Consider the following 144,179-nt stretch of genomic DNA (forward strand, 5'->3'; position numbering starts at 1 on the left):
AAAAATCCGAACGAAATCTTATCTTATCTTATCTGACAAGACCTCCTTTATCTCGTAGATTTCTGGCCAGTGTCTGGGGAGATTGTGAGTGAGTTTATCTGTGGGCCTGTGTTGCAGCTGGCAGAGCATGCCCAGTAAGTACCAGTGTCTCAGAGCAGTCTAGAAGCTAGTGTCTGAGTCTGCATAGTTATACTAGGGGATACATACCCTCTTGGATATAGGAATTTCTGAGGTGCAGGCAGGACACTAATTACGATTGAATATTGCAGGAATTAATGCTCCTGGTTGCACGTGGTTTCTGAGGGGGAGTCCAAAGGGGCTAGCTTAGGCTAGCTTAGGGAAGTGAAGATCAGGATATATGCTGCAACACCAAGTAAGTTAGTCCTTTATACGTGCATGCAGGCGAGGTTTCTTGCAATACCAATCATTTGTGAAAATCTGTCCTATAAGCCACTTGTGAGGCTGAGGTACCCACCTCAGAGCTCGGTGTCAACAGAGTTTGCCAGGGTAGGCGACTCACTTGGAGGCAGTCCACACAAATTTTCACACTAGGTGTTCTAGTGGTACACTCTGTAATTATTATTTTACTACATGTAAACCACACAATAACAAAATTCTGTAAACTCAGCATTGTAATCCTTATAGAGAATAAACTTTGAATTTGAATTTGAATTTGAATTTGAACGTCAGGTGGAAATGGTACGTGTGGCAGACGAGGGCATTGTCACTGGTAGGTGGGATTCCCCAGTGGAAGTAGATCCTACCCAAAGAGATGGGTTAGTGTAGTAGTTGTCTTAGTCGTGAAGGTTATGTACATGTTCCTTCTTTCTTATGTTCCTATGTTCTGCCTGAGGCTAATCTAAGGGTCCTGCTCGCTGCTACCCCCACCTCTGCAGCCTGCTGCCACCTACCGCCCATGCCCACAGCAGCCACCTAACTCCACTCACCCACTTCCGCCTTACTCCAGTGTGCTGTAAAGTCTACTGCACAACGCCTCTCTGTAAGGCTCAACAATATAGTACTGGAATAGAGTGATCGAAAATAGTGGAACACTAGTTGATAGAACGAACATACCAGGGAAATACAATCACATGTACCTAAGGTGAGGAGTTGCCAGCTGTTAGGTACACTTAACTGACTTAAGTTGAAGTTAGGATTTGTGAGCTATCTCGGATTGTTGATAGAATACTGACAGATTAGCATACAAAAATACTCGTGGAACGTGTGGAGGGGTCCTGGGAGGATAAAAAAAAGGGGGTTACTTGTGATTTAGGCATGTCTAAACACCATGTTTCATGTACAAGAGTAAACACTGCTTCATCAATGACATTAATCGAAGGAGGTGCTTCTGGATTTGCAACATGGATATGGGGCTTTGGAATGGATTCCGGAAAGTATTGAAGAGGTTACTGAATAGAAATAATCAGGACACAGGGCTTTCCTTGGATATTCTGACATATAAAACATGGAAAGAAAAACAAATTACAGGAATCGAAAGTCAACGGACCTAAGGCACGACTCCCTCAGAGCGGAATGTGAAAGAGAAACCATTAATAATAATAATAATAATAATAATAATAATAATAATAATAATAATAATATTCAAATTCCAGTAGATGACTACAGACTCTCTTCTTCTTCACTCCAGTGAGTTCTCTTCACTGCCTTCTCCCCTAAAGGAAGGTTCCTTGGTGAGGGGCTCTGGATCTAAGGAACTGGATCTGTGCTCCAGTTTCCTGAATTAAGCCTGAATATCTCCATTCCACCCCCCATACAGACGCTACATAATCCTAAGGCTTTCTTCACTCCAGTCAGTTCTCTTCACTGCCTTCTTCACTCCAGTCAGTTCTCTTTACAACCTTCTTCACTCCAGTCAGTTCTCTTCACTACCTTCTTCACTCCAGTCAGTTCTCTTCACTACCTTCTTCACTCCAGTCAGTTCTCTTCACAACCTTCTTCACTCCAGTCAGTTCTCTTCACAACCTTCTTCACTCCAGTCAGTTCTCTTCACTACCTTCTTCACTCCAGTCAGTTCTCTTCACTACCTTCTTCACTCCAGTCAGTTCTCTTCACTACCTTCTTCACTCCAGTCAGTTCTCTTCACAACCTTCTTCACTCCAGTCAGTTCTCTTCACAACCTTCTTCACTCCAGTCAGTTCTCTTCACAACCTTCTTCACTCCAGTCAGTTCTCTTTACAACCTTCTTCACTCCAGTCAGTTCTCTTCACTACCTTCTTCACTCCAGTCAGTTCTCTTCACTACCTTCTTCACTCCAGTCAGTTCTCTTCACAACCTTCTTCACTCCAGTCAGTTCTCTTCACAACCTTCTTCACTCCAGTCAGTTCTCTTCACTACCTTCTTCACTCCAGTCAGTTCTCTTCACTACCTTCTTCACTCCAGTCAGTTCTCTTCACTACCTTCTTCACTCCAGTCAGTTCTCTTCACAACCTTCTTCACTCCAGTCAGTTCTCTTCACTACCTTCTTCACTCCAGTCAGTTCTCTTCACAACCTTCTTCACTCCAGTCAGTTCTCTTCACCACCTTCTTCACTCCAGTCAGTTCTCTTCACTACCTTCTTCACTCCAGTCAGTTCTCTTCACTACCTTCTTCACTCCAGTCAGTTCTCTTCACAACCTTCTTCACTCCAGTCAGTTCTCTTCACCACCTTCTTCACTCCAGTCAGTTCTCTTCACAACCTTCTTCACTCCAGTCAGTTCTCTTCACAACCTTCTTCACTCCAGTCAGTTCTCTTCACTACCTTCTTCACTCCAGTCAGTTCTCTTCACAACCTTCTTCACTCCAGTCAGTTCTCTTCACCACCTTCTTCACTCCAGTCAGTTCTCTTCACTACCTTCTTCACTCCAGTCAGTTCTCTTCACTACCTTCTTCACTCCAGTCAGTTCTCTTCACAACCTTCTTCACTCCAGTCAGTTCTCTTCACCACCTTCTTCACTCCAGTCAGTTCTCTTCACAACCTTCTTCACTCCAGTCAGTTCTCTTCACAACCTTCTTCACTCCAGTCAGTTCTCTTACCTTCTTCACTCCAGTCAGTTCTCTTCACAACCTTCTTCACTCCAGTCAGTTCTCTTCACTACCTTCTTCACTCCAGTCAGTTCTCTTCACAACCTTCTTCACTCCAGTCAGTTCTCTTCACCACCTTCTTCACTCCAGTCAGTTCTCTTCACTACCTTCTTCACTCCAGTCAGTTCTCTTCACAGTCACCTTCTTCACTCCAGTCAGTTCTCTTCACAACCTTCTTCACTCCAGTCAGTTCTCTTCACAACCTTCTTCACTCCAGTCAGTTCTCTTCACTACCTTCTTCACTCCAGTCAGTTCTCTTCACAACCTTCTTCACTCCAGTCAGTTCTCTTCACCACCTTCTTCACTCCAGTCAGTTCTCTTCACTACCTTCTTCACTCCAGTCAGTTCTCTTCACAACCTTCTTCACTCCAGTCAGTTCTCTTCACCACCTTCTTCACTCCAGTCAGTTCTCTTCACAACCTTCTTCACTCCAGTCAGTTCTCTTCACAACCTTCTTCACTCCAGTCAGTTCTCTTCACTACCTTCTTCACTCCAGTCAGTTCTCTTCACTACCTTCTTCACTCCAGTCAGTTCTCTTCACAACCTTCTTCACTCCAGTCAGTTCTCTTCACCACCTTCTTCACTCCAGTCAGTTCTCTTCACAACCTTCTTCACTCCAGTCAGTTCTCTTCACAACCTTCTTCACTCCAGTCAGTTCTCTTCACTACCTTCTTCACTCCAGTCAGTTCTCTTCACTACCTTCTTCACTCCAGTCAGTTCTCTTCACAACCTTCTTCACTCCAGTCAGTTCTCTTCACTACCTTCTTCACTCCAGTCAGTTCTCTTCACTACCTTCTTCACTCCAGTCAGTTCTCTTCACTACCTTCTTCACTCCAGTCAGTTCTCTTCACAACCTTCTTCACTCCAGTCAGTTCTCTTCACTACCTTCTTCACTCCAGTCAGTTCTCTTCACAACCTTCTTCACTCCAGTCAGTTCTCATCACAACCTTCTTCACTCCAGTCAGTTCTCTTCACTACCTTCTTCACTCCAGTCAGTTCTCATCACAACCTTCTTCACTCCAGTCAGTTCTCATCACAACCTTCTTCACTCCAGTCAGTTCTCTTCACTACCTTCTTCACTCCAGTCAGTTCTCTTCACAACCTTCTTCACTCCAGTCAGTTCTCTTCACTACCTTCTTCACTCCAGTCAGTTCTCTTCACTACCTTCTTCACTCCAGTCAGTTCTCTTCACAACCTTCTTCACTCCAGTCAGTTCTCTTCACAACCTTCTTCACTCCAGTCAGTTCTCTTCACTACCTTCTTCACTCCAGTCAGTTCTCTTCACAACCTTCTTCACTCCAGTCAGTTCTCTTCACTACCTTCTTCACTCCAGTCAGTTCTCTTCACAACCTTCTTCACTCCAGTCAGTTCTCATCACAACCTTCTTCACTCCAGTCAGTTCTCTTCACTACCTTCTTCACTCCAGTCAGTTCTCTTCACAACCTTCTTCACTCCAGTCAGTTCTCTTCACAACCTTCTTCACTCCAGTCAGTTCTCTTCACAACCTTCTTCACTCCAGTCAGTTCTCTTCACAACCTTCTTCACTCCAGTCAGTTCTCTTCACAACCTTCTTCACTCCAGTCAGTTCTCTTCACAACCTTCTTCACTCCAGTCAGTTCTCTTCACTACCTTCTTCACTCCAGTCAGTTCTCTTCACAACCTTCTTCACTCCAGTCAGTTCTCTTCACAACCTTCTTCACTCCAGTCAGTTCTCTTCACAACCTTCTTCACTCCAGTCAGTTCTCTTCACAACCTTCTTCACTCCAGTCAGTTCTCTTCACAACCTTCTTCACTCCAGTCAGTTCTCTTCACAACCTTCTTCACTCCAGTCAGTTCTCTTCACAACCTTCTTCACTCCAGTCAGTTCTCTTCACAACCTTCTTCACTCCAGTCAGTTCTCTTCACTACCTTCTTCACTCCAGTCAGTTCTCTTCACAACCTTCTTCACTCCAGTCAGTTCTCTTCACAACCTTCTTCACTCCAGTCAGTTCTCTTCACTACCTTCTTCACTCCAGTCAGTTCTCTTCACTACCTTCTTCACTCCAGTCAGTTCTCTTCACAACCTTCTTCACTCCAGTCAGTTCTCTTCACAACCTTCTTCACTCCAGTCAGTTCTCTTCACAACCTTCTTCACTCCAGTCAGTTCTCTTCACAACCTTCTTCACTCCAGTCAGTTCTCTTCACTACCTTCTTCACTCCAGTCAGTTCTCTTCACAACCTTCTTCACTCCAGTCAGTTCTCTTCACAACCTTCTTCACTCCAGTCAGTTCTCTTCACAACCTTCTTCACTCCAGTCAGTTCTCTTCACTACCTTCTTCACTCCAGTCAGTTCTCTTCACAACCTTCTTCACTCCAGTCAGTTCTCTTCACAACCTTCTTCACTCCAGTCAGTTCTCTTCACAACCTTCTTCACTCCAGTCAGTTCTCTTCACAACCTTCTTCACTCCAGTCAGTTCTCTTCACTACCTTCTTCACTCCAGTCAGTTCTCTTCACAACCTTCTTCACTCCAGTCAGTTCTCTTCACAACCTTCTTCACTCCAGTCAGTTCTCTTCACAACCTTCTTCACTCCAGTCAGTTCTCTTCACAACCTTCTTCACTCCAGTCAGTTCTCTTCACTACCTTCTTCACTCCAGTCAGTTCTCTTCACTACCTTCTTCACTCCAGTCAGTTCTCATCACTTCTCTTTTGCTGCTTTTCATTCTTCCTTCTAATATAATCTTTGAAGACTACAAGATCCACTAAAATGAAACTTTCTCAGTAACAGGTTTATTGCTTTTGAAAGAAAAAAAAATGTAAATATATCATTTTTCCTTCCATTATCAGCTCCTTTTCCCTCTCCCCCCCAAAAAATAATAATAATAAAGTTCTTTATTACCGTTCCCTGCTCCCTTCTTTTCCATCTTGGAAATTTCTCTACTTTCTTTTTTTCCTTCTTTAATTCCTGCTGCATTTTTTGTGCTGTATGTAAACAAACGAGAATGATCTTCGAGATATCTTACTCTTTCGTTGATAGCACAATCTAATCAGCATGGTCAGCCTGGTCACTCTTGGGAGGTAATCTACGTAGCCTCCATCACACTACACTACTGGATCAATAATGTCAACTTCAACATACACTTAGCTCTCATGAACCACTCACTACAGGAAAAATATTGGCACTAAGTTTAATACATCCACTTAAATAAATCAAAGGTAACTAGAAATACTACTATAATACACACTTGTACCATCACGTTACATGTACCATCACGTCACCCATACCATCATGTCACTTGTATCATGTTACATATACTATCACGTTATTTGTCCCCACCACCTTACATATACCATCACAATACATGTACCATCACGTCACATGTACCATCACATAACTTGTAGGATCACGTCATTTGTATCACGTTATATATACTATCACGTCACATAAAAAGTCTGGGCTGAATGGTACTGCCCTTGATACTGGCCATGTAGTCAGAAACTGTAAGGCTGGAGGTGATGTCCTGGTAGTCAGTAAATGTGGGGCTGATAGTGCTGTCCTAGGAGACAGTAATGGTGAAGCTGGAGGTGCTGTCCTGGGAGACAGTAATGGTGAAGCTGGAGGTGCTGTCCTGGGAGACAGTAATGGTGAAGCTAGAGATGCTGTCCTGGGAGACAGTAATGGTGAAGCTGGAGATTTTGTCCAGGTAGTCGGGAATTATACGCAGGAAGGAATACATATAAATGACCTCATAGGGGACAGGAGCCATAGTAGGGAAACAAGTGTAGTCAAAGATAAGATAAAACCAATATTGCAAACTAGAAATACCGCAGGAAATAGCAAACAAGAGGACTCCACTAGCAACAGTGAGGATATATTACCAAAAACATCTGGTGGGAGCTCCATTGTTGGTGCTAGGGAGGATAAAAGTAAGACAGGGAAACATGCACCAACAGGAAATACAGTCACAGAAACCCAAGGCAAACGGAAACCAAGCCTGTGCACATACTATGCACTTGGTATCTGCTGGCATGGGAAATCTGGAAAAACAGATGGGACGTGCAACTATGACCACCCTAGAAAATGCCATGCCCATATGACAACAGGAAAATGCAAACTCCCTTCCTGTAAGCTTTTTCACCCTGAACTGTGTACCTCTTCAGTACAGGAAAGACTGCTATAACTTAAATTGCCAGGCATACCATCTAAAGGGAACAAAAAGATACAAAACATCCAGGCCATGGGAAAACCTGGGGAGCCACAGCCACTCAAGAGGGAGAGGTTTTTTAGTGCCAGGAAGGAAAAAAAACTGGCAGGAAATGGCAGAAATCGTACACCAAATCCAGTCATTCCTGGAGTGGAACCACAGTCGATGGCCTCCACTCCAAACCAACAGATACAGATACTAATGCCAGAAAAAAATCCCCCCCCCCCAGTACCAACAATACCACCAGTCCGATAACATTCTTCTTTGCAAATATACAGGGTCTAAAGCCAGCAACAAACAACAAAATACCTTTCATCCGTGGACTGCTTGCAGAGGCAAAGGCAATGTTCGCGGCTTTCACTGAGACCCACATAAAGGATCACTTGGACAACGAAATATGGATCCCAGGTTACAACCTATACAGATGTGACAGAGTGAACAGGTAAAAGGGGGGGGGGGTTGGCCTGTACATTGCAGAGTCACTTGTTTGCACAGAACTGCTTAATGCCTCAAATGATGTAGTGGAAGTTTTAGCAGTAAAGGTCCAGAACCAAAACCTAGTCGTTGTGGTAGTCTACAAGCCTCCGGATGCAACATCCCAGCAATTCCAGGAACAGCTGTTAAAAATTGACCACTGTCTGGAAAATCTTCCAGCTCCTGCACCCAACATCTTGCTCCTGGGGGATTTCAACTTAAGGCACCTAAAATGGAGGAATATAGCAAATAATATTGTTGCAGTAATAACACCAGGAGGCAGCTCTGATGAAAACTCACACTCACACGAGCTTTTAAATCTCTGCACAAAATTCAGTTTAAACCAGCAAATAATAGAGCCTACTAGACTGGAGAATACACTAGACCTCATCTTCACTAACAATGATGATCTGATAAGAAATGTCACCATATCAAAAACAATATACTCAGATCACAACATAATTGAGGTTCAGACATGTATGCGTGGAGCCCCAGACCGACATAATGAGACTAGTCACGAGGGAGCATTCACCAAATTCAACTTCAATAACAAAAACATAAAGTGGGACCAAGTAAACCAAGTCCTAACCGATATAAGCTGGGAAGATATACTAAGCAACACAGACCCCAACTTATGCCTAGAACAGATTAACTCGGTGGCACTCGATGTATGCACAAGGCTTATTCCTCTAAGAAAAAGGAGGAGTAGATGTAAAATAGAAAGAGACAGGTGCTCCCTTTACAGGCGACGGAAAAGAATAACAGAGCGGCTAAAAGAGGTCAATATATCTGAAATGCGTAGGGAGACACTGGTCAAAGAAATAGCAAGCATCAAACTTAAGCTAAAAGAATCCTTTAGGAGTCAGGAATCGTGGGAAGAACTAAAAGCCATAAATGAAATCGAAAGAAACCCAAAGTATTTCTTCTCCTATGCCAAATCAAAATCGAGAACAACGTCCAGTATTGGGCCCCTACTTAAACAAGATGGGTCCTACACAGATGACAGCAAGGAAATGAGTGAGCTACTCAAGTCCCAATATGACTCAGTTTTTAGCAAGCCGCTAACCAGACTGAGAGTCGAAGATCAAAATGAATTTTTTATGAGAGAGCCACAAAATTTGATTAACACAAGCCTATCCGATGTTATCCTGACGCCAAATGACTTCGAACAGGCGATAAATGACATGCCCATGCACTCTGCCCCAGGGCCAGACTCATGGAACTCTGTGTTCATCAAGAACTGCAAGAAGCCCCTATCACGAGCCTTTTCCATCCTATGGAGAGGGAGCATGGACACGGGGGTCGTCCCACAGTTACTAAAAACAACAGACATAGCCCCACTCCACAAAGGGGGCAGTAAAGCAACAGCAAAGAACTACAGACCAATAGCACTAACATCCCATATCATAAAAATCTTTGAAAGGGTCCTAAGAAGCAAGATCACCACCCATCTAGAAACCCATCAGTTACACAACCCAGGGCAACATGGGTTTAGAACAGGTCGCTCCTGTCTGTCTCAACTATTGGATCACTACGACAAGGTCCTAAATGCACTAGAAGACAAAAAGAATGCAGATGTAATATATACAGACTTTGCAAAAGCCTTCGACAAGTGTGACCATGGCGTAATAGCGCACAAAATGCGTGCTAAAGGAATAACAGGAAAAGTCGGTCGATGGATCTATAATTTCCTCACTAACAGAACACAGAGAGTAGTCGTCAACAGAGTAAAGTCCGAGGCAGCTACGGTGAAAAGCTCTGTTCCACAAGGCACAGTACTCGCTCCCATCTTGTTCCTCATCCTCATATCCGACATAGACAAGGATGTCAGCCACAGCACCGTGTCTTCCTTTGCAGATGACACCCGAATCTGCATGACAGTGTCTTCCATTGCAGACACTGCAAGGCTCCAGGCGGACATCAACCAAATCTTTCAGTGGGCTGCAGAAAACAATATGAAGTTCAACGATGAGAAATTTCAATTACTCAGATATGGTAAACATGAGGAAATTAAATCTTCATCAGAGTACAAAACAAATTCTGGCCACAAAATAGAGCGAAACAACGTCAAAGACCTGGGAGTGATTATGTCGGAGGATCTCACCTTCAAGGACCATAACATTTTATCAATCGCATCTGCTAGAAAAATGACAGGATGGATAATGAGAACCTTCAAAACTAGGGAGGCCAAGCCCATGATGACACTCTTCAGGTCACTTATTCTATCTAGGCTGGAATATTGCTGCACACTAACAGCACCTTTCAAGGCAGGTGAAATTGCCGACCTAGAAAATGTACAGAGAACTTTCACGGCGCGCATAACGGAGATAAAACACCTCAATTACTGGGAGCGCTTGAGGTTCCTAAACCTGTATTCCCTGGAACGCAGGAGGGAGAGATACATGATTATATACACCTGGAAAATCCTAGAGGGACTAGTACCGAACTTGCACACGAAAATCACTCACTACGAAAGCAAAAGACTTGGCAGACGATGCAACATCCCCCCAATGAAAAGCAGGGGTGTCACTAGCACGTTAAGAGACCATACAATAAGTGTCAGGGGCCCGAGACTGTTCAACTGCCTCCCAGCACACATAAGGGGGATTACCAACAGACCCCTGGCAGTCTTCATGCTGGCACTGGACAAGCACCTAAAGTCGGTTCCTGATCAGCCGGGCTGTGGCTCGTACGTTGGTTTGCGTGCAGCCAGCAGCAACAGCCTGGTTGATCAGGCTCTGATCCACCAGGAGGCCTGGTCACAGACCGGGCCGCGGGGGCGTTGACCCCCGGAACTCTCTCCAGGTAAACTCCAGGTAAACTTGTATCACCATATATACCATCTCGTCATTTGTACCATCACGTTACATATACCATAACGTCACTTGTACTATCACGTTTCATATACTATTACGTCTTGTTTACGGATGGTACATGCTGAAGAAATGAAGACAACTGTTTAGAGATTTTAAAGTTTTTTCTCCTGTTCCAGAACTCTGTAAAGTATCTAATATAAAGTTTAAAGCACTCTAATGGCTTCCTCTTTGTCACGGAGCCACCATTGCCTGACAGTACAAAATAATATTACATAAACACTGAATAAGTACTGGTGTACCTTAGGTTTATCAGATAACAATGCCATCACAGCTAGCCAAGCAGGGTATCTCTCACACTGGTTTAGTACAGATGGCAAGTTATTAACAGGCTACAGTAAGACGCATAATTCAGGCTTTGGTAGACTGTCCTCTCCTGGATTCAATAGGGTGTTAGGAAGAGATGTAACATATTGTTTAAGTTATTCCATCTAGAATAATGGTTTATGTGGATAGTGTTTAGTATAGCGAATGGAAATGTATACTGATATTACTAGCTATTGCTTACAGTCAGTGGTGGGCACAGTTCCGCTAACCGCTAATTAACGGAACTTTTTGTTTAGCGGATTATTGTTTCCGTTAACTTTGGAAACCGTTATCGGACCAATTAGCTTCTGTTAAATAAAGTTCCGCTAACTCTGAGTCCTGTCTGTTACTCATGATGATGCTCGTGATGATGCTCATGATGATGCTCATGATGATGCTCATGATGATGCTCGTGAAGGTCAACCAGCATCACATCAGAGTGATGAAGGTCCAGCCAGAGTAATACTCAGCCCAGCCATCATCTAATCTTGGCATGATACTCATCCTATGCATTTTTCTATAGTGAATAAAGTGTATGTTGGATTTAAATCCATGTTTGATTTCATTTGTTCATTCAACAATTTGTGTGCACCTGTATGTTTGTATCTCTGGTGCAGCGATAAGTTGTGTGCACCTGTATGGTTGTATCTCTGGTGCAGCGATAAGTTGTGTGCACCTGTATGGTTATATCTCTTGTGCAGCGATAAGTTGTGTGCACCTGTATGGTTGTATCTCTGGTGCAGCGATAAGTTGTGTGCACCTGTATGGTTGTATCTCTGGTGCAGCGATAAGTTGTGTGCACCTGTATGGTTATATCTCTTGTGCAGCGATAAGTTGTGTGCACCTGTATGGTTGTATCTCTGGTGCAGCAATAAGTTGTGTGCACCTGTATGGTTATATCTCTTGTGGAGCGATAAGTTGTGTGCACCTGTATGGTTATATCTCTTGTGCAGCGATAAGTTGTGTGCACCTGTATGGTTGTATCCCTGGTGCAGCGATAAGTTGTGTGCACCTGTATGGTTATCTCTCTTGTGCAGCGATAAGTTGTGTGCACCTGTATGGTTATATCTCTTGTGCAGCGATAAGTTGTGTGCACCTGTATGGTTGTATCTCTGGTGCAGTGATAAGTTGTGTGCACCTGTATGACTGTATCTCTGGTGCAGCGATAAGTTGTGTGCACCTGTATGGTTATATCTCTTGTGCAGCGATAAGTTGTGTGCACCTGTATGGTTGTATCTCTGGTGCAGTGATAAGTTGTGTGCACCTGTATGACTGTATCACTGGTGCAGCGATAAGTTGTGTGCACCTATATGACTGTATCTCTGGTGCAGCGATAAGTTGTGTACACCTGTATAGCTGTATCTCTGGTGCAGTGATAAGTTGTGTGCACCTGTATGACTGTATCTCTGGTGCAGTGATAAGTTGTGTACACCTGTATGACTGTATCACTGGTGCAGCGATAAGTTGTGTGCACCTGTATGACTGTATCACTGGTGCAGTGATAAGTTGTGTGCACCTGTATGACTGTATCTCTGGTGCAGTGATAAGTTGTGTGCACCTGTATGACTGTATCTCTGGTGCAGTGATAAGTTGTGTACACCTGTATGACTGTATCACTGGTGCAGTGATAAGTTGTGTACACCTGTATGGCTGTATCTCTGGTGCAGTGATAAGTTGTGTGCACCTGTATGACTGTATCTCTGGTGCAGTGATAAGTTGTGTACACCTGTATGACTGTATCACTGGTGCAGCGATAAGTTGTGTACACCTGTTTATGATTCATTACCTTTGCAATTATTCATGAGTGTGACCAGCTCAACCTGGAGTTCATTACCTTTGTAACTTGCTCAGCTATCAAAACTTTGGAGTCCAGTCCCTGGACCAATTATGTACCTCTGTAATCTTTTGACTACCGCCCACAGGATGGGTATGGGGTGCATAATAAACATATTAAACTAACACCTGTATGACTGTATCACTGGTGCAGTGATAAGTTGTGTGCACCTGTATGACTGTATCACTGGTGCAGTGATAAGTTGTGTACACCTGTATGACTGTATCACTGGTGCAATGATAAGTTGTGTGCACCTGTATGACTGTATCTCTGGTGCAGTGATAAGTTGTGTACACCTGTATGACTGTATCACTGGTGCAGTGATAAGTTGTGTGCACCTGTATGACTGTATCTCTGGTGCAGTGATAAGTTGTGTACACCTGTATGACTGTATCACTGGTGCAGTGATAAGTTGTGTACACCTGTATGACTGTATCACTGGTGCAGTGATAAGTTGTGTGCACCTGTATGACTGTATCACTGGTGCAGTGATAAGTTGTGTACACCTGTATGACTGTATCACTGGTGCAGTGATAAGTTGTGTGCACCTGTATGACTGTATCACTGGTGCAGTGATAAGTTGTGTGCACCTGTATGACTGTATCTCTGGTGCAGTGATAAGTTGTGTGCACCTGTATGACTGTATCACTGGTGCAGTGATAAGTTGTGTACACCTGTATGACTGTATCACTGGTGCAGTGGTAAGTTGTGTGCACCTGTATGACTGTATCTCTGGTGCAGTGATAAGTTGTGTACACCTGTATGACTGTATCACTGGTGCAGTGATAAGTTGTGTGCACCTGTATGGTTGTATCACTGGTGCAGTGATAAGTTGTGTGCACCTGTATGACTGTATCTCTGGTGCAGTGATAAGTTGTGTGCACCTGTATGACTGTATCACTGGTGCAGTGATAAGTTGTGTGCACCTGTATGACTGTATCTCTGGTGCAGTGATAAGTTGTGTGCACCTGTATGACTGTATCACTGGTGCAGTGATAAGTTGTGTACACCTGTATGACTGTATCACTGGTGCAGTGATAAGTTGTGTGCACCTGTATGACTGTATCACTGGTGCAGTGATAAGTTGTGTACACCTGTATGACTGTATCACTGGTGCAGTGATAAGTTGTGTGCACCTGTATGACTGTATCACTGGTGTAGTGATAAGTTGTGTGCACCTGTATGACTGTATCACTGGTGCAGTGATAAGTTGTGTACACCTGTATGACTGTATCACTGGTGCAGTGATAAGTTGTGTGCACCTGTATGACTGTATCTCTGGTGCAGTGATAAGTTGTGTGCACCTGTATGACTGTATCACTGGTGCAGTGATAAGTTGTGTGCACCTTTGATAGTATACCTACAGTCTTGGAGATTTTCTTGGTGATTTGTTGTATGTGTGTCCGGAACTTAAGGCTGTCAAGGTGGATACCTAGGAATTTTCCCTCTGTGAGTCTTGTGACTGATGATCCGTTTAGCGTTATGTTAATTGGATCATTTGCAGCTTTGTTTCCAAACTGAATGAAATAGGTTTTATCAGTATTTAAGGTAAGTTTGTTAGTCATTAACCAGGCTGATATTTTCTGCAATTCAGCATTGACTGTGTTTGCTAGTATTAGATTAGATTTTTTTTTAGATTTTGCCACCGAAGTGGCTAGTTTATTGTGCACCCCATATCCATCCTGTGGACGGTAGCGCGAGAGCATGTGGATACACAAAAGGCCTAGGAACTAGGCCCCAAAGGGTTAACAGGAATACATATGGATTTATATCTACATATCTATAGTTCGCTTATCTGTTACAAGCAAATTTAGGAAATTTGCTTAGTATATCTGGTATCTTATTTTCATTAATAAGATATCTTGACATGTCACATAGGTTATTATACTGTCTGTCTCTGTATTCCTCAATAAGTGGACAATTAAGCACATAGTGTTCAAGAGAGTGACCATATGCCTGATCACATAATTTACATTTAGTTTGATCATCATCTGTGTGTCTCCCAAACTGCCAGAAGTACTTGTAACCAAGCCTAAGCCTGGCCACTACAACATCAGTCAGTCTGTTCACATTGCAAGTTGCTCCATAAACATACTTATCTACGTTCATGTTATCATAGTGGGTTATAGATCTACTCAGGCTTCTAACTGCATTCCTATAACAATCATCTTCATTATTTACTTCTCTCCTAATATTATTCCTAATGCTAGACACAGTTATACCAAAGTTATATTCTACGTTCTCCTTCTGGATACTCTTCTTGGCCAACATATCAACTTTATCATGAAGGAGTAATCCAATGTGTGATGGGATCCATAGCAATTGTACATTAATTCCTTTGTCCCTAATTTTTGAGTATCTATACCTGGCTTCCCCAATGAGCATGTTGTTGGAGTCATTATATGAGCCAAGAGCCTTCAATGATGAATAGAATAAGTAATGATGATAGAGTCAAGCTCAGTGTCATAGGTTAGCTTTAGCGCCATTAGTAAGTAAGTAAGTAAATTTATTCAGGTATACACAATACAGTTACATAGAATTATCATACATAGCAGCATATGTGTAGAGAACCTAGGATAACCCAAAAAAGTCAGACAGAGTGACTTATTTCCATTGCAAACAATTCAGTTTGCAGTGTAGACGCCCAGTTGTTAATTCTTATGCCTAACTCAACAAATTTATTATCGTTCTTAACTAGGGAGGTGGCAACAAGAGCAGATGCAGCCCTGCCAGAAGACTCCTGTTTAGATCCATCAGTGTATATAACTTGTGATAACTTATTACTACCAGCTAGGCGAAAAATTTCTTCTTGAGCAGTTGCTCTAACAAGAGATTTAAGGAAGGGATTACTAGCAATGAGCTTCTTGGGAGGGACTTGTAGGTATGTGATATTAAATGAACACATCTTCCATAGAGGGGTGAAATACTCTTGTTGCCTACAGTGATACAGTTCATGCAGGTTATAAAACTTAATGCAATTGCACGTTTTCACAATCCATTTAGATCTGTGTGTATTTACCTCTAGACACTTGGTAAGATTCACTGTGACAGTGTCTGGTTCGTTTCTCAACATTCTAATACCGAGTAGTGTTAATTTCAACAATCCTATCACTGATACTAGAAATACCAAGCTCCTTCCTCATGTTAAGAACTTTTGTAGATCTGGGACAGCCAAGAATAGTCCTGAGAGCTTCATTTTGCATTTACTCCAAGGGTCGGAGGGAACTTTCTCTAGCTATATATGTATGAGTGTGTTTGGGTGGGAAAAGACATATGTACTGCCATCTGCAAATAATATGGGTTTGAGTAGCTGTGATGCATTCGGTAGATCATTGATGTAGATGAGAAAGAGGAGTGGTCCAAGGACGCTTCCTTGTGGTACTCCTACTGTGAGTGGTTGGGTGGAAGAGTTTGCATCATTTGCATGCACATATTGAGTTCTGTTACTAAGGTATGATTTTAGGTAGTTGAGGGAGTGGCCTCTGATACCTTAGTGCGTTAATTTGGAGTACAGCAGTTCATGGTCGACTGTATTGAAAGCTTTACGTAAATCAATGAAAATGCCCAGCGGGACTTTTCTTTTCAAGTGCGGTATATATTAGTTCTAGCATGTGTATGATAGCATCATTTGTGCTTTTATTATTCCTGAATCCAAACTGACAAGGGTTTAATGTTGTGCGAGACGAGGTAGGAATAGATCCGTCTATGAATTAATTTTTCAAAGTTTTTTAGAGATCTGTGGTAAGTTAGATATTGGTCTATAGTTATTCAAGTCAGCTTGGTCACCTCCTTTGTGGAGCCTGTGACCTTGAGCGAGGCACTGCATCACCTGCCTGAGACTTTCGCCCATATTGACTATGTGAAGAGAGGCGAATGTGCGTGCTCAGTTGCCCCTGCTGTTCTCCTGTGTCCCCAGCTCTCCTTTAAACTCAGCCGTTCGCCTCTATCAACGACGTGCAGTGTAGAGGTGTATTTTGCTGCCCCGCTGGTACTCGAATATGTGAGTTCCGCAAGTGCTGCAGATTTGTTGTAACTATTTGCATGAGTGGATTACACTGACTTAGGACATTGTGCTACCATCAGTACCTACGTAGGCTTAAAATGAGTGAGGAATGTCTGGCCTGCTGGGTGACCTTGAAAATGGCACTATAAGACCCGCATGCCACGTACACCCATACTGCGTGTGTCTAGTGAGGTGAATGTCCCTTCCTCGACTTTCCTATTCACCGGTATCCCTTAACTCGTCGCCATTATCTACATATGGGATAAGGGCGAGTTTAGCTGATCCAGGCCAAACAGTGCTCCAAGCCAGCCAGTGAAGGCCAAGGCTACATCTGTTCTGAATCCCAGAATGCCTTTGTGAACGTTCTACAGTGTTAACATAAGAACATAAGAATGTAGGAACACTGCAGAAGGCCTACTGGCCCATACGAGGCAGGTCCTTATCAAAACGACATCTACCTAAAGCTACTCAAAAAATAGCTCCCGTACCCCTTGACACCAATCAAACCCAGCCCCTCCCACTCATATATTTGTCCAGTCTCTTCTTAAAGCTACCCAAGGTCCTAACCTCTATCACCCCACTGGGAAGACTGTTCCACGCATCTACAACTCTGTTAGAAAACCAGTACTTACCTATGTCCTTTCTAAATCTAAATTTATCCAACTTAAATCCATTATTCCTGGTTCTTACCAGGTTCGACACCCTCAGTATTTTATTAATGTCTCCCTTGTTTATGCCCGTCATCCACTTATACACTTCAATGATATCTCCCATCATTCTACGCCTCTCCAGAGAGTGGAGATTTAAGGCTTTAAGTCTATCTTCATACGGGAGGTTCCTTACACAGTAAATCATTTTAGTCATTCTTCTCTGTATGTTCTCTAATGAGTCTATGTCCATCCTGTAGTAAGGGGACCAAAACTGAGCAGCGTAATCTAAATGAGGCCTCACTAGTGATGTATAGAGCTGTAAAATAACTTTTGGACTTCTGTTACTTATACTTCTTGAGATAAATCCAAGTAATCTGTTGGCCTTGTTGCGCACACTGAGGCACTGCTGTCTTGGCTTTAGATTTCTGCTTACCATGACTCCCAAGTCTTTTTCACATTCTGTATGACCAAGCTCTACTTCACCTAGATTATAGCTTCTAGGGTTATTTTCATTACCAAGGGCAAGTACCTTACACTTATCCACATTAAACTTCATCTGCCATTTCTCAGACCAAGACATTAATTTGTTCAAATCGTCCTGGAGTTCATTGATATCCTCCTCAGAGTGAATTATACGGCCTATCTTTGTATCATCAGCAAACTTACTCATGTCACTAGTAATCCCTTCATCAAGGTCATTAATGTAAATTATGAACAAGAGAGGGCCTAAAACTGATCCTTGTGGAACGCCACTAGTGACTAATCCCCATTCAGATTTCACTCCATTAATGGTAACTCTCTGCTTTCTATTGGTAAGCCATGCCTCAATCCATGCTAAAACTTTACCTCCTATACCATGAGCTGCCACTTTTCTGAACAGTCTCTTGTGAGGTACTCTGTCGAAGGCTTTACTAAAATCCAAATAAACAATATCATATTCCTTATCACTGTCAACTGCCTCAAATGTTCTATTGAAGAACGTCAGTAAGTTTGTCAGGCAGGAACGACCTCTCGTGAATCCATGCTGAGATTCATTTATCAAGTTATGCTCTTCAAGGTGACTTCTGATAATGTCAGCTATAATTGATTCTAATAACTTGCCCACTATAGATGTCAGGCTTATTGGACGGTAATTTGAAGGAGTGGACTTATCCCCTGATTTGAATATAGGAACCACATTAGCCATCTTCCACATCTCTGGCACAACACTGGTAAGGATGGACGCATTGAATACACTCGTTAATGGCTGACTAAGCTCCATCTTGCATTCCTTAAGTACCCTTGAAAACAACTCATCGGGTCCCGGGGACTTATTTTGTTTCAGTTTGTCTATCTGTTTAATAACCATGTCCCTCGTGACAGTAATGTTAGTTAACTTAAATTCATCAGGAACTAAATAATTGTTAATTACTGGAATCTCATTTACATCTTCCTGTGTAAAAACTGACAAAAAATAGTCATTAAATAAGGAACACATTTCCAGTTCATTATCCGTCAGCTGTCCATTCCCAGATTTCAGAGGTCCTACTTTTTCCTTCACCTTCGTCCTATACACTTGAAAGAACCCCTTTGGATTAGTCTTTGATTCATTAGCAACTCTAATTTCATAGTCACGTTTAGCCTTTCTAATCGCCTTTTTTACTTCTCTTTTAAGCTGAACATATTGGTCAGTAAGGTTAACCTCTCCTCTTCTGATGCGCCTATAAATTCCCCTTTTCTCCCCTAATAGATGCTTTAGCCTCCTGTTAACCCATTTGGGATCGTTATTATTAGACCTAATTTCTCTCTGGGGAATGTATATACTCTGGGCACTGTGTACATTATTAAGAAAACAATCATAAAAGCAGATCCCTTCATATTCATAAGTATGATTATCGTCAATAAAATCATTAGCTAGATAACCCCAATCAAGATTAGTCAGATGTTCCCTAAGTCCATTATAATCGGCAGAACGAAAATCGGGGATTTTTACTGTATTATCATTATTCTTGCATTCCCAATTAATGCTAAAGGTGATGGATTTGTGATCACTTGCGCCAAGCTCTTCAGTGATCTCCAGATTATTCACGAGTGTTTCCTTATTTGACAAGACTAGGTCTAGCAAATTATTACCCCTGGTAGGTTCAGTTACACTCTGTTTCAGAAAACAGTCCTGAACTGTTTCCATGAAGTCACTGGACTCTAGATTACCTGTAAAAGAATTCCAGTCAATTTGGCTAAAGTTAAAGTCCCCTACTATGACTACGTTACTGTGTCCAGAAGCCCTAACAATTTCGTCCCAAAGAAGTCTCCCTCTATCGTGATCCAAGCCTGGAGGTCGGTATATTACACCTAGAATTAGTTTTTCTTGACCCTCCACGAACTCTACCCAAACAGACTCTGTTACTGCTCCATCTATTTTTATACCTGTTTTTATGCAACAATTAATATTTTCTCGAACATACAATGCAACTCCTCCCCCCTTCCCATTACATCTATCCACATTGAATAACTTAAATCCCTGAATATTACACTCAGCAGTCATATCCCGACTCTTTAAATCATACCACGTTTCAGTTAATGCAATGATATCAAAGTTCCCAGCACATGCTACCAAACGTAGTTCATTAATTTTATTTCTTGCACTTCGACTGTTAGCATAAAATACCATCATATGTTTTTTCTTCTGCACATTTTTCATATTCATCTTTGTTTTTACACAATTTCTGAAATTATTATTACCCAGAGTTACTCCATGACAGTTACTATTAAGATTCTTAATATCAGAGCATAAGTCAATATATCCATACTCATTATTAATCATTTCTAAACCCATACCTCTAACTAATCCTAGTTTAAAGTCCTAACAACCCCCTCAACTGAGTTAGCAAGAAAACCCACACCTGCCCTGGATAAGTGAACCCCATCCCTGGCATACATGTCATTTCGGCCATAGAAGTTGTCCCAGTTGTCAATGAATGGTACTGTATTATCCTTACAGTGTTTATCCAGCCAACAATTAATGCCAATTGCTCTGGACAACCATTCATTACCAACACCTCTTCTTGGCAAAATGCCACATATAACAGGGCGCCCCCCCCCCTTCTTCCTAATCATGTCTATAGCTGTCCTGAACTTTCTAACTAAATCCTCACTTCTACGCTTGCCTACATCATTGCCTCCAGCACTGAGGCAAATAATAGGATTGATCCCATTACCGTTCATGATGTTGTCAAGCCGGCTAACAATGTCCTCCATCCCAGCCCCAGGAAAGCATACCCTTTGTCTCCTACTCCTGTCCTTCAAGCAGAATGCCCTATCCATGTATCTAACCTGGCTATCCCCAACAACAACAATATTCTTACCTTCCTTGTTGTCGTTCGTCGTGACGATCCCAGTAGTAGACTCACATTCGTCGGGTAGCACCGAGAATGCGTTGGAGGTTTCCACGGGAGTTTCCACAGCAGTCTCTTTCTTCTTCATCGTTTCTGGCTTTCCATTCGTCTTCTTGATCGTCAACTTCGTCGTCCCCTGCTGTCCAGCCACTGACCACGATCCCTTCTTGACCTGAGGACTCGAAACAGGAGGACTACTACGAATCCTCTTGTTTTCCTCGGTCAATCGCAGTATCTCCATCTTCGCTGCCCTCAATTCTTCCTTAAGTTGCTGGTAAAGTTGCTCGATGGAGGGCATCTTGGTTCAGTCCACGGAGCAAACAAGACACTTCTTCACAGAGTTAAGTACAGGTCAGCACTCAAAGTACAGGTCACGAAGCACTCAAAGTACAGGCCGTACCTTCGGTGTTGTGAGAACTAGTTCTTATGTAGTGAAAATTTGTCTGTCATTCCAAGACACATGTGCTAGATGTGTTAAGTGCTGTGGGTTTGGAGTAATTAACAAGTAGTACAGGGTTGGTAACTCTCGAGACGACTGTGGGCCCAGTGAATGACCTTGAAAATTGCACTGCGACCTGCAGGCCACTACACCCATATTGCCTGTGTCTAGCGAGGTGAATATCCTTTCCTTGTCCCTTCTCCTTCCTCGATTTGGAACTCAGCCGTTCGCCACTATTTGCTTGTGGTCTAGAGGTGGTTTTTAGCCAGACCACATGGGTGCTTGAGTGCCCGTGTCCTCTGTGCCGCACTCCGCTCATCTTGCGAGTGTCTCCTGTGTGCCTGCCTGCCTGCTGCAAGCAGGTGTCTGGGTGGTTGGCACGGGCTTGGCGAGCACAGTCAAGCAAGCTTGAGGGTGGCACTAGAAGCTAGCCAGAACGGGCTAAGGCAGCCTGCAGTTATAGCTGTCCTAGGGCCCAGCATGTCTGTATACGTTCTGCAGTGCTGCTGGCATACCAGTGTTTCCTGTAGTGGCTTGAGAACAATTTGACGAGCATTGCAGTGCTGACATTTTGAGTGGGACATGCCAGAGGTTCACTTATAAACATAGTAAGCTTGTGGTGATTGGCTTGTACACAGTGAACATTCATCTGTCATACGTGTGCTAGAAGTGTTAAGTGCTGCTTTCCCCAACAGTTAATTGTCATTTGTGAGCCTGCATTAAGACTTTAAAAGGCTCAGAGTGTACTTCAGTGTAGTGACTCCTTGCATTTGATAAATCAGTGTAATACATGCTCTGCTCAGTGTAACTGAACTATTAAATACGGTTACATAGTTAAGTTGCTTGTCCTAGTGTCATTGCTGTGTTTTCTAATACATTTTCTCGTTCAGACTGAAACTTTACTGCTAGGTTCCCAGTAATATTTCAAATTGCAGTGTTGATCTGTGGTGTGAGTGTGTAACTTGTGCTTTGTATTTTTACTGTGAACAAGCTTGCTCCTGCATAATGTTCAGCTTCATGAATACTTTCTCTCTTGAGTAATTCGGTTACCTTTCAACTGTGTTAAGCAAGAGTCAGCCTGTTAACATCTATGTTCTTTGCCATCGTATCTAGTGGGTCTGGCGCCTAGTTGAAATTGTAATAGTAACAATTTGCAATCATTATACTTCTAGTTATACATTGTGTAAATTGTTTTAGACTGTTTGATCAACTGGATTGTAGTGTTTAACTTCTGATACACCAATTTAATGACTGCAGACACGCACTGACACATAATAAACACATTAAAACGCTGGTAACTCCAGAAGCTGGGCCTAGTGTGTGACCTTGAGAAGTTGAGTGTGTTTATTACGACCAGCGGTGTACCACTCTCACCTATATTTACATCAAAAAATTGTATTCTAAGTGATAAAGTGTACACTTGGTGTACTTGGTAACACTTGTCATACATAGTAACGCGTGTGTAAGTGAGATTGTTTAGGTACTGGTTCATCTATCTACAGCTGCACACTTATGCTTGCATACATGTATAACATAGTAACGTGTGAGTTACCCAGGATGGACCAAGGAAGTCGACCAGAGTGATTTATCTCATTGTCATTGTAACATTACCTACATTTTTTTTTTTTTTTTTTTTTTTTTTTTTTTTTTTTTTTTTTTTTTTTTTTTTTTTTTTTTTTTTCTTTTTTTTTTTAAATAATACTGTTTACAATCTATGGTTGGGGTAAGAGGTTGTCTTCAGCATTCATTGTGATGTCTGCTATATTATTATTTCAGTGAGGTACATTAGGTGGCAGTAGCCTGAACTAACTCAAGTGGAAGTTATCATTTGAACCTCATGTTTAATGTGATGTATGTCAGAATTCTAATTTTATGCTCAATATTACCTACTTTGTCTCTCTCTCTCTCTCTCTCTCTTTTCATCTTTGTAATTTGTGATAAGGTGTAAGACCTCGCCTGTACCATCCATTATATCATTATATGTACCATATTATTACCACACATACAAGAGGTCTCTGAGTGTGTTTTTGGTGGGGTGTGTGTCGTATTGAGTGGTGGTGGTCTGGGTTGAGTATGGTTGGAGGTGTTCATTGAACTTGAGCACTTGTGTCTTGTGATCTATTTTGGACTTCTGACTTTGTAGTGAATATTTGCTCTTGCATAAGCTATAAGGGAAAGATAAGCGAGGAATTCTTGTGTTGTGAGTCTTACACCAGATATCATCACTGGCAAACATGGCAACTGTCATAGAGGAACCTATTTCTGCAGGTGATGGAAATGAAGATAGCTTCCAGACCTTTAAAAGTAAACAAAAGAGAAAAAGTGAGAAAGGGCTAGAGCGTCGACGTAGTCAGACTCACTTGACTCGTACACAATGTGATACTAAACGTCCTTGGTGCACAGAGGCTGCAAGAAGTCTTTCTTCAAAGGAAGAATGTGTTAAGCTGAACTTCCCTGACAACACCCCGCTGCCTGCTAAGTGTGCATGGCTAATGGAAGCTGTAAACAAGCATCCTAACTCAAGGATCCAATTTAGGAAAAACACACACAACTTTGTGTTTGTGGAACAGAATAAAGAGCTGATTAATGATCTACTTAGTACACCTTATGGGGATATTAAGCTGCTCCGACCTCCATCAGACACTCACCACTTTAAAAAATGGGTCAGTATCATAATCTTTGGATACCCTCTCTGCATGGACCCATCCCATCTGACTCTAAGTGAGCATATCATCAAGCCTAAAAGACTTAAAGGAAAATCCCAAATTATTGCCAGTTGGGTAGGTCCTGTGCCCCTCCCCCGGAATATCTGGGTGCATGGTTTACGTTTCCTAAACATCGAAGTGTACCTACCCCCTAAACGTAGGTGTTACAAATGCCAGCACTATGGCCATGTTGCAGTAGACTGTGGAATACTACATTCTTGGTGTGGTAAGTGTGCTGGGAAACATTCCACTAGAGAATGCACAGTAGGCCCTGACAGCCGAAAATTTAAGTGTATTAACTGTAAAGAAGTTGGGGTTACAGTCTCCCACAAGGACTGCAGTCAGAACCCAAACAACCTTCGATGTAAACCTGATAACAGTCCTTTAATGGTAACTGAGGATGGGGCCATCCAGTCTACCACAGCCAGATCTGAGACTGAACCTCTGCAAAGTGTGCAAGAACCCCACCTCACTGCAAAGGATTCTGGTGATACCAGAATGCCATCACACACACCAGCTGTGGAGGAGCTAGCCATCCCTGCTAGCACATATGGAACTACTGGTCTGCCACTACAGATACCTATGGCTACACCTGAATATGGGGATGAGTTTGTCATTTCTCCCAATACACACAACTACAACAGTCAGACGGACACCACACAGGTAACCTCCCTGGAAATTGGAGATGAGTCAGATGCACAGGACCTACCTGCAATGAATGATGAAACAGAGAACACTAATGTAACCATGGTACCTGTTAAGGTGATAGGTGTTAAAGAAAGCACTAACCCAGAAGTGCCATCCTCCGGAGAGGCATTGGATTCGCCTGACCTTCCTCATATTATAACAACTTTCCAGAAAAAAATTGAGCATCTTGAACAGATCCTGACAAGTTTAATAAATATATGTAATCAGGATGATGCTCTTGAGCATGGTGATGATGTCAAAAGTGCAGCAATCTCCGTTCAGCTTCCAGCAATTTGTGAGAAAGAAGCCCATAACTCTTGCCTTCAAGACTTGCCTTATCACTGGCTGCCAAAATGCCGAAAAATGCTTAAAAATAAAGGTCCTGAAGATAAAGACGTACAAACTATGCTATTTGCTCTTAAGTATCTGCACACTGTAGTCAAAGCATAATAGTTTTACCATCTTATGAGCAAGAGATTGTAATAACTCACTACAATGGATACATTACAAATCTTTTCATGGAACATTGCTTCCATCAGGAAGCGGTTGCCTGACTTACATCATATTAGTGCAACCAAGAATATTGATGTCATCTGTTTGCAGGAATGTAGATTGAAAGATGGAGCACCTCCACCAAACTTGCCTGGATATGCAGCTTATAACCTAAGGTCAACCAACTGTTGTGTGATGTATGTCAGAAAGAGCTTGCCACATTCACTCCTTTCCTTGCAGAGTCGAGTTAACATGCAGTATCATGGTGTCAAAGTATATGCAGGCGATTTTTCCATAAACATTTTTAATCTCTATGCCCCAGCGAACCAGCTTCGACCTGATGCTTTACCAGATCGCATCAATAGTGAACCTACCATCATTCTTGGAGATTTTAATGCCAGACATAAGAATATTGGTGGGTCTATAACAAACACCAATGGAACTAAACTAGTGAGATTGCTAAATGAGCATGATAATGTTCGAATTGTGGGCACTACTGAGCCTACTCACATATATGGTGGCATACTAGATCTGTGTCTTGGATTTAATACATCATATACGATGCATGACTCTGTCATAGTTGATGATCTTCTATCTGATCACTTCCCAAGACTAACAACTGTCAATCTTGATCACATCTCCAGCAATCAAGGAGCTAAATACAGAAGGAGGAAACTTATTCTCAAACCAGAACACAGAGACAACTTTATTAACCACTTGGATCAATGGTATAAGAATTACGAGCCCATTGGCACACAAAAATTTAATGATGATTTAATTACCACTATTGAGAGTGTTCTCACAGATCAAGTGGGCAGGAATAGGAAACAAAAACCCTCCACTATAAATAACAATAAAAACCCAATGTCCACAAATACTATAATGTAAAGCATACCGTGAAAGAATCAGAGAACCGACCACTCTTGGGTATCTTTATTGAAAACAGCTTGAAGAATAGGAGGAGAATGCAGTCGATGTGGTCAGTCCATCAATCTAACACATGCAGCTAGGAGGATTGGTAAAGCATACCGTGAATGTAGAACCCCAGACCTGCTCAGAACGTTCCAAGCTGCACTAACAAATGCAAGGAATAGAAAGGAAGAACTTAGGCAACAGGAATGGGAACAGTTTGTTAGTGGATTAAATAGGTACACCCCTTTGAGTTTGGCTTGGAAAGGTATAAATAAAATAACCAGGAAAAAGACTGGCAATGTTGCTCATCCCTTTCCTCTTGAAAAAGCAAATGACCTCATAAATGACTGGTCCAAAACATCCAGGCATGAAAGCCTTCCATCTCATATTAGAAAAAATTTAGAGAGTACTTCTGAAGAAATGTTGAAACTGATTAATTTTATGAGCCAAAATATTGATGAGAGTGATTGCCTCTTTACCGAGTATGAATTAGATAATGCATTAACCAAAGGTCGATCAACTGCTCCTGGAGAGGATGGTATAACCTATGATATTCTCAGAACTCTAAGTCTCGGGTCGATCAACTGCTCCACTATGATATTCTCAGAACTCTAAGGCACGTGCCTGATAACCCTTTGTTGGCACTGTATAATCTCAGTTACATTGAGGGCGTTCTTCCTACTTCCTGGACCAATAGTCTCATTGTGCCTATCCCTAAGCCCCAACAGCCTGATACATTTAGGCCGATCTCCTTAACTAGTTGTCTTTGTAAAACTTTTGAAAGAATGATGCTTAACAGACTGTACTACAGAATCAGACATCAACTTTCCCCCTACCTCTATGGGTTCATGAAAGGTAAAAGTGTGCAGAACTGTATTTCCACCTTTCTCACTGCACACACCTCTACTAGTTTTACCACTTTTCTTGATCTAAAATCTGCATTTGATATTGCGAACAGAACCGTTATACTACATGAACTAGCCAAAATGAATATTGGTGGTAGCTTACTCTGCTGGATAATAGGATACCTGTCAAATAGAGTATCCTCTGTCCTTTACCAAGGCTTCAGAAGTGATTCTAAAGAAATGTCTTTAGGTACACCGCAGGGAGGAGTTCTTAGTCCCATGCTATTTAATATTCTGATTAATGCTCTCCTAAATGCTCTACCTGCCTCACCTAAACATATAGCTATAAGCTATGCTGATGATATCATGATCCATACAACAGGGCATAAGAAGATGAATACCATTCTTAATGAAGTTCAAGCAATTTGTAATCGACTAGGCCTCATAATATCTTCCTCTAAAACTAAGATATTAACAAGCAAACGACATCCCCCACCCATCTATTTGCAGGGTGAAATCATTAGCTACGTTAAAACTTACAGATATCTTGGTGTAGATGTACCCTTTAACAAATCCACTATACCACAACTAAACAAGAAATGTAAAGCTAGGCTAAATGCTCTCAAAGCTGTTGCTGGCTACAATCCCAACTATGGTGCAAATGTGAGAATCGTGAGAATGATGTACATAGCCTATGTTAGGTCCTTAATTGATTATGCTGCTCCCATGTTGATATTAGCTAGAGAAAGTTCTCTCCGACCCTTGGAGTTAATGCAAAATGAAGCTCTCAGGATTATTCTTGGCTGTCCCAGATCTACAAAAGTTCTTAACATGAGGAAGGAGCTTGGTATTTCTAGTATCAGTGATAGGATTGTTGAAATTAACACTGTACTCGGTATTAGAATGTTGAGAAACGAACCAGACACTGTCACAGTGAATCTTACCAAGTGTCTAGAGGTAAATACACACAGATCTAAATGGATTGTGAAAACGTGCAATTGCATTAAGTTTTATAACCTGCATGAACTGTATCACTGTAGGCAACAAGAGCATTTCACCCCTCCATGGAAGATGTGTTCATTTAATATCACATACCTACAAGTCCCTCCCAAGAAGCTCATTGCTAGTAATCCCTTCCTTAAATCTCTTGTTAGAGCAACTGCTCAAGAAGAAATTTCTCACCTAGCTGGTAGTAACAAGTTATCACAAGTTATATACACTGATGGATCTAAACAGGAGTCTTCTGGCAGGGCTGCATCTGCTCTTGTTGCCACCTCCCTAGTTAAGAACGATAATAAATTTGTTGAGTTAGGCATAAGAATTAACAACTGGGCGTCTACACTGCAAACTGAATTGTTTGCAATCCTAATGGCGCTAAAGCTAACCTATGACACTGAGCTTGACTCTATCATCATTACTGATTCTATGTCATCATTGAAGGCTCTTGGCTCATATAATGACTCCAACAACATGCTCATTGGGGAAGCCAGGTACAGATACTCAAAAATTAGGGACAAAGGAATTAATGTACAATTGCTATGGATCCCATCACACATTGGATTACTCCTTCATGATAAAGTTGATATGTTAGCCAAGAAGAGTATCGAGAAGGAGAATGTAGAATATAACTTTGGTATAACTGTGTCTAGCATTAGGAATAATATTAGGAGAGAAGTAAATAATGAAAATGATTGTTATAGGAATGCAGTTAGAAGCCTGAGTAGATCTATAACCCACTATGATAACATGAACGTAGATAAGTATGTTTATGGAGCAACTTGCAATGTGAACAGACTGACTGATGTTGTAGTGGCCAGGCTTAGGCTTGGTTACAAGTACTTCTGGCAGTTTGGGAGACACACAGATGATGATCAAACTAAATGTAAATTATGTGATCAGGCATATGGTCACTCTCTTGAACACTATGTGCTTAATTGTCCACTTATTGAGGAATACAGAGACATACAGTATAATAACCTAGGTGACATGTCAAGATATCTTATTAATGAAAATAAGATACCAGATATACTAAGCAAATTTCCTAAATTTGCTTGTAACAGATAAGTGAACTATAGATATGTAGATATAAATCCATATGTATTCCTGTTAACCCTTTGGGGCCTAGTTCCTAGGCCTTTTGTGTATCCATATGCTCTCGCGCTACCGTCCACAGGATGGATATGGGGTGCACAATAAACTAGCCACTTCGGTGGCAAAATCTAAAAAATCTAATCTTTGTGGATTGTTGGGAAGGTAGATGATTCAATGGATTTGTTAAAGAGTGTTGCAATAATTGGTGACAATACTTGAGTAGCTTTTTTGTACATAAAAGCAGGCAAGTTGTTTATGTCTCCTGCCTTGTTTTTAAGGGTGTTTATGATGAGTGTAACTTCAGTGGGGTTGGTTGGAGCTAGGAATAGCGTATTTGGGTAGGTACCTGTGAGGTAGTCTGATGGACGGGTGTTTGTGCTTGGTATTTTGTTTGCTAGATTTTTTCCTATCCTGGAGAAGAAAACATTAAGTCTGTTTGCTGTTTCAGTAGGTGTTTACCTGGAGTTTACCTGGAGCTTACCTGGAGAGAGTTCCGGGGGTCAACGCCCCCGCGGCCCGGTCTGTGACCAGGCCTCATGGTGGATCAGAGCCTGACCAACCAGGCTGTTACTGCTGGCTACACGCAAATCAACGTACGAGCCACAGCCCGGCTGGTCAGGTACCGAATTTAGGTGCTTGTCCAGTGCCAGCTTGAAGACTGCCAGGGGTCTGTTGGTAATCCCCCTTATGTATGCTGGGAGGCAGTTGAACAGTCTCGGGCCCCTGACACTTATTGTATTGTCTCTTAACGTGCTAGTGACACCCCTGCTTTTCATTGGGGGGATGTTGCATCGTCTGCCAAGTCTTTTGCTTTCGTTGTGAGTGATTTTCGTGTGCAAGTTCGGTACTAGTCCCTCTAGGATTTTCCAGGTGTATATAATCATGTATCTCTCCCGCCTGCGTTCCAGGGAATACAGGTTCAGGAACTTCAAGCGCTCCCAGTAATTGAGGTGTTTTATCTCCGTTATGCGCGCTGTGAAGGTTCTCTGTACATTTTCTAGGTCAGCAATTTCACCTGCCTTGAAAGGTGCTGTTAGTGTGCAGCAATATTCCAGCCTAGATAGAACAAGTGACCTGAAGAGTGTCATCATGGGCTTGGCCTCCCTACTTTTGAAGGTTCTCATTATCCATCCTGTCATTTTTCTAGCAGCTGCGATTGATACAATGTTATGGTCCTTGAAGGTGAGATCCTCCGACATGATCACTCTCAGGTCTTTGACGTTGGTGTTACGCTCTATTTTGTGGCCAGAATTTGTTTTGTACTCTGATGAAGATTTAATTCCCTCGTGTTTACCATATCTGAGTAATTGAAATTTCTCATCATTGAACTTCATATTGTTTTCTGCAGCCCATTGAAAGATTTGGTTGATGTCCGCCTGGAGCCTTGCAGTGTCTGCAATGGAAGACACTGTCATGCAGATTCGGGTGTCATCTGCAAAGGAAGACACGGTGCTGTGGCTGACATCCTTGTCTATGTCGGATATGAGGATGAGGAACAAGATGGGAGCGAGTACTGTGCCTTGTTGAACAGAGCTTTTCACCGTAGCTGCCTTGGACTTTACTCTGTTGACTACTACTCTTTGTGTTCTGTTAGTGAGGAAATTATAGATCCATCTACCAACTTTTCTTGTTATTCCTTTAGCACGCATTTTGTGCGCTATTACACCATGGTCACACTTGTCGAAGGCTTTTGCAAAGTCTGTGTATATTACATCTGCATTCATTTTGTCTTCTAGGTGTGAGTGAGGGTTCATCTGATTTTGTTAGTTTGTTTTGTTTTTGGATAACTGTTTATTTCTAAGAATTTCAGATAGAGTTTTCCAGTTTTTTTTCATATCACCTTTGATGTTATGTAATCTATTTTCATAGTACAATTTTTTAGATCTTCTTATCAGGCTGGTAAGTGCTGACGAGTAACGTTTAGATTGTTCTCTAGTTATTTGACCCATTCTATACTGTTTTTCATATTTGTGCTTTGTGTTAATGGATTTGAGGATACTTGGTGTTAGCCAGGTATTATTCAGTCTCTTTGCTTTCCCAGTAATTAAGGTGGTTTATCGCAGTTATGCGTGCCATGAAGGTTCTCTGTACATTTTCTAGGTCAGCAATTTCACCTGCCTTGAAAGGTGCTGTTGTGTGCAGTAATATTCCAGCCTAGATAGAACAAACGACCTGAAGAGTGTCATCATGGGCTTGGCATCCCTAGTTTTGAAGGTTCTCGTTATCCATCCTGTCATTTTTTCTAGCAGATGTGATTGATACAATGTTATGGTCCTTGAAGGTGGGAGATGCGCCGGCAGGGGCAGAAGAAGAAAAGACCTGTGGGGAAACAGAGAGGAAGGGGTCTGGAAGGGGGCTGGTGAAGAAGCAGCCTAGGAGGGAATAAGAGAAGAGGGGACTACGCGAGGGGGGTGAACCTCTACATTCACGTGAGAGCTAGAAAGGGATGAGAGGTAGGCTTCAAGGCCGAAAAGAAGGACTGTTGGGAAATTGTAAACACCGAAGGAATGCAAAGTGACTTGGGTTTTGGGGATGGGTTCAACTTTGCAGGTGAGAGGTGCAAAGAAGGTGCAGGTATGCGAGGTCTCTAACACTTAGAAACTAGCAGGCGAGAAGATGAAGAAGCAGAGGTAGTAAGAAGTAAGGGGTGGGGGTTTCAGAGGGCAAAACTGCTAAGGAATTAGAGATGGGGTAACTACAGAAGACATGGCACTGGGGGGGAACCGCCAAGGTTGGAAGTCTCCTAGTTACTCGAGAATAAGAAACATGAGGAAGATTCCCCTGAAGGCAGAGCCAAGAGACAGCCATAGCATAAGGCCCTCGCTCTCCTTAAGACAATGGATTTCACATTCATTAAGACAGACTTGACATCTGCGGGTAAAAGGAAAGGTGAGCATTGTTGCAATGACGACAAGTGTGGGAAGACTTCAAGATATATCAGCATGATCCGCAACACCGCAGACCGGACACTCTGCCACAGACCTGCAGTATCTAGCAGGATGGCCAACAATTTCGACACTGTTGGGGCATGGTGACCACTTTATGGGCCCTTAGGTGATGTCCTGCATTGTAAATGGAGGACTGAAGCTCACGGCAAAGGTTAAGCAGGCAGTGTTACTGGGAAAGCTCCTCTGCCCACGGACGGGCAGGACATACCCATGCACTTTGAGAATCGGAAGGTCCTTGAGGGCTAATTGCTCTAAAATATCGTTACCGCAAGACAGAAAATCACACTGTACAATGATATGCGGTAAGACAATCGTACCACTGCAAGAATTGAGAGTAGCATGCTTGTGGACTGTGATAGGAGCTTTATCAATAGAAGTAAGAAGGGAAAAATTATGAGCTTGGCCCGCGTTTTGAATTGTAACGATGTGCGCACCACTCTGAAGATCATGAAAGGATTTATTTTGGCCAAAATGTCGTAAAAAAGCTTTACCGATACTGTGGTCTGAAAGATAATCAGTAGGAGGTGTCGGTTGCAAGGAAAAGAATTTGGTCCACTGTGTACTTGTAAATATGGTAGGCAAAGGAAGATGTTGTGTAGGTCATATCTGGATGGAATTAGCAGAAATCAAAGGAACATCGTCAGCAAATGGCCTGGAACGTTTAGGTGTAGGACCGCAGGCGGCCGACCTGAGGCAGGTGGGCGACCTGAGGCAGGTGGGCGACCTGAGGCAGGTGGGCGACCTGAGGCAGGTGGGCGATCAGAAAATCGTTGTACCGTATCTGGGGAAGCCAGATGCATAGTCAAAGATGTGCAAAGGAACTAGAAGAGACAGGCGGAGCCTCTGCACCTGGACCAGGTGACGAAGCATCACCAGCAGAAGGTACAGGGGTATGGGAAAGGTCCAAAAAATGGTCCAGTAATGAAGCCAGGTCAGAACAGGATGCAATAACAAAAAAGGTCCTCGGGAGGAGGGGGAGGAGGAGGGGGAGGAGGAGGGGGAGGAGGAGGAGGAGGAGGAGGGGGAGGAGGAGGGGGAGGGGAGTCATGAAACGAAGCCTCCATAATATAATAATAATAATAATAATAATAATAATAATAATAATAATAATAATAAAATAATAAGAAAATAATAATAATAATAATAATAATAATAATAATAATAATAATAATAATAATAATAATAATAATAATAATAATAATAATAAAAAAATAATATTTTTATTTACTACATGTAAAAAGCATACAGGCCTAGCTGACAGCGATGGCATACTACTATATAGAAAGCCGCTTGTTATGCTGAGAATTTCTGGAAAATTAGGTCAGTTTTGTCTCAGGATGTGACCCATGCCAGTCAATTAACACCCATGTACGTATTTTACTGATGGGGAACACAGACAACCGGTGTAAAGAAACACGCCCAATGTTTCTACCCTCGCTGGGAACTGAACCCGGACACTCGCCTTGTGAAGCAAGAGCTTTAGCTACCATGCCACAGGGCACTATAGTGGTACTTATTTCTTATTATTATTTAAAGAAAAAAGAGAAAGTAAAGAAAAAAAAAGAAAGAAATGGAGGGAAAGTTGAGCGACAGTTACTAGAAGGCATGAAAGGGCCATAAGTTCCCCTCCACATCCAAGAGGACCTCGACACCGACAGCAGCAGCACAGATGCAGCTTGGAACCCATCACCAATGTTGAAAGTTTGAAGCTAATCAGAGAAGGCTTTCTCAAGTTATCTCAGGAAAACCCAACACAGGAATGGTTTGTCTAACATTGACTGGAAGGCTCCTGCATATGCCAGTTGTTGCGTGAACCTCTCCTTAGTTCAGCACAACTGCGTTAAAAATTGGAGGATTTTTTTTTCAGTCAAATGGTTTACTAAAAAAATTCAGTCAACCATTATAAGGTACCTCTTCATTAATGCCTAATTATTCTCAGGCCTTTAATTTCTTCTTCCCTGGATGATGATTATTATATTCACAACTAAGAGCTAAACCCAGAAGGGTTATACATTATTATTATTATTATAATCTTGAGAGAGCGTTAAACTTGTAGAATTATACAGCGCACCTGGGCGGGGGAATGGAAGGTATTCAGGCTCAATTCAGGGAACTGGAGCACAGATCCAATTCCCTAGATCAAGAGCTCCTCACCAGCGTCAAGGAACCTCCCTTCAGGGGACAAGGGTCACACAGCCTACCTTGGATGAAGACTATTTACCTCCCATTTCCTTAATACTTTGTAACCCTTTTGGGTTTAGCCTCGAGGAAGGTACCTTGATCTCAGCTAAGGGATCTTTATTTAAAGAATTAGACCTTTCTATTACCCCAGGCACTACGACCCCTGAGGGTGTAGAGCTCCTGGTCAGTATAACAGTAATGCAGTAAGAGTGAGTTTAGAGTCTCATATGAATATAAGAATCAGCGTAACTTTAGGAAAAAATAATAGTTATTATAACTTAACCTTTATTTTAATTATTGTACAAAAAAGCTTCATGTCCATCTACAACTTTATTTTTATAAAGAATTAGATATTAAAATTAGTAACGCAAAATTCTGCATTTAAAGATGAAGTTACTGGATTCTACACCATAATGCAACATTTATATCAAGTATAGATGCCATGGTTCCTGACACTGTAAACAATGGCAACATTTATATCAAGTATAGATGCCATGGTTCCTGACACTGTAAACAATGGCAACTGGCGTACACTTACATTCTTAGTAAACAAAACTGTCAGAATATTTAACACGGAGTTAGCATTGGTCATGAATATAATATGAACTTACTGAAGAAGCGGAAAGGAGAGACTATATAAATATTTCAAATGCATGTGCATACAAATATAAGGTAACGTGGTATAACATGGTAGGGATACTCAGTCATGGTTACATGGTAATTGACGTTAAAGCAAATGAAAAATTAACAATTTAAACGAAATACTATGATAAAATGAGCATTATACTGATCATCATCCCCTTCTTCCCACAAAACAAATATAATGAAAACACCAGATAAAACCTAGTATTACACCACTTCTGGACAGGTTGAGAGGGCACATTGGTCCCTCAGGGCGTGAGTTTACCAGGTGTACATGATGGTGGCAACCATGATGAACTTGATCGCCATGAATTTACCAGAAGGTGTAAATGACTGTGCCCACCATGATAATCTTGACTACCATCCCTACCATGTATGAGGGGCCCCTGAGGAAGCTGCCGCGCAGGTACAACACTGTGTGGAGGATCCTTGCAATGGTGTAGATACGAAAGAGGACGCTGGCGGTGAAGAGTGAAGGTTGGGTGAGCACGTACAGTAGTCCACTCATCCAGAATACTGGGATGTTCTCCAGGTCATTTTGATGAGCTCTGCCATCGAAGCACATAGGTATTAGGTGCAAGAAGTTTTTCGTTAGGTACATCAGAATTACCTTGCTCCTCTGTCACCCTACTCCATATGAATTACGTGATGTAACTACGTTTTTCTATATGATTTACGTGCGTATGTATAGGAACACTATATTGTATATGATAGTTACATTGTGGAAACAAAATCTAGCCATATTTCCGAGTCATGTTACACAGGGTATCATGAAGTACACCGGCCTGAGCTGGGATACTTCAGTAGGACAATGAGAGGTTTAGGAGTGCATTATAATAATAATGACTATTTCAGATTAATGTACAAACATATACAAGTAGGTAAAACATCCCTCAAAGATGGACCTGGGACCGGGCCTTCCCTCCCATTCCTTGGATCGAACCTGATTACCTCCCTTTCCTCAGACACTGTATGATCCCCACAAGTTTGGCGCTCACCCGATGATGATTGGGGATCATGAATGATGACTGAGGATGACAACTGATGATTGAGGATGATGAATGAGAATTGAGGAATGAGGATGATGATAATACTGATGATGACTGATGATGATGATCTACATATTCTCCCATCAGCACAACTTCGAACCTTACAACTGACATACCATATTCTAATATTTACATATTGATCCAGGACTCACCCACTGACCCAGTACTCACCCACTGACTCAGTACTCACACCCACTGACTCAGTACACCCACTGACTCACTGACTCGGTACTCACACACTGACCCAGTCAGTACTCACCCACTGACCCAGTACTCGCCCACTGGCCCAGTACTCACCCACTGACCCAGTACTCACCCACTGACACAGTACTCACCTACTGAGCCAGTGCTCACACCCACTGACTCAGTACTCAAACTCACTGACTCGGTACTCACACACTGACCCAGTCAGTACTCACCCACTGACCCAGTACTCGCCTACTGACCCAGTACTCACCCACTGACCCAGTATTCACCCAATGACCTAGTACTAGCCTACTTGTCATGTGGGTTCGATAACGTGGATTGAGTTCGATAACGTAGGCTGGTTAGTACATATAATTATAACGGAAAGTACGGGAAGCACCATCAGCTGCCCTGCCTCTCTCTGCTCTCTATCTCAGACTGACCCACCAGTGCCTAGAGGGTGAGCGGTGTTCAAAAACATGCTATGGTCAGCAGCAACGTGAATAACAGTCAGTGATTCACACAGACGGTTGGTAGTGAGTCATCTACTGGTAACGGGTTACTGGTAACTGGTAGTACTGAGAGAGATTGACATACTGACCCAGTACTCACCCACTGACCTAGTACTAGCCTACTGATCCAGTACTCTCCTACTGACCCAGTACTCACCCACTGACCCAGTACTCGCCTATTGACTCTATTCACCTACTGACCCAGTACTCACCTTGTGGTGAAAAATCTCCAGTTTATGAAGGGGGCGATATCATCCCTCATGAAGGTGGATAATGACCCTCTCCAAAGAGGCTAGCCCTCTCAAAAGGGCTTGTGAACCATCTTGCTTTCTCCCTTCTACAGCAGAATTATCAAAACCATATGTTGGGTGAGGCGTCACAAGGCATGTCTCTTTACCAGACTTCCTGCCCACTTGTACATACGAGTGGAAATCTATGGAAGATGCTAATTCCCCATAGAAGGAAAAATTTGTCAAAAACTGTGCCCCATTTGATCTACACGCTAGGGTATTATAGCTCACTATACCCACCTAGAACCCTAAGAAACAAGGATTCTAGGATGAAGTCTGTTGCTAAAGCTAGCAGTAAATGTCTATGAAACTGAAGTCATCACTTCCTTTGTGGGATGCGGTTTCGCGGTGACCAAGAGGACAGATTACTTCAAGGAATGAATGGGAATGCGCGACAGAGGGCATCGCTGCTCTCCCGCTAAAGTACAAAGGAACAGTGGCCATGCATTCGAGACTTGATCTGACAATCTCAGGAAAATAGGAAAGTTGACTGGTTTCCCCTCATACGAGTCAGGAAATTCGAGGTAGAACTAATCACGAAGTGTTTATTAGCATCTACGTGTCTCTTTCTCCAGCGAACATTGGGAGTGATGAAGCAAAATACAGAGTTATTTAACTTTCTCCCTGTTGTGAATAATCCCACGAAACTCATAAACGAGTGATAGTGAGTAACAATTATTGTAACCGGTGTGACTGGGCAATAACATTTCCGAACTGCTGTGACGAACACTAGTGCAACATTCCCCGAGTGACACTTGTTCATTCCACTATCAAGACACTGATAACGGATTCGTGTCACTTCAACGACGCAGAACTCCAGCTACAAAGAGTCAGGCAGGTTTTTATTCCCCTTTCATTTTCCCCTTTAAAACACTGCAGTGCTTAGGCTAATGTTAGAAAGAATATTTCTCACCTTAGAGACTGTCATTAGAATTCCAACACCAAAACCCACGTGAGTAGATTTAGATTTTGCCACCGAAGTGACTAGTTTATTGTGCATCCCATATCCATCCTGTGGACGGTAGCGCAAGATTATATGGATACACAAAAGTTCTAATCATCATAATCCAAGTATTTTGACATACTGGAATACATACCATGGGTCAGAGTTAACCCAGATTACTCGCTATCCACAGCCACTGTGAACACGACTGCAGCAACATCGAAGGTGATTCCAGGGAGAGGCTGCTGGAAACAGTACTGTTTAAAGTTATCATGTTTTTATCGTCATGCAGGAAAGTGTACTTATCTGAGATGCTCCTCCACACACTGACCCAGTACTCACCGACTGACCCAGTACACATCTACTGACCCAGTATTCATCTACTGACCCAGTACTAGTCTACTGACCCAGTATTCATCTGCTGACCCAGTACTTGCCTACTGACCCAGTACTCACCTACTGACCCAGTACTCACCTACTGACCCAGTACTCACCTACTGACCCAGTACTCACCTACTGACCCAATACTCACCGACTGACCCAGTACACATCTACTGACCCAGTACTCGTCTACTGACCCAGTATTCATCTACGACCCAGTACTTGCCTACTGACCCAGTACTCGTCTACTGACCCAGTATTCATCTACGACCCAGTACTTGCCTACTGACCCAGTACTCACCTACTGACCCAGTACTCACCTACTGACCCAGTACTCGCCTACTGACCCAGTACTCACATACGACCCAGTACTTGCCTAGTGACCCAGTACTCGTCTACTGACCCAGTACTCACCTGTTGACCCAGTACTCACCTACTGACCCAGTACTCACCTACTGACCCAGTACTCACCTACTGACCCAGTACTCGCCTACTGACCCAGTACTCACCTACTGACCCAGTACTCGCCTACTGACCCAGTACTCACCTACTGACCCAGTACTCGCCTACTGAACCAGTACTCACCTACTGACCCAGTACTCGCCTACTGACCCAGTACTCACCTACTGACCCAGTACTCGCCTACTGACCCAGTACTCACCTACTGACCCAGTACTCGCCTACTGACCCAGTACTCACCTACTGACCCAGTACTCACCTGACCCAGTACTCACCTACTGACCCAGTACTCACCAACTGACCCTGTAGTGGGGATTTTAATTCCCACATATTAGAATAACCAAGAGACAGGGTAGTAACCCTCTTGCCTAGGCTAATTGCTACACCTAATACGCGCCACCCCCAGTAATCACCACACCCAGTATCCACTCAGTACTCACCACATCCAGTACTCACCACACCCAGTACCCACCACACCAGTCGACTAAGACCCAAGTACCCACTTTATTGATGGGTGAACATAGACAACCGGTGTAAGGAAACACCGTGTGAAGCGAGAGCTTTTGCCACCAAGCCTCGGACCCATTATGTACCTCTGTAATCTTTTGACTACCGCCCACTGGATGGGTATGGGGTGCATAATAAACATATTAAACTAACTTAAACTAACCACCATACTCAGTACTCACCACACCCAGTACTTACCTCCTGACTCGCTCCACGTTCTCGTTAATCTTGGTACCTTTCACACCCATGGAAGCAGCGTCCTCAGGGTTAGCGAACGCCTGTACAGAGTACAAGACTGTCAAAATATAGATGTACAGAGTACAAGACTGTCAGAGAGAGAGAGAGAGAAAGCAGCAACTTCACTCTGGCTGTACCCTTCTCCAGAACATCACTCCATCTGAGATCATACATACCCAGGATGACTAGAGTCTGGAACACATTCGTACATCATTATGATGTCAACGAGATAAAGTCAGTTGATCAAATGAAAATGCTGGCCCACAGATGGCTCCAACTTCATCCTGTTCCCTACTTGTATGTCTCATAACAATAAAAATGCTTTCAAATGAGCTGATGTAGGTAACAGCTCTTAGCTTGCCAATAAAGTTAGGAACCCTTAACCTGTAAATAGCTTGTCAATAAAGCTAGGGATCCTTAACCTAACCTTGTCAAACCCTGTGTAAAAAAAAAAACAAGAGAGAGAAATGAGGTGGTAGAGGTCAGGACGTCCAGGAAGCAGCAACTTCACTTAATAACGTTCTCCAGAACATCATTTATTCCCAGGATGACTTGAGTCTGGAACATGTTCGTACAGCATAATATCAACTAAATAAAGTCAGTTGATCACACGAGACGGCTGGCCCACACATGGCTCCAACTTCATCCTGTTCCATATTTGTACGGCTTATAACAACAATAAGATTTTCAAAAAAGCTGACGTCAGTAACAGCTCTTAAGCTTGAAATTAAAATTAGGAATCCTTACCCAAACATTGTAAAAATCTGTGCAAAAAAAAAGAGGGGGGGGGGGGGTGGGTGCTTACGACTATACATCAGAATAAAATAGGTGGAAGGATGGTGACTTTGTGGATGGAAGAATGGTGACTTTGTGAGTGGAAGGATGGTGACTTTGTGGGTGGAAGGATGGTGACTTTGTGGATGGAAGAATGGTGACTTTGTGAGTGGAAGGATGGTGACTTTGTGGGTGGAAGGATGGTGACTTTGTGGATGGAAGAATGGTGACTTTGTGAGTGGAAGGATGGTGACTTTGTGGGTGGAAGGATGGTGACTTTGTGGGTGGAAGGATGGTGACTTTGTGAGTGGAAGGATGGTGACTTTGTGAGTGGAAGGATGGTGACTTTGTGGGTGGAAGGATGGTGACTTTGTGGGTGGAAGGATGGTGACTTTGTGAGTGGAAGGATGGTGACTTTGTGGGTGGAAGGATGGTGACTTTGTGGGTGGAAGGATGGTGACTTTGTGAGTGGAAGGATGGTGACTTTGTGGGTGGAAGGATGGTGACTTTGTGGGTGGAAGGATGGTGACTTTGTGAGTGGAAGGATGGTGACTTTGTGAGTGGAAGGATGGTGACTTTGTGGGTGGAAGGATGGTGACTTTGTGGGTGGAAGGATGGTGACTTTGTGAGTGGAAGGATGGTGACTTTGTGGGTGGAAGGATGGTGACTTTGTGGGTGGAAGGATGGTGACTTTGTGAGTGGAAGGATGGTGACTTTGTGGGTGGAAGGATGGCGACTTTGTGGGTGGAAGGATGGCGACTTTGTGGGTGGAAGGATGGCGACTTTGTGGGTGGAAGGATGGTGACTTTGTGAGTGGAAGGATGGTGACTTTGTGAGTGGAAGGATGGTGACTTTGTGGGTGGAAGGATGGTGACTTTGTGAGTGGAAGGATGGTGACTTTGTGGGTGGAAGGATGGCGACTTTGTGGGTGGAAGGATGGTGACTTTGTGAGTGGAAGGATGGTGACTTTGTGAGTGGAAGGATGGTGACTTTGTGGGTGGAAGGATGGCGACTTTGTGAGTGGAAGGATGGTGACTTTGTGGGTGGAAGGATGGTGACTTTGTGGGTGGAAGGATGGCGACTTTGTGAGTGGAAGGATGGCGACTTTGTGAGTGGAAGGATGGCGACTTTGTGAGTGGAAGGATGGCGACTTTGTGGGTGGAAGGATGGTGACTTTGTGGGTGGAAGGATGGCGACTTTGTGAGTGGAAGGATGGCGACTTTGTGAGTGGAAGGATGGCGACTTTGTGAGTGGAAGGATGGCGACTTTGTGGGTGGAAGGATGGTGACTTTGTGGGTGGAAGGATGGCGACTTTGTGAGTGGAAGGATGGCGACTTTGTGAGTGGAAGGATGGCGACTTTGTGGGTGGAAGGATAGTGACTTTGTGGGTGGAAGGATAGTGACTTTGTGGGTGGAAGGATGGTGACTTTGTGAGTGGAAGGATGGTGACTTTGTGGGTGGAAGGATGGCGACTTTGTGGGTGGAAGGATGGCGACTTTGTGAGTGGAAGGATGGCGACTTTGTGGGTGGAAGGATAGTGACTTTGTGGGTGGAAGGATAGTGACTTTGTGGGTGGAAGGATGGTGACTTTGTGGGTGGAAGGATGGCGACTTTGTGAGTGGAAGGATGGCGACTTTGTGAGTGGAAGGAGGGTGACTTTGTGGGTGGAAGGATGGCGACTTTGTGGGTGGAAGGATGGCGACTTTGTGAGTGGAAGGATGGCGACTTTGTGGGTGGAAGGATGTTGACTTTGTGGGTGGAAGGATGGCGACTTTGTGAGTGGAAGGATGGTGACTTTGTGAGTGGAAGGATGGTGACTTTGTGAGTGAAAGGATGGCGACTTTGTGGGTGGAAGGATGGCGACTTTGTGAGTGGAAGGATGGTGACTTTGTGGGTGGAAGGATGGCGACTTTGTGAGTGGAAGGATGGTGACTTTGTGAGTGGAAGGATGGCGACTTTGTGGGTGGAAGGATGGCGAATTTGTGAGTGGAAGGATGGTGACTTTGTGAGTGGAAGGATGGTGACTTTGTGGGTGGAAGGATGGTGACTTTGTGAGTGGAAGGATGGTGACTTTGTGAGTGGAAGGATGGCGACTTTGTGGGTGGAAGGATGGCGACTTTGTGAGTGGAAAGATGGTGACTTTGTGGGTGGAAGGATGGCGACTTTGTGAGTGGAAGGATTGTGACTTTGTGAGTGGAAGGATGGCGACTTTGTGGGTGGAAGGATGGTGACTTTGTGAGTGGAAGGATGGCGACTTTGTGGGTGGAAGGATGGCGACTTTGTGAGTGGAAGGATGGCGACTTTGTGAGTGGAAGGATGGCGACTTTGTGGGTGGAAGGATGGCGACTTTGTGAGTGGAAGGATGGTGACTTTGTGGGTGGAAGGATAGTGACTTTGTGGGTGGAAGGATAGTGACTTTGTGGGTGGAAGGATAGTGACTTTGTGGGTGGAAGGATAGTGACTTTGTGGGTGGAAGGATAGTGACTTTGTGGGTGGAAGGATGGTGACTTTGTGGGTGGAAGGATGGCGACTTTGTGAGTGGAAGGATGGCGACATTGTGGGTGGAAGGTTGGTGACTTTGTGGGTGGAAGGATAGTGACTTTGTGGGTGGAAGGATAGTGACTTTGTGGGTGGAAGGATGGTGACTTTGTGGGTGGAAGGATGGTGACTTTGTGGGTGGAAGGATGGTGACTTTGTATGTGGAAGGATAGTGACTTTGTGGGTGGAAGGATAGTGACTTTGTGGGTGGAAGGATGGTGACTTTGTGGGTGGAAGGATGGTGACTTTGTGGGTGGAAGGATGGTGACTTTGTGGGTGGAAGGATGGTGACTTTGTGAGTGGAAGGATGGTGACTTTGTGGGTGGAAAAATAGTGACATTGTGGGTGGAAGGATGGTGACTTTGTGGGTGGAAGGATATTAACTTTGTATGTGGAAGGATGGTGACTTTGTGGGTGGAAAGATGGTGACTTTGTGAGTGGAAGGATGGTGACTTTGTGGGTGGAAGGATGGTGACTTTGTGGGTGGAAGGATGGCGACTTTGTGAGTGGAAGGATGGCGACTTTGTGAGTGGAAGGATGGCGACTTTGTGAGTGGAAGGATGGCGACTTTGTGGGTGGAAGGATAGTGACTTTGTGGGTGGAAGGATAGTGACTTTGTGGGTGGAAGGATGGTGACTTTGTGGGTGGAAGGATGGCGACTTTGTGAGTGGAAGGATGGCGACTTTGTGAGTGGAAGGATGGCGACTTTGTGAGTGGAAGGATGGCGACTTTGTGGGTGGAAGGATAGTGACTTTGTGGGTGGAAGGATAGTGACTTTGTGGGTGGAAGGATGGTGACTTTGTGGGTGGAAGGATGGCGACTTTGTGAGTGGAAGGATGGCGACTTTGTGAGTGGAAGGATGGCGACTTTGTGAGTGGAAGGATGGCGACTTTGTGGGTGGAAGGATAGTGACTTTGTGGGTGGAAGGATAGTGACTTTGTGGGTGGAAGGATAGTGACTTTGTGGGTGGAAGGATGGTGACTTTGTGGGTGGAAGGATGGTGACTTTGTGGGTGGAAGGATGGTGACTTTGTGGGTGGAAGGATAGTGACTTTGTGGGTGGAAGGATAGTGACTTTGTGGGTGGAAGGATGGTGACTTTGTGGGTGGAAGGATGGTGACTTTGTGGGTGGAAGGATGGTGACTTTGTGGGTGGAAGGATGGTGACTTTGTGAGTGGAAGGATGGTGACTTTGTGGGTGGAAAAATAGTGACATTGTGGGTGGAAGGATAGTGACTTTGTGGGTGGAAGGATGGTGACTTTGTGGGTGGAAGGATAGTAACTTTGTGGGTGGAAGGATGGTGACTTTGTGGGTGGAAGGATGGAGACTTTGTGGGTGGAAGGATGGTGACTTTGTGGGTGGAAGGATAGTGACTTTGTGGGTGGAAGGATGGTGACTTTGTGGGTGGAAGGATGGCGACTTTGTGGGTGGAAGGATGGTGACTTTGTGGGTGGAAGGATGGTGACTTTGTGGGTGGAAGGATGGTGACTTTGTGGGTGGAAGGATGGTGACTTTGTGGGTGGAAGGATGGTGACTTTGTGGGTGGAAAGATGGTGACTTTGTGGGTGGAAGGATGGTGACTTTGTGGGTGGAAGGATGGTGACTTTGTGGGTGGAAGGATGGTGACTTTTTGGGTGGAAGGATGGTGACTTTGTGAGTGGAAGGATGGTGACTTTGTGGGTGGAAGGATAGTGACTTTGTAAGTGGAAGGATGGTGACTTTGTGGGTGGAAGGATGGTGACTTTGTGGGTGGAAAGATGGTGACTTTGTGGGTGGAAGGATAGTGACTTTGTGGGTGGAAGGATAGTGACTTTGTGGGAGGAAGGATGGTGACTTTGTGGGTGGAAGGATGGTGACTTTGTGGGGGGAAGGATGGTGACTTTGTGGGTGGAAGGAAGGTGACTTTGTGGGTGGAAGGATGGTGACTTTGTGGGTGGAAGGATGGTGACCTTGTGGGTGGAAAGATGGTGACTTTGTGGGTGGAAGGATGGTGACTTTGTGGGTGGAAGGACAGTGACTTTGTGGGTGGAAGGATAGTGACTTTGTGGGTGGAAGGATGGTGACTTTGTTGGTGGAAGAATGGTGACTTTGTGGGTGGAAGGATGGTGACTGTGGGTGGAAGGATGGTGACTTTGTGGGTGGAAGGATAGTGACTTTGTGGGTGGAAGGATCGTGAATTTGTGGGTGGAAGGATAGTGACCTTGTGTGTGGAAGGATGGTGACTTTGTGGGTGGAAGGATAGTGACTTTGTGGGTGGAAGGATAGTGACTTTGTGGGTGGAAGGATGGTGACTTTGTGGGTGGAAGGATGGTGACTTTGTGGGTGGAAGGATGGTGACTTTGTGGGTGGAAGGATAGTGACTTTGTGGGTGGAAGGATAGTGACTTTGTGGGTGGAAGGATGGTGACTTTGTGGGTGGAAGGATGGTGACTTTGTGGGTGGAAGGATGGTGACTTTGTGGGTGGAAGGATGGTGACTTTGTGAGTGGAAGGATGGTGACTTTGTGGGTGGAAAAATAGTGACATTGTGGGTGGAAGGATGGTGACTTTGTGGGTGGAAGGATAGTAACTTTGTGGGTGGAAGGATGGTGACTTTGTGGGTGGAAAGATGGTGAGTTTGTGAGTGGAAGGATGGTGACTTTGTGGGTGGAAGGATGGTGACTTTGTGGGTGGAAGGATGGCGACTTTGTGAGTGGAAGGATGGCGACTTTGTGAGTGGAAGGATGGCGACTTTGTGAGTGGAAGGATGGCGACTTTGTGGGTGGAAGGATAGTGACTTTGTGGGTGGAAGGATAGTGACTTTGTGGGTGGAAGGATGGTGACTTTGTGGGTGGAAGGATGGCGACTTTGTGAGTGGAAGGATGGCGACTTTGTGAGTGGAAGGATGGCGACTTTGTGAGTGGAAGGATGGCGACTTTGTGGGTGGAAGGATAGTGACTTTGTGGGTGGAAGGATAGTGACTTTGTGGGTGGAAGGATGGTGACTTTGTGGGTGGAAGGATGGCGACTTTGTGAGTGGAAGGATGGCGACTTTGTGAGTGGAAGGATGGCGACTTTGTGAGTGGAAGGATGGCGACTTTGTGGGTGGAAGGATAGTGACTTTGTGGGTGGAAGGATAGTGACTTTGTGGGTGGAAGGATAGTGACTTTGTGGGTGGAAGGATGGTGACTTTGTGGGTGGAAGGATGGTGACTTTGTGGGTGGAAGGATGGTGACTTTGTGGGTGGAAGGATAGTGACTTTGTGGGTGGAAGGATAGTGACTTTGTGGGTGGAAGGATGGTGACTTTGTGGGTGGAAGGATGGTGACTTTGTGGGTGGAAGGATGGTGACTTTGTGGGTGGAAGGATGGTGACTTTGTGAGTGGAAGGATGGTGACTTTGTGGGTGGAAAAATAGTGACATTGTGGGTGGAAGGATAGTGACTTTGTGGGTGGAAGGATGGTGACTTTGTGGGTGGAAGGATAGTAACTTTGTGGGTGGAAGGATGGTGACTTTGTGGGTGGAAGGATGGAGACTTTGTGGGTGGAAGGATGGTGACTTTGTGGGTGGAAGGATAGTGACTTTGTGGGTGGAAGGATGGTGACTTTGTGGGTGGAAGGATGGCGACTTTGTGGGTGGAAGGATGGTGACTTTGTGGGTGGAAGGATGGTGACTTTGTGGGTGGAAGGATGGTGACTTTGTGGGTGGAAGGATGGTGACTTTGTGGGTGGAAGGATGGTGACTTTGTGGGTGGAAAGATGGTGACTTTGTGGGTGGAAGGATGGTGACTTTGTGGGTGGAAGGATGGTGACTTTGTGGGTGGAAGGATGGTGACTTTTTGGGTGGAAGGATGGTGACTTTGTGAGTGGAAGGATGGTGACTTTGTGGGTGGAAGGATAGTGACTTTGTAAGTGGAAGGATGGTGACTTTGTGGGTGGAAGGATGGTGACTTTGTGGGTGGAAAGATGGTGACTTTGTGGGTGGAAGGATAGTGACTTTGTGGGTGGAAGGATAGTGACTTTGTGGGAGGAAGGATGGTGACTTTGTGGGTGGAAGGATGGTGACTTTGTGGGGGGAAGGATGGTGACTTTGTGGGTGGAAGGAAGGTGACTTTGTGGGTGGAAGGATGGTGACTTTGTGGGTGGAAGGATGGTGACTTTGTGGGTGGAAAGATGGTGACTTTGTGGGTGGAAGGATGGTGACTTTGTGGGTGGAAGGACAGTGACTTTGTGGGTGGAAGGATAGTGACTTTGTGGGTGGAAGGATGGTGACTTTGTTGGTGGAAGGATGGTGACTTTGTGGGTGGAAGGATGGTGACTGTGGGTGGAAGGATGGTGACTTTGTGGGTGGAAGGATAGTGACTTTGTGGGTGGAAGGATCGTGAATTTGTGGGTGGAAGGATAGTGACCTTGTGTGTGGAAGGATGGTGACTTTGTGGGTAGAAAGATAGTGACTTTGTGGGTGGAAGGATGGTGACTTTGTGAGTGGAAGGATAGTGACTTTGTGGGTGGAAGGATAGTGACTTCGTGGGTGGAAGGATAGTGACTTTGTGGGTGGAAGGATGGAGACTTTGTGGGTGGAAGGATGGTGACTTTGTGGGTGGAAGGATGGTGACTTTGTGGGTGGAAGGATGGTGACTTTGTGGGTGGAAGGATAGTGAATTTGTGGGTGGAAGGATGGTGTCTTTGTGGTGGAAGGATAGTGACTTTGTGGGTGGAAGGATGGTGACTTTGTGGGTGGAAGGATGGTGACTTTGCGGGTGGAAGGATGGTGACTTTGTGGGTGGAAGGGTAGTGACTTTGTGGGTGGAAGGATAGTGACTTTGTGGGTGGAAGGATGGTGACTTTGTGGGTGGAAGGATAGTGACTTTGTGGGTGGAAGGATGGTGACTTTGTGGGTGGAAGGATAGTGACATTGTGGGTGGAAGGATGGTGACTTTGTGGGTGGAAGGATGGTGACTTTGTGGGTGGAAGGATGGTGACTTTCTGGGTGGAAGGATGGTGACTTTGTGGGTGGAAGGATGGTGACTTTGTGGGTGGAAGGATGGTGACTTTGTGGGTGGAAGGATGGTGACTTTGTGGGTGGAAGGATGGTGACTTTGTGGGTGGAAGGATAGTGACTTTGTGGGTGGAAGGATGGTGACTTTGTGGGTGGAAGGATGGTGACTTTGTGGGTGGAAGGATGGTGACTTTGTGGGTGGAAGGATGGTGACTTTGTGGGTGGAAGGATGGTGACTTTGTGGGTGGAAAGATTGCGACTTTGTGGGTGGAAGGATGGCGACTTTGTGAGTGGAAGGATGGCGACTTTGTGGGTGGAAGGATAGTGACTTTGTGGGTGGAAGGATAGTGACTTTGTGGGTGGAAGGATGGTGACTTTGTGGGTGGAAGGATGGCGACTTTGTGAGTGGAAGGATGGCGACTTTGTGAGTGGAAGGATGGCGACTTTGTGAGTGGAAGGATGGCGACTTTGTGGGTGGAAGGATAGTGACTTTGTGGGTGGAAGGATAGTGACTTTGTGGGTGGAAGGATGGTGACTTTGTGGGTGGAAGGATGGCGACTTTGTGAGTGGAAGGATGGCGACTTTGTGAGTGGAAGGATGGCGACTTTGTGAGTGGAAGGATGGCGACTTTGTGGGTGGAAGGATAGTGACTTTGTGGGTGGAAGGATAGTGACTTTGTGGGTGGAAGGATAGTGACTTTGTGGGTGGAAGGATGGTGACTTTGTGGGTGGAAGGATGGTGACTTTGTGGGTGGAAGGATGGTGACTTTGTGGGTGGAAGGATAGTGACTTTGTGGGTGGAAGGATAGTGACTTTGTGGGTGGAAGGATGGTGACTTTGTGGGTGGAAGGATGGTGACTTTGTGGGTGGAAGGATGGTGACTTTGTGGGTGGAAGGATGGTGACTTTGTGAGTGGAAGGATGGTGACTTTGTGGGTGGAAAAATAGTGACATTGTGGGTGGAAGGATAGTGACTTTGTGGGTGGAAGGATGGTGACTTTGTGGGTGGAAGGATAGTAACTTTGTGGGTGGAAGGATGGTGACTTTGTGGGTGGAAGGATGGAGACTTTGTGGGTGGAAGGATGGTGACTTTGTGGGTGGAAGGATAGTGACTTTGTGGGTGGAAGGATGGTGACTTTGTGGGTGGAAGGATGGCGACTTTGTGGGTGGAAGGATGGTGACTTTGTGGGTGGAAGGATGGTGACTTTGTGGGTGGAAGGATGGTGACTTTGTGGGTGGAAGGATGGTGACTTTGTGGGTGGAAGGATGGTGACTTTGTGGGTGGAAAGATGGTGACTTTGTGGGTGGAAGGATGGTGACTTTGTGGGTGGAAGGATGGTGACTTTGTGGGTGGAAGGATGGTGACTTTTTGGGTGGAAGGATGGTGACTTTGTGAGTGGAAGGATGGTGACTTTGTGGGTGGAAGGATAGTGACTTTGTAAGTGGAAGGATGGTGACTTTGTGGGTGGAAGGATGGTGACTTTGTGGGTGGAAAGATGGTGACTTTGTGGGTGGAAGGATAGTGACTTTGTGGGTGGAAGGATAGTGACTTTGTGGGAGGAAGGATGGTGACTTTGTGGGTGGAAGGATGGTGACTTTGTGGGGGGAAGGATGGTGACTTTGTGGGTGGAAGGAAGGTGACTTTGTGGGTGGAAGGATGGTGACTTTGTGGGTGGAAGGATGGTGACTTTGTGGGTGGAAAGATGGTGACTTTGTGGGTGGAAGGATGGTGACTTTGTGGGTGGAAGGACAGTGACTTTGTGGGTGGAAGGATAGTGACTTTGTGGGTGGAAGGATGGTGACTTTGTTGGTGGAAGGATGGTGACTTTGTGGGTGGAAGGATGGTGACTGTGGGTGGAAGGATGGTGACTTTGTGGGTGGAAGGATAGTGACTTTGTGGGTGGAAGGATCGTGAATTTGTGGGTGGAAGGATAGTGACCTTGTGTGTGGAAGGATGGTGACTTTGTGGGTAGAAAGATAGTGACTTTGTGGGTGGAAGGATGGTGACTTTGTGAGTGGAAGGATAGTGACTTTGTGGGTGGAAGGATAGTGACTTCGTGGGTGGAAGGATAGTGACTTTGTGGGTGGAAGGATGGAGACTTTGTGGGTGGAAGGATGGTGACTTTGTGGGTGGAAGGATGGTGACTTTGTGGGTGGAAGGATGGTGACTTTGTGGGTGGAAGGATAGTGAATTTGTGGGTGGAAGGATGGTGTCTTTGTGGTGGAAGGATAGTGACTTTGTGGGTGGAAGGATGGTGACTTTGTGGGTGGAAGGATGGTGACTTTGCGGGTGGAAGGATGGTGACTTTGTGGGTGGAAGGGTAGTGACTTTGTGGGTGGAAGGATAGTGACTTTGTGGGTGGAAGGATGGTGACTTTGTGGGTGGAAGGATAGTGACTTTGTGGGTGGAAGGATGGTGACTTTGTGGGTGGAAGGATAGTGACTTTGTGGGTGGAAGGATGGTGACTTTGTGGGTGGAAGGATGGTGACTTTCTGGGTGGAAGGATGGTGACTTTCTGGGTGGAAGGATGGTGACTTTGTGGGTGGAAGGATGGTGACTTTGTGGGTGGAAGGATGGTGACTTTGTGGGTGGAAGGATGGTGACTTTGTGGGTGGAAGGATGGTGACTTTGTGGGTGGAAGGATAGTGACTTTGTGGGTGGAAGGATGGTGACTTTGTGGGTGGAAGGATGGTGACTTTGTGGGTGGAAGGATGGTGACTTTGTGGGTGGAAGGATGGTGACTTTGTGGGTGGAAGGATGGTGACTTTGTGGGTGGAAAGATTGCGACTTTGTGGGTGGAAGGATGGTGACTTTGTGGGTGGAAGGATGGTGACTTTGTGGGTGGAAGGATGGTGAATTTGTGAGTGGAAGGATGGTGACTTTGTGGGTGGAAGGATAGTGACTTTGTGGGTGGAAGGATGGTGACTTTGTGGGTGGAAGGATGGTGACTTTGTGGGTGGAAGGATGGTGACTTTGTGGGTGGAAGGATAGCGACTTTGTGGGTGGAAGGATAGTGACTTTGTGGGTGGAAGGATGGTGACTTTGTGGGTGGAAGGATGGTGACTTTGTAGGTGGAAGGATGGTGACTTTGTGGGTGGAAGGATGGTGACTTTGTGGGTGGAAGGATAGTGACTTTGTGGGTGGAAGGATAGTGACTTTATGGGTAGAAGGATGGTGACTTTGTGGGTGGAAGGATGGTGACTTTGTGGGTGGAAGGATAGTGACTTTGTGGGTGGAAGGATAGTGACTTTGTGGGTGGAAGGATGGTGACTTTGTGGGTGGAAGGACAATGACTTTGTGGGTGGAAGGATAGTGACTTTGTGGGAGGAAGGATGGTGACTTTGTGGGTGGAAGGATGGTGACTTTGTGGGTGGAAGGATGGTGACTTTGTGGGTGGAAGGATAGTAACTTTGTGGGTGGAAGGATGGTGACTTTGTGGGTGGAAGGATGGTGACTGTGTGTGGAAGGATGGTGACTTTGTGGGTGGAAGGATAGTGACTTTGTGGGTGGAAGGATAGTGAATTTGTGGGTGGAAGGATGGTGACTTTGTGGTGGAAGGATAGTGACTTTGTGAGTGGAAGGATGGTGACTTTGTGGGTGGAAGGATGGTGACTTTGCGGGTGGAAGGATGGTGACTTTGTGGGTGGAAGGGTAGTGACTTTGTGGGTGGAAGGATAGTGACTTTGTGGGTGGAAGGATGGTGACTTTGTGGGTGGAAGGATAGTGACTTTGTGGGTGGAAGGATGGTGACTTTGTGGGTGGAAGGATAGTGACTTTGTGGGTGGAAGGATGGTGACTTTGTGGGTGGAAGGATGGTGACTTTGTGGGTGGAAGGATGGTGACTTTGTGGGTGGAAGGATGGTGACTTTGTGGGTGGAAGGATGGTGACTTTGTGGGTGGAAGGATGGTGACTTTGTGGGTGGAAGGATGGTGACTTTGTGGGTGGAAGGATGGTGACTTTGTGGGTGGAAGGATAGTGACTTTGTGGGTGGAAGGATGGTGACTTTGTGGGTGGAAGGATGGTGACTTTGTGGGTGGAAGGATGGTGACTTTGTGGGTGGAAGGATGGTGACTTTGTGGGTGGAAGGATGGTGACTTTGTGGGTGGAAGGATTGCGACTTTGTGGGTGGAAGGATGGTGACTTTGTGGGTGGAAGGATGGTGACTTTGTGGGTGGAAGGATAGTGACTTTGTGAGTGGAAGGATGGTGACTTTGTGGGTGGAAGGATAGTGACTTTGTGGGTGGAAGGATGGTGACTTTGTGGGTGGAAGGATGGTGACTTTGTGGGTGGAAGGATGGTGACTTTGTGGGTGGAAGGATAGCGACTTTGTGGGTGGAAGGATAGTGACTTTGTGGGTGGAAGGATGGTGACTTTGTGGGTGGAAGGATGGTGACTTTGTAGGTGGAAGGATGGTGACTTTGTGGGTGGAAGGATGGTGACTTTGTGGGTGGAAGGATAGTGACTTTGTGGGTGGAAGGATAGTGACTTTATGGGTGGAAGGATGGTGACTTTGTGGGTGGAAGGATGGTGACTTTGTGGGTGGAAGGATAGTGACTTTGTGGGTGGAAGGATAGTGACTTTGTGGGTGGAAGGATGGTGACTTTGTGGGTGGAAGGACAATGACTTTGTGGGTGGAAGGATGGTGACTTTGTGGGAGGAAGGATGGTGACTTTGTGGGTGGAAGGATGGTGACTTTGTGGGTGGAAGGATGGTGACTTTGTGGTTGGAAGGATAGTAACTTTGTGGGTGGAAGGATGGTGACTTTGTGGGTGGAAGGATGGTGACTGTGTGGAAGGATGGTGACTTTGTGGGTGGAAGGATGGTGACTTTGTGGATGGAAGGATAGTGACTTTGTGGGTGGAAGGATAGTGACTTTGTGGGTGGAAGGATGGTGACTTTGTGGGTGGAAGGATGGTGACTTTGTGGGTGGAACGATGGTGACTTTGTGGATGGAAGGATGGTGACTTTGTGGGTGGAATGATGGTGACTTTGTGGGTGGAAGGATGGTGACTTTGTGGGTGGAAGGATGGTGACTTTGTGGGAGGAAGGATGGTGACTTTGTGGGTGGAAGGATGGTGACTTTGTGGGTGGAAGAATGGTGACTTTGTGGGTGGAAGGATAGTGACTTTGTGGGTGGAAGGACAGTGACTTTGTGGGTGGAAGGATGGTGACTTTGTGGGTGGAAGGATAGTAACTTTGTGGGTGGAAGGATGATGACTTTGTGGGTGGAAGGATAGTGACTTTGTGGGTGGAAGGATAGTGACTTTGTGGGTGGAAGGATGGTGACTTTGTGGGTGGATGGTTGGTGACTTTGTGGGTGGAAGGATGGTGACTTTGTGGGTGGAAGGATGGTGACTTTGTGGGTGGAAGGATGGTGACTTTGTGGGTGGAATGATGGTGACTTTGTGGGTGGAAGGATGGTGACTTTGTGGGTGAAAGGATGGTGACTTTGTGGGTGGAAGGATGGTGACTTTGTGGGTGGAATGATGGTGACTTTGTGGGTGGAAGGATGGTGGCTTTGTGGGTGGAAGGTTGGTGACTTTGTAGGTGGAAGGATGGTGACTTTGTGGGTGGAAGGATGGTGACTTTGTGGGTGGAAGGATAGTGACTTTGTGGGTGGAAGGATAGTGACTTTGTGGGTGGAAGGATGGTGACTTTGTGGGTGGATGGACGGTGACTTTGTGGGTGGAAGGATGGTGACTTTGTTGGTGGAAGGATGGTGACTTTGTGGGTGGAAGGATGGTGACTTTGTGGGTGGAATGATGGTGACTTTGTGGGTGGAAGGATGGTGACTTTGTGGGTGGAAGGATGATGACTTTGTGGGTGGAAGGATGGTGACTTTGTGGGTGGAAGGATAGTGACTTTGAGGGTGGAAGGATGGTGACTTTGTGGGTGGAAGGATGGTGACTTTGTTGGTGGAAGGATAGTGACTTTGTGGGCGGAAGGATAGTGACTTTGTGGGTGGAAGGATAGTGATTTTGTGGGTGGAAGGATAGTGACTTTGTGGGTGGAAGGATGGTGGCTTTGTGGGTGGAAGGATGGTGACTTTGTGGGTGGAAGGATAGTGACTTTGTGGGTGGGAGGATGGTGACTTTGTGGATGGAAGGATGGTGACTTTGTGAGTGGAAGGATGGTGACTTTGTGGGTGGAAGGATGGTGACTTTGTATGTGGAAGGATGGTGACTTTGTGGGTGGAAGGATGGTGACTTTGTGGGTGAAAGGATGGTGACTTTGTGGGTGGAAGAATGGTGACTTTGTGGGTGGAAGGATAGTGACTTTGTGGGTGGAAGGACAGTGACTTTGTGGGTGGAAGGATGGTGACTTTGTGGGTGGAAGGATAGTAACTTTGTGGGTGGAAGGATGGTGACTTTGTGGGTGGAAGGATGGTGACTTTGTGGGTGGAAGGATGGTGACTTTGTGGGTGGAATGATGGTGACTTTGTGGGTGGAAGGATAGTGACTTTGTGGGTGGAAGGATAGTGGCCTTGTGGGTGGAAGGATGGTGAAGGGGGTGGCCCGGTGGCCTGGTGACTAAAGCTCCCGCTTCACACACGGAGGGCCCGGGTTCGATTCCCGGCGGGTGGAAACATTTCGACACGTTTCCTTACACCTGTTGTCCTGTTCACCTAGCAGCAAATAGGTACCTGGGTGTTAGTCGACTGGTGTGGGTCGCATCCTGGGGGACAAGATTAAGGACCCCAATGGAAATAAGTTAGACAGTCCTCGATGACGCACTGACTTTCTTGGGTTATCCTGGGTGGCTAACCCTCCGGGGTTAAAAATCCGAACGAAATCTTATCTTATCTTATCTTGACTTTGTGGGTGGAAGGATAGTGGCCTTGTGGGTGGAAGGATGGTGACTTTGTGGGTGGAAGGATAGTGACTTTGTGGGTGGAAGGATAGTGGCCTTGTGGGTGGAAGGATAGTGACTTTGTTGGTGGAAGGATAGTGACTTTGTGGGTGGAAGGATGGTGACTTTGTGGGTGGAAGGATGGTGACTTTGTGGGTGGAAGGATAGTGAATTTTTGGGTGGAAGGATGGTGACTTTGTGGGTGGAAGGATAGTGACTTTATGGGTGGAAGGATAGTGACTTTGTGAGTGGAAGGATGGTGACTTTGTGGGTGGAAGGATGGTGACTTTGTGGGTGGAAGGATAGTGGCCTTGTGGGTGGAAGGATGGTGACTTTGTGGGTGGAAGGATGGTGACTTTGTGGGTGGAAGGATGGTGACTTTGTGGGTGGAAGGATGGTGACTTTGTGAGTGGAAGGATAGTGACTTTGTGAGAGGAAGGATAGTGACTTTGTGGGTGGAGGCATAGTGACTTTGTGAGTGGAAGGATGGTGACTTTGTGGGTGAATGGATAGTGACCTTGTGGGTGGAGGGATAGTGACCTTGTGGGTGGAGGGATAGTGACCTTGTGGATGGAGGGATAGTGACCTTGTGGGTGAAGGGATAGTGGCTATGTGGGAGTATAGACACATACCTTGCGGGTTACGCGGAAGTATCCTGTGATAGGTCCCATGATAAGCATCTTGGCTGCTAGCACTGCTGACCAGAATACATAGCTGGTGAAGACAGGGTTATCTAGCGTCCACCCCGACATCTTGAACTACTGCTGCAGTCTTAGTGATGCTCAGTCTTCTGCTCTCCTACACTTCTTCTTTTATTTTGAACCGTTTACCAGGTACTATAAAAAATGTAGAAATAACGAATTAAGAATGTTACAAACATAGAGGGACATTATTAGAGATTCTTCTTCTCGCAGGCAGTGATCATTACCAATGTTGCTTGCTTCAGTACCCTCTCCACTACTCTCTCTCCTTCACTACAATCAGTCCTCTCCACTACTCTCTCTCCTCCACTACAATCAGTCCTCTCCACTACTCTCTCTCCTTCACTACAATCAGTCCTCTCCACTACTCTCTCTCCTCCACTACAATCAGTCCTCTCCACTACTCTCTCCTCCACTACAATCAGTCCTCTCCACTACTCTCTCCTCCACTACAATCAGTCCTCTCCAGTACTCTCTTCCACTACAATTAGTGCTCTCCACAACTCTCTCTTCCACTACAATCAGTCCTCTCCACTACTCTCTCTTCCACTACAATCAGTCCTCTCCACTACTCTCTCCACCACTGCAATCAGTCCTCTCCACTACTCTCTCCTCCACTACAATCAGTTCTCTCCACTACTCTCTCCTCCTCTACAATCAGTCCTCTCCTCTACACTCTCCTCCACTACAATCAGTCCCCTCCACTACTCTCTCCTTCACTACAACCAGTCCTCTCCACTACTCTCTCATCGTCTGCAATCAGTCCTCTCCACTACTCTCTCATCCACTGCAATCAGTCCTCTCCACTACTCTCTCCTCCACTACAAGCAGTCCTCTCCACTACTCTCTCCTCCACTACAACCAGTCCTCTCCACTACACTCTCATCCACTGCAATCAGTCCTCTCCACTACTCTCTCATCCACTGCAACCAGTCCTCTCCACTACTCTCTCATCCACTACAACCAGTCCTCTCCACTACACTCTCATCCACTGCAATCAGTCCTCTCTACTACTCTCTTCCACTACAATCAGTCCTTTTTCACTACTCTCTCCTACACTACAATCAGTCCTCTCCACTACTCTCTTCCACTACAATCAGTCCTTTTTCACTACTCTCTCCTTCACTACAAAAAGTCCTCTCCACTACTCTCTCTTCCACTACAATCAGTCCTCTCCACTACTCTCTCCTCCACTACTATCAGTCCTATCCACTACTCTCTCCTACACTACAATCAGTCCTCTCCACTATTCTCTCTTCCACTACAATCAGTCCTCTCCACTATTCTCTCTTCCACTACAATCAGTCCTCTCCACTACTCTCTCTTCCACTACAATCAGTTCTCTCCACTACTCTCTCCTCCTCAACAATCAGTCCTCTGCAGTACTCTCTCCTCCACTACAATCAGTCCTCTCCACTACTCTGTCCTCCACTACAATCAGTCCTCTCTACTACTCTCTCTTCCACTACAATCAGTCCTCTCCACTACTCTCTCCTCCACTACAATCAGTCGTCTCCACTATTCTCTCTTCCACTACAATCAGTCCTCTCCACTACTCTCTCCTACACTACAATCAGTCCTCTCCACTACTCACTCTTCAACTACAATCTGTCCTCTCCACTACTCTCTCTTCCACTACAATCAGCCCTCTCCACTACTTTCTTCCACTACAATCAATCCTTTCCACTACTCTCTTCAACTACAATCAGTCCTCTCCACTACTCTCCCACTACAATCAGCCCTCTCCACTACTTTCTTCCACTACAATCAATCCTTTCCACTACTCTCTTCAACTACAATCTGTCCTCTCCACTACTCTCTCTTCCACTACAATCAGCCCTCTCCACTACTTTCTTCCACTACAATCAATCCTTTCCACTACTCTCTTCAACTACAATCTGTCCTCTCCACTACTCTCTCTTCCAGTACAATCAGCCCTCTCCACTACTTTCTTTCACTACAATCAATCCTTTCCACTACTCTCTTCAACTACAATCTGTCCTCTCCACTACTCTCTCTTCCACTACAATCAGCCCTCTCCACTACTTTCTTCCACTACAATCAATCCTTTCCACTACTCTCTTCAACTACAATCTGTCCTCTCCACTACTCTCTCTTCCACTACAATCAGCCCTCTCCACTACTTTCTTCCACTACAATCAATCCTTTCCACTACTCTCTTCAACTACAATCTGTCCTCTCCACTACTCTCTTACACAACAATCAGTCCTCACCACTACTCTCTCCTCCACTACAATCAGTCCTCTCCACTACAATCAGTCCTCTCCACTACACTCTTCCACTACAATCAGTCCTCTCCACTACTCTCTCTTCAACTACAATCAGTCCTCTCCACTACTCTGTCCTCCAATACAAGCAGTCCTCTCCACTTCTCTCTTCCACTACAATCAGTCCTCTCCACTATTCTCTCTTCCACTACAATCAGTCCTCTCCAATACTCTCTTTCACTACAATCAGTCCTCTACACTACTCTCTCCTCCACTACAATCAGTCCTCTCTACTACTCTCTCCTCCCTACAATCAGTCCTCTCCACTACTCTCTCCTCCACTACAATCAGTCCTCTCCACTACTCTCTCTTCCACTACAATCAGTCCTCTCCACTACTCTCTCTTCCACTACAATCAGTCCTCTCCACTACTCTCTCCACCACTGCAATCAGTCCTCTCCACTACTCTCTCCTCCACTACAATCAGTTCTCTCCACTACTCTCTCCTCCTCTACAATCAGTCCTCTCCTTTACACTCTCCTCCACTACAATCAGTCCTCTCCACTACTCTCTCCTCCACTACAATCAGTCCTCTCCACTACTCTCTCCTACACTACAATCAGTCCTCTCCACTACTCTCTCCTACACTACAATCAGTCCTCTCCACTACTCTCTCCTCCTCTACAATCAGTCCTCTCCTTTACACTCTCCTCCACTACAATCAGTCCTCTCCACTACTCTCTTCAACCACAATCTGTCCTCTCCACTACTCTCTCTTCCAGTACAATCAGCCCTCTCCACTACTTTCTTTCACTAAAATCAATCCTTTCCACTACTCTCTTCAACTACAATCTGTCCTCTCCACTATTCTCTCTTCCACTACAATCAGTCCTCTCCACTACTCTCTTACACAACAATCAGTCCTCACCACTACTCTCTCCTCCACTACAATCAGTCCTCTCCACTACAATCAGTCCTCTCCACTACACTCTTCCACTACAATCAGTCCTCTCCACTACTCTCTCTTCAACTACAATCAGTCCTCTCCACTACTCTGTCCTCCAATACAAGCAGTCCTCTCCACTTCTCTCTTCCACTACAATCAGTCCTCTCCACTATTCTCTCTTCCACTACAATCAGTCCTCTCCAATACTCTCTTTCACTACAATCAGTCCTCTACACTACTCTCTCCTCCACTACAATCAGTCCTCTCTACTACTCTCTCCTCCCTACAATCAGTCCTCTCCACTACTCTCTCCTCCACTACAATCAGTCCTCTCCACTACTCTCTCTTCCACTACAATCAGTTCTCTGCACTATTCTTTGTTCCACTACAATCAGTCCTCTCCACTACTTTCTTCCACTACAATCAGTCCTCTCCACTACTCACTCTTCCACTGCAATCAGTGCTCTCCACTACTCTCCTCCACTATAATCAGTCCCCTCCACTAGTCTCTTCCACTACAATCAGTCCTCTCCACTACTCTCTCTTCCACTACAATCAGTCCTCTCCACTACTCTCTCTTCCACTGCAATCAGTCCTCTCCACTACTCTCTCTTCCATTACAATCAGTCCTCTCCACTACTCTCTTCTCTACTACAATCAGTCCTGTCTACTACTGTCTCCTACACTACAATCAGTCCTCTCCACTACTCTCCTCCACTACAATCAGTCCTCTCTACTACTCTCTCCTCCACTACAATCAGTCCTCTCCACTACTCTCTCTTCCACTACAATCAGTCCGCTCAACTACTCTCTCCTGCTCTACAATCAGTCCTCTCCTCTACTCTCTTCTCCACTACAATCAGTCATCTCCACTACTCTCTCCTCCACTACAATCAGTCCTCTCCACTACTCTCTCCTCCACTACAATCAGTCCTCTCCACTACTCTCTCCTCCACTACAATCAGTCCTCTCCACTACTCTCTCCTCCACTACAATCAGTCCTCTCCACTACTCTGTCCTCCACTACAATCAGTCCTCTCCACTACTCTCTCCTCCACTACAATCAGTTCTCTCCACTACTCTCTCCTCCTCAACAATCAGTCCTCTGCAGTACTCTCTCCTCCACTACAATCAGTCCTCTCCACTACTCTGTCCTCCACTACAATCAGTCCTCTCCACTACTCTCTCGTCCACTGCAATCAGTCCTCTCCAGTACTCTCTCCTCCACTACAATCAGTCCTCTCCACTACTCTCTCCTCCACTACAATCAGTCCTCTCCACTACTCTGTCCTCCACTACAATCAGTCCTCTAAACTACTCTCTCTTCCACTACAATCAGTCCTCTCCACTATCTCGTCCACTGCAATCAGTCCTCTCCACTACTCTCTCCTCCACTACAATCAGTTCTCTCCAGTACTCTCTCCTCCACTACAATCAGTCCTCTCCACTACTCTCTCCTCCACTACAATCAGTCCTCTCCACTACTCTGTCCTCCACTACAATCAGTCCTCTCCACTACTCTCTCGTCCACTGCAATCAGTCCTCTCCAGTACTCTCTCCTCCACTACAATCAGTTCTCTCCACTACTCTCTCCTCCTCTACAATCAGTCCTCTCCACTATTCTCTCTTCCACTACAATCAGTCCTCTCCACTACTCTCTTCCACTACAATCAATAATCTCCACTACTCTCTCCTCCACTACAATCAGTCCTCTCCACTATTCTCTCTTCCACTACAATCAGTCCTCTCCACTGCTCTCTTACACAATAATCAGTCCTCTCCACTACTCTCTCCTCCACTACAATCAGTCCTCTCCATTACTCTCTTACACAATAATCAGTCCTCCACTACTCTCTCCTCCACTACAATTAGTCCACTCCACTACTATCTCTTCCACTACAGTCAGTCCTCTCCACTACTCTCTCTTTCACTACAATCAGTCCTCTCCACTACTCTCTCCTCCACTACAATCAGTCCTCTCCACTACTCTCTCCTCCACTACAATCAGTCCCCTCCACTACTCTCTCCTCCACTACAATCAGTCCTCTCCTCTACTCTCTCCTCCACTACAATCAGTTCTCTCCACTACTCTCTCCTCCACTACAATCAGGCCTCTCCACTACTCTCTCTTCCACTACAATCAGTCCTCTCCACTACTCTCTCTTCCACTACAATCAGTCCGCTCCACTACTCTCTCCTCCACTACAATCAGTCCTCTCCACTACTGTCTCCTTCACTACAATCAGTTCTCTCCACTACTCTCTCCTGCTCTACAATCAGTCCTCTCCTCTACTCTCTTCTCCACTACAATCAGTCCTCTCCACTACTCTCTCCTCCACTACAATCAGTCCTCTACACTACTCTCTCATCCACTGCAATCAGTCCTGTCCACTACTTTCTTCCACTACAATCAGTCCTCTCCACTACTCACTCTTCCACTACAATCAGTCTTCTCCACTACTCTCCTTCACTACAATCAGTCCCCTCCACTAGTCTCTTCCACTACAATCAGTCCTCTCTACTACATCCTCCTCCACTACAACCAGTCCTCTGCATTACTCTCTCCTACACTACAATCAGTCCTCTCCACTACTCTCTCTTCCATTACAATCAGTCCTCTCCACTACAATCAGTCCTCTCCAGTACCCTCTCTTCCCCTACAATCAGTCCTCTCCACTACTCTCTTCTCCACTACAATCAGCCCTCTCCACTACTGTCTCCTCCTCTACAATCAGTCCTCTCCACTACTGTCTCCTCCTCTACAATCAGTCCTATCCACTACTCTCCTCCACTATAATCAGTCCTCTCTACTACTCTCTCCTCCACTACAATCAGTCCTCTCCACTACTCTCTCCTCCACTACAATCAGCCCTCTCCACTATTCTCTCTTCCACTACAATCAGTCCTCTCCACACCTCTCTCCTCCACGACAATCAGTTCTCTCCACTACTCTCTCTTCCACTACAATCAGGCCTCTCCACTACTCTCTCTTACACTACAATCAGTCCTCTCCACTACTCTCTCTTTTACTACAATCAGTCCTCTCCACTAGTATCAGTCCTCTCCACTACTCTCTCCTCCACTACAATCAGTTCTCTCCACTACTCTCTCCTCCTCTACAATCAGTCCTTTCCTCTACTTTCTCCTCCACTACAATCAGTCCTCTCCACTACTCTGTCCTCCACTACAATCAGTCCTCTCCACTACTCTCTCATCCACTGCAATCAGTCCTCTCCACTACTCTCTCCTTCACTACAAGCAGTCCTCTCCACTACTCTCTCCTCCACTACAATCAGTCCTCTCCACTACTCTGTCTCTTCCACTACAATCAGTACTCTCCACTATTCTCTCCTCCTCTACAATCAGTCCTCTCCACAACTCTCTCTTCCACTACAATCAGTCCTCTCCACTACTATCTTACACAATAATCAGTCCTCTCCACTACTCTCTCCTCCATTTCAATCAGTCCTCTCCACTACTCTCTTACACAATAATCAGTCCTCTCCACTACTCTCTCCACTACAATTAGTCCTCTCCACTACTATCTCTTCCACTACAATCAGTCCTCTCAACTACTCTCTCTTCCACTACAATCAGTCCTCTCCACTACTCTCTCCTTCACTACAATCAGTTCTCTCCACTACTCTCTCCTCCTCTACAATTAGTCCTCTCCTCTACACTCTCCTCCACTACAATCAGTCCTCTCCACTACTCTCTCCTCCACTATAACCAGTCCTCTCTACTACTCTCTCATCCATTGCAATCAGTCCTCTCCACTACTCTCTCCTCCACTACAATTACTCCTCTCCACTACTATCTCTTCCACTACAATCAGTCCTTTCCACTACTCTCTCTTCCACTACAATCAGTTCTCTCCACTACTCTCTCCTCCACTACAATCAGGCCTCTCCACTACTCTCTCTTCCACTACAATCAGTCCTCTCCACTACTCTCTCTTCCACTACAATCAGTCCTCTCCACTACTCTCATTCCACTACAATCAGTTCTCTCCACTACTCTCTCCTCCTCTACAATCAGGCCTCTCCACTACTCTCTCTTCCACTACAATCAGTCCTCTCCACTCCTCTCTCCTCCACTTCAAGCAGTCCTCTCCACTACTCTCTCCTCCACTACAATCAGACCTCTCCACTACTCTCATTCCACTACAATCAGTTCTCTAAACTACTCTCTCCTCCACTACAATCAGGCCTCTCCACTACTCTCTCTTACACTGCAATCAGTCCTCTCCATTACTTTCTCTTCCACTACAATCAATCCTCTCCACTACTCTCGCTTCCACTACAATCAGTCCTCTCCATTACTCTCTCTTCCACTACAATCGGTCCTCTCCACTACTCTTTTCCACTACAATCAGTCCTCTCCACTACTCTCTGTCCCACTACAATCAGTCCTCTCCAATACTCTCTTTCACTAAAATCAGTCCTCTACACTACTCTCTCCTCCAGTACAATCAGTCCTCTCCACTACTCTCTCCTCCACTACAATCAGTCCTCTCCACTACTCTCTCCTCCACTACAATTAGTCCTCTCCACTACTTTCTTCCACTACAATCAGTCCTCTCCACTACTCACTCTTCCACTACAATCAGTCCTCTCCACTACTCTCCATCACTACAATCAGTCCCCTCCACTAGTCTCTTCCACTACAATCAGTCCCCTCCACTACTCTCTCTTCCACTACAGTCAGTCCTCTCCACTACTCTCTCTTCCATTATAATCAGTCCTCTCCACTACAATCAGTCCTCTCCAGTACCCTCTCTTCCCCTACAATCAGTGCTCTCCACTACTCTCTTCTCCACTACAATCAGCCCTCTCCACTACTGTCTCCTCCTCTACAATCAGTCCTCTCCACTACTGTCTCCTCCACTACAATCAGTCCTATCCATTACTCTCCTCCACTACAATCAGTCCTCTCTACTACTCTCTCCTCCACTACAATCAGTCCTCTCCACTACTCTCTCCTCCACTACAATCAGCCCTCTCCACTATACCCTCTTCCACTACAATCAGTCCTCTACACACCTCTCTCCCACGACAATCAGTCCTCTCCACTACTCTCTCTTCCACTACAATCAGGCCTCTCCACTACTCTCTCTTACACTAAAATCAGTCCTCTCCACTACTCTCTCTTCCACTACAATCAGTCCTCTCCACTACTCTCTCCTCCACTACAATCAGTCCTCTCCACTACTCTCTCCTCCACTACAATCAGTTCTCTCCACTACTCTCTCCTCCTCTACAATTAGTCCTCTCCATTACTGTCTCCTCCACTACAATCAGTCCTCTCCACTACTCTGTCCTCCACTACAATCAGTCCTCTCCACTACTCTCTCATCCACTGCAATCAGTCCTCTCCACTACTCTCTCCTCCACTACTCTCTCCTCCACTACAATCAGTCCTCTCCACTACTCTGTCCTCCACTACAATCAGTCCTCTCCACTACTCTCTCCTCCACTTCAATGAGTCCTCTCCACTACTCTCTCTCCTCCACTACAATCAGTACTCTCCACTATTCTCTCCTCTTCTACAATCAGTCCTCTCCACTACTCTCTCATCCACTGCAATCAGTCCTCTCCACTACTCTCTCCTCCACTACAATCAGTCCTCTCCACTACTCTCTTACACAATAATCAGTCCTCTCCACTACTCTCTCCTCCACTACAATCAGTCCTCTCCACTACTCTCTTACACAATAATCAGTCCTCTCCACTGCTCTCTCCTCCACTACAATTAGTCCTCTCCACTACTATCTCTTCCACTACAATCAGTCCTCTCCACTACTCTCTCTTCCACTACAATCACTCCTCTCCACTACTCTCTCCTCCACTACAATCAGTCCTCTCCACTACTCTCTCCACTACAATCAGTTCTCTCCACTACTCTCTCCTCCTCTACAATCAGTATTCTCCTCTACACTCTCCTCCACTTCAATCAGTCCTCTCCAATACTCTCTCATCGGCTGCAAGCAGTCTTCTCCACTACTCTCTCATCCACTGCAATCAGTCCTCTCCACTACTCTCTCCTCCACTACAATTAGTCCTCTCCACTACTATCTCTTCCACTACAATCAGTCCTGTCCACTACTCTGTCTTCCACTACAATCAGTTCTCTCCACTACTCTCTCCTCCACTACAATCAGGACTCTCCACTACTCTCTCTTCCACTACAATCAGTCCTCTCCACTACTCTCTCTTCCACTACAATCAGTCCTCTCCGCTACTCTCTCCTCCACTACAATCAGTCCTCTCCACTACTCTCTCATCCACTGCAATCAGTCCTCTCCACTACTCTCTCCTCCACTACAAGCAGTCCTCTCCACTACTCTCTCCTCCACTACAATCAGTCCTCTCCACTACTCTCATTCCACTACAATCAGTTCTCTCCACTACTCTCTCCTCCACTACAATCAGGCCTCTCCACTACTCTCTCTTCCACTACAATCAGTCCTCTCCACTACTCTCTCCTCCACTACAAGCAGTCCTCTCCACTACTCTCTCCTCCACTACAATCAGTCCTCTCCACTACTCTCATTCCACTACAATCAGTTCTCTCCACTACTCTCTCCTTCACTACAATCAGGCCTCTCCACTACTCTCTCTTACACTGCAATCAGTCCTCTCCACTACTCTCTCTTCCAGTACAATCAGTCCTCTCCACTACTCTCTCTCCACTACAATCAGTCCTCTCCACTACTCTCTCTTCCACTACAATCAGTCCTCTCCACTACTCTCTCTTCCAGTACAATCAGTCCTCTCCACTACTCTCTCTTCCACTACAATCAGTCCTCTCCACTACTCTCTCTTCCAGTACAATCAGTCCTCTCCACTACTCTCTCTTCCACTACAATCAGTCCTCTTCGCCACCTCTGTTGTTGCTTTTCATTGTTCCTCCGAATAATTGTTGATAAAAATTATATCAAAGTTGTAACATCTCCACAAACACATCTGCATTAACTTCCCCCCCCCAAAAAAAATGAAAAAAAATCAATTAGCCGGGTTTTAATTCTTGTAAAGTTGGTAAGCTCTACAACAATGTCATGCAACATTGTCATGCAACATTGTCATGCAACAATGTCATGCAACAATGTCATGCAACAATGTCATGCATTATTGCCACATTTTGAATCATCTTGGAAAGGTTCTCTACTAATTCTTTTAAATGTATTTCTTTTGGGTGTCTGTGACGCATGTAAACCAATTATCAGCAGATACTTGTGCTGACATAATCCTGCTGGGAGACAATTATCAGCAGATACTTGTGCTGACATAATCCTGCTGGGAGACAATTATCAGCAGATACTTGTGCTGACATAATCCTGCTGGGAGACAATTATCAGCAGATACTTGTGCTGACATGATCCTGCTGGGAGACAATTATCAGCAGATACTTGTGCTGACATAATCCTGCTGGGAGACAATTATCAGCAGATACTTGTGCTGACATGATCCTGCTGGGAGACAATTATCAGCAGATACTTGTGCTGACATAATCCTGCTGAGAGACAATTATCAGCAGATACTTGTGCTGACATGATCCTGCTGGGAGACAATTATCAGCAGATACTTGTGCTGACATGATCCTGCTGGGAGACAATTATCAGCAGATACTTGTGCTGACATAATCCTGCTGGGAGACAATTATCAGCAGATACTTGTGCTGACATAATCCTGCTGGGAGACAATTATCAGCAGATACTTGTGCTGACATAATCCTGCTGGGAGACAATTATCAGCAGATACTTGTGCTGACATAATCCTGCTGGGAGACAATTATCAGCAGATACTTGTGGTGACGTGATCCTGCTGGGAGACAATTATCAGCAGATACTTGTGCTGACATAATCCTGCTGGGAGACAATTATCAGCAGATACTTGTGCTGACATAATCCTGCTGGGAGACAATTATCAGCAGATACTTGTGCTGACATAATCCTGCTGGGAGACAATTATCAGCAGATACTTGTGCTGACATAATCCTGCTGGGAGACAATTATCAGCAGATACTTGTGCTGACATAATCCTGCTGGGAGACAATTATCAGCAGATACTTGTGGTGACGTGATCCTGCTGGGAGACAATTATCAGCAGATACTTGTGCTGACATAATCCTGCTGGGAGACAATTATCAGCAGATACTTGTGCTGACATAATCCTGCTGGGAGACAATTATCAGCAGATACTTGTGCTAACATAATCCTGCTGGGAGACAATTATCAGCAGATACTTGTGCTGACATGATCCTGCTGGGAGACAATTATCAGCAGATACTTGCGCTGACATGATCCTGCTGGGAGACAATTATCAGCAGACACTTGTGCTGACATGATCCTGCTGGGAGACAATTATCAGCAGATACTTGTGCTGACATGATCCTGCTGGGAGACAATTATCAGCAGATACTTGTGCTGACATGATCCTGCTGGGAGACAATTATCAGCAGATACTTGTGCTGACTTGATCCTGCTGGGAGACAATTATCAGCAGATACTTGTGCTGACATGATCCTGCTGGGAGACAATTATCAGCAGATACTTGTGCTGACATGATCCTGCTGGGAGACAATTATCAGCAGATACTTGTGCTGACATGATCCTGCTGGGAGACTATTATTAGCAGATACTTGTGCTGACATGATCCTCCTGGGAGACAATTATCAGCAGATACTTGTGCTGACATGATCCTGCTGGGAGACAATTATCAGCAGATACTTGTGCTGACATAATCCTGCTGGGAGACAATAACAGCAGATACTTGTGCTGACATAATCCTGCTGGGAGACAATTATCAGCAGATACTTGTGGTGACGTGATCCTGCTGGGAGACAATTATCAGCAGATACTTGTGCTGACATAATCCTGCTGGGAGACAATTATCAGCAGATACTTGTGCTGACATAATCCTGCTGGGAGACAATTATCAGCAGATACTTGTGCTGACATGATCCTGCTGGGAGACAATTATCAGCAGATACTTGTGCTGACATAATCCTGCTGGGAGATAATTATCAGCAGATACTTGTGCTGACATAATCCTGCTGGGAGACAATTATCAGCAGATACTTGTGCTGACATAATCCTGCTGGGAGACAATTATCAGCAGATACTTGTGCTGACATGATCCTTCTGGGAGACAATTATCAGCAGATACTTGTGCTGACATGATCCTGCTGGGATATAATTATCAGCAGATACTTGTGCTGACATGATCCTGCTGGGAGACAATTATCAGCAGATACTTGTGCTGACATGATCCTGCTGGTAGACAATTATCAGCAGATACTTGAGCTGACATGATCCTGCTGGGAGACAATTATCAGCAGATACTTGTGCTGACATGATCCTGCTGGGAGACAATTATCAGCAGATACTTGTGCTGACATGATCCTGCTGGGAGACAATTATCAGCAGATACTTGTGCTGACATGATCCTGCTGGGAGACAATTATCAGCAGATACTTGTGCTGACATGATCCTGCTGGGAGACAATTATCAGCAGATACTTGTGCTGACATGATCCTGCTGGGAGACTATTATTAGCAGATACTTGTGTTGACATGATCCTCCTGGGAGACAATTATCAGCAGATATTTGTGCTGACATGATCCTGCTGGGAGACAATTATCAGCAGATACTTGTGCTGACATGATCCTGCTGGGAGACAATTATCAGCAGATACTTGTGCTGACATGATCCTGCTGGGAGACAATTATCAGCAGATACTTGTGCTGACATGATCCTGCTGGGAGATAATTATCAGCAGATACTTGTGCTGACATGATCCTGCTGGGAGACAATTATCAGCAGATACTTGTGCTGACATGATCCTGCTGGGAGACAATTATCAGCAGATACTTGTGCTGACATGATCCTGCTGGGAGACAATTATCAGCAGATACTTGTGCTGACACGATCCTGCTGGAAGACAATTATCAGCAGATACTTGTGCTGACATGATCCTGGTGGGAGACAATTATCAGCAGATACTTGTGCTGACATGATCCTGCTGGGAGACAATTATCAGCAGATACTTGTGCTGACATGATCCTGCTGGGAGACAATTATCAGCAGATACTTGTGCTGACATGATCCTGCTGGGAGACAATTATCAGCAGATACTTGTGCTGACATGATCCTGCTGGGAGACAATTATCAGCAGATACTTGTGCTGACATGATCCTGCTGGGAGACAATTATCAGCAGATACTTGTGCTGACATAATCCTGCTGGGAGACAATTATCAGCAGATACTTGTGCTGACATGATCCTGCTGGGAGACAATTATCAGCAGATACTTGTGCTCACATGATCCTGCTGGGAGACAATTATCAGCAGATACTTGTGCTCACATGATCCTGCTGGGAGACAATTATCAGCAGATACTTGTGCTGACATGATCCTGCTGTGAGACAATTACCAGCAGATACTTGTGCTGACATGATCCTGCTGGGAGATAATTATCAGCAGATACTTGTGCTGACATGATCCTGCTGGGAGACAATTATCAGCAGATACTTGTGCTGACATGATCCTGCTGGGAGACAATTATCAGCAGATACTTGTGCTGACATGATCCTGCTGGGAGACAATTATCAGCAGATATTTGTGCTTACATGATCCTGCTGGGAGACAATTATCAGCAGATACTTGTGCAGACATGATCCTGCTGGGAGACAATTATCAGCAGATACTTGTGCTGACATAATCCTGCTGGGAGACAATTATCAGTAGATACTTGTGCTGACATGATCCTGCTTGGAGACAATTATCAGCAGATACTTGTGCTGACATGATCCTGCTGGGAGACAATTATCAGCAGATACATGTGCTGACATGATCCTGCTGGGAGACAATTATCAGCAGATACTTGTGCAGACATGATCCTGCTGGGAGACAATTATCAGCAGATACTTGTGCTGACATGATCCTGCTGGGAGACAATTATCAGCAGATACTTGTGCTGACATGATCCTGCTGGGAGACAATTATCAGCAGATACTTGTGCTGACATGATCCTGCTGGGAGACAATTATCAGCAGATACTTGTGCTGACATGATCCTGCTGGGAGACAATTATCAGCAGATACTTGTGCTGACATGATCCTGCTGGGAGACAATTATCAGCAGATACTTGTGCTGACATGATCCTGCTGGGAGACAATTATCAGCAGATACTTGTGCTGACATGATCCTGCTGGGAGATAATTATCAGCAGATACTTGTGCTGACATGATCCTGCTGGGAGACAATCATCAGCAGATACTTGTGCTGACATAATCCTGCTGGGAGACAATTATCAGGAGATACTTGTGGTGACATAATCCTGCTGGGAGACAATTACCAGCAGATACTTGTGCTGACATAATCCTGCTGGGAGACAATTATCAGCAGATACTTGTGCTGACATGATCCTGCTGGGAGACAATTATCAGCAGATACTTGTGCTGACATGATCCTGCTGGGAGACAATTATCAGCAGAAACTTGTGCTGACATGATCCTGCTGTGAGACAATTATCAGCAGATACTTGTGCTGACATGATCCTGCTGGCAGACAATTATCAGCAGATACTTGTGCTGACATGATCCTGCTGGCAGACAATTATCAGCAGATACTTGTGCTGACATGATCCTGCTGGGAGACAATTATCAGCAGATACTTGTGCTGACATGATCCTGCTGGGAGACAATTATCAGCAGATACTTGTGCTGACATGATCCTGCTGGGAGACAATTATCAGCAGATACTTGTGCTGACATGATCCTGCTGGGAGATAATTATCAGCAGATACTTGTGCTGACATGATCCTGCTGGGAGACAATTATCAGCAGATACTTGTGCTGACATGATCCTGATGGGAGACAATTATCAGCAGATACTTGTGCTGACATGATCATGCTGGGAGACAATTATCAGCAGATACTTGTGCTGACATGATCCTGCTGGGAGACAATTATTAGCAGATACTTGTGCTGACATGATCCTGCTGGGAGACAATTATCAGCAGATACTTGTGCTGACATGATCCTGCTGGGAGACAATTATCAGCAGATACTTGTGGTAACATGATCCTGCTGGGAGACAATTATCAGCAGATACTTGAGCTGACATGATCCTGCTGGGAGACAATTATCAGCAGATACTTGTGCTGACATAATCCTGCTGGGAGACAATTATCAGCAGATACTTGTGCTGACATAATCCTGCTGGGAGACAATTATCAGCAGATACTTGTGCTGACATAATCCTGCTGGGAGACAATTATCAGCAGATACTTGTGCTGACATGATCCTGCTGGGAGACAATTATCAGCAGATACTTGTGCTGACATAATCCTGCTGGGAGACAATTATCAGCAGATACTTGTGCTGACATGATCCTGCTGGGAGAAAATTATCAGCAGATACTTGTGCTTACATGATCCTGCTGGGAGACAATTATCAGCAGATACTTGTGCTGACATGATCCTGCTGGGAGACAATTATCAGCAGATACTTGTGCTGACATGATCCTGCTGGGAGACAATTATCAGCAGATACTTGTGCTTACATGATCCTGCTGGGAGACAATTATCAGCAGATACTTGTGCTGACATGATCCTGCTGGGAGACAATTATCAGCAGATACTTGTGCTGACATGATCCTGCTGGGAGACAATTATCAGCAGATACTTGTGCTGACATAATCCTGCTGGGAGACAATTATCAGCAGATACTTGTGCTGACATGATCCTGCTGGGAGACAATTATCAGCAGATACTTGTGCTGACATAATCCTGCTGGGAGACAATTATCAGCAGATACTTGTGCTGACATGATCCTGCTGGGAGACAATTATCAGCAGATACTTGTGCTGACATGATCCTGCTGGGAGACAATTATCAGCAGATACTTGTGCTGACAGGATCCTGCTGGGAGACAATTATCAGAAGATACTTGTGCTGACATGATCCTGCTGGGAGACAATTATCAGCAGATACTTGTGCTGACATGATCCTGCTGGCAGACAATTATCAGCAGATACTTGTGCTGACATGATCCTGCTGGCAGACAATTATCAGCAGATACTTGTGCTGACATGATCCTGCTGGGAGATAATTATCAGCAGATACTTGTGCTGACATGATCCTGCTGGGATACAATTATCAGCAGATACTTGTGCTGACATGATCCTGCTGGGAGACAATTATCAGCAGATACTTGTGCTGACATGATCCTGCTGGGAGACAATTATCAGCAGATACTTGTGCTGACATGATCCTGCTGGGAGACAATTATCAGCAGATACTTGTGCTGACCTGATCCTGCTGGGAGATAATTATCAGCAGATACTTGTGCTGACATGATCCTGCTGGGAGATAATTATCAGCAGATACTTGTGCTGACATGATCCTGCTGGGAGACAATCATCAGCAGATACTTGTGCTGACATAATCCTGCTGGGAGACAATTATCAGGAGATACTTGTGGTGACATAATCCTGCTGGGAGACAATTACCAGCAGATACTTGTGCTGACATAATCCTGCTGGGAGACAATTATCAGCAGATACTTGTGCTGACATGATCCTGCTGGGAGACAATTATCAGCAGATACTTGTGCTGACATGATCCTGCTGGGAGACAATTATCAGCAGAAACTTGTGCTGACATGATCCTGCTGTGAGACAATTATCAGCAGATACTTGTGCTGACATGATCCTGCTGGCAGACAATTATCAGCAGATACTTGTGCTGACATGATCCTGCTGGCAGACAATTATCAGCAGATACTTGTGCTGACATGATCCTGCTGGAAGACAATTATCAGCAGATACTTGTGCTGACATGATCCTGCTGGGAGACAATTATCAGCAGATACTTGTGCTGACATGATCCTGCTGGGAGACAATTATCAGCAGATACTTGTGCTGACATGATCCTGCTGGGAGATAATTATCAGCAGATACTTGTGCTGACATGATCCTGCTGGGAGACAATTATCAGCAGATACTTGTGCTGACATGATCCTGATGGGAGACAATTATCAGCAGATACTTGTGCTGACATGATCATGCTGGGAGACAATTATCAGCAGATACTTGTGCTGACATGATCCTGCTGGGAGACAATTATTAGCAGATACTTGTGCTGACATGATCCTGCTGGGAGACAATTATCAGCAGATACTTGTGCTGACATGATCCTGCTGGGAGACAATTATCAGCAGATACTTGTGGTGACATGATCCTGCTGGGAGACAATTATCAGCAGATACTTGAGCTGACATGATCCTGCTGGGAGACAATTATCAGCAGATACTTGTGCTGACATAATCCTGCTGGGAGACAATTATCAGCAGATACTTGTGCTGACATAATCCTGCTGGGAGACAATTATCAGCAGATACTTGTGCTGACATAATCCTGCTGGGAGACAATTATCAGCAGATACTTGTGCTGACATGATCCTGCTGGGAGACAATTATCAGCAGATACTTGTGCTGACATAATCCTGCTGGGAGACAATTATCAGCAGATACTTGTGCTGACATGATCCTGCTGGGAGAAAATTATCAGCAGATACTTGTGCTTACATGATCCTGCTGGGAGACAATTATCAGCAGATACTTGTGCTGACATGATCCTGCTGGGAGACAATTATCAGCAGATACTTGTGCTGACATGATCCTGCTGGGAGACAATTATCAGCAGATACTTGTGCTTACATGATCCTGCTGGGAGACAATTATCAGCAGATACTTGTGCTGACATGATCCTGCTGGGAGACAATTATCAGCAGATACTTGTGCTGACATGATCCTGCTGGGAGACAATTATCAGCAGATACTTGTGCTGACATAATCCTGCTGGGAGACAATTATCAGCAGATACTTGTGCTGACATGATCCTGCTGGGAGACAATTATCAGCAGATACTTGTGCTGACATAATCCTGCTGGGAGACAATTATCAGCAGATACTTGTGCTGACATGATCCTGCTGGGAGACAATTATCAGCAGATACTTGTGCTGACATGATCCTGCTGGGAGACAATTATCAGCAGATACTTGTGCTGACAGGATCCTGCTGGGAGACAATTATCAGAAGATACTTGTGCTGACATGATCCTGCTGGGAGACAATTATCAGCAGATACTTGTGCTGACATGATCCTGCTGGCAGACAATTATCAGCAGATACTTGTGCTGACATGATCCTGCTGGCAGACAATTATCAGCAGATACTTGTGCTGACATGATCCTGCTGGGAGATAATTATCAGCAGATACTTGTGCTGACATGATCCTGCTGGGATACAATTATCAGCAGATACTTGTGCTGACATGATCCTGCTGGGAGACAATTATCAGCAGATACTTGTGCTGACATGATCCTGCTGGGAGACAATTATCAGCAGATACTTGTGCTGACATGATCCTGCTGGGAGACAATTATCAGCAGATACTTGTGCTGACCTGATCCTGCTGGGAGATAATTATCAGCAGATACTTGTGCTGACATGATCCTGCTGGGAGACAATTATCAGCAGATACTTGTGCTGACATGATCCTGCTGGGAGACAATTATCAGCAGATACTTGTGCTGACATAATCCTGCTGGGAGACAATTATCAGCAGATACTTGTGCTGACATAATCCTGCTGGGAGACAATTATCAGCAGATACTTGTGCTGACATAATCCTGCTGGGAGACAATTATCAGCAGATACTTGTGCTGACATGATCCTGCTGGGAGACAATTATCAGCAGATACTTGTGCTGACATAATCCTGCTGGGAGACAATTATCAGCAGAAACTTGTGCTGACATGATCCTGCTGGGAGACAATTATCAGCAGATACTTGTGCTGACATGATCCTGCTGGGAGACAATTATCAGCAGATACTTGTGCTGACATGATCCTGCTGGAGACAATTATCAGCAGATACTTGTGCTGACATGATCCTGCTGGGAGACAATTATCAGCAGATAATTGTGCTGACATGATCCTGCTGGGAGACAATTATCAGCAGATACTTGTGCTGACATAATCCTGCTGGGAGACAATTATCAGCAGATACTTGTGCTGACATGATCCTGCTGGGAGACAATTATCAGCAGATACTTGTGCTGACATGATCCTGCTGGGAGACAATTATCAGCAGATACTTGTGCTGACATGATCCTGCTGGGAGACAATTATCAGCAGATACTTGTGCTGAAATAATCCTGCTGGGAGACAATTATCAGCAGATACTTGTGCTGACATAATCCTGCTGGTAGACAATTGTCAGCAGATACTTGTGCTGACATGATCCTGCTGGGAGACAATTATCAGCAGATACTTGTGCTGACATGATCCTGCTGGGAGACAATTATCAGCAGATACTTGTGCTGACATGATCCTGCTGGGAGACAATTATCAGCAGATACTTGTGCTGACATGATCCTGCTGGGAGACAATTATCAGCAGATACTTGTGCTGACATGATCCTGCTGGGAGACAATTATCAGCAGATACTTGTGCTGACATGATCCTGCTGGGAGACAATTATCAGCAGATACTTGTGCTGACATGATCCTGCTGGGAGACAATTATCAGCAGATACTTGTGCTGACATGATCCTGCTGGGAGACAATTATCAGCAGATACTTGTGCTGACATGATCCTGCTGGGAGACAATTATCAGCAGATACTTGTGCTGACATGATCCTGCTGGGAGACAATTATCAGCAGATACTTGTGCTGACATGATCCTGCTGGGAGACAATTATCAGCAGATACTTGTGCTGACATAATCCTGCTGGGAGACAATTATCAGCAGATACTTGTGCTGACATGATCCTGCTGGGAGACAATTATCAGCAGATACTTGTGCTGACATGATCCTGCTGGGAGACAATTATCAGCAGATACTTGTGCTGACATGATCCTGCTGGGAGACAATTATCAGCAGATACTTGTGCTGACATGATCCTGCTGGGAGACAATTATCAGCAGATACTTGTGCTGACATGATCCTGCTGGGAGACAATTATCAGCAGATACTTGTGCTGACATGATCCTGCTGGGAGACAATTATCAGCAGATACTTGTGCTGACATGATCCTGCTGGGAGACAATTATCAGCAGATACTTGTGCTGACATGATCCTGCTGGGAGACAATTATCAGCAGATACTTGTGCTGACATGATCCTGCTGGGAGACAATTATCAGCAGATACTTGTGCTGACATAATCCTGCTGGGAGACAATTATCAGCAGATACTTGTGCTGACATGATCCTGCTGGGAGACAATTATCAGCAGATACTTGTGCTGACATGATCCTGCTGGGAGACAATTATCAGCAGATACTTGTGCTGACATGATCCTGCTGGGAGACAATTATCAGCAGATACTTGTGCTGACATGATCCTGCTGGGAGACAATTATCAGCAGATACTTGTGCTGACATGATCCTGCTGGGAGACAATTATCAGCAGATACTTGTGCTGACATGATCCTGCTGGGAGACAATTATCAGCAGATACTTGTGCTGACATGATCCTGCTGGGAGACAATTATCAGCAGATACTTGTGCTGACATGATCCTGCTGGGAGACAATTATCAGCAGATACTTGTGCTGACATGATCCTGCTGGGAGACAATTATCAGCAGATACTTGTGCTGACATGATCCTGCTGGGAGACAATTATCAGCAGATACTTGTGCTGACATGATCCTGCTGGGAGACAATTATCAGCAGATACTTGTGCTGACATGATCCTGCTGGGAGACAATTATCAGCAGATACTTGTGCTGACATGATCCTGCTGGGAGACAATTATCAGCAGATACTTGTGCTGACATGATCCTGCTGGGAGACAATTATCAGCAGATACTTGTGCTGACATGATCCTGCTGGGAGACAATTATCAGCAGATACTTGTGCTGACATAATCCTGCTGGGAGACAATTATCAGCAGATACTTGTGCTGACATGATCCTGCTGGGAGACAATTATCAGCAGATACTTGTGCTGACATGATCCTGCTGGGAGACAATTATCAGCAGATACTTGTGCTGACATAATCCTGCTGGGAGACAATTATCAGCAGATACTTGTGCTGACATGATCCTGCTGGGAGACAATTATCAGCAGATACTTGTGCTGACATAATCCTGCTGGGAGACAATTATCAGCAGATACTTGTGCTGACATGATCCTGCTGGGAGACAATTATCAGCAGATACTTGTGCTGACATAATCCTGCTGGGAGACAATTATCAGCAGATACTTGTGCTGACATGATCCTGCTGGGAGACAATTATCAGCAGATACTTGTGCTGACATGATCCTGCTGGGAGACAATTATCAGCAGATACTTGTGCTGACATGATCCTGCTGGGAGACAATTATCAGCAGATACTTGTGCTGACATGATCCTGCTGGGAGACAATTATCAGCAGATACTTGTGCTGACATGATCCTGCTGGGAGACAATTATCAGCAGATACTTGTGCTGACATGATCCTGCTGGGAGACAATTATCAGCAGATACTTGTGCTGACATGATCCTGCTGGGAGACAATTATCAGCAGATACTTGTGCTGACATGATCCTGCTGGGAGACAATTATCAGCAGATACTTGTGCTGACATGATCCTGCTGGGAGACAATTATCAGCAGATACTTGTGCTGACATGATCCTGCTGGGAGACAATTATCAGCAGATACTTGTGCTGACATGATCCTGCTGGGAGACAATTATCAGCAGATACTTGTGCTGACATGATCCTGCTGGGAGACAATTATCAGCAGATACTTGTGCTGACATGATCCTGCTGGGAGACAATTATCAGCAGATACTTGTGCTGACATGATCCTGCTGGGAGACAATTATCAGCAGATACTTGTGCTGACATGATCCTGCTGGGAGACAATTATCAGCAGATACTTGTGCTGACATGATCCTGCTGGGAGACAATTATCAGCAGATACTTGTGCTGACATGATCCTGCTGGGAGACAATTATCAGCAGATACTTGTGCTGACATGATCCTGCTGGGAGACAATTATCAGCAGATACTTGTGCTGACATGATCCTGCTGGGAGACAATTATCAGCAGATACTTGTGCTGACATAATCCTGCTGGGAGACAATTATCAGCAGATACTTGTGCTGACATGATCCTGCTGGGAGACAATTATCAGCAGATACTTGTGCTGACATGATCCTGCTGGGAGACAATTATCAGCAGATACTTGTGCTGACATGATCCTGCTGGGAGACAATTATCAGCAGATACTTGTGCTGACATGATCCTGCTGGGAGACAATTATCAGCAGATACTTGTGCTGACATAATCCTGCTGGGAGACAATTATCAGCAGATACTTGTGCTGACATGATCCTGCTGGGAGACAATTATCAGCAGATACTTGTGCTGACATGATCCTGCTGGGAGACAATTATCAGCAGATACTTGTGCTGACATGATCCTGCTGGGAGACAATTATCAGCAGATACTTGTGCTGACATGATCCTGCTGGGAGATAATTATCAGCAGATACTTGTGCTGACATGATCCTGCTGGGAGACAATTATCAGCAGATACTTGTGCTGACATGATCCTGCTGGGAGACAATTATCAGCAGATACTTGTGCTGACATGATCCTGCTGGGAGACAATTATCAGCAGATACTTGTGCTGACATGATCCTGCTGGAAGACAATTATCAGCAGATACTTGTGCTGACATGATCCTGGTGGGAGACAATTATCAGCAGATACTTGTGCTGACATGATCCTGCTGGGAGACAATTATCAGCAGATACTTGTGCTGACATGATCCTGCTGGGAGACAATTATCAGCAGATACTTGTGCTGACATGATCCTGCTGGGAGACAATTATCAGCAGATACTTGTGCTGACATGATCCTGCTGGGAGACAATTATCAGCAGATACTTGTGCTGACATGATCCTGCTGGGAGACAATTATCAGCAGATACTTGTGCTGACATAATCCTGCTGGGAGACAATTATCAGCAGATACTTGTGCTGACATGATCCTGCTGGGAGACAATTATCAGCAGATACTTGTGCTGACATGATCCTGCTGGGAGACAATTATCAGCAGATACTTGTGCTGACATGATCCTGCTGGGAGACAATTATCAGCAGATACTTGTGCTGACATGATCCTGCTGTGAGACAATTACCAGCAGATACTTGTGCTGACATGATCCTGCTGGGAGATAATTATCAGCAGATACTTGTGCTGACATGATCCTGCTGGGAGACAATTATCAGCAGATACTTGTGCTGACATGATCCTGCTGGGAGACAATTATCAGCAGATACTTGTGCTGACATGATCCTGCTGGGAGACAATTATCAGCAGATACTTGTGCTGACATGATCCTGCTGGGAGACAATTATCAGCAGATACTTGTGCTGACATGATCCTGCTGGGAGACAATTATCAGCAGATACTTGTGCTGACATAATCCTGCTGGGAGACAATTATCAGTAGATACTTGTGCTGACATGATCCTGCTTGGAGACAATTATCAGCAGATACTTGTGCTGACATGATCCTGCTGGGAGACAATTATCAGCAGATACATGTGCTGACATGATCCTGCTGGGAGACAATTATCAGCAGATACTTGTGCAGACATGATCCTGCTGGGAGACAATTATCAGCAGATACTTGTGCTGACATGATCCTGCTGGGAGACAATTATCAGCAGATACTTGTGCTGACATGATCCTGCTGGGAGATAATTATCAGCAGATACTTGTGCTGAAATGATCCTGCTGGGAGACAATTATCAGCAGATACTTGTGCTGACATGATCCTGCTGGGAGACAATTATCAGCAGATACTTGTGCTGACATGATCCTGCTGGGGGACAATTATCAGCAGATACTTGTGCTGACATGATCCTGCTGGGAGACAATTATCAGCAGATACTTGTGCTGACATGATCCTGCTGGGAGATAATTATCAGCAGATACTTGTGCTGACATGATCCTGCTGGGAGACAATCATCAGCAGATACTTGTGCTGACATAATCCTGCTGGGAGACAATTATCAGGAGATACTTGTGGTGACATAATCCTGCTGGGAGACAATTACCAGCAGATACTTGTGCTGACATAATCCTGCTGGGAGACAATTATCAGCAGATACTTGTGCTGACATGATCCTGCTGTGAGACAATTATCAGCAGATACTTGTGCTGACATGATCCTGCTGGCAGACAATTATCAGCAGATACTTGTGCTGACATGATCCTGCTGGCAGACAATTATCAGCAGATACTTGTGCTGACATGATCCTGCTGGGAGACAATTATCAGCAGATACTTGTGCTGACATGATCCTGCTGGGAGACAATTATCAGCAGATACTTGTGCTGACATGATCCTGCTGGGAGACAATTATCAGCAGATACTTGTGCTGACATGATCCTGCTGGGAGATAATTATCAGCAGATACTTGTGCTGACATGATCCTGCTGGGAGACAATTATCAGCAGATACTTGTGCTGACATGATCCTGCTGGGAGACAATTATCAGCAGATACTTGTGCTGACATGATCCTGCTGGGAGACAATTATCAGCAGATACTTGTGCTGACATGATCCTGCTGGGAGACAATTATCAGCAGATACTTGTGCTGACATGATCCTGCTGGGAGACAATTATCAGCAGATACTTGTGCTGACATGATCCTGCTGGGAGACAATTATCAGCAGATACTTGTGCTGACATGATCCTGCTGGGAGACAATTATCAGCAGATACTTGTGCTGACATGATCCTGCTGGGAGACAATTATCAGCAGATACTTGTGCTGACATAATCCTGCTGGGAGACAATTATCAGCAGATACTTGTGCTGACATAATCCTGCTGGGAGACAATTATCAGCAGATACTTGTGCTGACATAATCCTGCTGGGAGACAATTATCAGCAGATACTTGTGCTGACATGATCCTGCTGGGAGACAATTATCAGCAGATACTTGTGCTGACATAATCCTGCTGGGAGACAATTATCAGCAGATACTTGTGCTGACATGATCCTGCTGGGAGACAATTATCAGCAGATACTTGTGCTGACATGATCCTGCTGGGAGACAATTATCAGCAGATACTTGTGCTGACATGATCCTGCTGGGAGACAATTATCAGCAGATACTTGTGCTGACATGATCCTGCTGGGAGACAATTATCAGCAGATACTTGTGCTGACATGATCCTGCTGGGAGACAATTATCAGCAGATACTTGTGCTGACATGATCCTGCTGGGAGACAATTATCAGCAGATACTTGTGCTGACATGATCCTGCTGGGAGACAATTATCAGCAGATACTTGTGCTGACATAATCCTGCTGGGAGACAATTATCAGCAGATACTTGTGCTGACATGATCCTGCTGGGAGACAATTATCAGCAGATACTTGTGCTGACATAATCCTGCTGGGAGACAATTATCAGCAGATACTTGTGCTGACATGATCCTGCTGGGAGACAATTATCAGCAGATACTTGTGCTGACATGATCCTGCTGGGAGACAATTATCAGCAGATACTTGTGCTGACATAATCCTGCTGGGAGACAATTATCAGCAGATACTTGTGCTGACATGATCCTGCTGGGAGACAATTATCAGCAGATACTTGTGCTGACATGATCCTGCTGGGAGACAATTATCAGCAGATACTTGTGCTGACATGATCCTGCTGGGAGACAATTATCAGCAGATACTTGTGCTGACATGATCCTGCTGGGAGACAATTATCAGCAGATACTTGTGCTGACAGGATCCTGCTGGGAGACAATTATCAGCAGATACTTGTGCTGACATGATCCTGCTGGGAGACAATTATCAGCAGATACTTGTGCTGACATGATCCTGCTGGCAGACAATTATCAGCAGATACTTGTGCTGACATGATCCTGCTGGGAGACAATTATCAGCAGATACTTGTGCTGACATGATCCTGCTGGGAGATAATTATCAGCAGATACTTGTGCTGACATGATCCTGCTGGGAGACAATTATCAGCAGATACTTGTGCTGACATGATCCTGCTGGGAGACAATTATCAGCAGATACTTGTGCTGACATGATCCTGCTGGGAGACAATTATCAGCAGATACTTGTGCTGACATGATCCTGCTGGGAGACAATTATCAGCAGATACTTGTGCTGACCTGATCCTGCTGGGAGATAATTATCAGCAGATACTTGTGCTGACATGATCCTGCTGGGAGACAATTATCAGCAGATACTTGTGGTGACATGATCCTGCTGGGAGACAATTATCAGCAGATACTTATGCTGACATAATCCTGCTGGGAGACAATTATCAGCAGATACTTGTGCTGACATAATCCTGCTGGGAGACAATTATCAGCAGATACTTGTGCTGACATAATCCTGCTGGGAGACAATTATCAGAAGATACTTGTGATGACATGATCCTGCTGGGAGACAATTATCAGCAGATACTTGTGCTGACATAATCCTGCTGGGAGACAATTATCAGCAGATAATTGTGCTGACATGATCCTGCTGGGAGACAATTATCAGCAGATACTTGTGCTGAAATAATCCTGCTGGGAGACAAGTATCAGCAGATACTTGTGCTGACATGATCCTGCTGTGAGACAATTATCAGCAGATACTTGTGCTGACATGATCCTGCTGGTAGACAATTATCAGCATATACTTGTGCTGACATAATCCTGCTGGGAGACAATTATCAGCAGATACTTGTGCTGACATAATCCTGCTGGGAGACAATTATCAGCAGATACTTGTGCTGACATGATCCTGCTGGGAGACAATTATCAGCAGATACTTGTGCTGACATAATCCTGCTGGGAGACAATTATCAGCAGATACTTGTGCTGACATGATACTGCTGGGAGACAATTATCAGCAGATACTTGTGCTGAAATAATCCTGCTGGGAGACAATTATCAGCAGATACTTGTGCTGACATAATCCTGCTGGTAGACAATTGTCAGCAGATACTTGTGCTGACATGATCCTGCTGGGAGACAATTATCAGCAGATACTTGTGCTGACATGATCCTGCTGGGAGACAATTATCAGCAGATACTTGTGCTGACATAATCCTGCTGGGAGACAATTATCAGCATATACTTGTGCTGACATGATCCTGCTGGGAGACAATTATCAGCAGATACTTGTGCTGACATGATCCTGCTGGGAGACAATTATCAGCAGATACTTGTGCTGACATGATCCTGCTGGGAGACAATTATCAGCAGATACTTGTGCTGACATAATCCTGCTGGGAGACAATTATCAGCAGATACTTGTGCTGACATGATCCTGCTGGGAGACAATTATCAGCAGATACTTGTGCTGACATGATCCTGCTGGGAGACAATTATCAGCAGATAATTGTGCTGACATGATCCTGCTGGGAGACAATTATCAGCAGATACTTGTGCTGACATGATCCTGCTGGGAGACAATTATCAGCAGATACTTGTGCTGACATAATCCTGCTGGGAGACAATTATCAGCAGATACTTGTGCTGACATGATCCTGCTGGGAGACAATTATCAGCAGATACTTGTGCTGACATGATCCTGCTGGGAGACAATTATCAGCAGATACTTGTGCTGACATGATCCTGCTGGGAGACAATTATCAGCAGATACTTGTGCTGACATGATCCTGCTGGGAGGCAATTATCAGCAGATAATTGTGCTGACATAATCCTGCTGGGAGACAATTATCAGGAGATACTTGTGGTGACATGATCCTGCTGGGAGACAATTATCAGCAGATACTTGTGCTGACATGATCCTTCTGGGAGACAATTATCAGCAGATACTTGTGCTGACATGTTCCTGCTGGGAGACAAATATCAGCAGATACTTGTGCTGACATGATCCTGCTGGGAGATAATTATCAGCAGATACTTGTGCTGACATGATCCTGCTGGGAGACAATTATGAGCAGATACTTGTGCTGACATGATCCTGCTGGGAGACAATTATCAGCAGATAATTGTGCTGACATGATCCTGCTGGGAGACAATTATCAGCAGATACTTGTGCTGACATGATCCTGCTGGGAGACAATTATCAGCAGATACTTGTGCTGACATAATCCTGCTGGGAGACAATTATCAGCAGATACTTGTGCTGACATTATCCTGCTGGGAGACAATTATCAGCAGATACTTGTGCTGACATGATTCTGCTGGGAGACAATTATCAGCAGATACTTGTGCTGACATGATCCTGCTGGGAGACAATTATCAGCAGATACTTGTGCTGACATGATCCTGCTGGTAGACAATTATCAGCAGATACTTGTGCTGACGTGATCCTGCTGGGAGACAATTATCAGCAGATACTTGTGCTGACATAATCCTGCTGGGAGACAATTATCAGCAGATACTTGTGCTGACATGATCCTGCTGGGAGACAATGATCAGCAGATACTTGTGCTGACATAATCCTGCTGGGAGACAATTATCAGCAGATACTTGTGCTGACATGATCCTGCTGGGAGACAATTATCAGCAGATACTTGTGCTGACATGATCCTGCTGGGAGACAATTATCAGCAGATTCTTGTGCTGACATAATCCTGCTGGGAGACAATTGTCAGCAGATACTTGTGCTGACATAATCCTGCTGGGAGACAATTATCAGCAGATACTTGTGCTGACATGATCCTGCTGGGAGACAATTATCAGCAGATACTTATGCTGACATAATCCTGTTGGAGACAATTATCAGCAGATACTTGTGCTGACATAATCCTGCTGGGAGACAATTATCAGCAGATACTTGTGCTGACATGATCCTGCTGGGAGACAATTATCAGCAGATACTTGTGCTGAAATAATCCTGCTGGGAGACAATTATCAGCAGATACTTGTGCTGACATAATCCTGCTGGGAGACAATTATCAGCAGATACTTGTGCTGACATAATCCTGCTGGGAGACAATTACCAACAGATACTTGTGCTGACATGATCCTGCTGGGAGACAATTATCAGGAGATACTTGTGCTGACATGATCCTGCTGGGAGACAATTATCAGCAGATACTTGTGCTTACATGATCCTGCTGGGAGACAATTATCAGCAGATACTTGTGCTGACATGATCCTGCTGGGAGACAATTATCAGCAGATACTTGTGCTGACATAATCCTGCTGGGAGACAATTATCAGCAGATACTTGTGCTGACATGATCCTGCTGGGAGACAATTATCAGCAGATACTTGTGCTGACATAATCCTGCTGGGAGACAATTATCAGCAGATACTTGTGCTGACATGATCCTGCTGGGAGACAATTATCAGCAGATACTTGTGCTGACATGATCCTGCTGGGAGACAATTATCAGCAGATACTTGTGCTGACATGATCCTGCTGGGAGACAATTATCAGAAGATACTTGTGGTGACATGATCCTGCTGGGAGACAATTATCAGCAGATACTTGTGCTGACATGATCCTGCTGGCAGACAATTATCAGCAGATACTTGTGCTGACATGATCCTGCTGGGAGACAATTATCAGCAGATACTTGTGCTGACATGATCCTGCTGGGAGATAATTATCAGCAGATACTTGTGCTGACATGATCCTGCTGGGAGACAATTATCAGCAGATACTTGTGCTGACATGATCCTGCTGGGAGACAATTATCAGCAGATACTTGTGCTGACATGATCCTGCTGGGAGACAATTATCAGCAGATACTTGTGCTGACATGATCCTGCTGGGAGACAATTATCAGCAGATACTTGTGCTGACATGATCCTGCTGGGAGACAATTATCAGCAGATACTTGTGCTGACATAATCCTGCTGCGAGACAATTATCAGCAGATACTTGTGCTGACATGATCCTGCTGGGAGACAATTATCAGCAGATACTTGTGCTGACATGATCCTGCTGGGAGACAATTATCAGAAGATACTTGTGGTGACATGATCCTGCTGGGAGACAATTATCAGCAGATACTTGTGCTGACATGATCCTGCTGGCAGACAATTATCAGCAGATACTTGTGCTGACATGATCCTGCTGGGAGACAATTATCAGCAGATACTTGTGCTGACATGATCCTGCTGGGAGATAATTATCAGCAGATACTTGTGCTGACATGATCCTGCTGGGAGACAATTATCAGCAGATACTTGTGCTGACATGATCCTGCTGGGAGACAATTATCAGCAGATACTTGTGCTGACATGATCCTGCTGGGAGACAATTATCAGCAGATACTTGTGCTGACATGATCCTGCTGGGAGACAATTATCAGCAGATACTTGTGCTGACATGATCCTGCTGGGAGACAATTATCAGCAGATACTTGTGCTGACATAATCCTGCTGCGAGACAATTATCAGCAGATACTTGTGCTGACATGATCCTGCTGGGAGACAATTATCAGCAGATACTTGTGCTGACATGATCATGCTGCGAGACAATTATCAGCAGATACTTGTGGTGACATGATCCTGCTGGGAGACAATTATCAGCAGATACTTGTGCTGACATAATCCTGCTGGGAGACAATTATCAGCAGATACTTGTGCTGACATAATCCTGCTGGGAGACAATTATCAGCAGATACTTGTGCTGACATAATCCTGCTGGGAGACAATTATCAGCAGATACTTGTGCTGACATAATCCTGCTGGGAGACAATTATCAGCAGATACTTGTGCTGACATGATCCTGCTGGGAGACAATTATCAGCAGATACTTGTGCTGACATGATCCTGCTGGGAGACAATTATCAGCAGATACTTGTGCTGACATAATCCTGCTGGGAGACAATTATCAGCAGATACTTGTGCTGACATAATCCTGCTGGGAGACAATTATCAGCAGATACTTGTGCTGACATAATCCTGCTGGGAGACAATTATCAGCAGATACTTGTGCTGACATGATCCTGCTGGGAGACAATTATCAGCAGATACTTGTGCTGACATGATCCTGCTGGGAGACAATTATGAGCAGATACTTGTGCTGACATGATCCTGCTGGGAGATAATTATCAGCAGATACTTGTGCTGCTGAGTCTTTTGCTTTCATATGGAGTGATTTTCGTGTGCAAGTTTGGTACTAATCCCTCTAGGATTTTCCAAGTGTATATAATCATGTATCTCTCCTGCCTGCATTCTAGGGAGTACACGTTGAGGAACTTCAAGCATTCCCAGTAATTTAGGTGTTTTATCGCAGTTATGTGTGCTGTGAAGGTTCTCTGTACATTTTCTAGGTTAGCATTTTCACCTGCACTGAAAGGTGCTTTTAGTGTGCAGCAATATTCCAGCCTAGATAGAACACGAAACCTGAAGAGCATCATCATCTTGGGCTTGGTATCCCTAGTTTTAAAGGTTCTCATTATCCATCCTGTCATTTTTCAAGCAGATGTGATTGATACAATGTTATGGTCTTTGAAGGTGAGATCCTCTGAAATGATCACTCCCAGGTCTTTTACATAAGGTTTTCTCTCTATTGTGTAGTTGGAATTTGTTTTATAATTCGATATAGTTTTAATTTCCTCACATTTTCCATACCAGAGTAATTGAAATTTCTCATCATTGAACTTCTTATTGTTTTCTGCAGCCCATTTAAAGACTTGGTTGATGTCCATCTGAAGTCTTACAGTGTCTTCAATGGAGGACACTGTCACACAAATTCAGGTATCATCTGCAAAGGAAGACACGGTGCTGTGGCCTACATCACTGTCTATGTCAGATATGAGGACGAGGAACAAGATGGGAGCGAGTACTGTGCCTTGTGAAACACAACTTTTCACTGTAGCCACCTCGGACTTTACTCTGTTGACTACTACTCTTTGCATTCTATTTGTCAGGAAATTATAGATCCATCTACCAAACTTTTCCTGTTATTCCTTTATCATGCATTTTGTGCACTATTACACCATGGTCGCCCCTGTCAAAGACTTTTGCAAAGTCTGTGTATAGATTTTTATGATATGGGACGTTAGCACTAGCGGTCTGTAGTTCTTTGCTATTACTTTACTGCCCCCTTTGTGGAGTGGGGCTATGTCTGTTGTTTTTAGCAGCTGTAGGACGACCCCTGTGTCCATGCTTCCTCTCCATAGGGTGTTAAAAGCACATGATAAGGGCTTCTTGCAGTTCTTGATGAACATGGAGTTCCATGAGTCTGAGTTCCCACAGAAGTTGCAAGAAATCCATGCAGTAGCTTGTTTGTTTGTTTGGTTGCAGACTACACGGGATTTCATGATGTGATTTTATTGGTTGTTTTACTGTACATTCTACTATCCTCTTTAAAGTGTAGATCTGTCTATTTTTATTCTATCTGTTTGTATTTGTATGTGTGTGTGTTTGTAGTTACTGTATGGGTGTTTGATAAGGGCACGTAAAACCCCTCAGCTTATGAATTTGGTCAGATACCTTATTTTTTCAACGAATCCGTTTTGGAGTTAAGGGCACCTAGAACTCTTTCAGATTTTGAATTCAGTCAGGGTACACTTATTTCTTGGACGAATCCAGTCGAATCCGGTCAGTGTATCACTTATTTTACGAATCTAGTCGGTGATTTTGGACTAGCTCGTGAAAGGACTACTGGAATATTATTTAACAGAGTAATGAGTGTTTAGTTTGATACAGAAAGTATAACTTGTGTGTTGGAGAAATCGGTGACTTCAAGCACCTCCTGCTATGACGAACGCCCAGTGACCTCTGGCACCCTTTTTTACCACCTGAAGTTTTCGGCACTTATAGATCCCTGTTTACCTGGGGTTTACCTCGAGAGGGCTTCGGGGGCCAACGGCCTCACGGCCCGGTCTGAAACCAGACTTCATGGTAGATCAGGGTCTGATCAACCAGGCTGTTACTGCTGGCCGCATGCAAGTTGACGTACAAACAACAGCCCGGTTGGTCAGGTACTGACTTTAGGCGCCTGTCCAGTGCCTTCTTGAAGACACCCAGGGGTCTATTGGTAATCCCCCTTATGTATGCTGGGAGGCAACTGAACAGTCTTGGGCCCTGGACACTTATTGTGTTGTCTCTCAGTGCACTCGTGGCGCCCCTGCTTTTCATCCGGGGAATGTTGCATCTCCTGTCGAGTCTTTTGCTTTCATAGGGAGTGATTTTCATGTGCAGGTTTGGTACCAATCCCTCCAGGACCTTCCAAGTGTATATTATCATGTATCTCTCTCGCCTGCGTTCGAGGGAATACAGATCAAGGACCTTCAACCATTCCCAGTAGTTTAGGTGCCTTATCATACTTATGTGTGCCGTGAAAGTTCTTTGTACACTCTCCAGGTCTGCAATGTCGCCAGCCTTGAAGGGGGCCGTTAGTGTACAGCAGTATTCCAGCCTAGAGAGCACAAGCGATTTGAAGACAATCATCATGGGCTTGACATCCCTATTTTTGAAGGTTCTCATTATCCATCCAATCATTTTCCTAGTGGATGAGGTAGATACATTGTTGTGATCTTGGTAGGCAAGATCCTCTGATATTATGATTCCCAGATCCTTCACATTACTTTTCTGCTCTATTGTATGGTTAGAATTTGTCGTATACCCTGACACATTTTTAATTCCTTCAAGTTTCCCATATCTGAGTAGTTGAAATTTCTCCTCGTTGAACTTCATATTGTTTCGAGTGACCCATTCGAAGATTTGGTTGATGTCCGCTTGGAGTCAATGGAGGTCACTGCCATGGCAATCCGGGTGTCATCCGCAAAGGAAGACACGGAGCTATGGCTTATATCTCAATGTCAGAAATGAGGATGAGGAATAGAATGTGAGCAAGTACTGTGCTTTGTGGAACAGAGCTTTTTACCGTGGCTGCCTGGGACTTTACTCTGTTTACTGTTACTCTTTGTGTTCTATTTGTCAGGAAGTTGTAGATCCATCTACTAACTTTTCCTGTTATTCCTTTATCACGCATTTTGTGTGCTATTACACCATGGTCACACTTGTCGAAAGCTTTTGCAAAGTCTGTGTATACTACATCTGTATTTTATCCTCAGCAACATCCAGGACCTTGTCATAGTGGTCCAGGAGCTGGGACAGGCAGGAGCAACTTGCTCCAAACCCGTGTTGCCCTGCATTGTGTGACTGATGGTGATCTTGCTTCTTAGAACCCTCTCAAAGATTTTTATGACATGAGATGTTAGTGCTATCGGTCTGTAGTTTTTTGCAATTGCTTTACTGCCACCTTTGTGGAGTGGGGCAAAGTCTGTTGTTTTTAGTGTGTGGGATGACCCCTGTGTCCATGCTCCCTCTCCATAGAATGCTGAAGGCATGTGATAGGGGTTTCTTGCAATTCTTGATGAACATGGAGTTCCATGAGACTGGGCCTGGAGCAGAGTGCATGGGTATGTCATTTATTGCCTTTTCAAAGTCTTGTGGAGTTAGGATAGTATCCGATATTTTTGAGATGACCAGATTCTGGATTTCGTTCATAAAGAATTCATTTGGATTGTCGACCCTTAGTGTGGACAGTGGCTCACTGAACACTGAGTTGTACTGGGATTTTAATATCTAACTCATTTCTTGGCTGTCATCTGTGTATGTCCCATCCCGCCTGAGTAGGGACCCAATACTGGATGTTTTTTCCTTAGATTTGGCATAAGAGAAGAAGTATTTTGTTTTTGTTTTTTCAATTTCCTTTATGGCTTTTAGTTCTACCTGTGAATCTTGTCTCCTGTAAGATTCCTTCAGCTTAAGTTCGATATTTGCAATTTTATTAACCAGTGTGTCCCTTCGTATTTCAGATATATTGACCCCTCTCAGCAGCTCTGTGACTCTTCACCTTCGTTTGTATAGGGAGCATCTCTCTCTTTGTAGTTTACATCTTTTCTTTCTTTTTCTTAATGGAATGTATCTTGAGCAGATCTCAAGAATCACAGAGTTCATTTTTTCTAGGCAGATGTTCGGATCCATGTTGTTTAGGATATCTTCCCAGCTTATTTCATTTAGGACATGGTTGACTTGATCCCATTGTATGTTTTTGTTATTGAAATTGAATTTTGTGAAGAGGCCTTCATGACTGATCACATTTTGCTGATCAGGAGAGCTGTGCATACATGTCTGTACCTCTATTATATTGTGATCTCAGTGTATTGTCTTTAATACAGTTATATTATATATCAGATCATCATTGTTAGTGAAGATGACGCCCAGCGTATTTTCTAGTCTAGTAGGCTCTAATATTTGCTGGTTTAATTAAGGTGAATTTGGTGCAGAGATTTAATAGATCGTGTGGGTGTGAATTTTCATCTGAGCTGCCATCATTAACAGCCTGGTTGATCAGGCCCTGATCCACCACGAGGCCTGGTCACAGACCGGGCTGCAGGGGCGTTGACCCCTGAAATCCTCTCCAGGTATACTCCAGGTACATCACTGTCAGTGTTTAACAAGTTCTTTCATCTTTATATACCTCAAAATATCTAGGTTGTATTTGTTAATCCTTCTGACCTATAAACGTGGTATTTCAGTGACAAAAACAGTATTATAGTTAAACTTAACTGAAAAACAAGCTTTGGAAATTTTCTAAGTTCATAAAATGGAGAATGACAAAAACAGTAACAATCTATGTGACTCCAAATCCTAAAGTCTTATATTAATGTGGTTGAGCGTGATATATAGTTGTGGAATGTTGGTGACACGACTGTGTGTACAGTGTAGAGAGCGAGTGGGACGACAACCAGGACTGTCTGTATGGTGTAGTAGGTGTAGTGAGCGAGTGGGACGACAACCAGGACTGTCTGTATGGTGTAGTAGGTGTAGTAGTGAGCGAGTGGGACGACAACCAGGACTGTCTGTATGGTGTAGTAGGTGTAGTGAGCGAGTGGGACGACAACCAGGACTGTCTGTATGGTGTAGTAGGTGTAGTAGTGAGCGAGTGGGACGACAACCAGGACTGTCTGTATGGTGTAGTAGGTGTAGTGAGCGAGTGGGACGACAACCAGGACTGTCTGTATGGTGTAGTAGGTGTAGTAGTGAGCGAGTGGGATGACAACCAGGACTGTCTGTATGGTGTAGTAGTGAGTGGGACAACAACCAGGACTGTGCATATGGTGTAGTAGTGAGCGAGTGGGACGACAACCAGGACTGCCTGTACGGTGTAGTAGGTGTAGTAGTGAGCAAGTGGGACGACAGCCAGGACTGTCTGTATGGTGTAGTAGTGAGTGGAGCAACAACCAGGACTGTCTGTATGGTGTAGTAGTGAGAGAGTGGGACGACAACCAGGACTGTCTGTAAGGTGTAGTAGTGAGCGGGACTACAACCAGGACTGTCTGTATGGTGTAGTAGTGAGCGAGTGAGATGACAACCAAGACTGTGCATATGGTGTAGTAGTGAGCGAGTGGGACGACAACCAGGACTGCCTGTACGGTGTAGTAGGTGTAGTAGTGAGCAAGTGGGACGACAACCAGGACTGTTTGTATGGTGTAGTAGTGAGTGGGACGACAACCAGGACTGTTTGTATGGCATAGATGTGAGCGAGTGGGACGGCAACCAGAACTGTCTGTACAGTCTAGTAGTGAGCGAGTGGGACGACAACCAGGACTATACGGCGTAGTAGTGAGCGAGTGGGACAACCAGGACTGTCTGTAAGGTGTAGTGAGCGAGTGGGACGACAACCAAGAGAACACTGCTCTTGCTGCCATATCTATAGCTAAGTTATTGTCAGTGATTTTAACATACATTATTGAAGAGAATGGAAGAAAAATATACAATTTTAAATGGAAAAATTCTTCTATGGTTAGCAGTACTTATCTTACTTATGATTATATACCTGTAACCCTTGTTATTCTTAATATATACCGTTGACTTGACACAGGTAATAAACTCATTAGATTTAGGAAGATATGCGACCAAACACCAGGACATATTTATTTGAAAACGTTTCGGTCCTGGGATCTTGATCAGAAGTGATTATCTCAGTAGTAGTACCAGTTCCTAGTAACCAGTTACCAGTAACCAGTGTACCAGTAGATGACTCACTACCAACCGTCTCTGCGTGAATCACTGACTGTATTCATATTGCTGCTGACCATAGCAGGATTTCAAACACCCCCTCACCCTTAGGCACTCATGGGTCAGTCAAGATAGGGAGCAGAGAGAGGCAGGTCGGCTGTTGGCTCTTTCCATACTTCCCGTTATATATTATACGTACTACCAGCCTACGTGAGTATTCTTACCCTATCCACGTATCGAAAACCCACATGACAAATGGTGGCACCGGTGTGGGTGTGGATTTAAGGGTATTTCAAGATGTTAGAAGACTGTTTGTGGGGAGCCGGCAGGTCAAAGGTGAACCATCTGCCACCTCCAGCTAGCAGCTTACCGTCAGCACACCACCCTGTGTACTCCAGCCTGCAAGCCTGTTGCAGCCGTTTTTCAAGCTTCCTGGCTTAGTTCGTGTGCTAATTGCTTCAATCTCCGAGGGGTTGACCCGGATTTTGCAATTAAGCCAGCCAAGCCAGACAGTGGAAGTGAACGCCAGTCAGCCTATCATCCAGCCTGTCTCTTGTCATCCACCTGCTCCTTCATGCTGTGTGCATCGTTACACGTCTTCCAGTCAGCCATTCTCGTGGGTTAAGCCAGTCAGCCAACCCAGCTTCCTAACCCAGCTGAGAGAGAGAAGTAAGCCACACAAGTTCCTCTGAAGTATTGTCTCATATATCGCTTGTGCTTGGATGCTGGTACGAGTGGTCTTCATCATCCCTGTGGCATTGTGATTTAGTTAAGCCACCTTGTGCGTGGTGAGAAGTGCATGGCAGTGAGAGCGCACAGGGCCAGCTTGTTCCTCTGCCCCCACCACCACCACCCACCACCCACCTCATCTACCTGTGGGGTTTTTCTGTACCGGGTCCTAGTACTGTTTTGGCTCACATAATTGGTCAAGAGATTGTAGCTGAGCACCAACGATAAAGCCAGTTATGTGAGTTCACCTAGAAAGCGCATTTCTTCCGACGACAGTGTGAGTGTAGGCGTCATCTCCCGCATAGGACAATCCTCCCCTCATCACTAGTCATCCCGTCTTCTACTCCAGACTTCAGTGATAATTTTCTAGAGACATTTTCCTGCATTTAAAGACATTTGCGTGTGTGAGACATTTACAGTGAATTTCTTGTGTACTCTAAGTCTTGTGTTTTCAGTGTAGACTCAGTGTTTCTTTGACTCATTATTTTTTTTGCAATATTTTTCAGTGTTATCGCTCATCTCATATTTTTTTTGTGTGTTTTTTTTTATGCTACTCTCTGTCTGTAGTAAGTATTATTGTGTAGTGTACCAGTCAGTCACTCCGTGTGAAGTGATTCATTTTTTTTATCTGTATTCTTTCAGCATTGTATTCTCCAGTATTTGTCATTGTATTTCATGCAGTGATATTCCCAGTACGTATGCTAAATTATCTATTTATTTCTATGTGTACCTTTTTTTTGTACACCAGCAGTGTCTCATTCTCTGATCTTTTCGCAGACTTGTGTACCATTATTTTTGCCAGCAATTTTTGTCGTATCAGTCACAGCAAGATTTTGTTGTAAGAATATACTAAAAAAATGAATAAGTGAATATGTTGTGTGTGCCCCGCCACTTGTAAGTGTTGTGTGCCCCGCCACTTGTAAGTGTTGTGTGCCCCGCCACTTGTAAGTGTTGTGTGCCCCGCCACTTGTAAGTGTTGTGTGCCCCGCCACTTGTAAGTGTTACACTTCCAGTTTTGTTTCTTGTTTTATTTTTATTCATATTTTTCATATTTCTTTGAACAAATTCACTCTTAGTGTAATTTCAATTTCTTTTTAACATAAAGTGTTTTCTTTACTCTGAGTAAATTGTTTCGTCTAATTTACAATTAAGAGTTAAAGTGTTCAATCAGTTTTTCTTCATATTTTTATTTTATTATTTAACCAACATTTTCCCAGTGTAACTTTATTACTGCATTGATTATTTCTACACCTTATTTTGTTGCACTTGTTCTGCAGTGAATTTTCTTTTATTGTTATTTTTATGCATTATTGTTCTCAGTTCATTATTGTTTGAGTCCTGTTTTTTATTTCATTAATTTTCCTGATGTTGTCTTTGCATTATATTTTAATTTTGTTTATGCATTCTTAGAAAATATTTAAATTTCCCAGTTATCTCTCGTTGCATACAATTTAGTGATTTTATTTTATACTTTTTACATTGATTTACAATTTTATTAGTTAATTTCTTTATTAGTAAGAGTACAGACAGCTCATTTTGCATTTAATTCAGTCTCCAGTAATATTTTTTACTTGTAAATTTCAATGTAATTTTTTTATCTTGTCCAGCAGTCCTTTACATTGAGTTGTCCTTCCTCTTGCAGTGTATCTTAGACATTTTTTTTTATTACTTCTGCAGAATTAGTTGCATCTCTTTTAATTTTAACATTTTGTATCATTTTTATTGTTCATTATTTTTGCCTTATTTGTTCTTGTGCAACTTCTTTACCATTATGTCTCACATACCGTCAAGTGATACTTTAGTGAATGTCGACACTCAGACCTCTCAGGCTACTGCTGCTCCGGTCATCAGTCCTCACAGTTCCTTATGGACTGACAGACCGACCCAGACACTGAGACACTACAGTTTTACTCGTGATTCCCTTGATGCGTTACCTTTATTCAATGGCCATGTACATAGTCTTGAAGCATGGCTTACTGCCATTCGTTCTCGTGTTAATGCTCTAGTTGAAGGTCCTCCTTCTGAGGAAATTCTTATCAGACTTGCGAAAGAAGCTCTTCATCGATCCCCTGCTGCTGTTCACGTTGTTGATCTCCTTGATATGCGAGACTTCAGGAATCTTACTAAGTGGTCACAATATGAGGAACTGATTCGTTCTTTCCTTATACCAGTAAAAACAGCTGATCCATATGTCGTTCTTAGGGAACTAGTGAATGCTACACCCATGACTAATGAATCGTTGAGTGCCTTTGCTGTTAGATTGTGTGTGTGTGTGTGGGTGTGTGTGTGTGGGTGTGCGTCCTTGTGTGTATGCATATATTTGTACGCTCGTGTGCACATGTCCGTGCGTGCGCCCTCATGTGTGTATGTGCGCGCGCGCGCTAGTGTGGGTGTATGATCCACTTAATATTTGTATTTATAACTCATTACAATTGTGACCAGGTGTGGACGTATCAGTGGTTCATTACTTCGTAATTTGTTCATGACTGTAACCATGTATAGGAGTGAAGCTGATTCATTACCTCTGTAACTTGCCATGATTGTGACCAGATCTACCTGGAGTTCATTACCTTTGTAACTAGTTCAGCTATCATAACTTTGGGGTCCAGTCACTGGACCCATTATGTACCTTTGTAATCTTTTGACTACCGCCCACAGGATGGGTATGGGGTGCATAAAGATATTAAACTAAAGTGTGTGTGTGTGTGTGTGTGTGTGTGTGTGTGTGTGTGTGTGTGTGTGTGTGTGTGTGTGTGTGTGTGTGTGTGTGTGTGTGTGTGTGTGTGTGTGGTGTGTGACTCAACAATCAATATTTGCACCAATAACTCATTACAGTTGTGACCGGGTGTGGAAGTGTGAATTGCTCATTACACTATAATTTGTTCATGATTGTAGCCATGTATAAACGTAAGTAACCATTCTACAGAATTCATTACCTTTGTAACTTGTGAGCTCATTACCTTTGTACCTAGTTCAGCTATCAAAACTTTGGGGGCCCAGTCCCTGGACCCATTACGTACCTCTGTAATCTGTAAATACCTTTGTAACTTGTCATGATTGTGACCAGACTTACCTGTTCATTACCTTTGTAAATTGTGAGTTCATTACCTTTGTAAATTGTGAGTTCATTACCTCTGTAACTTGCTCAGCTATCAAAACTTTGGAGTCCAGTCCCTGGACCAATTATGTACCTCTGTAATCTTTTGACTACCGCCCACAGGATGGGTATGGGGTGCATAATAAACATATTAAACTAACTAACTGTTAGATTAGACAAACTTTTATCATCATTTATCAATGCTGTCCAGTCCTCAGCTTTTGTCCCTGACGAGGATAAACCATCCACAGCACCGTTTGCTAAAATAGCAACTTTTGGAGCAATCAAAGAACTAATGCTGCCTGCTTCTGTGTGTGCATATGAGGCTAATCCTCCAGCTGTGACGATGGAACCCCTTACAGCCCTAAATCATGTACGTTCCTTGTGCCCCCAGGGTACTTTCCCATGTATCAAAAGTAATTTCACACCTATGCCTCAGTCTGCACCACCTCTTGTTTGTGCCACAGCGACAAATCGTGGTCGTCAACCATCTCAGCGATCACCAAGGACCAGTGTACAGAGTCATTATAAACCTCGTAGTATTCATAGTACATTCAGTAACCATAGTCAGCAGACTTGTTACAACTGTGGTTTCCGTGGCCATATTGCAATTAATTGTCCTGATAGTTACCCTAAGAGGCGTCATACTGATGATGAGTACCAGTCAGATCTTCCCTACTGTTCTTATCATAGAATACATGGACATGACACATCTGAGTGCAATGCTCTCTACAACCTTCAGTACTCTAGGTCTTTCCGTGGCCGTTCCAACCGCAGAACCCGTAGAGGAAATAGACATCGTGGTTCTCAAAATAACCAGAACCAGGCTCATTCTTCCAATTCGGGGGAATTCGAGCGCCCCAGTCAAACCGTCCCATGGTGACAGTAGGTGATAATGAGTACACCATCCCCATTCACAATTCCTTTGAAGCCTTAAGCAGTCTCGAGAATGACAATCCTGCTGATGATGTTGCTTCACACGTCTCTGACGTAGATGATTTTGGGGATGAAGTGGAACAAATCTTTGCTGATGACAATCCACCTTTTTGTTTGCACATAACTTCCAGTGCAACAATAGGCCCTATAGTGCAAGCATTTGTTCATAATGCGCCCGTTCATTTGTTCATGGACTCTGGTGCGCAAGTCAATATTATCAGGTCTAGTTTGTTTAGGGATAAGCAGTTACGACATGTCCTTCTCGTAGAACCGACTCATGTGTCCTCCCTTAGTGGAGTAGCTGGTTCTCACCTGTGTGTCCGAGGTCGGACTTCCCTCACCTTTTCTATCCAAGGTAGAGACTTCACTGCTTCCTTCCTTGTTGTCGACCAGATTACTTTCCCTGGTGACCTTCTACTAGGATTTGCTTCCATGCGAAACTTACGCATTGTGCTCGACCCTTATCGATGGCATGCCCAAATTGATGACTTGATCATACCATTTTGGGGTTACCAGCTTGGACCCGAGATCTGCCATACTGCCGCGGAGTATGACATTCGAATTAAGTCCTTACAGGCCAGTGCATTTTCCAGTAGCGTACCCAAGTGGTCAGGCACTGATGATCCTGTCACTCCTGTCTGTGTTCCTGCAACTTCAGACTTGCAAGATAGTGTCCAGTTACCTCAAGTGTCCGAGGATGCTCTGACTACTTTGAGTGCTGAGCCTATCCCTGCAATGTCTGCTAGTTCAAGTAGTAGTTTCTCCACAGGGGACGCCTTGTCGGAAAACAATTACTTGCAACTAGTAATGCCATCTCTTGTTGATGTCACATGCCGTCTGCAGAAAGACGTTTCTGTCGCAGCTAGTGCCCTCACTAGAGTGTCTGTTGTTGTTCCTAGTGTTCCAGATGGTGATAACGTCCTAGTTGACAGTGATTCCTGTCAGTAAGATCCATTTCTTCCTCGCTAACACTTCTGGTCACAGTGTTCGTCTCAGAGCAAATACCAATCTTGTTGACCTTGTTCACTATCCTTACCCTGTTCAGGTAGAGGATGAGTTGCCACCTGACCAGTGGGTCGGTACTATTTCTACCGGGGAGACCTCATCCACTTCACTGGATCAATCTGTTCCACCAGTTGAGGAGAAAGACATAGCTCCCACTGACTTCCCAGATGAAATCAAGTGTTTGTTGACTCTGTTGAACAAACGTCGTAAAGCCATTGCCTTACCAGGTGAGAAGATGGGTATAACGAACTTATTGTCCCATCGTATTCCACTTGAACCTGGTACTAGACCTATCTATATACCTGCATACAGAATGCCTCATTCACAAGTTGCTGTTGCAGAAGAATTGATCAATCAAATGCTTGATGATGGAGTTATTGCACCTAGCAATTCACCTTGGAATGCACCCTTGATCCTAGTACCTAAGAAGGATGGTACTTGGTGCCCAGTGATTGACTTTAGGAAGTTAAATGTGAAAACTATCCCAGATCGCTTCCCACTTCCTGTACTGGGTGATCTTTTACGTAACATTGGAGATAACAAAGTCTTTTCAACCCTGGACTTGTTACAAGGGTTTTGGCAAGTCCCTCTTCATGAGGACAGCCAAGACCTAACTGCATTCTCCACTCCTACAGGTCATTATCACTTCCTCCATATGGCGTTTGGATTACGATCCTCCCCTATCATGTTCTCAAGGCTCATGACTAATATCTTTAGAGGTCTCATAGGTAATGCACTTATGGTGTACTTAGATGACGTAATCGTCATGTCTAAAGACATGGATACACACTTGAAAAGACTTGAGGTAGTACTTGGTAAGCTTGAAGAAGCCAATTTAAAGATCAAACTGTCTAAATGTCAATTTTTCAGATCAGAAGTTAAGTTTCTTGGTCACGTAGTCACTCCTAGACGGGTTACGACTGACCAAAGTAAAGTAACTGCAGTACTAAACTTTCCAACTCCCAAAACTGCTGATGCCGTAAGATCCTTTGTGGGCTTAGCAGGTTTTTATAGATCTTTCATTGCCAATTTTTCTTCCATAGCTGCTCCTCTAACTGAGTTGCTTAAGAAAGATGCTCCTTTTGTTTGGACCTTCCGTCAAGAAAGAGCATTCCAAACTCTAAAAGAAAAGCTAACATCTTCTCCAATTTTGAAATTTCCAGATTTTTCTAAGCCCTTCTATCTGACAACTGATGCTAGTTCAATTGGCATAGGTGCCGTACTAGATCAGAAGACCAATGGCAAGTACAACGCAGTTGCATTTGCTAGCCGAGACATTACGAAGGCTGAACGTAATTATACAGTAACTGAGCAAGAAGCTTTAGCAATAGTATGGTCTTTAAAGCACTTCCGAGACATTATTTATCAGTACTCTGTTCATGTCTTGACAGACCATGCTCCACTGATACCTTTATTCCAGAGCAAACAACCTACTGGAAGGTTAGCCAGATGGACCTTGACTATCCAAGAGTTCAATCCCACCTTTGAACACTTACCTGGCAAGTCAAATGTAGTCGCAGATGCCTTATCACGACATATTAGTATAGTAACTGCAGACCCTCCATTAAGTGCTGAGGATGTAAAGAATGCTCAACGAACAGATCCCATGTGGTCTGGTGTGATTCGATTCCTGCTCCAGGAAGATCTTATTCTGACTGTGAAGCCACCAGCACCCATCAGTGACTTTGTCATGAACCAAGAATTACTGTATCGAACAGCCGAGTTGGGTACTCCTAGCAGAAGAGTATACCAGTTAGTAATTCCACAGTCGCTAGTGAATGTAGTTCATGATGTACCAGGTGTTGCGCACCCTGGTATGGATCGTTCAGTAAAACAAGCCAGATTGAAATACTTTTGGCCTCGTATGGCAACTGATATTTCTGAGTATGTTAAGAAATGTAGTGTCTGCATGCAACATGAAGGTAATGCTAATGGTCCTAATCCAATCCAAGTGTATCCAACTACTAGCGAACTGTGGGAAAGAGTTGCGCTAAATTTGTTAACTAATTTCCAATGTTCCCTCCAGGGCAACAAACATCTGTGTTATGGTAGACCATTTCACCAGATATTGTGAGTTAGTTCCTATTGCAGATAAGACTGCCGAGACAGTAGCTAAAGCGTTTAAAGAACACATTATCTGCAGGCATACCACCCCTAAATCTCTAGTAACAGATAATGGAGGTGAATTCTGTAATGAGATTCTTGAAAATTTGTGTACCTTGTACAAGATCTCTAAATCCACCATTGTTCCTCATCATCCTGCCAGCAATGGGTTAGCGGAATGTACCAATAAGAAAGTACTTGATGTCTTGAGAGCCACTATCAATCCCAACAGTGAAACTTGGGATGAAGTTATACCTGATGTGCAGTGTGCTATAAATTCTGCTTACAATGTTTCCATAGGTGACACTCCACATTATGCATTGTATGGTGTAGATAAACGTTTGCCTTATGAGTTGCTATATTCTAATCCGAAACCAAATTACAACCCTGATGATTTCATAGCAACTCATACCAGTTTAGCTCAAAGTGTCTTTAGAAGAATCCATGAAACACTTCATAAATCAACAGCAGAATTTACAAGAGTCGCAAACACTCGAGCAAAGCCATCCAAAATCAAAGTAGGTTCGAGAGTTATGCTGACTAACTTTAACAAAACGTCTGCAATGCCTAAGCTTGATCAAAAGTTTGTTGGTCCTTATCGAGTAGTTGAACATATCACTGGTAATAAGTATAAGGTTAGAGAAATTAGTACTGGTCAGTATGAAGAATCGCATTTAGATCACATGAAGTTAGTATGTGATGATAATGATGTTCCAACCCAGACTAATGTGACAGACTCTGACAATCCTCCTGATCCTGTACTCTCTTCCTCTGATACTCAGTCAGACGATCAACCTGAATGTCGTTATTCCCTACGTACACGACAGGTATTGAGAAATCCTCAAGTATCATTTGTAACTACCAATTCAGATTTGCCTCAAATACAGCATGAGTTAGCCAGTGCAACAGAGTTTGATCCTCCCAGAGATGACACCCATTCTGCATATGTCAATCTCACCCTAGCAGAGTTGGGGTTAAATGTAAATAACCTGTATAGATGAATAATTACAGTATCAACTTATCAGTATTCAAGCATTTTTTTTTGTGTTCATGTTCTCTCCGAATTCTGAGAGTTAACAGTCTAGATTTGAGTGCACCGAATCTGCCTTTCTGTTAAACACTTCTTTCTTTGTATATATTCCTTCCTCAGAATCCGTAGATCACATGAATACAGATCGATCGATCAAATTTTTCTTTTATCACTTCTATTGTGTAATCCCAACATTGAGTTTCATTTGATGAGTTGTGCTATATCATACCTTGTATTGCGTTATAGTTTCATTACAGTTTCAATTATGTAAGCTTCCATTCCAATATTCTACTTATGTATGTTATAATGTACAATTGTTGTGTACTTTGACATTGTCTAGAATCAGCCCAAGCCGTACACCTGCCGTCTCTAGTTTGTATTAGTTGTATGTCGGGATGACATACGTTGTCGCTGAGTTCTCAGTAGTAGTACCAGTTCCTAGTAACCAGTTACCAGTAACCAGTGTACCAGTAGATGACTCACTACCAACCGTCTCTGCGTGAATCACTGACTGTATTCATATTGCTGCTGACCATAGCAGGATTTCAAACACCCCCTCACCCTTAGGCACTCATGGGTCAGTCAAGATAGGGAGCAGAGAGAGGCAGGTCGGCTGTTGGCGCTTTCCATACTTCCCGTTATATATTATACGTACTACCAGCCTACATGAGTATTCTTACCCTATCCACGTATCGAAAACCCACATGACAATTAAGGTCTCAGAACCGAAACGTTTTCTAAATAAATATGTCCTAGTGTTTGCGTACGTGTGTTTCTAAACCAATTTGTCGTCATCTATTACTAAGGTTTATGTATACCAACAAGTATGATGAGGTGAATGAAGACTTGATGGATGCATACTTCATACACAGTCTGGAAACTAGGTACGGTAGGTCACTAGAGGCCAGAAACCAGCAAATGCAAGACAACGTTAAATTTTTAGAGGCTGGACTAGGAGCCAAGACACGAACCTCGTAAAAATATATCGGTGAGTACACTACACACCTGCATTGCAATACTACATACCTGTGCTGCAATACTATACACCAGGTAGGTAGACCTGTGTTGTAACACAACACATCTATGTATATAAACACCTGTGTTGTAACACTACACATCTAAGGTCTGGTCATGGACCGGAAGCGGGGGCGTTGACCCCCGTCACACCCTCCAGGTATCTTTCTTGCCACGCTACACACCTGTGTTGCAACACTACAAACCTGTGTTGCAACATTGCAAACATGTGTTGCAACACTACAAACCCGTGTTGCAACACTTCAAACCTGTGTTGCAACACTAGAAACCTGAATTGCAACACTACAAACCTGTGTTGCAACACTTCAAACCTGTGTTGCAACACTACAAACCCGTGTAGCAACACTACAAACCTGTATTGCAACATTGCAAACCTGTGTTGCAACACTACAAACCTGTATTGCAACACTGCAAACCTGTATTGCAACACTACAACCCTGTATTGCAACACTGCAAACCTGTGTTGCGACATTACAAACCTGTATTGCAACACTGCAAACCTGTGTTGCAACACTGCAAATCTGTGTTGCAACACTACAAACCTGTGTTGCAACACTACCTGTGTTACAAAACTGCAAATCTGTGTTGCAACACTACAAACCTGTGTTGCAACACCTCAAACCTATGTAGCAACACTACAAACTTGTGTAGCAACACTACAAATCTGTGTAGCAACACTACAAACCTGTGTAGCAACACTACAAACCTGTGTAGCAACACTACAAACCTGTATAGCAACACTACAAACCTGTGTAGCAACACCACAAACCTGTGTAGCAACACTACAAATCTGTGTAGCAACACTACAAACCTGTGTAGCAATACTACAAACCTGTGTAGCAACACTACAAATCTGTGTAGCAACACTACAAACCTGTGTTGCAACACCACAAACCTATGTAGCAACACTACAAACCTGTGTAGCAACACTACAAACCTGTGTAGCAACACTACAAACCTGTGTAGCAACACCACAAACCTGTGTAGCAACACTACAAATCTGTGTAGCAACACTACAAACCTGTGTAGCAACACTACAAACCTGTGTAGCAACACTACAAACCTGCGTTGCAACACTACAAACCTGTGTTGCAACACTACAAACCTGTGTAGCAACACTACAAACCTGTGTAGCAACACTACAAACCTGTGTAGCAACACTACAAACCTGTGTAGCAACACTATAAACCTGTGTAGCAACACTACAAACCTGCGTTGCAACACTACAAACCTGTGTAGCAACACTACAAACCTGCGTTGCAACACTACAAACCTGCGTTGCAACACTACAAACCTGTGTAGCAAAACTTCAAACCTGTGTAGCAACACTACAAACCTGTGTAGCAACACTACAAACCTGCGTTGCAACACTACAAACCTGTGTAGCAACACTACAAACCTGTGTAGCAACACTACAAACCTGCGTTGCAACACTACAAACCTGTGTAGCAACACTACAAACCTGTGTAGCAACACTACAAACCTGTGTAGCAACACTACAAACCTGCGTTGCAACACTACAAACCTGTGTTGCAACACTACAAACCTGTGTAGCAACACTACAAACCTGTGTAGCAACACTACAAACCTGTGTAGCAACACTACAAACCTGTGTAGCAACACTACAAACCTGCGTTGCAACACTACAAACCTGTGTAGCAACACTACAAACCTGTGTAGCAACACTACAAACCTGCATTGCAACACTACAAACCTGTGTAGCAACACTACAAACCTGTGTAGCAACACTACAAACCTGTGTAGCAACACTACAAACCTGCGTTGCAACACTACAAACCTGTATAGCAACACTACAAACCTGAGTAGCAACACTACAAACCTGCGTTGCAACACTACAAACCTGTGTAGCAACACTACAAACCTGTGTAGCAACACTACAAACCTGTGTAGCAACACTACAAACCTGCGTTGCAACACTACAAACCTGTGTTGCAACACTACAAACCTGTGTAGCAACACTACAAACCTGTGTAGCAACACTACAAACCTGCGTTGCAACACTACAAACCTGTGTTGCAGCTCATCACAAAATTTTACAAGATCATTTATATAATGTACATAACAGTATAATTTAAAGTGAAGAAGATATCTACTAACTACACTGAGTCTTATGTAGTACTAACTTGTTATAGAGATGATGTATACTAACTACACTGAGTCTTATGTAGTACTAACTTGTTATAGAGATGATGTATACTAACTACACTGAGACTTATGTAGTACTAACTTGTTATAGAGATGATGTATAATAACTACACTGAGTCTTATGTAGTACTAACTTGTTGTAGAGATGATGTATACTAACTACACTGAGTCTTATGTAGTACTAACTTGTTGTAGAGATGATGTATACTAACTACACTGAGTCTTATGTAGTACTAACTTGTTGTAGAGATGATGTATACTAACTACACTGAGTCTTATGTAGTACTAACTTGTTGTAGAGATGATGTATACTAACTACACTGAGACTTATGTAGTACTAACTTGTTATAGAGATGATGTATAATAACTACACTGAGTCTTATGTAGTACTAACTTGTTATAGAGATGATGTATACTAACTACACTGAGTCTTATGTAGTACTAACTTGTTATAGAGATGATGTATAATAACTACACTGAGACTTATGTAGTACTAACTTGTTATAGAGATGATGTATACTAACTACACTGAGACTTATGAAGTACTAACTTGTTATAGAGATGATGTATAATAACTACACTGAGTCTTATGTAGTACTAACTTGTTATAGAGATGATGTATAATAACTACACTGAGACTTATGTAGTACTAACTTGTTATAGAGATGATGTATACTAACTACACTGAGTCTTATGTAGTACTAACTTGTTGTAGAGATGATGTATAATAACTACACTGAGTCTTATGTAGTACTAACTTGTTATAGAGATGATGTATAATAACTACACTGAGACTTATGTAGTACTAACTTGTTATAGAGATGATGTATACTAACTACACTGAGACTTATGAAGTACTAACTTGTTGTAGAGATGATGTATACTAACTGCACTGAGTCTTATGTAGTACTAACTTGTTATAGAGATGATGTATACTAACTACACTGAGTCTTATGTAGTACTAACTTGTTATATAGATGATGTATACTAACTACACTGAGACTTATGTAGTACTAACTTGTTGTAGAGATGATGTATACTAACTACACTGAGTCTTATGTAGTACTAACTTGTTGTAGAGATGATGTATACTAACTACACTGAGTCTTATGTAGTACTAACTTGTTATAGAGATGATGTATACTAACTACACTGAGTCTTATGTAGTACTAACTTGTTATAGAGATGATGTATACTAACTACACTGAGTCTTATGTAGTACTAACTTGTTATAGAGATGATGTATACTAACTACACTGAGACTTATGTAGTACTAACTTGTTGTAGAGATGATGTATACTAACTACACTGAGTCTTATGTAGTACTAACTTGTTGTAGAGATGATGTATACTAACTACACTGAGTCTTATGTAGTACTAACTTGTTATAGAGATGATGTATACTAACTACACTGAGTCTTATGTAGTACTAACTTGTTATAGAGGTGATGTATACTAACTACACTGAGTTTGCGTGCAGCCAGCAGCAACAGCCTGGTTGATCAGGCTCTGATCCACCAGGAGGCCTGGTCACAGACCGGGCCGCGGGGCCGTTGACCCCCGAAACTCTCTCCAGGTAAACTCCAGGTAAACTCCTGTCTTATGTAGTACTAACTTGTTGTAGAGATGATGTATACTAACTACACTGAGACTTATGAAGTACTAACTTGTTGTAGAGATGATGTATACTAACTACACTGAGTCTTATGTAGTACTAACTTGTTATAGAGATGATGTATACTAACTACACTGAGACTTATGAAGTACTAACTTGTTGTAGAGATGATGTATACTAACTACACTGAGTCTTATGTAGTACTAACTTGTTATAGAGGTGATGTATACTAACTACACTGAGACTTATGAAGTACTAACTTGTTGTAGAGATGATGTATACTAACTACACTGAGACTTATGTAGTACTAACTTGTTGTAGAGATGATGTATACTAACTACACTGAGTCTTATGTAGCACTAACTTGTTATAGAGATGATGTATACTAACTACACTGAGTCTTATGTAGCACTAACTTGTTATAGAGATGATGTATACTAACTACACTGAGTCTTATGTAGTACTAACTTGTTGTAGAGATGATGTATACTAACTACACTGAGTCTTATGTAGTACTAACTTGTTATAGAGATGATGTATACTAACTACACTGAGTCTTATGTTGTACTAACTTGTTGTAGAGATGATGTATACTAACTACACTGAGTCTTATGAAGTACTAACTTGTTATAGAGATGATGTATACTAACTACACTGAGTCTTATGTAGTACTAACTTGTTATAGAGATGATGTATAATAACTACACTGAGTCTTATGTAGTACTAACTTGTTATAGAGATGATGTATACTAACTACACTGAGACTTATGTAGTACTAACTTGTTATAGAGATGATGTATACTAACTACACTGAGTCTTATGTTGTACTAACTTGTTGTAGAGATGATGTATAATAACTACACTGAGACTTATGTAGTACTAACTTGTTGTAGAGATGATGTATACTAACTACACTGAGACTTATGAAGTACTAACTTGTTGTAGAGATGATGTATACTAACTACACTGAGTCTTATGTTGTACTAACTTGTTGTAGAGCGGGAGTAAAGTGTCGTACCGCACTGCTGCCGGGAAGGAAGGATGGCGGAGGAATAATTTGTATTAAATCAAACAAAGATGGTCAACAGATATATCGTTTTCAAAACCAAAAATGTGTTTAATGACGTAAAATTGTCAGTGAAAAATACTGCTAATTCAAGAGGACTAAAAATTACCAAAATCCATTAATCATCGTGCGTCTGACACTCTCTGTTATTTAATTATTAGGCTTCTATATCATATTATTACTTGTTTCCTAACTTTATTATGAACGTTAAGTATATATTGTATATATATTGTATATACTGGGTTTAAAATATTCACTAAGTTCATTGTATTAAAAATGTTGAAGAATTATGTGAAGCTGCTGAGTCACGACAAGTTGTAAGTTACATCCACTGCTTACCAGGCCAGACCTTAGTTATCAAGGTCACCAACACTAGTTACCAGGCCAGACCTTAGTTATCAAGGTCACCCACACTAGTTACCAGGCCAGACCTTAGTTATCAAGGTCACCAACACTAGTTACCAGGCCAGACCTTAGTTATCAAGGTCACCAACACTAGTTACCAGGCCAGACCTTAGTTATCAAGGTCACCCACACTAGCTACCAGGCCAGACCTTAGTTATCAAGGTCTCCCACACTAGCTACCAGGCCAGACCTTAGTTATCAAGGTCACCCACACTAGTTACCAGGCCAGACCTTAGTTATCAAGGTCACCCACACTAGCTACCAGGCCAGACCTTAGTTATCAAGGTCACCCACACTAGTTACCAGGCCAGGCCTTTGTTATCAAGGTCACCCACACTAGCTACCAGGCCAGACCTTAGTTATCAAGGTCACCCACACTAGTTACCAGGCCAGACCTTAGTTATCAAGGTCACCCACACTAGCTACCAGGCCAGACCTTAGTTATCAAGGCCACCCACACTAGTTACCAGGCCAGACCTTAGTTATCAAGGTCACCCACACTAGCTACCAGGCCAGACCTTAGTTATCAAGGTCTCCCACACTAGCTACCAGGCCAGACCTTAGTTATCAAGGTCACCCACACTAGTTACCAGGCCAGACCTTAGTTATCAAGGTCACCCACACTAGTTACCAGGCCAGACCTTAGTTATCAAGGTCACCCACACTAGTTACCAGGCCAGACCTTAGTTATCAAGGTCACCCACACTAGTTACCAGGCCAGACCTTAGTTATCAAGGTCACCCACACTAGTTACCAGGCCAAACCTTTGTTATCAAGGTCACCCACACTAGTTACCAGGCCAGACCTTAGTTATCAAGGTCACCCACACTAGTTACCAGGCCAGACCTTTGTTATCAAGGTCACCCACACTAGTTACCAGGCCAGACCTTAGTTATCAAGGTCACCCACACTAGTTACCAGGCCAGACCTTTGTTATCAAGGTCACCCACACTAGTTACCAGGCCAGACCTTAGTTATCAAGGTCACCCACACTAGTTACCAGGCCAGACCTTTGTTATCAAGGTCACCCACACTAGTTACCAGGCCAGACCTTAGTTATCAAGGTCACCCACACTAGTTACCAGGCCAGACCTTTGTTATCAAGGTCACCCACACTAGTTACCAGGCCAGACCTTAGTTATCAAGGTCACCCACACTAGTTACCAGGCCAGACCTTAGTTATCAAGGTCACCCATACTAGTTACCAGGCCAGACCTTAGTTATCAAGGTCACCCACACTAATTACCAGGCCAGACCTTAGTTATCAAGGTCACCCACACTAGTTACCAGGCCAGACCTTAGTTATCAAGGTCACCCACACTAGTTACCAGGCCAGACCTTAATTATCAAGGTCACCCACACTAGTTACCAGGCCAGACCTTAGTTATCAAGGTCACCCACACTAGTTACCAGGCCAGACCTTAGTTATCAAGGTCACCTACACTAGTTACCAGGCCAGACCTTAGTTATCAAGGTCAACCACACAAGTTACCAGGCCAGACCTTAGTTATCAAGGTCACCTACACTAGTTACCAGGCCAGACCTTAGTTATCAAGGTCACCCACACTAGTTACCAGGCCAGACCTTAGATATCAAGGTCACCCACACTAGTTACCAGGCCAGACCTTAGTTATCAAGGTCACCCACACTAGTTACCAGGCCAGACCTTAGTTATCAAGGTCACCCACACTAGTTACCAGGCCAGACCTTAGTTATCAAGGTCACCCACACTAGTTACCAGGCCAGCCTTAGTTATCAAGGTCACCCACACTAGTTATCAGGCCATACCTTAGTAATGAAGGTCACCCACACTAGTTACCAGGCCAGACCTTTGTTATCAAGGTCACCCACACTAGTTTCCAGGCCAGACCTTAGTTATCAAGGTCACCCACACTAGTTACCAGGCCAGACCTTAGTTATCAAGGTCACTCACACTAGTTACCAGGCCAGACCTTAGTTATCAAGGTCACCCACACTATTTACCAGGCCAGACCTTTGTTATCAAGGTCACCCACACTAGTTACCAGGCCAGACCTTATTTATCAAGGTCTCCCACACTAGTTACCAGGCCAGACCTTAGTTATCAAAGTCACCTAGACTAGTTACCAGGCCAGAGCTTAGTTATCAAGGTCACCCACACTAGTTACCAGGCCAGACCTTAGTTATCAAGGTCACCCACACTAGTTACCAGGCCAGACCTTAGTTATCAAGGTCACCCACACTAGTTACCAGGCCAGACCTTAGTTATCAAGGTAACCCACACTAGTTACCAGGCGAGACCTTAGTTATCAAGGTCACCCACACTAGTTACCAGGCCAGACCTTAGTTATGAAGGTCACCCACACTAGTTACCAGGCCAGACCTTAGTTATCAATGTCACCCACACTAGTTACCAGGCCAGACCTTTGTTATCAAGGTCACAAACGCTAGTTACCAGGCCAGACCTTAGTTACCAAGGTCACCCACACTAGTTGCCAGGCCAGATTTTAGTTATCAAGATCACCCACACTAGTTACCAGGCCAGAAATTTGTTATCAAGGCCACCCACACTAGTTACCAGGCCAGACCTTAGTTATCAAGGTCACTCACACTAGTTACCAGGCCAGACCTTTGTTATCAAGGTCACCTACACTAGTTACCAGGCCAGACCTTTGTTATCAAGGTCACCCACACTAGTTGCCAGGCCAGACCTTAGTTATCAAGGTCACCCACACTAGTTACCAGGCCAGACCTTTGTTATCAAGGCCACCCACACTAGTTACCAGGCCAGACCTTAGTTATCAAGGTCACCCACACTAGTTTCCACGCCAGACCTTAGTTATCAAGGTCACCCACACTAGTTACCAGGCCAGACCTTAGTTATCAAGGTCACCCACACTAGTTACCAGGCCAGACCTTGGTTATCAAGGTCACCCACACTAGTTACCAGGCCAGACCTTTGTTATCAAGGTCACCCACACTAGTTACCAGGCCAGACCTTTGTTATCAAGGTCACCCACACTAGTTACCAGGCCAGACCTTAGTTATCAAGGTCACCCACACTAGTTACCAGGCCAGACCTTTGTTATCAAGGTCACCCACACTAGTTACCAGGCCAGACCTTTGTTATCAAGGTCACCCACACTAGTTACCAGGCAAGACCTTAGTTATCAAGGTCACCCACACTAGTTACCAGGCCAGACCTTAGTTATCAAGGTCACCCACACTAGTTACCAGGCCAGACCTTTGTTATCAAAGTCACCCACACTAGTTACCAGGCCAGACCTTTGTTATCAAGGTCACCAACACTAGTTACCAGGCCAGACCTTTTGTTATCAAGGTCACCCACACTAGTTACCAGGCCAGACCTTAGTTATCAAGGTCACCCACACTAGTTACCAGGCCAGACCTTAGTTATCAAGGTCGCCCACACTAGTTACCAGGCCAGACCTTAGTTATCAAGGTCACCCACACTAGTTACTAGGCCAGACCTTAGTTATCAAGGTCACCCACACTAGTTACCAGGCCAGACCTTTGTTATCAAGGTTACCAACACTAGTTACCAGGCCAGACCTTTGTGTTATCAAGGTCACCCACACTAGTTACCAGGCCAGACCTTTGTGTTATCAAGGTCACCAACACTAGTTACCATGCCAGACCTTTGTGATATCAAGGTCACCCACACTAGTTACCAGGCCAGACGTTTGTTATCAAGGTCACCCACACTAGTTACCAGGCCAGACCTCTGTTATCAAGGTCACCAACACTAGTTACCAGGCCAGACCTTTGTGTTATCAAGGTCACCCACACTAGTTACCAGGCCAGACCTTAGTTATCAAGGTCACCCACACTAGTTACCAGGCCAGACCTTTGTTATCAAGGTTACCAACACTAGTTACCAGGCCAGACCTTTGTGTTATCAAGGTCACCCACACTAGTTACCAGGTCAGACCTTTGTGTTATCAAGGTCACCAACACTAGTTACCAGGCCAGACCTTTGTGATATCAAGGTCACCCACACCTGTTTGGAACCCGCACTTGATAAAGCACGTCAAGAAACTAGAGAAAGTACAAAGGTTTGCGACAAGGTTAGTTCCGGAGCTAAGGGGAATGTCCTATGAGGAAAGATTAAGGGAAATCGGCCTGACCACACTGGAGGACAGGAGGGTCAGGGGAGACATGATAACGACATATAAAATACTGCGTGGAATAGACAAGGTGGACAAAGACAGGATGTTCCAGGGAGGGGACACAGAAACACGAGGCCACAATTGGAAGTTGAAGACACAAATGAGTCAGAGAGATAGTAGGAAGTATTTCTTCAGTCATAGAGTTGTAAGGCAGTGGAATAGCCTAGAAAATGACGTAGTGGAGGCAGGAACCATACACAGTTTTAAGACGAGGTTTGATAAAGCTCATGGAGCGGGGAGAGAGAGGGCCTAGTAGCAACCGGTGAAGAGGCGGGGCAAGGAGCTAGGACTCGACCCCTGCAACCACAAATAGGTGAGTACTAGTTACCAGGCCAGACGTTTGTTATCAAGGTCACCCACACTAGTTACCAGGCCAGACCTTAGTTATCAACGTCACCCACACTAGTTACCAGGCCAGACCTCTGTTATCAAGGTCACCAACACTAGTTACCTTGCCAGACCTTTGTGTTATCAAGGTCACCAACACTAGTTACCAGGCCAGACCTTTGTGTTATCAAGGTCACCCACACTAGTTACCAGGCCAGACCTTAGTTATCAAGGTCACCCACACTAGTTACTAGGCCAGATTTTAGTTATCAAGGTCACCCACACTAGTTACCAGGCCAAACCTTAGTTATCAAGGTCTCCCACACTAGCTACCAGGCCAGACCTTAGTTATCAAGGTCACCCACACTAGTTACCAGGCCAGACCTTAGTTATCAAGGTCACCCACACTAGTTACCAGGCCAGATCTTAGTTATCAAGGTCACCCACACTAGTTACCAGGCCAGACCTTAGTTATCAAGGTCACCCACACTAGTTACCAGGCCAGACCTTAGTTATCAAGGTCACCCACACTAGTTACCAGGCCAGACCTTAGTTATCAAGGTCTCCCACACTAGTTACCAGGCCAGACCTTAGTTATCAAGGCCACCCACACTAGTTACCAGGCCAGCCTTAGTTATCAAGGTCACCCACACTAGTTATCAGGCCATACCTTAGTAATGAAGGTCACCCACACTAGTTACCAGGCCAGACCTTTGTTATCAAGGTCACCCACACTAGTTTCCAGGCCAGACCTTAGTTATCAAGGTCACCCACACTAGTTACCAGGCCAGACCTTAGTTATCAAGGTCACCCACACTAGTTACCAGGCCAGACCTTAGTTGTCAAGGTCACCCACACTAGTTACCAGGCCAGACCTTTGTTATCAAGGTCACCCACACTAGTTACCAGGCCAGAGCTTAGTTATCAAGGTCACCCACACTAGTTACCAGGCCAGACCTTAGTTATCAAGGTCACCCACACTAGTTACCAGGCCAGACCTTAGTTATCAAAGTCACCCACACTAGTTACCAGGCCAGACCTTATTTATCAAGGTCTCCCACACTAGTTACCAGGCCAGACCTTAGTTATCAAGGTCACCTAGACTAGTTACCAGGCCAGACCTTAGTTATCAAGGTCACCCACACTAGTTAGCAGGCCAGACCTTAGTTGTCAAGGTCACCCACACTATTTACCAGGCCAGACCTTAGTTATCAAGGTCACCCACACTAGTTACCAGACCAGACCTTAGTTATCAAGGTCACCTACACTAGTTACCAGGCCAGACCCTAGTTATCAAGGTCACCCACACTAGTTACCAGGCCAGACCTTAGTTATCAAGGTCACCCACACTAGTTACCAGGCCAGACCTTTGTTATCAAGGTCACCCACACTATTTACCAGGCCAGACCTTAGTTACCAAGGCCACCCACACTAGTTACCAGGCCAGACCTTTGTTATCAAGGTCACCCACACTAGTTACCAGGCCAGACCTTAGTTATCAAGGTCACCCTCACTAGTTACCAGGCCAGACCTTAGTTATCAAGGCCACCCACACTAGTTACCAGGCTAGACCTTAGTTATCAAGGTCACCCACACTAGTTACCAGGCCAGACCTTTGTTATCAAGGTTACCCACACTAGTTACCAGGCCAGACCTTAGTTATCAAGGTTACCCACACTAGTTACCAGGCCATACCTTAGTTATCAAGGTCATCCACACTAGTTACCAGGCCAGACCTTAGTTATCAAGGTCACCCTCAGTAAGGTGACCATTATTATAAGATTTCCATACCGTGGTATTACTTTTTTGTTCACAAATATAAAGATGCAATGTTTTACCAGGAGAGCGCAGGGGGTGGCCGCCCCCGCGGCCCGGTCTGTGACCAGGCATGGTCACAGGCATGGTCATGGTGGATCACGGCCTGATAAACCAGGCTGTTACTGTTGGCCGCACGTAAACCAACATACGAACCACAGCCAGGCTGGTCGGATACTGACTTAGGTGCCTGTCCAGCGTCTTGTTGAAGACAGTCAGGGGTCTATTGGTAATCCCTCTTATGTATGCTGGGAGGCAGTTGAACAGTCTTGGGACCCTGACACTTAAGAACATAAAAACATAAGAAAGAAGGAACACTGCAGCAAGCCTTCTGGCTCATACGAGGCAGGTCCAAGTCTCCTACTGGCTTAAGCCAATGACCCAACCATCCTAGTCAAGTCAGGATACATTCACTTAAGGAAGGAGCACTGCATCTGACCTAGTAGCACAAGCTAGTCAGGTCCAACTCACACCCACCCACATCCACTCATGTATTTATCTAACCTATTTTGAAAACTACACAACGTTTTAGCTTCTATGACGGTACTTGGGAGATTGTTCCACTCATCCACAACTCTATTACCAAACCAGTACTTTCCTATATCCTTCCTGAATCTGAATTTTTCCAACTTAAAACCATTGCTGCGAGTCCTGTCTAGGCTAGATATTTTTAGCATGCCATTTACATCCCCTTTATTTATTCCTGTTTTCCATTTATACACCTTAGTCATATGCCCCCTAATTCTATGCCTTTCTAGAGAGTGCAGATTCAGGGCCCTTAGTCTATCCTCATAGGGAAGATTTCTGATTTGTAGATGAATGGTTCAGAGAATCGACATGTTGATAAATTAGACACATGTGCAACTCTTGGGTATCTTTGTTGAGGAAACGTTTCGCCACACAGTAGCTTCATCAGTCCATACGTAGGAGAAACTTGAAGAACAGGAGGAGAATGAGATAATCAGTCCCTCAACCTCGAGTCGATGTGTTCAGTCCATCAATCTTGAGTAGAATACGGCATATGAGCGGAGAAGCAGCTTATAAACCGTATGGTAGGAGAGGTGCAGCAGTCATAGGTGGTGTCACATTTGTTCAATGTGGAAGTAGGTCGTGCCCAAGAATTAGGCAAGCGAAGAATTCCTAAGTATTAAGATCCCAAGAAGTTGCAGTGTCTGACAGGTTTGTAGATGAATGGTTCAGAGAACCGACATGTTGATAAATTAGACACATGTGCAACTCTTGGGTATTCTTCAAGTTTCTCCTACGTATGGACTGATGAAGCTACTGTGTGGCGAAACGTTTCCTCAAAAAGATACCCAAGAGTTGCACATGTGTCTAATTTATCAAGATTTCTGATACATAGGATCAACTTTGTCATCCTTCTTTGTACGTTTTCCAGAGCATTTATGTCCATTCTGTAATACGGTGACCAAAACTGTGCAGCATAATCCAAATGAGGCCTAACCAAGGGTATATAGAGTTGAACAACCTGAGGACTCCTATCATTTATGCTTCTTAATATGAAGCCAAAGATTCTGTTTGCTTTATTGCGAACACTTATGCACTGTTGTCTTGGTTTTAGATTACTGCTAACCAGAACCCCCAAATCCTTTTTGCAATCAGTAATATTAAGATCTACATTATTTAGTTTATATGTGGCATGGTTATTTTCCTGTCCAATGTTTAGAACTTTGCATTTGTCTATATTAAACTGCATCTGCCACTTCTCCGACCACTGCATCAGTCTATTCAAATCTTCAGTGGTGACGTGTACTTAGCTCTGTTCAGTGGTGACATGTACTTAGCTCTGTGAAGACCTGTTTGCGCGCTCTCTACGAATTGAAGCAAGATGCCCTCCATCGAGCAACTTTACCAACAGCTTAAGGAAGAATTGAGGATGGCAAAGATGAAGATTTGGCGACTGACCGAGGAAAACAAGAAGATTCGTAGTAGTCCTCCTGTTTTGAGTCCTCAGGTCAAGAAAGAAAACTGGTCAGTGGCTGGTCAGCAGGGAACGATGTTGACGATCAAGAAGACGAATGGAAAGGTAGAAACGATGAAGAAGAAAGAGACTGCCGTGGAAACTGTTGTGGAAACATCTAATACATTCTCAGTGTTACCCGACAAATGTGAGTCGACTACTGGGAACGTCATGACGAACGACACCAAGGAAGGTAAGAATATTGTTGTTGATGGGGATAGCCAAGTTAGGTATATGGATAGGGCATTCTGCTTGAAGGACTGGAGTAGGAGACAGAGAGTTTGCTTTCCTGGGGCTGGGATGGAGGATATTGTTAGCCGTCTGGATGACATCATGAGAGGTAATGGGAGCAATCCTATTATCTGTCTCAGTGCTGGAGGCAACGATGTTGGCAGATGTAGGAGTGAAGACCTGATTAGCAGGTATAGGTCAGCAATAGAAATAATTAGGAGGAAGGGTGGGAACCCTGTCATATGTGGTATTTTGCCAAGGAGAGGAGTTGGAAATGAATGGTTGTCCAGGGCAATTGGTGTCAATTGCTGGCTGGACAAATACTGTAAGGAAAATGTGGTAATATTCATTGACAACTGGGACCTCTTCTATGGCAGAAATGACATGTATGCCAGGGATGGGGTTCACTTATCTAGGTCTGGGGTGGGAGCACTGGCAACTGCAGTGGAGGGAGCTGTTAGGACTTTAAACTAGGAATAGTTAGTGGTATGGGTTTTGGCAGGAAAACAGTGAAGTCCCAGTGTAGTAATATTATGAGTTGTAGGGGAACTAGTAATAAGCAGAACGAGGTAGATATTGAAAAGCCAGTGACACTGGGTGATAAGGACAGTAATAGGTTTAGTAGAAAAACAGAAATGAGCAGGAAGGGTAAAGAGAAAGGAGAATCTTTCATTGCTTATTATGCTAATAGCCGTAGTGCTAGGAATAAGATGGACGAGTTGAGATTAGTTGCTAGTGCAGGTAACATTGATGTATTTGCCTTAACTGAGACGTGGTTTAATTCAAAATGTCGGGACATGCCTGCGGAATGTCACATTCAGGGTTTTAAATTGTTCCAAGTAGATAGAAGTACCGGGAAGGGGGGGTGGGGTGGCATTGTATGTCCGAGACCGCTTGAACTGTTGCATAAAAACGGGTATTAAGTCTGAATTAACACATACAGAGTCTGGATAGAATTTTCAGAGGGGCATGAAAAATTAATTTTAGGTGTGATATATCGTCCCTCAAACTTAGATAGGGACCAGGGGAGACTACTATGGGAGGAAATTGTTAGGGCCACAAGGCACGATAATGTAGTAATTCTAGGAGACTTTAACTTTAGTCATATTGATTGGAATTTCTTGGGAATTTAGAATCATACGACTTCTTAGAAGTAGTTCAGGACTGTTTATTGAAGCAGTTTGCGACAGAACCTATAAGGGGTAATAACCTGCTTGACTTAGTTCTGGCAAACAATGAATCCCTTGTTAATAATTTATAAGTTTCAGAGGAACTGGGTGCTAGCGACCACAAATCAATTACATTTAGCATTGAATGGAAGTATGATAGTAGGGATAACTCAGTAACTGTCCCAGATTTTCGCTTAGCAGATTACGATGGGCTTAGAGAACACTTATCATCTGTTGACTGGGGTAACGAAGAGAGCTATCAATATGACAGTTTTCTGAACACCATATATGCTGCTCAAAGAACGTTTATCCCATATAAAGAAATTAGATCAAATAGAAATGACCCAAAATGGATGAATAATAGGCTCAAATATCTACTAGGGCATAAAAAAGGAATTTATAGGCGTATCAAAAGAGGTGAGGGTCATCTTATGAATCAGTATATTGACATTAAGAGGGACATTAAAAGGGGGATAAGAAAAGCTAAAAGGGACTATGAAATTAAAGTTGCTAGGGATTCTAAAACTAACCCAAAAAGTTTTTTCCAGGTCTATAGAACAAAAGTTAGAGATAAGATAGGTCCCCTTAAAAATAACTATGGGCATCTTACTGACAAAGAGAATGAAATGTACTCGATTTTAAATAATTATTTTCTCTCGGTTTTTACACAGGAAGACACTAACAATATTCCAGTAATTAATTTTTATAGTGGGCCAGAAGAAGATAAATTATGTAACATCACAGTCACTAGTGAAATGGTTGTGAAGCAGATAGACAGACTGAAGCAAAATAAGTTGCCGGGTCCTGATGAGGTTTTTTCAAGGGTTCTTAAGGAATGCAAAATGGAACTCTGTGAACCATTAACTAATATTTTTAATTTATCTCTTCAAACAGGTGTAGTGTCTGATATGTGGAAGATGGCTAATGTAATTCCTATTTTTAAAGCAGGGGACAAGTCGTTACCGTCAAATTACCGCCCAATAAGCCTGACCTCAATTGTAGGCAAATTACTAGAGTCAATTATAGCTGAGATTATAAGAAGCCATCTCGATAAGCATAGCTTGATTAATGATACTCAGCATGGATTCACGAGAGGCCGGTCTTTTCTCACTAATTTATTAACTTTCTTCAGTAAAGTTTTTGAGGCTGTTGACCACGATAAAGAATTTGATATTATTTACTTAGATTTTAGTAAGGCTTTTGATAGAGTTCCGCACCATAGACTGTTAAATAAAGTGGCAGCTCATGGCATTGGGGGAAAAGTGCTCTCGTGGATCGAGTCATGGCTCACAGACAGGAAGCAGAGATTTTAGATTTTAGATTTTGCCACCGAAGTGGCTAGTTTATTGTGCACCCCATATCCATCCTGTGGACGGTAGCGCGAGAGCATATGGATACACAAAAGGCCTAGGAACTAGGCCCCAAAGGGTTAACAGGAATACATATGGATTTATATCTACATATCTATAGTTCACTTATCTGTTACAAGCAAATTTAGGAAATTTGCTTAGTATATCTGGTATCTTATTTTCATTAATAAGATATCTTGACATGTCACATAGGTTATTATACTGTCTGTCTCTGTATTCCTCAATAAGTGGACAATTAAGCACATAGTGTTCAAGACAGTGACCATATGCCTGATCACATAATTTACATTTAGTTTGATCATCATCTGTGTGTCTCCCAAACTGCCAGAAGTACTTGTAACCAAGCCTAAGCCTGGCCACTACAACATCAGTCAGTCTGTTCACATTGCAAGTTGCTCCATAAACATACTTATCTACGTTCATGTTATCATAGTGGGTTATAGATCTACTCAGGCTTCTAACTGCATTCCTATAACAATCATTTTCATTATTTACTTCTCTCCTAATATTATTCCTAATGCTAGACACAGTTATACCAAAGTTATATTCTACATTCTTCTGGGTACTCTTCTTGGCTAACATATCAACTTTATCATGAAGGAGTAATCCAATGTGTGATGGGATCCATAGCAATTGTACATTAATTCCTTTGTCCCTAATTTTTGAGTATCTATACCTGGCTTCCCCAATGAGCATGTTGTTGGAGTCATTATATGAGCCAAGAGCCTTCAATGATGACATAGAATCAGTAATGATGACAGAGTCAAGCTCAGTGTCATAAGTTAGCTTTAGCGCCATTAGGATTGCAAACAATTCAGTTTGCAGTGTAGACGCCCAGTTGTTAATTCTTATGCCTAACTCAACAAATTTATTATCGTTCTTAACTAGGGAGGTGGCAACAAGAGCAGATGCAGCCCTGCCAGAAGACTCCTGTTTAGATCCATCAGTGTATATAACTTGTGATAACTTGTTACTACCAGCTAGGTGAGAAATTTCTTCTTGAGCAGTTGCTCTAACAAGAGATTTAAGGAAGGGATTACTAGCAATGAGCTTCTTGGGAGGGACTTGTAGGTATGTGATATTAAATGAACACATCTTCCATGGAGGGGTGAAATGCTCTTGTTGCCTACAGTGATACAGTTCATGCACGTTATAAAACTTAATGCAATTGCACGTTTTCACAATCCATTTAGATCTGTGTGTATTTACCTCTAGACACTTGGTAAGATTCACTGTGACAGTGTCTGGTTCGTTTCTCAACATTCTAATACCGAGTACAGTGTTAATTTCAACAATCCTATCACTGATACTAGAAATACCAAGCTCCTTCCTCATGTTAAGAACTTTTGTAGATCTGGGACAGCCAAGAATAATTCTGAGAGCTTCATTTTGCATTAACTCCAAGGGTCGGAGAGAACTTTCTCTAGCTAATATCAACATGGGAGCAGCATAATCAATTAAGGACCTAACATAGGCTATGTACATCATTCTCACGATTCTCACATTTGCACCATAGTTGGGATTGTAGCCAGCAACAGCTTTGAGAGCATTTAGCCTAGCTTTACATTTCTTGTTTAGTTGTGGTATAGTGGATTTGTTAAAGGGTACATCTACACCAAGATATCTGTAAGTTTTAAAGTAGCTAATGATTTCACCCTGCAAATAGATGGGTGGGGGATGTCGTTTGCTTGTTAATATCTTAGTTTTAGAGGAAGATATTATGAGGCCTAGTCGATTACAAATTGCTTGAACTTCATTAAGAATGGTATTCATCTTTTTATGCCCTGTTGTATGGATCATGATATCATCAGCATAGCTTATAGCTATATGTTTAGGTGAGGCAGGTAGAGCATTTAGGAGAGCATTAATCAGAATATTAAATAGCATGGGACTAAGAACTCCTCCCTGCGGTGTACCTAAAGACATTTCTTTAGAATCACTTCTGAAGCCTTGGTAAAGGACAGAGGAACTCTATTTGACAGGTATCCTATTATCCAGCAGAGTAAGCTACCACCAATATTCATTTTGGCTAGTTCATGTAGTATAACGGTTCTGTTTGCAATATCAAATGCAGATTTTAGATCAAGAAAAGTGGTAAAACTAGTAGAGGTGTGTGCAGTGAGAAAGGTGGAAATACAGTTCTGCACACTTTTACCTTTCATGAACCCATAGAGGTAGGGGGAAAGTTGATCTCTGATTCTGTAGTACAATCTGTTAAGCATCATTCTTTCAAAAGTTTTACAAAGACAACTAGTTAAGGAGATCGGCCTAAATGTATCAGGCTGTTGGGGCTTAGGGATAGGCACAATGAGACTATTGGTCCAGGAAGTAGGAAGAACGCCCTCAATGTAACTGAGATTATACAGTGCCAACAAAGGGTTATCAGGCACGTGCCTTAGAGTTCTGAGAATATCATAGGTTATACCATCCTCTCCAGGAGCAGTTGATCGACCTTTGGTTAATGCATTATCTAATTCATACTCGGTAAAGAGGCAATCACTCTCATCAATATTTTGGCTCATAAAATTAATCAGTTTCAACATTTCTTCAGAAGTACTCTCTAAATTTTTTCTAATATGAGATGGAAGGCTTTCATGCCTGGATGTTTTGGACCAGTCATTTATGAGGTCATTTGCTTTTTCAAGAGGAAAGGGATGAGCAACATTGCCAGTCTTTTCCCTGGTTATTTTATTTATACCTTTCCAAGCCAAACTCAAAGGGGTGGACCTATTTAATCCACTAACAAACTGTTCCCATTCCTGTTGCCTAAGTTCTTCCTTTCTATTCCTTGCATTTGTTAGTGCAGCTTGGAGTGTCCATTAATGGGGTTAAATCCGAGTGGGGATCTGTAACAAGTGGCGTTCCACAGGGATCAGTCTTGGGCCCGTTGTTGTTTATAATATATATCAATGATCTTGATGAGGGAATTACTAGTGATATGAGCAAATTCGCCGATGACACAAAGATAGGTAGGATTATTGATTCAAACGTAGATGCTATGGAACTTCAGGAGGATTTAAACAAACTCTATTCTTGGTTAGAAAAGTGGCAGATGCAGTTTAATTTAGATAAATGCAAGGTTCTGAAGCTCGGGAGTGCCCATAACCCTAGTACTTATAAGTTAAATGATGTAGAACTTAGCCACACAGATTGCGAAAAGGACTTGGGGGTTATGGTGAGCAGCAACCTTAAACCAAGACAGCAATGCCTAAGCGTACGTTTTTACACAGGAAGATGTAAATGAGATTCCAGTAATTAACAATTATTTAGTTCCTGATGAATTTAAGTTAACTAATATTACTGTCACGAGGGACATGGTTATTAAACAGATAGACAAACTGAAACAAAATAAGTCCCCGGGACCCGATGAGTTGTTTTCAAGGGTACTTAAGGAATGCAAGATGGAGCTTAGTCAGCCATTAACGAGTGTATTCAATGCGTCCATCCTTACCAGTGTTGTGCCAGAGATGTGGAAGATGGCTAATGTGGTTCCTATATTCAAATCAGGGGATAAGTAGACTCCTTCAAATTACCGTCCAATAAGCCTGACATCTATAGTGGGCAAGTTATTAGAATCAATTATGCCTGATATTATCAGAAGTCACCTTGAAGAGCATAACTTGATAAATGAATCTCAGCATGGATTCACGAGAGGTCGTTCCTGCCTGACAAACTTACTGACGTTCTTCAATAGAACATTTGAGGCAGTTGACAGTGATAAGGAATATGATATTGTTTATTTGGATTTTAGTAAAGCCTTCGACAGAGTACCTCACAAGAGACTCTTAAGAAAAGTGGCAGCTCATGGTATAGGAGGTAAAGTTCTAGCATGGATTGAGGCATGGCTTACCAATAGAAAGCAGAGAGTTACCATTAATGGAGTGAAATCTGAATGGGGATTAGTCACTAGTGGCGTTCCACAAGGATCAGTTTTAGGCCCTCTCTTGTTTATAATTTACATTAATGACCTTGATGAAGGGATTACTAGTGACATGAGTAAGTTTGCTGATGATACAAAGATAGGCCGTATAATTCACTCTGAGGAGGATATCAATGAACTCCAGGACGACTTGAACAAATTAATGTCTTGGTCTGAGAAATGGCAGATGAAGTTTAATGTGGATAAGTGTAAGGTACTTACTTGCCCTTGGTAATGAAAATAACCCTCGAAGCTATAATCTAGGTGAAGTAGAGCTTGGTCATACAGAATGTGAAAAAGGCTTGGGAGTCATGGTAAGCAGAAATCTAAAGCCAAGACAGCAGTGCCTCAGTGTGCGCAACAAGGCCAACAGATTACTTGGATTTATCTCAAGAAGTATAAGTAACAGAAGTCCAAAAGTTATTTTGCAGCTCTATACATCACTAGTGAGGCCTCATTTGGATTATGCTGCTCAGTTTTGGTCCCCTTACTACAGGATGGACATAGACTCATTAGAGAACATACAGAGAAGAATGACTAAAATGATTTACTGTGTAAGGAACCTCCCGTATGAAGATAGACTTAAAGCCTTAAATCTCCACTCTCTGGAGAGGCGTAGAATGAGGGGAGATATCATTGAAGTGTATAAGTGGATGACGGGCATAAACAAGGGAGACATTAATAAAGTACTGAGGGTGTCGAACCAGGTAAGAACCAGGAATAATGGATTTAAGTTGGATAAATTTAGATTTAGAAAGGACATAGGTAAGTACTGGTTTTCTAACAGAGTTGTAGATGCGTGGAACAGTCTTCCCAGTGGGCTGATAGAGGTTAGGACCTTGGGTAGCTTTAAGAAGAGACTGGACAAATATATGAGTCAAATATTGGTGTCAAGGGGTACGGGAGTTGTTTCTTGAGTAGCTTTAGGTAGATGTCGTTTTGATAAGGACCTGCCTCGTATGGGCCAGTAGGCCTTCTGCAGTGTTCCTACATTCTTATGTTCTTATGTTCTTATTACTGGGATTTATAAGAACATAAGAACATAAGAATGTGGGAACACTGCAGAAGGCCTACTGGCCCATACGAGGCAGGTCCTTATCAAAACGACATCTACCTAAAGCTACTCAAGAAACAACTCCCGCACCCCCCAACACCAATCAAACCCAGCCCCTCCCACTCATATATTTGTCCAGTCTCTTCTTAAAGCTACCCAAGGTCCTAGCCTCTATCACCCCACTGGGAAGACTGTTCCACGCATCTACAACTCTGTTAGAAAACCAGTACTTACCTATGTCCTTTCTAAATCTAAATTTATCCAACTTAAATCCATTATTCCTGGTTCTTACCTGGTTCGACACCCTCAGTACTTTATTAATGTCTCCCTTGTTTATGCCCGTCATCCACTTATACACTTCAATGATATCTCCCCTCATTCTACGCCTCTCCAGAGAGTGGAGATTTAAGGCTTTAAGTCTATCTTCATACGGGAGGTTCCTTACACAGTAAATCATTTTAGTCATTCTTCTCTGTATGTTCTCTAATGAGTCTATGTCCATCCTGTAGTAAGGGGACCAAAACTGAGCAGCATAATCTAAATGAGGCCTCACTAGTGATGTATAGAGCTGTAAAATAACTTTTGGACTTCTGTTACTTATACTTCTTGAGATAAATCCAAGTAATCTGTTGGCCTTGTTGCGCACACTGAGGCACTGCTGTCTTGGCTTTAGATTTCTGCTTACCATGACTCCCAAGTCTTTTTCACATTCTGTATGACCAAGCTCTACTTCACCTAGATTATAGCTTCGAGGGTTATTTTCATTACCAAGGGCAAGTACCTTACACTTATCCACATTAAACTTCATCTGCCATTTCTCAGACCAAGACATTAATTTGTTCAAATCGTCCTGGAGTTCATTGATATCCTCCTCAGAGTGAATTATACGGCCTATCTTTGTATCATCAGCAAACTTACTCATGTCACTAGTAATCCCTTCATCAACATAAGAACATAAGAACATAAGAAAGGAGGAACACTGCAGCAGGCCTGTTGGCCCATACTAGGCAGGTCCTTTAGAATTCATCCCACTAACAAACATTTGACCTATCCAATTTTCAATGCTACCCAAGAAATAAGCTCTGATGTGCAAGTCCCACTCAAATCCAACCCATCCCACTCATGTATTTATCCAACCTAAATTTGAAACTACCCAAAGTCCTAGCCTCAATAACCCAACTAGGTAGACTGTTCCACTCATCAACTACCCTATTTCCAAACCAATACTTTCCTATGTCCTTTCTAAATCTAAACTTATCTAATTTAAATCCATTACTGCGGGTTCTCTCTTGGAGAGATATCCTCAAGACCTTGTTAATATCCCCTTTATTAATACCTATCTTCCACTTATACACTTCGATCAGGTCTCCCCTCATTCTTCGTCTAACAAGTGAATGTAACTTAAGAGTCTTCAATCTTTCTTCATAAGGAAGATTTCTAATGCTATGTATTAATTTAGTCATCCTACGCTGAATGTTTTCTAACGAATTTATGTCCATTCTGTAATATGGAGACCAGAATTGAGCTGCATAATCTAGGTGAGGCCTTACTAATGATGTATAAAGCTGCAGTATGACCTCTGGACTTCTGTTGCTTACACTTCTTGATATAAATCCCAGTAATCTATTTGCCTTATTACGTACGCTTAGGCATTGCTGTCTTGGTTTAAGGTTGCTGCTTACCATAACCCCCAAGTCCTTTTCGCAATCTGTATGGTTAAGTTCTACATTATTTAACTTATAAGTGCTAGGGTTATGGACACTCCCGAGCTTCAGAACCTTGCATTTATCTACATTGAACTGCATCTGCCACTTTTCTGACCAAGAGTAGAGTTTGTCTAAATCCTCCTGAAGTTCCCTAACATCTACGTTTGAATCAATTATCCTACCTATCTTCGTGTCATCGGCGAATTTGCTCATATCACTAGTAATTCCTTCATCAAGATCATTGATATATATTATAAACAACAACGGGCCCAAGACTGATCCCTGTGGAACGCCACTTGTTACTGATCCCCACTCGGATTTAACCCCATTTATGGACACTCTCTGCTTCCTGTCTGTGAGCCATGATTCGATCCACGAGAGCACTCTTCCCCCAATGCCATGAGCTGCTACTTTCTTCAACAGTCTTTGGTGCGGAACTCTATCAAATGCCTTACTAAAATCTAAGTAAATAATATCAAATTCTTTATCGTGGTCAACAGCCTCAAAAGCTTTACTGAAAAAAGTTAATAAATTAGTTAGACAAGACCGGCCTCTTGTGAATCCATGCTGAGTATCATTAATCAAGCTATGCTTATCGAGATGGCTTCTTATAATTTGAGCTATAATTGACTCTAGTAATTTGCCTACAATTGAGGTCAGGCTTATTGGGCGGTAATTTGACGGTAACGACTTGTCCCCTGTTTTAAAAATAGGAATTACATTAGCCGTCTTCCACATATCAGACACTACACCTGTTTGAAGAGATAAATTAAAAATATTAGTTAATGGTTCACAGACTTCCATTTTGCATTCCTTTAGAACCCTTGAAAAAACCTCATCAGGACCCGGTGACTTATTTTGCTTCAGTCGGTCTATCTGCTTCACAACCATTTCACTAGTGACTATGATGTTACATAATTTATCTTCTTCTGGTCCACTATAAAAATTAATTACCGGAACACTACTAGTGTCTTCCTGTGTAAAAACCGAGAGAAAATAATTATTTAAAATCGAGCACATTTCATTCTCTTTGTCAGTAAGATGCCCATAGTTATTTTTAAGGGGACCTATCTTATCTCTGACTTTTGTTCTATATACCTGGAAAAAACTTTTTGGGTTAGTTTTAGAATCCCTAGCAACTTTAATTTCATAGTCCCTTTTAGCTTTTCTTATCCCCTTTTTAATGTCCCTCTTAGTGTCAATATACTGATTCATAAGATGACCCTCGCCTCTTTTGATACGCCTATAAATTCCTTTCTTATGCCCTAGTAGATATTTCAGCCTATTATTCATCCATTTTGGGTCATTTCTATTTGATCTAATTTCTTTATAAGGGATAAACGTTCTTTGAGCAGCATGTATTGTGTTCAGAAAACTGTCATATTGATAGCTCTCTTCGTTACCCCAGTCAACAGATGATAAGTGTTCTCTAAGCCCATCGTAATCTGCTAAGCGAAAATCTGGGACTGTTACTGAGTTATCCCTACTATCATACTTCCATTCAATTCTAAATGTAATTGATTTGTGGTCGCTAGCACCCAGTTCTTCTGAAACTTCTAAATTATTAACAAGGGATTCATTGTTTGCCAGAACTAAGTCAAGCAGGTTATTACCCCTTGTAGGTTCTGTCACAAACTGCTTCAAAAAACAATCCTGAACTACTTCTAAGAAGTCGTATGATTCTAAATTCCCAGTCAAGAAATTCCAATCAATATGACTAAAGTTAAAGTCTCCTAGAATTACTACATTATCGTGCCTTGTGGCCCTAACAATTTCCTCCCATAGTAGTCTTCCCTGGTCCCTATCTAAATTTGGGGGACGGTATATCACACCTAAAGTTAATTTTTCATGCCCCTCTGAAAATTCTATCCAAACAGACTCTGTATGTGTTACTTCAGACTTAATACCCGTTTTAATGCAACAGTTCAAGCGATCTCGGACATACAATGCCACCCCACCCCCCTTCCCGATACTTCTATCTACTTGGAACAATTTGAAACCCTGAATGTGACATTCTGCAGGCATGTCCCGACTTTTTGAATTAAACCACGTCTCAGTAATGGCAAATACATCTATGTTACCTGCACTAGCAACTAGTCTCAACTCGTCCATCTTATTCCTAGCACTGCGACTATTTGTGTAATATATACTTAAGGACCCTCCTTTCTCTTTATCATTCCTGCTCCTTTCTGTTATTCCACTAAACCTATTACTGTCCTTGTCAATTAGTGCCACTGGCCTTCCGATATCCACCTCATTTTGCCTATTACTAGTTCTCCTAGTACTCATATTACTACCCTGAGACTTCACAGTTTTCCCGCAGAAACCCATACCACTAACTATTCCTAGTTTAAAGACCTAACAGCTCCCTCCACTGCGTTGGCCAGTGCTCCCACCCCACACCTAGACAAGTGAACCCCATCCCTGGCATACATGTCATTTCTGCCATAGAAGAGGTCCCAGTTGTCAATGAATGTTACCGCATTTTCCTTACAGTATTTGTCCAGCCAGCAATTGACACCAATTGCTCTGGACAACCATTCATTTCCAACTCCTCTCCTTGGCAAAATGCCACATATGACAGGTTTCCCACCCTTCTTCCTAATTATCTCTATTGCTGACCTATACCTGCTAATCAGGTCCTCACTCCTACGTCTGCCAACATCGTTGCCTCCAGCACTGAGACAGATAATAGGATTGCTCCCATTACCTCTCATGATGTCATCCAGACGGCTAACAATATCCTTCATCCCAGCCCCAGGAAAACACACTCTCTGCCTCCTACTCCTATCCTTCAAACAGAATGCCCTATCCATGTACCTAATCTGACTATCCCCAACAACAACAATGTTTTTACCTTCCTTGGCGTCGTCCGTAGTGATGCTCCGAGTAGTCGACTCAAATTCGCCAGGTAGCATTACACCACTTGTAGAATTCGTCATGACGTTCTCGATGGTCTTCGTTGGGGTTTCTAGGGATGTCTCACTCACGTCTGCCAATGCTTCCTTGGTGCTCGTTGTGGCATTCCCAGTAGAACACTCACATTCGTCTGGTAGCACCGAGAATGAGTTGGAAGTTTCCACGGCAGTCTTCTGGTTTCTCGTTGTTTCTGCCTCTCCAACCGTTTTCTTAATCTTCAGCTTGGTTCCATGTTGCCCGACCACTGACCAAGCTCCCCTCTTAACCTGGGGACTCACAACAGGAGGATTACTACGAATCCTCTTGTTCTCCTCCGTTAATCGCCGTATCTCCAGTTTAGCAACTCTGAGTTCTTCTCTCAGCTGCTGGTAAAGCTGCTCAAGAGAGGGCATCCTGGTTCAGATTCACAGAGAGCACACAAAGGTCTTCACGAGCACACAAACAGGTCTTCACGAGCACACAAACAGGTCAGTAAGTTTGTCAGGCAGGAACGACCTCTCGTGAATCCATGCTGAGATTCATTTATCAAGTTATGCTCTTCAAGGTGACTTCTGATAATGTCAGCTATAATTGATTCTAATAACTTGCCCACTATAGATGTCAGGCTTATTGGACGGTAATTTGAAGGAGTGGACTTATCCCCTGATTTGAATATAGGAACCACATTAGCCATCTTCCACATCTCTGGCACAACACTGGTAAGGATGGACGCATTGAATACACTCGTTAATGGCTGACTAAGCTCCATCTTGCATTCCTTAAGTACCCTTGAAAACAACTCATCGGGTCCCGGGGACTTATTTTGTTTCAGTTTGTCTATCTGTTTAATAACCATGTCCCTCGTGACAGTAATATTAGTTAACTTAAATTCATCAGGAACTAAATAATTGTTAATTACTGGAATCTCATTTACATCTTCCTGTGTAAAAACTGACAAAAAATAGTCATTAAATAAGGAACACATTTCCAGTTCATTATCCGTCAGCTGTCCATTCCCAGATTTCAGAGGTCCTACTTTTTCCTTCACCTTCGTCCTATACACTTGAAAGAACCCCTTTGGATTAGTCTTTGATTCATTAGCGACTCTAATTTCATAGTCACGTTTAGCCTTTCTAATCGCCTTTTTTACTTCTCTTTTAAGCTGAACATATTGGTCAGTAAGGTTAACCTCTCCTCTTCTGATGCGCCTATAAATTCCCCTTTTCTCCCCTAATAGATGCTTTAACCTCCTGTTAACCCATTTGGGATCGTTATTATTAGACCTAATTTCTCTCTGGGGAATGTATATACTCTGGGCACTGTGTACATTATTAAGAAAACAATCATAAAAGCAGATCCCTTCATATTCATAAGTATGATTATCGTCAATAAAATCATTAGCTAGATAACCCCAATCAAGATTAGACAGATGTTCCCTAAGTCCATTATAATCGGCAGAACGAAAATCGGGGATTTTTACTGTATTATCATTATTCTTGCATTCCCAATTAATGCTAAAGGTGATGGATTTGTGATCACTTGCGCCAAGCTCTTCAGTGATCTCCAGATTATTCACTAGTGTTTCCTTATTTGACAAGACTAGGTCTAGCAAATTATTACCCCTGGTAGGTTCAGTTACACTCTGTTTCAGAAAACAGTCCTGAACTGTTTCCATGAAGTCACTGGACTCTAGATTACCTGTCAAAGAATTCCAGTCAATTTGGCTAAAGTTAAAATCCCCTACTATGACTACGTTACTGTGTCCAGAAGCCCTAACAATTTCGTCCCAAAGAAGTCTCCCTCTATCGTGATCCAAGCCTGGAGGTCGGTATATTACACCTAGAATTAGTTTTTCTTGACCCTCCACGAACTCTACCCAAACAGACTCTGTTACTGCTCCATCTATTTTTATACCTTTTTTTATGCAACAATTAATATTTTCTCGAACATACAATGCAACTCCTCCCCCCTTCCCATTACATCTATCCACATTGAATAACTTAAATCCCTGAATATTACACTCAGCAGTCATATCCCGACTCTTTAAATCATACCACGTTTCAGTTAATGCAATGATATCAAAGTTCCCAGCACATGCTACCAAACGTAGTTCATTAATTTTATTTCTTGCACTTCTACTGTTAGCATAAAATACCATCATATGTTTTTTCTTCTGCACATTTTTCCTATTCATCTTTGTTTTTACACAATTTCTGAAATTATCATTACCCAGAGTTACTCCATGACAGTTACTATTAAGATTCTTAATATCAGAGCATAAGTCAATATATCCATACTCATTATTAATCATTTCTAAACCCATACCTCTAACTAATCCTAGTTTAAAGTCCTAACAACCCCCTCAACTGAGTTAGCAAGAAAACCCACACCTGCCCTGGATAAGTGAACCCCATCCCTGGCATACATGTCATTTCGGCCATAGAAGTTGTCCCAGTTGTCAATGAATGGTACTGCATTATCCTTACAGTGTTTATCCAGCCAACAATTAATACCAATTGCTCTGGACAACCATTCATTACCAACACCTCTTCTTGGCAAAATGCCACATATAACAGGGCGCCCCCCCTTCTTCCTAATCATGTCTATAGCTGTCCTGAACTTTCTAACTAAATCCTCACTTCTACGCTTGCCTACATCATTGCCTCCAGCACTGAGGCAAATAATAGGATTGATCCCATTACCGTTCATGATGTTGTCAAGCCGGCTAACAATGTCCTCCATCCCAGCCCCAGGAAAGCATACCCTTTGTCTCCTACTCCTGTCCTTCAAGCAGAATGCCCTATCCATGTATCTAACCTGGCTATCCCCAACAACAACAATATTCTTACCTTCCTTGTCGTTCGTCGTGACGATCCCAGTAGTAGACTCACATTCGTCGGGTAGCACCGAGAATGCGTTGGAGGTTTCCACGGGAGTTTCCACAGCAGTCTCTTTCTTCTTCATCGTTTCTGGCTTTCCATTCGTCTTCTTGATCGTCAACTTCGTCGTCCCCTGCTGTCCAGCCACTGACCACGATCCCTTCTTGACCTGAGGACTCGAAACAGGAGGACTACTACGAATCCTCTTGTTTTCCTCGGTCAATCGCCGTATCTCCATCTTCGCTGCCTTCAATTCTTCCTTAAGTTGCTGGTAAAGTTGCTCGATGGAGGGCATCTTGGTTCAGTCCACGGGAGCAAACAAGACACTTCTTCACAGAGTTAAGTACAGGTCAGCACTCAAAGTACAGGTCACCACTCAAGAGCACACAAACAGGTCATCCTTCAGCGTAGGATGACTAAATTAATACATAGCATTAGAAATCTTCCTTATGAAGAAAGATTGAAGACTCTTAAGTTACATTCACTTGTTAGACGAAGAATGAGGGGAGACCTGATCGAAGTGTATAAGTGGAAGATAGGTATTAATAAAGAGGATATTAATAAGGTCTTGAGGATATCTCTCCAAGAGAGAACCCGCAGTAATGGATTTAAATTAGATAAGTTTAGATTTAGAAAGGACATAGGAAAGTATTGGTTTGGGAATAGGGTAGTTGATGAGTGGAACAGTCTACCTAGTTGGGTTATTGAGGCTAGGACTTTGGGTAGTTTCAAATTTAGGTTGGATAAGTACATGAGTGGGAGGGGTTGGATTTGAGTGGGACTTTCACATCATAGCTTATTTCTTGGGTAGCATTGAAAATTGGGTTTGGCAAATGTTTTGTTAGTGGGATGAATTGTAAAGGACCTGCCTAGTATGGGCCAACAGGCCTCCTGCAGTGTTCCTCCTTTCTTATGTTCTGTCCTCGTCAGAAGGAATTCGTCGGCCTCTTCTGGTGTCATCGGCAAATTTGCTTATATCGCTATTTATTCCCTCATTTATGTCGTTTAAGTAGACTGTGAACAACAAGGAACCCAACACTGACCCCTGTGGGACACCACTCGTGACGCTTCTCCACTTTGATTTCTCCCCATTTATGTTACCTTTAGTATTATGTTACCTTTAGTGGGATGAATTGTGAAGGACCTGCCTAGTATGGGCCAATAGGCCTGCTGCAGTGTTCCTCCTTTCTTATGTTCTTATGTTCTTTCTGCTGCCTATCTGTCAACCACGCCTCTATCTAGGAGAAAAATTCCCCTATTCTGTGTGCCTTAATTTTTCTTAATAGTCTCTGATGTGGGACTCTATCAAAAGCCTTACTGAAACCCATACACACAGTATCATTTTCATTACCAAGAGCTACCTCCTTAAACACCTTAGTGAAAAAAAAAATTAATAAATTCGTAAGGCAGGATCACCCTTTTGTAAAACTGTGCTGAGATTTGTTAATCAATTTGTGTTTTTCAAGATGGCTACGAATTGCCTCGGCAATTATTGATTCCATAAATTTTCCCACTATGGAGGTTACCTGGAGTTTACCTGGAGAGAGTTTCGGGGGTCAACGCCCCCGCGGCCCGGTCTGTGACCAGGCCTCCTGGTGGATCAGCGCCTGATCAACCAGGCTGTTGCTGCTGGCTGCACGCAAACCAACGTACGAGCCACAGCCCGGCTGATCAGGAACTGACTTTAGGTGCTTGTCCAGTGCCAGCTTGAAGACTGCCAGGGGTCTGTTGGTAATCCCCCTTATGTGTGCTGGGAGGCAGTTGAACAGTCTCGGGCCCCTGACACTTATTGTATGGTCTCTTAACGTGCTAGTGACACCCCTGCTTTTCATTGGGGGGATGGTGCATCGTCTGCCAAGTCTTTTGCTTTCGTAGTGAGTGATTTTCGTGTGCAAGTTCGGTACTAGTCCCTCTAGGATTTTCCAGGTGTATATAATCATGTATCTCTCCCTCCTGCGTTCCAGGGAATACAGGTTTAGAAACCTCAAGCGCTCCCAGTAATTGAGGTGTTTTATCTCCGTTATGCGCGCCGTGAAAGTTCTCTGTACATTTTCTAGGTCGGCAATTTCACCTGCCTTGAAAGGTGCTGTTAGAGTGCAGCAATATTCCAGCCTAGATAGAACAAGTGACCTGAAGAGTGTCATCATGGGCTTGGCCTCCCTAGTTTTGAAGGTTCTCATTATCCATCCTGTCATTTTTCTAGCAGATGCGATTGATACAATGTTATGGTCCTTGAAGGTGAGATCCTCCGACATAATCACTCCCAGGTCTTTGACGTTGGTGTTTCGCTCTATTTTGTGGCCAGAATTTGTTTTGTACTCTGATGAAGATTTAATTAGGTTAGGCTTATTTGCCTATAGTTTGAAGTTAAGGACCTGTCACCTGTTTTGAAAATAAGTATCACATTTGCCATTTTTCACTTATCTGCCACTATGCCAGTTTGTAGTGACATATTGAAAAGATTAGTCAAAGGTTTGCTGTATCTTCTGTGTAAAAACTGAGAGGAAGTAAGTGTTAAAAATCTACACATTTCCTTATCACTGTCGGTGAACTGACCCGAGCAACCTTTGAGTGGGCTGATCTTTTCCTTAATCTTACGTCTGTATACCTGAAAGAATCCTTTTGGGTTAGTTTTCGATTCCCTTGCAACTTTAACCTCACAATCTCTCTTTGGTTTTTTTTTATTCCTTTTCTTATTTCTCTCTTTAACTGAATATATTGATTTCTTAAATGTCCCTCTCCTCTTTTGATTCGCCTATATATGCCTCTATTTTGACAAATGAGATGTTTTAATCTATTGTTTATCCATTTAAGATCATTGTTGTTTGATTTTATTTCCCTTTTCGGAACATAAGTTGTCTGAACAGCTAGAACAATGCTCTGGAAAACATCATATCGACAACTATCACCACCAGTTCAGCCCACCCAGGTAATTTCTCAGTCCTATGAAATCAGCCAAGTGGAAGTCAGGAACAACGACCTGATTGCCATTATTAGGGTATTTCCACGATATATTAAAACTGAGTGATTTATGATCACTTTTCCCAAGCTTATCATTAACCTCAAGATTATTAATTAGTGATTCCCTGTTGGCAAGAACCAAGTCAAGCAGGTTATTTCCTCTAGTTGGTTCTGTCACTGTGGAAATTTATTTGGTCCCTAAAGTTCCAGATGTAATATATACAGACTTTGCAAAAGCCTTCGACAAGTGTGACCATGGCGTAATAGCGCACAAAATGCGCGCTAAAGGAATAACAGGAAAAGTCGGTCGATGGATCTATAATTTCCTCACTAACAGAACACAGAGAGTAGTCGTCAACAGAGTAAAGTCCGAGGCAGCTACGGTGAAAAGCTCTGTCCCACAAGGCACAGTACTAGCTCCCATCTTGTTCCTCATCCTCATATCCGACATAGACAAGGATGTCAGCCACAGCACCGTGTCTTCCTTTGCAGATGACACCCGAATCTGCATGACAGTGTCTTCCATTGCAGACACTGCAAGGCTCCAGGCGGACATCAACCAAATCTTTCAGTGGGCTGCAGAAAACAATATGAAGTTCAACGATGAGAAATTTCAATTACTCAGATATGGTAAACATGAGGAAATTAAATCTTCATCAGAGTACAAAACAAATTCTGGCCACAAAATAGAGCGAAACACCAACGTCAAAGACCTAGGAGTGATTATGTCGGAGGATCTCACCTTCAAGGACCATAACATTGTATCAATCGCATCTGCTAGAAAAATGACAGGATGGATAATGAGAACCTTCAAAACTAGGGAGGCCAAGCCCATGATGACACTCTTCAGGTCACTTGTTCTATCTAGGCTGGAATATTGCTGCACTCTAACAGCACCTTTCAAGGCAGGTGAAATTGCCGACCTAGAAAATGTACAGAGAACTTTCACGGCGCGCATAACGGAGATAAAACACCTCAATTACTGGGAGCGCTTGAGGTTTCTAAACCTGTATTCCCTGGAACGCAGGAGGGAGAGATACATGATTATATACACCTGTAAAATCCTAGAGGGACTAGTACCAAACTTGCACACGAAAATCACTCACTACGAAAGCAAAAGACTTGGCAGACGATGCACCATCCCCCCAATGAAAAGCAGGGGTGTCACTAGCACGTTAAGAGACCATACAATAAGTGTCAGGGGCCCGAGACTGTTCAACTGCCTCCCAGCACACATAAGGGGGATTACCAACAGACCCCTGGCAGTCTTCAAGCTGGCACTGGACAAGCACCTAAAGACAGTTCCTGATCAGCCGGGCTGTGGCTCGTACGTTGGTTTGCGTGCAGCCAGCAGCAACAGCCTGGTTGATCAGGCGCTGATCCACCAGGAGGCCTGGTCACAGACCGGGCCGCGGGGGCGTTGACCCCCGAAACTCTCTCCAGGTAAACTCCAGGTCCAGGTAAACTCCAGGACAGATCCAGCTGGCGTGGATTGTTGGTAGGCATTTATTTAATTTATAGATTTACCCTTCAGGGAAGGAGTAGGTAGTTTTACTGTTAGTACACTAATATTAGGTTTACTAAGGCAACTGTAGATAATAATAATGTAGACCTAAGACCTTAACATAGGTAGTAATAGGTTGATAATGTAGGCAAACACTAGGTTAAGTTAGCTAGGGAGAACTGGCAGCCCTAGCTTGAATGATGAGGCGCGGGTCTCAAAGAGACAATAGCATCCTTCTTAAGACAGACACCAACTGGACAAGACGTGCCGTGATCAGCAGACGGCGCCCCCCACGTGTCTTCACATTTGAGACCTGGGGAAATCTGGTAGAGGCACCTCGATGTACCGTAGATGACCTCCTCCATCAGGCCCATACAGTAAGACAAGACCTCCACTTTCTCGTAGATTTCTGGCCAGTGTCTGGGGAGATTGTGAGTGAGTTTTATCTGTGGGCCCGGTGTGCAACAGGCAGAGCATGCCCAGTAAGTACCAGTGTCTCAAGGCAGTCTGGAAGCTAGTGTCCGTGTCTGCATAGTTGTACTAGGGGATACATACCCTCTTGGATATAGGAATTTCTTAGGTGCAGGCAGGACACTAATTACGATTGAATATTGCAGGAATTAAGGCTCCCGGTTGCACGTGGTTTCTGAGGGGAAGTCCAGAGGGGCTAAGGCTAAGCTTAGGGAAGTTGAAGATCAGGATATATGCTGCAACACCAAGTAAGTTAGTCCTTTATACGTGCATGCAGGCGAGTTTCTTGCAACATCAATCATTTGTGAAAATCTTTCCTATAAGCCACTTGTGAGGCTGAGGTACCCACCTCAGAGCTCGGTGTCAACAGAGTTTGCCAGGGTAGGCGACTCACTTGGAGGCAGTCCACACAAATTTTCACAGTCACAAACTATTTTAAAAAAACAATCCTGAATCGTATCAAGAAAGTTGCTTGACTCTAAATTTTCTGTCAAATTACTCCAGTCAATTTGTCTAAAGTTAAATTCTCCCATTTTTGAATGTAGATGCCTTATGAGTTTCATCCCATAGAAGTTTACTGCACTCCCTGTCAAGGTTTGGGGGGCCTTTAAATCACGGCCCTCGAGAAGCTGTAAGCAAACAGATTTAGTGGCTGACTCTTCTAATTTTATATCTTATCTAACACAACAATTCAAATTATCTCTGACATACATCACTACCCCACCACCGTCTCTGTTACAGCAATAATATTTATGCTTCCTGCACTTACAATTAATCTCAGCTCATCTATCTTATTTCTTACACTCCTTCCATTAGTACATTAAACCATAACTGAGCTAGTCTCTTGCTGCCTTTACTGTCTCCCTTTGTTTGCTGACCTGATCCATTGTTTTTATTTGTAACTTATTGTGTTGTCTCTTATCGTGCTAGTGGCGCCCCTGCTTTTCATTGGGGAATGTTGTATTGTCTGCTGGTAGTGCAGATACAGCATCTGGAAATCGTGGGCCGCCCTTACCTGTAGTTTTAGACTTGGCCCGCACCTCACGACCTCGTTAGTCCTATTTACTCATCATCGATCCTAGGTACTGCAGTCCTAAATAGGTGGATATAACTAAAATAGGGACTTAACCTGGCTCATTGTAACGGGAACCTGTAACGTCTTGACGCCGAAATCTTTGGTTTGATTGAATACAAAAGTGAATACAAAAGTGTGAATACAAAAACTGAATACAATAGAAATACTGTCTGTTTATCAATTCAAGACTCTTAAAAACCACTTACTCACCCAAAAGTAAATAAATACTGAATAACTGTATTTCATAAATGTATAACCCATGACCCTATCAAACTATGTTTTTAATTACATTTGTAGATGAATGGTTCAGAGAACCGACATGTTGATAAATTAGACACATGTGCAACTCTTGGGTATCTTTATTGAGGAAACGTTTCGCCACACAGTGGCTTCATCAGTCCATACATAGGAGAAACTTAATTACATTACCTAATATAATACTTCATTCTCTTGAACGTACAGTAACTCATCTAGTGACCATATAACCAGCTTCTGCACTACAAATCATTGATTTTATTCGACTTAATATAGTATATGACTTCATATATACGACTTCTTATAGTATATTGATCATTTTATTATATTATACATTGTTATACTACAAATTTGTACAACTATAAAGCTTCTTATTTGAAATACTCATTTGTACTTCATGTTATAATTTGTTTACTGTAATTTTTACCACTGAATATATCATTACTTAGTTAATCTTAAGTTAATTTTAAGCTGCCTATAATGCTCTGCATACAAGGGACTTCTGGCATGTACACTCAACTACTATAATTCCTTGTACAACTATGTATCACGTCCAAATAAAAATTAATATTGTTATTATTATTATTATTATTATTATTATTATTATTATTATTATTATTATTATTATTATTATTATTATTATTATTATTATTATTATTACTGAAGAGATGACGCTGGACGCCTCTACTTAGTCATATGTCTGACTCACGTCGCCTGACGACTACCGTGACTGACCTACCGGGGACTAGTGCTCCCGTGGTACTTGCTACACTCACTGAAATATCTTTACCTATTCACGGCAGGAAGAATGTCTAATTTTCCTAGAGATCGTCAATGCACGGCATTGGAAACGTGCACACGAAACTGGCCACGAAAATTTGTACGTTGAGTAGCCTGGTATGGCAATACCCAGCCTACTCGTCACCTGGCCTTCTCGTCACACGTTCACTCGCCGAAACAAAACTACACTCTCAAATTCCGAATCACGAATCAATACTGTTGCTCATTTCTTCAGTCTGAGATGTGGATTTATGAAATTAATGCTCCTAAGCATATATTTTTGGAGTTTTCCCGGTCTTGGGAAATCACCATTTTCTTAGACAATCGTCTGTTCATTTACACTCCTTTAGATTGTTACATTCTGCTGTACGTGTGTGTGTCATGTGTCACCTTTTATCAGCTATGAAGCTGTAATCCCATTAGAGGGCGTCTAATTTTGCTGGGTCAGACACACATGTTAAGACGAATGGGCATTCTGGAATGTGCCTGGAGTTTACCTGGAGAGAGTTCCGGGGGTCAACGCCCCCGCGGCCCGGTCTGTGACCAGGCCTACTGGTGGATCAGAGCGTGATCAACCAGGCTGTTACTGCTGGCTGCACGCAAACCAACGTACGAGCCACAGCCCGGCTGATCAGGAACCGACTTTAGGTGCTTGTCCAGTGCCAGCTTGAAGACTGCCAGGGGTCTGTTGGTAATCCCCCTTATGTATGCTGGGAGGCAGTTGAACAGTTTTGGGCCCCTGACACTAATTGTATGGTCTCTTAACGTGCTAGTGACACCTCTGCTTTTCATTGGGGGGATGTTGCATCGTCTGCCAAGTCTTTTGCTTTCGTAGTGAGTGATTTTCGTGTGCAAGTTCGGTACTAGTCCCTCTAGGACTTTCCAGGTGTATATAATCATGTATCTCTCCCACCTGCGTTCCAGGGAATACAGGTTCAGGAACCTCAAGCGCTCCCAGTAATTGAGGTGTTTTATCTCTCTTATGCGCGCCGTGAAGGTTCTCTGTACATTTTCTAGGTCAGCAATTTCACCTGCCTTGAAAGGTGCTGTTAGTGTGCAGCAATATTCCAGCCTAGATAGAACAAGTGACCTAAAGAGTGTCATCATGGGCTTGGCATCCCTAGTTTTGAAGGTTCTCATTATCCATCCTGTCATTTTTCTAGCAGATGCGATTGATACAATGTTATGGTCCTTGAGGGTGAGATCATCCGACATGATCACTCCCAGGTCTTTGACGTTGGTGTTACGCTCTATTTTGTGGCCAGAATTTGTTTTGTACTCTGATGAAGATTTAATTTCCTCGTGTTTACCATATCTGAGTAATTGAAATTTCTCATCGTTGAACTTCATATTGCTTTCTGCAGCCCACTGAAAGATTTGGTTGATGTCCGCCTGGAGCCTTGCAGTGTCTGCAATGGAAGACACTGTCATGCAGATTCGGGTGTCATCTGCAAAGGAAGACACGGTGCTGTGGCTGACATCCTTGTCTATGTCAGATATGAGGATGAGGAACAAGATGGGAGCGAGTACTGTGCCTTGTGGAACAGAGCTTTTCACCGTAGCTGCCTCGGACTTTACTCTGTCGACTACTACTCTCTGTGTTCTGTTAGTGAGGAAATTATAGATCCATCGACCGACTTTTCCTGTTATTCCTTTAGCACGCATTTTGTGCGCTATTACGCCATGGTCACCCTTGTCGAAGGCTTTTGCAAAGTCTGTATATATTGCATCTGCGTTCTTTTTGTCTTCTAGTGCATCCAGGACCTTGTCGTAGTGATCCAATAGTTGAGACAGACAGGAGCGACCTGTTCTAAACCCATGTTGCCCTGGGTTGTGTAACTGATGTGTTTTTAGATGGGTGGTGATCTTGCTTCTTAGGACCTTTCAAAGATTTTTATGATATGGGATGTTAGTGCTATCGGTCTGTAGTTCTTTGCTGTTGCTTTACTGCCCCCTTTGTGGAGTGGGGCTATGTCTGTTGTTTTTAGTAACTGTGGGACGACCCCCGTGTCCATGCTCCCTCTCCATAGGATGGTAAAGGCTCGTGATAGGGGCTTCTTGCAGTTCTTGATGAACACAGAGTTCCATGAGTCTGGCCCTGGGGCAGAGTGCATGGGCATGTCATTTATCGCCTGTTCGAAGTCATTTGGCGTCAGGATAACATCAGATAGGCTTGTGTTAACCAAATTCTGTGGCTCTCTCATAAAAAATTCATTTTGATCTTCGACTCTCAGTCTGGTTAGTGGCTTGCTAAAAACTGAGTCATATTGGGACTTGAGTAGCTCACTCATTTCCTTGCTGTCATCTGTGTAGGACCCATCTTGTTTAAGTAAGGGCCCAATACTGGACGTTGTTCTCGACTTTGATTTGGCATAGGAGAAGAAATACTTTGGGTTTCTTTCGATGGCTTTTAGTTCTTCCCGCGATTCCTGACTCCTATATGATTCCTTTAGCTTAAGTTCGATGTTTGTTATTTCTCTGACCAGTGTCTCCCTACGCATTTCAGATATATTGACCTCTTTTAGCCGCTCTGTTATTCTTTTCCGTCGCCTGTAAAGGGAGCGCCTGTCTCTTTCTATTTTACATCTACTCCTCCTTTTTCTTAGAGGAATAAGCCTTGTGCATACATCGAGTGCCACCGAGTTAATCTGTTCTAGGCATAAGTTGGGGTCTGTGTTGCTTAGTATATCTTCCCAGCTTATATCGGTTAGGACTTGGTTTACATGGTCCCACTTTATGTTTTTGTTATTGAAGTTGAATTTGGTGAATGCTCCCTCGTGACTAATTTCATTATGTCGGTCTGGGGCTCCGCGCATACATGTCTGAACCTCAATTGTGTTGTGATCTGAGTATATTGTTTTTGATATGGTGACATTTCTTATCAGATCATCATTGTTAGTGAAGATGAGGTCTAGTGTATTCTCCAGTCTAGTAGGCTCTATTATTTGCTGGTTTAAATTGAATTTTTGCAGAGATTTAAAAGCTCGTGTGAGTGTGAGTTTTCATCAGAGCTGCCTCCTGGTGTTATTTCTGCAACAATATTATTTGCTATATTCCTCCATTTTAGGTGCCTTAAGTTGAAATCCCCCAGGAGCAAGATGTTGGGTGCAGGAGCTGGAAGATTTTCCAGACAGTGGTCAATTTTTAACAGCTGTTCCTGGAATTGCTGGGATGTTGCATCCGGAGACTTGTAGACTACCACAATGACTAGGTTTTGGTTCTCGATCTTTACTGCTAAAACTTCCACTACATCATTTAAGGCATTAAGCAGTTCTGTGCAAACAAGTGACTCTGCAATGTACAGGCCAACCCCCCCTTTTGCCTGTTCACTCTGTCACATCTGTATAGGTTGTAACCTGGGATCCATATTTCGTTATCCAAGTGATCCTTTATGTGGGTCTCAGTGAAAGCCGCGAACATTGCCTTTGCCTCTGGAAGCAGTTCACGGATGAAAGGTATTTTGTTGTTTGTTGCTGGCTTTAGACCCTGTATATTTGCAAAGAAGAATGTCATCGGACTGGTGGTATTGTTGTGCTAATTGAGTTTGTGTAGTAACGCAGAAGACTCTTGATTTCTGTTAGGCAGAAGGTACAGGTCATGACTCCTTTCATCCTTACAGTGTAGGAAAGTAGTGAGAGGGATCTAGCTCCCCTGAGGAGTCGCTGCCCCAGGGGGCATAACTGTCTCCAGGGGAGCCATCCCCCTGGGGGTTGGAGAAATATTTTCTTCACAGGGTGTCAGGTTTGGCTTGGTGATCCATGGTCAGGTGCCAGACATGGCCTGATAACCCCATGGCTAGGTCTCGGATCTGACCTGGTGACCTCACAACCACGTATCAGTTGACCCCATGACCAGATGTCAGATCTGACTTGGTGACCTCTCGACCACATATCAGTTGTCCCAATGACCAGGTGTCAGGGGTTGACCTGGTGACCCAACGGCCACTGACCAGGTGTCAGAACAGACATGGTGACCCCATGACCAGGTGTCAGGGCTGTCAGTGTACCATTGACTCATATTAAGCACGGTCTCAGGATGGTGAGTAAGATTTGGTGGGATTTTTAACCGGGGATAGAGATGGTTAGCCATCCAGGAAAACCCATGGAAGTCAGTGCGTCATTGAGGATTGTCTGTCTTATTTCCATTGTGATCCTTCAATCTTGTTTCCCAGGATGCCACCCACACCAGTCAACTAATATCTAGGTACCTAGTTACTGCTAGGTGAACAGAGACAGCAGCTGTAAGGAACATGTCTAACGTTTCCACCCATGCCGGTGACTGAACCACTGACACTCAGTATGCTAGGCGAGAGCGTTGTCAACCGAGTCACGAGACACCCTAGTAAATAAGTGAATTAGACTATATGATATGTAAAAGAACTGTACGCAGTTTCAAGAGTAGGAATGATCAGGTACCAGAGGCCAGAATTAGCAACGCCAGCCAATAAGAGATAAGAGGCTGGCCCAGGAGCTGTGAATCGACCTTTGAAACACAAGGTGACACATACTAACCCTCCTTGGAAGTGCTTCCTGGAATTACCGACAGCTGATCAACTAGATTGTTGGTGTTTACAGCTTGCAGTTCCATCAAGAATGATTGAAAGAAAAGTGACCTTCAGGTGCACGTGAGTGACCTGGAGGTGCAGGTGACCTGGAGGTGCACGTGGCCTGGAGGTGTACTTGGCTCGGAGGTGAACTTGAACTGGACGTGCATGTAGTCTGGAGGTGCACGTGACCTGGAGGTGTATGTGACCTGGAGGTGCACGTGACCTGGAGATGCGTGTGAACTGGAGGTGCACGTGACCTGGAGGTGCATGTGGCCTGGAAGTGCAAGTGACCTGGAGGTGCACGTGACCTGAAGGAGCACGTGGCCTGGAGGTGCATGTGACCTGGAGGTGCATATGACCTAGAGGTGCATGTGACCTGGAGGAGCACGTGACCTGGAGGTGCACGTGACCTGGAGGTGCATGTGACCTGAAGGTGCACGTGACCTGGAGGTGCATGTGACATGGAGGTCATTGTGACCTGAAGGTGCATAAGACCTGGAGGTGCATGTGACCTTGAGGTGCACGTAACCTGGAGGTGCATGTGACCTGGAGGTGCATGTGACATGGAGGTGCATGTGACCTGGAGGTGCATATGACCTGGAGGTGCATGTGACCTGGAGGTGCACGTGACCTGGAGGTGCACATGACCTGGAGGTGCATGTGACATGGAGGTCATTGTGACCTGGAGGTGCATGTGACCTGGAGGTGCAAGTGACCTGAGAAGGTAGTGTGAAAGCCAAGACGGTGTTGTGGTGAAGCAGCCAGAACCTGTCTTCCTCCCTCCTACCTAGCTGCTGCCTTCTTCCTCCCTCCTACCTAGCTGCTGCCTTCTTCCTCCCTCCTACCTAGCTGCTGCCTTCTTCCTCCCTCCTACCTAGCTGCTGCCTTCTTCCTCCCTCCTACCTAGCTGCTGCCTTCTTCCTCCCTCCTACCTAGCTGCTGCCTTCTTCCTCCCTCCTGCCTAGCTGCTGCCTTCTTCCTCCCTCCTACCTAGCTGCTGCCTTCTTCCTCCCTCCTACCTAGCTGCTGCCTTCTTCCTCCCTCCTACCTAGCTGCTGCCTTCTTCCTCCCTCCTGCCTAGCTGCTGCCTTCTTCCTCCCTCCTACCTAGCTGCTGCCTTCTTCCTCCCTCCTACCTAGCTGCTGCCTTCTTCCTCCCTCCTACCTAGCTGCTGCCTTCTTCCTCCCTCCTACCTAGCTGCTGCCTTCTTCCTCCCTCCTACCTAGCTGCTGCCTTCTTCCTCCCTCCTACCTAGCTGCTGCCTTCTTCCTCCCTCCTGCCTAGCTGCTGCCTTCTTCCTCCCTCCTACCTAGCTGCTGCCTTCTTCCTCCCTCCTACCTAGCTGCTGCCTTCTTCCTCCCTCCTACCTAGCTGCTGCCTTCTTCCTCCCTCCTACCTAGCTGCTGCCTTCTTCCTCCCTCCTACCTAGCTGCTGCCTTCTTCCTCCCTCCTACCTAGCTGCTGCCTTCTTCCTCCCTCCTACCTAGCTGCTGCCTTCTTCCTCCCTCCTACCTAGCTGCTGCCTTCTTCCTCCCTCCTGCCTAGCTGCTGCCTTCTTCCTCCCTCCTACCTAGCTGCTGCCTTCTTCCT

General features: G+C 43.9%; 1 protein-coding gene across 3 annotated transcripts; it reads right to left on the reverse strand.

The window, feature by feature from the left end:
• Positions 1-34,346: 34,346 nt before the first annotated feature.
• LOC128706605 (microsomal glutathione S-transferase 1) lies at positions 34,347-106,058 on the reverse strand. Of its 3 annotated transcripts, none has more exons than XM_070090761.1 (4): positions 106,009-106,058; positions 55,050-55,253; positions 39,246-39,325; positions 34,347-35,268 (listed from the first exon to the last, which is right to left on the reverse strand). In XM_070090761.1, exons 2-4 carry the CDS (start codon positions 55,167-55,169, stop codon positions 35,034-35,036), a joined length of 435 nt encoding a protein of 144 aa, XP_069946862.1. In that variant the 5' UTR covers positions 55,170-55,253; positions 106,009-106,058; the 3' UTR covers positions 34,347-35,033. The 3 variants fall into 3 exon arrangements, with proteins under 3 accessions (XP_069946862.1, XP_069946859.1, XP_069946869.1); XM_070090758.1 differs by lacking the exon at positions 106,009-106,058 and adding an exon at positions 104,528-104,618; XM_070090768.1 differs by lacking the exon at positions 106,009-106,058 and adding an exon at positions 104,531-104,565.
• Positions 106,059-144,179: the final 38,121 nt, after the last annotated feature.

This window comes from Cherax quadricarinatus, chromosome 3 (genome assembly GCF_038502225.1).
Source record: "Cherax quadricarinatus isolate ZL_2023a chromosome 3, ASM3850222v1, whole genome shotgun sequence".
Taxonomy (NCBI): Eukaryota; Metazoa; Arthropoda; class Malacostraca; order Decapoda; family Parastacidae; genus Cherax; species Cherax quadricarinatus.

Excerpts from the sequence above, each read along its gene's own strand:
- LOC128706605 (XM_070090761.1), bottom strand. The coding sequence starts at position 55,169 with ATGTCGGGGTGGACGCTAGATAACCCTGTCTTCACCAGCTATGTATTC. Across the intron at positions 39,326-55,049 it reads ACTTCCGCGTAACCCGCAAG|GCGTTCGCTAACCCTGAGGA; the intron begins GTATGTGTCTAT and ends TACTCTGTACAG. Across the intron at positions 35,269-39,245 it reads AACGTGGAGCGAGTCAGGAG|AGCTCATCAAAATGACCTGG; the intron begins GTAAGTACTGGG and ends CTTCGATGGCAG.